Source organism: Pseudochaenichthys georgianus, chromosome 14 (genome assembly GCF_902827115.2).
Source record: "Pseudochaenichthys georgianus chromosome 14, fPseGeo1.2, whole genome shotgun sequence".
NCBI lineage: Eukaryota > Metazoa > Chordata > Actinopteri > Perciformes > Channichthyidae > Pseudochaenichthys > Pseudochaenichthys georgianus.
Genome location: NC_047516.1, coordinates 14312421 through 14434316, shown reverse-complemented (window position 1 = coordinate 14434316; position 121896 = coordinate 14312421). Strand labels below are relative to the sequence as shown.

At 40.5% G+C, this 121896-nt stretch overlaps 2 protein-coding genes across 3 annotated transcripts; both read left to right on the top strand.

Moving 5' to 3' along the window:
- Positions 1–844: 844 nt before the first annotated feature.
- LOC117458346 (cytoplasmic polyadenylation element-binding protein 4-like) lies at positions 845–30839 on the top strand. 2 transcript variants are annotated; one of them, XM_034098754.2, is made up of 11 exons: positions 845–1307; positions 2108–3345; positions 13162–13252; positions 18826–18876; positions 23770–23793; positions 24999–25169; positions 25546–25635; positions 26089–26207; positions 26500–26614; positions 27637–27818; positions 29535–30839. In XM_034098754.2, the coding sequence occupies exons 2-11, from the start codon at positions 2155–2157 to the stop codon at positions 29760–29762; spliced, it is 2262 nt and encodes a 753-aa protein (XP_033954645.1). In that variant the 5' UTR covers positions 845–1307; positions 2108–2154; the 3' UTR covers positions 29763–30839. The 2 variants fall into 2 exon arrangements, with proteins under 2 accessions (XP_033954645.1, XP_033954646.1); XM_034098755.2 differs by lacking the exon at positions 23770–23793 and having other exon boundaries at positions 846–1307.
- A 5318-nt stretch (positions 30840–36157) lies between these two features.
- Positions 36158–71578, top strand: nsg2 (neuronal vesicle trafficking associated 2). Its single transcript, XM_034099464.2, has 5 exons — positions 36158–36387; positions 36716–36891; positions 45159–45269; positions 67986–68096; positions 69926–71578. Exons 2-5 carry the CDS (start codon positions 36763–36765, stop codon positions 70121–70123), a joined length of 549 nt encoding a protein of 182 aa, XP_033955355.1. The 5' UTR covers positions 36158–36387; positions 36716–36762; the 3' UTR covers positions 70124–71578.
- Positions 71579–121896: the final 50318 nt, after the last annotated feature.

The following is a 121896-nucleotide window of genomic DNA, read 5'->3' as shown; positions in this document are numbered from 1 at the left end:
CCTATATACCATAGCCTATGTGCAATACCACCTACACTAAGCGACTAACTGGCTGTACAATTGAATGCAATCCAATAAAACAGTCCTGCCATAACCTGCATCTTTACCAAGCTCATATGTCAAGTGTCTGTTGACATTGCTGGAATCATGTAAACATGTGTATTATTGTGTTCATAGTAAAAGGTGGTGTTGCTGAATACATTATATTGAGAGGAGTGTCTAACCTTTTGACCTTCACATTTACTGAAATGATGCAGAAACACATCGTAATATAAGGCAGCCCTGTACAACACAGCGAGCACTAAATGTGACCTCAGTACTAAAAACTATAAATAAATCAAAACCTCTATGACAGTGTCAACAAAAACCGTATAGAGGGATCCTAAAATAATGAATGGCACTTAGAATATACATAAATAAATAGGAATATAACCAAATGCATAGGAGCAAATAGGATTATAACAGAGACAGCTAGCAATGGTTTCATAGCTTTCTGTTTCATTTCCACATTTACCATGAGATCAAAAAGCTGAAGCAACGGATGCTCCTTCTCTGAGGCATTGCCATCCTTTCGAGGGGGGGTTGGGTATCTCAGTTTTCTCACGACCTGATACCGGCTGAAACGTGAAAGGACAGCACCGTGCTTGCTGGGTGGATCTTCCTTTTTCTTTTTTTATCATATCTGACCTCAGTAGGCAGTACTTACGGATGGCATGGTTGTATTATTGGTGCATGGCCTTTAAATGTTGTAGGAATAAGGCGAGGCTGCCGGCTCCTCCAGCCAATCAGATACCGAGGTGTGGCTCTGCGAGGGAGTGATCACGGTGCAGAGGGGCGGGGCTAGAAGCGGAAGTGAGTCTCGGCTGATCTCTCGCTGTCATTCGGCCACGGTCGGTTTCAGGAGAGAGGGGCAGCCCAAAGAAGCATACAGGAATCAGGCTTGCTCCGTAAGAAAGACAGTTAGCGAAAAAAATATACAGCAAATTAAGCGAACAATGAAACCGATCGTTTAAGGCTTGTGAAACATCTGCGGCAGGGTATATCTCACTCAGTGACACGTTAACAAAGCTCTTTGATCACACAGTCCAGATTAGAGGAGAGAGAGAGAGCTGTGTCATTGAGCAGGCAGGACACGTCAGGAGAAGGGAGAAAAAAAGCTGACCGACTGCACTGTACGAGTCAGCTATCAAATCGTCTCTGAAAAGATCTGCCTGACGCACTCATTTTTCAAGGACACCACCTTTCGCTTTCGAACCGAAGGAAGGATCTCGAAAGACATCGCCGAGGTCGAAGCTGGTGATCAGAAGGTGAAAAGACATTTTTATTCTCCTGTATTCTGCTGAAGCCTGTCCAGCTAACTAGCATATATGCTAACGGTTGATAGCTTGCTAGCTAACATTAGCAACGGATGGAAATGTTAGCCGGCAAGCTAATTTGTCTAGTATATTTCAACCACTTGATTGTCGGCTTTTACCTGACGTGTACAAATGTAATATGAACAACTGACACTATTCATGGAATTGCTTATATCTGATACATTTTGGGGTTGGTCTCTGGTGACAGCTGTCAAACAAGGTCGAGTAATTTTGCTCTTAACGTTATAACGGTTGCTTGTTAATTCTATAAACGTTCATTGATATGTTTTACAGCGGCGATCTGTTAAAGGTTGCATTGTGGGTAATTCATAATCTGTCAGTTGGTCTTTCCAAATGGAGATTGTGTCGACTCGACACAGCAGTGTTTCAAGCTATATTAGTGGCTGCCAGCAGCTCAGCTGAAGATTTACAAGCTGGCAACGTCACGGGGTTATAATTAGCTAAAGATGTAATGTTAACTGGTTGACATTTTTAAACTGACCATAGTAATAAGGGCAGATTGTTCAGTGCTAGAATGAGCTCATTCATGACAGTGTTGTATGATTATCATATGTCTAGGCATTCACAAAGGGAGATTTAAAGTCCCAACAGAAACATATATATATTTTATGTCACTAGAAAATGTCTATGGCCATCACCTAGTTGTTTCTAAATCCCTTGATCTATAGTGCAATGAGAAAGGCTGACTGCTAACTCATTGCCTGCCATCCTGTGTGCTCTTCTCTCAATAGGACCAAACGATCACGGGATAGCATTTGTGTGTGGGGGGAGAAAACAAATGGGGGATTACGGGTTTGGTGTCCTAGTTCAAAACAACACTGGCAACAAGTCTGCATTCCCGGTCCGAATCCACCCGCATCTGCAGCCCCCACACCACCACCAAAATGTGTCGCAGAGCCCTGCTGCCTTCATAAACAGCACCACAGCCGCAGGGAATGGCACCACAGGAGGCTCTCCCTGGCTCTTCCCTGCCTCTGCCACCCACAACAGCGTGCAAGACGAAATCCTGGGGGGCCAAGAGAAGCCCAAAGCACAGCAGCAACAGGAAATGCAAGAAACGCAAGAAAAGCAGCAGCAGTTGTCCCCTGGGAGTCACCAGGAGGTTGGAAATGGTGGTGGGATCATTTCAGAACTGGAAAAAGCCCGGTCAGAGGATGCCAAGACTGACAACGGCACGTCTGAAGGAAGTAACGGAAAGGAGAAGCAGCTGCGTCTTGAGTCACCTGTCTTGACAGGCTTTGATTACCAGGAGACGTCTGGTCTTGGGGGAAATGGCCAGGTCCAGTCCAGTACAACCTCCTCATCACTGACCAGCTTCAATAATTGGTCAGCTGCCATTCCACCGGCGCCATCAACCATCATCAATGAAGATGTCAGCTTCTTCAACCCGGCCTCTGCCAACAACGGGCCCCTGCTGTTCCAGAACTTCTCACACCATGTCAGTCCAGGGTTTGGTGGGAACTTCTCCCCTCAAATTGGTCCAGCGGCGGCCTTGTCCCAGCACCACCCAGCTCCCCCACCACACCCCCACTTCCAACACCCTCATAACCAACACCAGCAGCATCGACGCTCCCCGGCCTCTCCACACCCTCCTCCGCCCTTTCCGCACAGGAATCCGGCTTTCAGCCAGTTGCCGCATTTGTCCAACAGCCTGAACAAGCCCCCGTCCCCTTGGGGTCCAGCCAGCTACCAGAGCCCCTCTCCCTCCCCTGGCTCCTCCACCTCCTGGAGTCCCGGAGGAGGCTATGGGAGTGGTGGCGGTGGCTGGGGAGGGTCTCAGGGCAGAGATTATCGCAGAGGGCTGAATGGCGGGATGACCCCCATCAACTCTATCTCTCCACTGAAGAAGACCTTCCCAAACAACCATGTGGCATCCCAGAAGTACCCTCGCAACAGTCCCGCAGGCTTCAACCCCAAGTCCTGGATGGATGAAGGAGTCGGCCGCAGTGACAACATCTTCCCCTTTCAGGTCAGTTTACATGTGATAGTATGCAATGGTGGTCATACAAAGAGACTATTAAATGTTTTCCTGTGATGATTATGTACCTAAGCATGTTTGTTTTCTGTGTGAATATTTTTTAGCAGTGCCACTTGCTACCAGAATGATTAAAGATCACTGTCATTTGCTAGCTGTTGATTTTATTAAAGTATCTGGTATAGCTGCTATTTTTAGACATGGGGGGAGGGTATGTATTTACATGATGCATTTGTTACCGTGTTAGCTTAGAAATCAGTCCTTGGACTCTGTACTTCCACAGCTGTATGTCCCTGATGATGACTAATGTGACACTGCAGTGGTGTGTGCCACGCACACGAGCTGGGGGGTTGTAGTGAGGAGTAGGGGAGGCATCATGGATGAAGGGAAAAGGCGTGGAAAGGGATGCGGAAATGGTAGAGGGAGTTAGAAATATGGGAAGCAGGAGAGTGTGGATGGACGACCAAGGATGACAGAGACTGTGATGTAAGGAAAAATGTAGACATAATCATAGGACTTCTATTATTCTCGCCAGAAGCAAGGTCATTTTGTAGATTTATTGCCCGAGCCTAATGCCCAATGATTGTTCAGGATTATCGCTTAATGTATCACCTGCTCATTGCTGCCATAGGCTTGCATCTCCTTTTCAAAATGCCAGCCTATTCATGGTTTAATTTTGATAGCCGGGTCCATTCTCAATGAAGATGGTGTGAATAATTGTATTATCACATTTAGAAAACAGCAAATACAATTGATGAAAGGAGGTAAAGGGAGATAAATTCATTTTATTGATCTAGCTGATGATTGATTTTGTCGGTCGTTTCAAGGAGGCGGGGGAGGAGAGAGTAGGTCTCCAACAGGCCCAGTTAGACCTGATTCCCTGATAAAAGGCTTCTTTAAGTGCTTTACATATCCTTTGCCTCCTGACCTCTTGTGCTTTGTCAAATTAACTTCTGGTCAGTCATAGTTACCGGATTGCCATCAGTTTCCCCATTTAGTTTTTTATCTCGGATGTAGATGACAGTATTAAATTGTCTGAATGCTTGCCTGTGTGGTTTCGGCTGTCGGACAATAGCCTAACAGCATTACTAATTGGTTTTAGACCACAAGTAAGGAAGTACTTAATTTCCTGGCCATGCCCACCCATTGGGCAAGCCAAGTAAGCAATTTCCAACAAAATAGCAAATTGCCTCAGTTTATACTTTAGAAAGTGATGCCTGCTGTGACCTTTCGAGGAGTTTTCTTATCTCGACTTGCAATGATTGACTCACAGAGCACCACAGGCCAAACGGTAAGGACGCTGTGCTGACATGTCTCGGCATGTCTTAGGCATATTGTTGAATAAGTGGCAAAGCTTACCTTGCGAGCAGCTATTTACCATTAGCTAATTGCTGAAGGTAGTCATGGGGTCAGGTTTATATTTGGCTTTTTCCAAATCATTAGGGCCTAATCCTTGTTCATGTTTTGGAGTTATATTATGCTAAAATTGATTCTTTCAAGCATCATTCAAATTTACACTGTACCTAGGAACAGTAAATGGTGTAAATGCTGTATATAAAAGGCTACAGATGAGCAAATCGTTTTTCCGTCCTAAGTGTGAATCTATATCCATTTTGAGGAATAGAGAGCCCCTCCTGGTAGTCCCCATGTTGTCAGATTTAAGATAAAGCTTGCATGGCTATAGCGGCAGTATGTCATCACGTTGAATCAGATCAGCTAAAGTAGCATTGTCCTTCTGCCCTCTTGATACGGCAAGGACAGGGGGAGGATGGGCAAAGAATGGCGTGTGTGCTTGTTAATGACTGATTATGCAGGTGTAACCAATTTATAAAGGGATTGCTAGTATAGCTTTGGGAAATTAGAACAAAATATGTACTGTTGAGAATTGAAGATATACGTTGACACTTAACCATTTAGGATTTATAATTGTAATGTCTGAATAATATTTTGAGACTTACAGCAGACATATTAGATGCTGTAACAACAAGCAATTTCTCTCTTTGTGACATGTTGTGAAATAATCTCGTATCATTTTATGAACCATATATCAGGTGTTTTTCTGAAATGTTAACACATGGTATTCTTCCACTCCCTGTAATTGAATAGGATAAAAGTGTCATTTCGGTGTGATATATAGATCAGGTTTCAGCGTTGAAGCTGTCACAGTAGGAAACACTGTTCAATTATTACACAAGCCACCAAGTGTCAGGTTTATCTTGTCACAGGCCTCCTCAGTGCAGTTCAGGCTTTAAGATCTGCTGTCCATTTTATTTTCATTAACCTTTTAACATTTTATTGCCTTTGCTGACAAATTGCAAAAGACAAATATGTTATATCAATAGATTTGCTGAGCTGTACTGTACTCAAAATAGTTCTTGTCATGTCTTGTCGAGATCATGCACAGCTCAGATGACTCATGACACATGTTGCCTCACACAAGGCAACCCCACGTTTGGTAACTGAAACAGCAGCTACCGTACACATGAACTAAACAGAACCCATGAGGAACTGTCACACTGTTTCACTCCAAGTCCTCTCCTAGCGTCTCCATTTTAGCTCTGACAAGAGATGAAGGATTAGTGGCTTTTGCTTTGGAATTTCCATTTGATCTATTTCTTTGTACACTTTTGAACTAGATGTGGTTGTAACATATGGCTCACATAGACAAAGTAGATAGTATCATATTTGTAACATTTATAGTAAGATGCTAGTCAAACACACCATTAAAACAACAATACATCATTGGTGAGGTATGTTAAAACAGGTAACTGCTACAGTTGAGATCCCTTTCTTTGCCCACTTTGGCACCTTCTTAGAATTGCCTAAGGCTAGGACATTAGTTTTTGTGTATATGATCAATATGTAGATGTAACTTGAGAACCAGGCCATACGCCTTTTGGTGGATATTTTATCCAAAATGGTGTACAGCACCATGGCACAAAGAGGGAGAAAATGTTCCAGTACTGTGGCTGTTGCTGCAGAAGGCTGGGCCACTGCTGTATTAGAGCAGCTTTAGTATTTGGGATGGGCTCCAGGCCAGGCACACTGCTGCTAACTGCTAATACACTGGTCAGCTAGTAACTAACCTCAGGCAAGAGATTTGTAATTTTTAAACGCCAGAAAATCTTTTATTTTCTTGCTTTTTTTCCTTTCTATCCATTCATTCGCTATACCTGCTTATACTTGAGGGGGCAGTGAGCCAATCTCAGCCGACACTGGGCGAGAGGCGGTGTACACCCAGGACCTGTATCTAGTCAACCACAGGGCTGGCATGTCAGGCAACCATTTAAGCTCACATTTAAACCTATGGGCTATTTTGGAGTTGCCAATAAAACTAACCTTTTTGATTCTAGGAGTCAACATAAGCTCCCTCGCAAATTGTCTTTCTTTCCTTGCTCACTAATTCCTCACCTGTGAATTTCAAGGTCAGAGGCCTGGATCTAAGCCAGGACAGGATATTGTCTCAGTAAGCTGCCTGGGTAACTGTTGGTTACAGCTCCCTCCTGTCTGTTTGTGTAGCTTAGACATACTGCAGCCTTTTACAGTGCTGTTGTATGAACGTACTTTATTAAACTATCTCCCCGTGTCTGCAGTGGAAACACCTGTTGTCCGATTTGATCGTTCTGTTTCCTTTTGACATTTCTTATTCTTTTAAAGGCTGTCTAATCAATGTGACAGGTCTTTAGGCAAGTATCAGATATTATCCAGTGATTTTCTTTACCCATTTATGACGTGTGAAGTACCTGCTAATGTTGAGGCTTTATTTTAACGCAAGAAGCTTCCTTTTTCTCAGGTAGCCTTCCTTCGGTTATTCGTGAAGTGTGCATGCAAATTGTCTTGCGTGCATGTCCACTAACAAACGCTCCTAGCTTTTACGCTCTAGAGGCCCCAGGTTTCAGCCATTGCCTCTGCCATTGGTGTTAAATTAGAGAAATGTTTTTTTACACTAATGAGTGGCCTAAGCTTTTCTGGCAAGCACATAACTCTGCTGCTCATACAGCCTCATTGTGCTATTCTCACAGCCTCGAAAGACGCTCAGAAACGGGAAATAAGAGTGTGTGTGTGTGTGTGTGTGTGTGTGTGTGTGTGTGTGTGTGTGTGTGTGTGTGTGTGTGTGTGTGTGTGTGTGTGTGTGTGTGTGTGTGTGTGTGTGTGTGTGTGTGTGTGTGTGTGTGTGTGTGTGTGTGTGTGTGTGTGTGTGTGTGTGTGTGTGTGTGTGTGTGTGTGTGTGTGTGTGTGTGTGTGTGTGTGTGTGTGTGTGTGTGTGTGTGTGTGTGTGTGTGTGTGTGTGGTGTGTGTGTGTGTGTGTGTGTGTGTGTGTGTGTGTGTGTGTGTGTGTGTGTGTGTGTGTGTGTGTGTGTGTGTGTGTGTGTGTGTGTGTGTGTGTGTGTGTGTGTGTGAGAATCTGCACATGCCCATGAGTGCATAAGCCCTAATTAGTGCCTGGCCTATGTCTTCTGCCATGTGTCTTAACAAAAGAAGAAGACAAAGCAGAATGTATGCAGGAAGTGTCGTATTGTATTCAGCCCAGCTCAGTAAACACAACAAAGGTGTCGGTTCAGTCTAATTCCCTGCCTCGATCACTCATTTTCCACTACACACACACACACACACACACACACACACAGAGGTTGTTTTTGACAGTTGGGGCTTTTTAATGTCATAGCAGGCCTTTGAAATTCTTTGACCAGGAAGAAGCATAATCGAAAGCATCAAAAGCTCAACCTGCTTCCCTTTCCTGCCTTCCTTTCTTTTTACTTTTGCCGTAACTCGCCACTAGCTTTGCCTCTCTCGGTCAGCCCCTTTCTTTCATCTGCCATTTCCCCCTTCCCTTCTTTGCTTTGGGTTTCCTCTCTCTCCCTTTTGTCTCGGGGATATGATAAGATGGATACAAAATAAGGTAAAAACATCAGCCTTCTCTCGAATGAATCTAAGGTGAATTTTAAATAGTTGGGCGTCTCTCAAAACCTAAAAATCATACTGCACCCAAATATATTTTCTCATGCCCTTTACCCTGTGACTTTCTCCACTCTTCCACCCTCCCTCTACTTCCATTTTTCATTAACAGGCAGGTGACATGGAAGATTAATGTTGGAGTTAATCACCCCCAGCATGCTGTATTTAATCATTTTTATTTTCCTATATGTCATCAAAATATGTTCGAGGTTGCCCTCCCTGTTATGTGGTGGTTAACATTAAAACATGCACGAAGAGCTCTGTTGCTTTGCAGGTAATTTTTCTCACTCTGTTATTTAACAATTTTAAACAAATAAAGATTTAAGATGTTTCATTTTATTAGCTTTCAGGATGTTTTTTTCAATCAAGATTCTCTATCATTGCTGTGTGAGATCTGTTGGGGTTGAGGCTTGGTCTATTTGTGGCTTGGTCTAGGTACAGATTGTATGACATGACACAATTATTTTCTTGATGAATCCCTTAATTATAAGTAGCACATCAAAACAGATTTTCATGTGCCCAAGACCAAAGATATTTGTTTTTAAAGTAATCTAAGGAGGAATATATTCAGCAAATAGTCGAATTTTGGAAAGCTGGAACCATGAAATGTTTGTCATTTTAGCTTGAAATAACTTAACAGATTCATCAACAATGGTTCAAGGCAGCTCTAGTATCCTGCAGAGCCCAGGCTAAGTTGCATTGTCCAAAATGTTCACAGTACTATTGTGTTAAGTCTCTCAGGTGAGCTGTTTATAAGATCATTCCTAGTATAGGATTAGGAATGCACTTTTTCATGCAGTCTAAATGTAATGACTTTATATTGACACTAATAAATGAACCCACAGGTCATGTTTCATTCCTCCCACAATGCCCACACAGGTTTATAGTTTTTGTGCACATTCTCTGATCCACTGAGCCCACGCTGCTGCTTTTCAAATTGATTAAATGAAATGAGATGATTCACTCTCTACTTGTTTAAACCCAGTGCTTTTAGATAAGGTCAGTACACATTTGTTGATCCAGGGTCAAACGTTCAAAAATGGTGACAGGATGGTAGAGGCACTTTGCGGTGCTGGTTAATGCAAATCGATCCATCATTATTCAGAGCCACTGTAAAAAAGAGGATGTTTTTCGCCTTTCTATTCCATTAACTTTAACTAGATTGGGTCATGGTTATTAAATCCGTTCTGCCTCCCCATGTATACCGGGCTACATTTGACTGAAGCCACCAAATAATACACCATGTACTGCCATGTCCACTATCTTTATACCTATGGCCTTGGGTTAGAATGGGCACGCTTTTATAGATAGATCTGATGTGGACTGCACTGTAAATCCTGTATGTCTTGCCCACAGCTGTGTGTGTGTGTGTGTGTGTGTGTGTGTGTGTGTCTCTGGATGTAACGAGTGACTGTGTGTATTTGTGCAAGCCCTGCAATATGTCAGGGATGAGTACTTTGCTGGTCAGCTGGCCAGTTGTTGAGAGAGAGAAGGATGTACGAATCTGATGATTAATCATCCTCTGCACCTCTCCAGGCTAATGCTTAGCAACTGCAGAGCACAAGCCAGATCTCATGTCCGCCATACTGAGCCCATCTCAGCCACAAAATGAATTCCTTTTCTCCTGAAGCAATATCATCGGATTACCTTGCAGTGCTACATCAGCCAAGATACATCTGGAATTGTACCAAGGAGATGGTACAATAGAGTATAATGACAAATAAGAATAGATGATTGAAGCTGTAAAAAAACAAACCAGGAAAGGCTCCTGTGTCCGGCTCAGTTTTAATAGTATACTTCAGAAATACCATAACTAAGAGCCATATTGCACTTTAATGCCCTGTATTTGTCCTGGGTAATGTGCTCAAGAGCTTGCTTTAGATGTACTCACCAGTGGGTTGTATGCTTCCCCCCACTAAGCAGTTCTTCACTTGTTTCTTCTTCTCCTGTCTTTGAGTTTTTGGTTTATTTGACCTAAAGCAATTGCCTAAGTCCACATAAGATACTGAGGCGGATATGAGAAAATAGTCAACCTAGCCTGGCCTATATCCCTGTATTAATATTTGTTTAGAGGGAGAGTGTGTACTTCTACCCATGTCATCTCTCTGTTAGCATGGTTCCTCAGTCAGTGTGAGAAAACTACACCGGCCAAAACGCTGGTGAAATGTTGGCTACGGCTGTGGATTGTTGGCTGTTTCATCGGCGAGTAGTGTGTGCCAGACTTTCAACAATTGGTCTTTGGTTGATCAGATAGTAAAGCTATTGGATTTCGGGTTCAGGCACCAGACGGTAGATGAAAAAATAAGCTGCCTGCCTGCCCCGACCCTTGGTCATATGACGTAGTTCTGTTGTTCTGAACCCTTTAGCATTTGACCCCTGTGGAGCTCATTGAGCAACAAGGTTTGTTGTGAGCCTTTCTTCCCAAGGTGGTTCTGCTCTCAGACTTTTCTCAACAGACGTTGGCCTAATGTTTGTATGAACTGGTTTCTGGATAACGGAGTGTGTGATCGAGAGGTTATGCATTGATGTATTTGTTGGAAAAACAAAGTGGTGAATGTAGAGGGATTGAACATTCAGATTACTTTTAAGTTGACAGAGATGTTGGGTAACTCTTGTTGTGCAAGGCCTGTCCATTATCAGTCAGGTCGAAGGCAGAGCTGATCACAGTGTTTGTCAGTATATTTTCAGACTGACTTTGACAGAAAGCTGCACATTTAATTATGTACTATTATTTTGTCAGGATTGTAGATTTTCTTGAAGATTTTAATTTACAGGCGTTCAAGTAATGTCACACTTTATTCGTATTGTGTAATTGTTAACATCAGCCCACAGTTGTCGCCTTTTGTTTTCTTCATACATACATACATACATACATACATACATACATACATACATGAGATCTCAAGTAGGGTGCACAATAGACCTCAATCACACCTTGATGTGAACTGCTTCTACACCTGCTTATTATTTTCAAACTGGAGCACATAATTGCTGTTTTGGGAATGTTACATTTCTCTTAAACTATACACCAAATTAAGTTTCTTTGTTAAAAAAGACTGGCCATGTTGCTGCAGCGTGAAGCTTTATGATCTATAACACCTCACTGTTCACAAGTTTCAAGACATGGCATCATCAAAAAACTCACATTTCATTATTTGGTCTGTCAGCATCTTGCCAGACTCAATCAAATCTAAGCGGATGTTTTCCAGACTTAAATCTAATAGCAAAAAATGTTCTCATGTATTGGCACGGCTATTTTAAAAGCATGGCTCTTTAAAGTCCAGCAGCCTCTCCTTCTCCCTGTGTTAAATATTTGTGCATTTACATCACTATATGTTTACATAAAAGGCTAAGGTTATTATTTTGCAAGACAAATAGTTTAAAAGTATTTTATCACTACATGTTTGATACAATGGGTATGATGCAGAAAGGAAAAAAAATGTATTTCAGTCGTGACCAGACAGTTAGGAAATAAATAACCATGAACATTTTAGTCACCATGTAGGGTTTATTGAAAAACAACATTAGCCAGAAGAGTCTGTGCGGTGTGAGCGCTCTGACGCATACATGAGGAACACACCACTTTCAAGGTATTTCTGCTTTTAGGGTGGCATCGGAGAATAACGGGAACATTGGGGATAGACAGAGGAAAGAATGGGCAATCACTCATGTGATGTTGTGGGGACATTTAGCGCTGACTGTAAACATAAACAAGGAGAATATACATACAATACTATAGTCTTCACTGTGGTTGTTTTGGATACAAGGAAGCCACAATAGTTCATCAGGTTGTTATCATGTTGTTGTCAAAAGCGGCTCTCTTTCCGTTTGGCTGAGGTGAAGTCAAAACAGAAGCCTTATCAGCATGGCACTTGGAGAATGTGTTTGTTTATGGGCCCGTGTTTTTGGTGCCTGCATATATTTTGTGTACACATTCATGGTTGTGATTTCTCTTACACATATGTGTGCGTACACATAAACATTTGCAGTATGGAGGGTATGCCAAGGTTCCCCTGTTTGTAGGTGACAAAGCTGTTGCCCAAGAATTGGCTCGGCTCCTGTTTCGTTCTACTGCTGGTTTTACTGTTGACTTCCATTACGATGCATTTATAGCTCAGTTAGGTTGTCGGTTAAGAACACATAATAACCACATGACGACGAAAATAGTGTTTAGTTGTTTTTTTAAATACAATATAATATTGTAAACAATAAGACATAGATACATTTAATTATGCCAACATAAATACATGTCCCATCGTCGTCTATTTTTGTCTTTTTAGCTTCGGTTTGGGGGCTAGAAAACCAAAACAGGACGGCGGCATCTTTAGAGCAGAATAAAAATCAGTTAAGCAGGCAAAAAAGAAAACTTTTATCTCAGTTTTTACATAAGTCTGCAGAATATATTAGTGAATCACTTGAGATTCCACTCATGTGAAACTAGGGCTCACTCCTAATTTGTGTTGTTTGTCACTCCTGCTATATAGGCCAATGCCAAAAGCTGTGAGAAGCATAAAAACAGCGTCCATCATGAAGTGGAATCTTTGCAGTATCTTGGTATTGCATGTATTCGTAGGACAGTAGAAAGAAATGTGAAGTGCTATTATGTCTTTTTCATTTTTCGAAAAGTATTTGTATGCTCTTGTTTTTTTTCTCTCTGATCAGCTTGAATTAACTGAGGCAACGTTACATACAAAGATTCAGATAAATATAATTGCTCAAGTTGCTTCCATGGACCAGCTGAATCTTCAACTTGAAAGCGTGTTGGCTGCCACACAATGTATTGATTTTTCGATGTCTTTGAAGCAGGGAAAGAAAAAGTAATGAATGTTTCTGGTCTTTCTCTTCTTTCTGTAGGAGCGCACCAGGTCATTTGACAGCTTCAACATGAACACGCTGGAGAGCTCCCTGATCGACATCATGAGGGCCGAGCAGGACACCCTGAAAGGTGAGGATTGAATTCACGAACATTAAACACTTAACATCCAGTAACGATTGTGCGCTCTGTTGACGGCACATACGTAGTGCCTAGAAGACGAAATAATGACTCGATTCATCAATGTTTGGATTTCAGTCACTGACGATCCATACACAAACTAAACTAAAAACATGAGTTTGTACCTGGTGTATTCTCCCACTTTAGCTGTTCTTCTATAGGTGTGGACAAGTGTGGTTTGATTTTTATGTGTTACACTTCAAGGTAGAGCTGATCATACCTAATACACACTTACTCACGATTTACCTAATTCTTAGCAGCAACGTTTCACTTCCTCCACAGATCTGGGGGGTATACTACGAAGCAGGATTTTCGCTTCGCCGGCTAAATTCAGGGAAAACTCCGGCTTTCCGGTCCTATGAAGCTGGTTCTCTTTTTAGCAGGCTAGATCTCCATGGTAACTTATGCTTAGGTCGGGACCAGGTTAGGTTGCAGGCTAAGAGCTCAACTCAGTGAAAGCACTGCCTGCTGACCAATCAGAGCTCAGTGTGCGGAGTTTAAAGCAATCAAGTCATATTACAGGAGAAAGGAAATACAGAAAAGCTGCCGATGCAGGAAAGACGGCCGGCAAAAATCACCGACTGTGTGAACGTGAACATGAATAGAATATCACCTCCCATCTTCAGAGCAATCTGACTATTATAACATTAGCGTTAAGAAAGCTTACTTAAATATCTGTCACAACATAAGTACCCGGATCAGAGTACATTAAGTACAGTCCGCGGCATATCACTTCATAATGTATCATATATCTCCTTATCTGAGTCAGCTGAGCCGTATCTGGCCGTGCAACACTCAGTGTCACATACTGTATGCAGAAGTATTATTTTAAGCAACACATAAGTTGACGAAACACTCGAGACAAATGTAATTGAAGTCAGATCGTGTTTTAGACGGGGCAGTGATATCATAAACCTGTTAATGTACGCATTCAAACACTTGTTCTTTTACCAGCTGTATTCACCTTGCAGGTGCAGCTATGTGGCTTTTATCCTGGATAAAGTGTTTAAGTCATGGATGTTTAAAGTTGAACTTCTTCATATGTCTAATATTATAGTTGACTTTTCATTCAGGAAGTATGACGCTGCGCTGTCAGTACGCTTCTCCATGTTTGTGATTGGTCGAATGCTCCAAATACCACCCCTTTCATGTGAACGCGCACCTAACTAGATAGGACACGGCTGACTTGAGCGATCCACTTGATAACCAGCGTCGTAGTACCGTTTAGCGACAGCGCGTTTGTTTTGGATTAGGCCAACCGGCTAACTCAAACATATCCAGGTTAGGTTGAACCAGCTTCGTAGTACAGGCCCCAGATGTCTTCTTCTTGTTGTGATCAACAATAACACGAGAGGTCAAGCCACACCTTTGTGTTCCTCTTCATTTTCACTCTGAATTCAAAACAGCTAAACGTTTTCTCACTTGGGAAATTCAATGCAATGAGTCTGACCTCCTTTTCTCTTTCATTTTGAGAAGGAGGCACAGCGAGAATACAAGGCGGGTGGAAGCTTAGGCTTTGTATTTAAGAGGGGATTTGTGAAATAGATGGAAGGACTCCCACTGATCTGAACTAAAGTTGTTGGCCATCATCAGTTTCTAACGATCACAGCTGCACAGCCTCCTGTTACGAAGGATAACAACAATCTTATAAAAACAATGGTGCACAGTTGTTTCTGTCCAAAAAGTCTGGCACATGTTTGAAAGACACACATCTGTTACCTGAAGTGTGAGGATGTTAATCTTTCAGTGTTCAATCAGAACAAACATATTATCCAGATAATGCCAGTAGAAAGCGAGAACATTAAACCTTTCTCTAGTTAGAAAACAGTGCTTAGAAACTGGGGTAGGCTGATGCTGCACCTTTTAAAGAGATTAGTCCATTGCATTGCTGGGTCAGTGTAAATCCCTGTATTCCTGCTCTTTTATGGATTTGATGAATACGGTTGTGCACGTGCATACACTCAGTTGCCAGTTTATTTGGTACTTCTTGCTTAAACCAATGTAGTGTAAAACGTATACAATTAAATTCCAATCGTCATTCATTTGTGTTTTTGTTGGTTTGCTGTTGAACTTTACTAGGATATACTGATTCCTGTTGCTGATGTTTACAGTAGCCCCTCATTAGACACAATGATAGAAATACACCTAACTGAAACTCTAAACTGGTATTCTAAATAGAATTCATTCCAAAGTACGGGCTGAGACTTGTAATGAGAAAAAATAATCCTGCATTGGAAATTGGACTCTAACTGACCTGGATTATTGATTGATAGAGACTAAGCAACATCTGTTATTGGCTGAATGTTGTTAGGTCAATGGTAACCCAGAAAATAGGTTATTGAATGCAGCAGGTAGCCAGTGTTGTTTATTGTTTAAGAGGGCGTAACTGACAGTTACTATAGATGGAGAGTGCTTAGCTAACAAGAAATACTGTGGCCAATGTTAGCTGTTGGTGGGAAGGGGGGAGCTAAAGGAGTAGTTCTGGTAATGATCGTCGTTTGAAAGGAAACACCTTTGGATTTTAAAGACTCGAGTTTAACACATATTTGAGTACCGTACTTTTCGGACTATAAGCCGCGACTTTTTTCCCCATTTTTTTTGTACAGCTAACGGCCACTAGGGAACCTCCTAAATCTATGGATTTTACAGGTAAAATTAACCACCTTTAACACTATGGGCTCTATGACCGGTCCGCGCCCGCCACCTTTAAGCGGCGGGCTCCAGCAGGAAAAGCTGGAGGCCGGAAAAGAGTGAGACAGGTAGCGCGCCAAAGTAAAAGTGGAACCGAGAGACAGAACGAGAGCAAGACAGACGGACAATTTAGCTGCTGCGGCTTATATGCAGGTGCGCTTTATAGTCCGAAAAGTACGGTAGTTACTTCAAAACAAGATAACCATCTTTTGTTTTGGGCCCCAGAAACTGGTAGACAAAATATCTCAAAAAGCCAGTATCAAGAAGTTTTCCTTTTCCAGAATTTATGTTAGAATGTCTATTTTTTAACATTGAAATACCGTTACTGTGCATGACCTACAAAGAAAGGTTCAAACAGTTCCACCACCAGAATAACAAGATGAGTGAAAACTCTGAGCTCCAGACTCTTCACTTTCACCTCGTATTTATTTCAGCCTCACACCCACTGTGCTCAGCCACTTCCAGCTGTGATGTAATGTTCTGCTGTCAAACTTTAGTAAATCTCCCCTCTATATTAAGAGAGGAAGACTAGAAGGTTAGCTCATCAGCTAGTGCTGGTGTCTTGGCTCCAGCCATGCTGGCACAGATTCCTGCGACTGTTAGATCCAAGAGCATCTGAATACAAAACAAGTTTCCTTGGAAATTGAAAACCCACACACTTCTGCTTTAGAAAGAATCAAACTATGTAGGGTTTGGACATTATGAAGTATTTTTAACTTGAACCTCCTATAGAAGTTGAATGTGAATTATTTGTCCATTTTGTTCAATTCATTCTAGGTTATTTATTCTTCTTATGTCCTTTGACCTGATCTTTCTTCAGTCATCCCCTTCAGATTGGTTCTTATACAGTGCCTCATTCTTTACTGCTTTCACATGATGCATCACGCATTATCTCATCCCACACTCCTTTTTTTTTCCTTTGCCCTTGGTCTGCTTCAAAATTCTACTTTTTTTTAGGGTTTATTCCCTGTTTCCATTATTATAGTCCAGGCGTATACACTGCTGTACCAAGGGTGGCAGTAACTTATGTGACTCCTCTTTTCCCTCACAGCAAAGTAAAAAGAGAAACATAATTACAGCACAATTTCTTTGAGTGCTGACTCTTCTCCAGGCCAACTGTCCCTTGCTCTCTCCTGCTCTCTGTCACATACGTACAGGCATGCCCACACAAATATGCCCACACGACTCTGATAAACCCAGACAGAGTGCATACACACGCACGTTTAGATGCACACACATTTCTCATTCCAGCAGAACATATTGAACTTAGAGAGCGCTATAAAGCAAGCGAAGAGGCGAGATACAATGTCTCTAGAAGTGGCTTTGAATCGCTTCCAGCATTGTCCTGACTGACAGAAAGGATCCCTCTGTTCAACCACTAAACAGACACACACTCACACACCGCCCTGTTGTGTATGTGCTTGTGCATGCATGTGCTAAAACTGTTACTGCACTGAACATGTACTCAGCCAGCAGCTTGCAAATGAGGTTCACAGAGCGGGCACGCAGCACCCTGCAGACACACAGGGATATGGTGTGCTTACGTGCCTGCACATTTGCTCCTCAGAGGCTATTAAAGGCTCTTTCAATCCAATATGAAGGCTTGAGCTGGGATGGACTTTGATTTTGGGAGGCGCACATATCAGCTCAAACACTAAATCACTGAGCTAAATTACAGAGGGAGATAAACTGTTGAATCTTGCCGTGCAGTGTAGAGAAATCTAGCACGTCTACAAACTGGTTTTGGTTGGCACCTTTACATTTATTTTGATTGAAATGTAATTATTTAATGATACGTAAACTAACCTGTTAATGCCCAGATTGTCTTGGAATATTTAGTATACTATCGTACAGTATAGTGGCTTCCACAACCATGGGGTGACACGTCCTAGTTTCTGTGTTTGAGTTGTTTTATGCACCACATCTACCAAGTACTGTGTGGATGAATAGGCGAGGTGTGGGGGAGAGGCCATCAGATTTCCATGTGACCGAGGCGTCGGAATGCACCAATCACAGGGCGGTCCGTAGCCATACCACAATGGTTGTACTATTTCAGCTCTTTCATCTCATTATCCCTCTGCAGCAAGCAGGCCTTGCATAACTTTGAAGCTTGTTTGGCATCATAACATGTATTTGTGCGGGCGTGTGTGTGCAGGCGTGTGTGTGCGGGCAGGCGTGTGTGTGCGGGCCTGGCAAGTGGCTCAATGTAAAATGTATGATATGAGGCTCAGAGAGAGAGAGAGAGGGAGAGGCACACGCACACACGGGGAAATGGAGGTCGATGAGACGCAGAGAGATGGTTGGTGTCCCACAGATGTAGTCTCTAACGAGATTGATGTGAAAGCAACACTCAGTGTTCTCATATCTGTTATCGCCACTGCATATTCTGTCTGGGCAATGAACTGTCAAAAACACCCAGTGTTCAATATGTTCTGCTGTGCAATTCAGCTTTTTCAAACCAAATCCGTGCCCGTGTATTTGGGATTTGTCCTACGTTTTGTGCAGAATTATTTAAATATATTCCTCTCTGAGCATGCAGCATTAATCAAGAGCTTTATCACGGTCTCAGCCTTTTGCCAAATTATTAATTGCTTAACTGATAATGGATTCCTCAGATTGTGGGTTTATAATTTTATGGCTGCCATTTTGTTTTTACTCTTTTTTTTTTATAGACATGTTCTGTTCAATCTCAAAATGGGACTGCATATAATAACGGGATATTAACTGTAAAGTATACACTCAATCATGATTCAAAACATACCTTTGTGTTTCAAATGAAGTAATATGTAGGTACCAACATGTTACATATTTCTGTTCTGTGTCTCCTTGCTTAGGTCGTCTTGGTTTCCCCCATCCAGGAGGAGACAACCCCCTGCCCCTCAATGGTACGTATGGCAAGCTAACCAGCTTTTCAAGGGCACACTAACATTACAAGTCGGGGATAAAAAAAAAATCATAAATCCTATAAAGCATTTGCTGTCATTAAGGGTGTTGTCCTTGATTCCATATTCAATTGCTCATTAATCTAAACATATGAACCTACCTGGCAGTCTATATGAAAGGTTAAAAAACATACAAGATCATTATGTTTCCTGGACTAAAATATGCTCTCAGGTAAATCATGTCAGCTTTTACCCATTTAAGCGCTATTTATAAAGTTTGCCTCAGCCAACTTCACTGCCTTTTGTGTCTTTCACTTTGTCTTGAAACTGTGTGTCCAGCCGCTGTGAAATAAAGCTTTTAAGATTTTAAAAGCCTTGTGTGCCCTTGCTTACCAACGATTCAAGGCAGTCAACAAGTCCTGCCCCTCTGCATTTTTAGAATAAAATAAAATGCACCAACTTGCTTCCTGTTGGTTAAAGGTGGGGTAGGTACATTTGAGAAACCGGTTTGAGTGCGCTAGAATTTGAAAATACACAACCGCAACAAATCTGCCACTTCCTTACAGAGCCCCTCCTCCAACACACACAAACGCGCACATGACCAATGAGGGCACGAGATAAGTTTGTGCACTAGGGATGTGCATCTCCATCACTGAGGCCGATGCGATGCGCATCTCGATACGTTGCCACGATACGATACATTAACGATACATTTGAAACACCAGGCGATGCGATACGATACGATTCACCCCAGTTGCGATACAGTTCGATACGATTTGATTCAACATTATGCGATTCGGTGCGATACGATGCGATTCAACACTATGCAAAAATAATGATACTTCAATATGGTACGACAGAGGATTTTAGTTTTATTCCTTATATGCAGCAAATCATACATTAACAAAAAAGTGCTTTACATATTTGGTACTGCACATCCCATCATGCCGTTTATTTTTTCCCTTTAAAAGCTCTCCAGAGTACAGTACAATTGTATAACACCTCACAGTTAAACAATGTAAGGATGCATTGCTCATGATTAACAATGTGCAAATAACAGCTACCATAGTGCCATGCCCATACAGCTGCTGACTGATGTGCTTAACACTCATTCATAGGCTAACTCACCAGTGAGCAAAAATCAGTGGGTTCTATAACAATAAAGAATACAAATAACCTCTTTCATAAACAGGTATTTCATAACTGCTTACAGTAAGGAAGACATTTAAATTATTATTGGCCGTCACAGGCTGCTGTACTCTAAACACCACTCTCTCTGACAGAACACCTCACTGAGTGATTTAACTCATATGTCTAACTTTCAGGTTTCTCTTTTCAGCCGCAGACCCCATGTCGCCTCTTTATGTGCGTCGCTAAGTTCCTCGTACTACTTGTGTACTTTAAAGCGGCTCGGCATCGTTAACAATTTGCGAGCGATTTTTCAAGTTAACCGTCTGTAGTATATAGTGCCGCGCACATGCGGGCCGGCTGCGGAGTGATAGTGTGTATATGCAAGCCCGCATCTAGGACGGATCTATGTATCATGGCTGTAGACCTGTTGAGTAATAAAGATACCTCATACAAAGGTCTACGGATACCTTATTACTCTCCATGACCTGCGGTCAACTATATAGCGTAAAGGACTATTACACCGTCTTTCTTGAACAATCCGAAGTGTTGCCAAACGTTTGATTTGTAGGTATTTTTCGGTGCGCTGTGTTTCTCTTTCTCCTCAACTTCCGTGTGTGTTGATAACTGAGACTCTCGGCCTCCGTAGTGGCGAAGCAAATATCAAAGATCGTCTCTGCTGAGCGTTGACAAGATGAGGGGATTTTATATGAATGAATCGGTTTTTTACCGATGCAAAGACGCTACGCAATCGATGCATCGCGAGTTCAACCCGGTTCAACCCAAACTGTAGCCGATGTGCACTCTTTCAACCGGTGCACTCGCATCGTGAACGTTTATGCCGGTGCACCGATGCGAATCGGTGAATCTTAACATCTCTATTGTGCACAGATGGAAGGCCAGTTATTTTAAATGATTGGTCGTGCTTTTTACAGTACTACGGCTATCGGGATGTTGAGAGCATTCCATGGAATATAACAAAAAGTGTATCTCAAGCCGGTTTCTCAAACTTACCTACCCCACCTTTAAGGTAAACAACAATCATTTGTGTTGACGACCTTTCACCTACTTATGACCTTTGGTTGGAACATGTTCCTTTCCCCTTACTAAATCCCTAAATATGTAGTACGATAAAGGGGGAATGAAAGGACATTAATAGGTGGGTCATTTAGAGATAGAATAGCAACAGTAAGGGACCGCCTATATGCGTGTTATCTTAACGTGAGGACCAATACATTCTTGTCCTTTAAATAGCATCCCTCTTTCTGACTGCAGGGTTTCATGTTTGCGGATTTGATTTTCGGTGTTTCACATACTGCAAAATCCCCTTGCTTGACTCTATGGTGTACCTGTAGGCGGTTTGTAGTTTATCTATACATATTTTACTCCAAAATATATCCCATCATTATATTTCTGAAAACCTCCCTTGCAGATTAATAGTTATGTTCTAGCTGCCCCAGTTTCACCATACGGTCCTCCCCTAGAGAAGAACAACATTGCTTTTCTAACAGTATATGAATAACCCGTCCGGCCAATCCTCTTGACATGGCACAGTTTCCACAACAGCAGTATTTAGCCACCTCTCATTCCCTTTATCATTGTGTAGTTGTGTTGTTGAAGCCTTTGCCTTCTGGTCTTGGGCCATGATGTAAAACACGGGAGGTCGGTGGTTTGTTCACAAGGTCGCCGGGTCACATGGTGAGATCACATGGTCAGGAGCTGTCATGAAGCTCTGAGACAGATGGTGCCAGCGGATAGGCAGGATTCAGAGGTTGCACATCTCTCTCTCTCGCTCTCGCTCTCGCTCTCGCTCCCTCCCTCTTTCTTTTTTGTCTCATAAGTGTATACAGATTGCATTCCTCATTCTCTTGATCTCTCGCTCTCATTTTCTCTCACCCCCACATAGTGTTTTATCAGCTTGTTCCTCCATCTCTTCCAATCTATTTCTCTCTCTCACGCACGCACGCACGCACGCACGCACGCACGCACGCACGCACGCACGCACGCACGCACACACACACACACACACACACACACACACACACACACACACACACACACACACACACACACACACACACACACACACACACACACACACACACACACACACACACACACACACACACACACACACACACACACACACACACACACACACACACACACACACACACACACACACACACACACACACACACACACACACACACACACACACACACACACATCTTTTTATAGCGCACTCCGCTCTGTTTCAATCTGCTTTCCTGTTAGCTCTGTCCTCTCTCTTTCTATCTCTCATTGACCTCACCCCCCCCCAGAGCTAATGTCCATCTGGGTTGGAAAGTCCACCGAGGGAGCGGGGGATTATTGCTTGCGCATTCTGGCCACTTCTTCATCCTCTCCGTGTCCTTAGAGTTTTCGAGGGGTCGCTGCTTCAATCTCTCCAGTGTCCACAATTTTAATTTGTTTCACTTCAGCTCTGTGCAAAGAAACATTATGTCCCAAGGCGCGTATTAAATTGAACGGGAAAATAGAGCATGTTCTTTAGTACACATATGACACCGAGCCGCATTGTGGACTGATGGACTTGTTAGATGGGATTTAGACAAGGCAGAACAAGATTTCTGCAGCATAGATTAAACAGAAATGGTTGCCTGTGAGACTGTACTGTATTCATCTCAACAGAATGATCTAAGTGTTAAACCTCACGACAGAGGCATATTAAAGTACATGTATGTTAAAATGGCCGCCGCCCTCTCTGATTGGTCCCCTATTACCTTCCTTGGCCGCAGGGCTCCTATTGCTTTTATTTAGTAAACAATGGAGTTTGAAATGGTTATCGTGCGATGTCGAGGAGGCTTTTTGTTTACATTCTTAAGTGTAACTCTAAGAAAGTAAATTACACTTGACGGAAACTGTTCTGTTATTACTTCTGGCAGTTTCATTCGTTTTTGTGGAAGTGAGTCACAATAGTGGTCCCTCAGCAACGGACTCTAACAAAGCCGCTGCCACTGGGAACACTCAGGTTATCGTGCCCGTCGGAGTCTCAAAATGAATGGTGTAACTGTGCTTTTAAAAAAAATAATAGGAGCATATCAATTGGAATTCAAATGTGAATTCTTTTATTGGTTTTCTATTTGTTTCATATATTTGAGAGACTTGGTCATGATTTAGTAAATGTTGGGTTATTGACACATTTGTAGGACATTTCGTTTTTTGTGTGTTTCTAAGTGAAGTTTATTTAGAACAAAGTTGTGAACCCTTTTATTAGTTGGATTTTTACATGGTGTTGGTATTGCTACAGTATACGATTTCTATATTTGTTCCGACTAGTTTACCGATCTGTCTTTACCTTCTTTAAACTGTGTCTTTTATCTCGTATGGTAATAAATCCCTTTCCATCTTTATTTGTTTAAGTACTGTACAAACAGCCAGGACAAGTCTCCACCCTGAAACAGGAAAAACATCCATTCATTTGTTGGGAACAAAAGAATTGTACGAGAAAATGATTGTTGAATCAACTTACAAGTCATTGTACATCTCTGAACTACGGACTTATACTTTCCACGCTGCAGTGTTGATCCAGTGGTATGGTGGCTAATTATAATTCACAGCTGACTGATAGAAGACAGGGCAGAGGGATGGACAGACAATGGAAAGTGACTCCATTGTCATGAAGCACCTGGCACATTTATTGGTATAGTGTTTAATGCACCTTTTACAAATACCCTCTTCTTGGATTTGTCCTTATTCCACATGCAGCCAGGAATTATAGCAGGAGACGAGGTAAAATAAAATCATGGCTCAAATCCAGCTCTCTTGGTCTCAATATACTGTCTGACTTTGTGATGTGAAGCCGTTCTGTTATGATTTCTTTTTTACGTTACAGTGCGTTGGTTGTTTAATGAATGCTCGTAAATGGTTTTGGAGTGACTCAGCGCTTTGTACAGTGAAGTGACATGTTTGCCTGCATGATTGTCTTAAGTGTCGCATCTTGCCAACAGCTTGAGAAGTGAAAGCATCTTTCATTGTGCGTTTATCTCATTATGCTTGACTCTGCTTGCTTTTTTCTCATTTACACACACATTTTGCAAGATTGTTAGCTCAGACAATAGATGTCATTGTCACATTTGGGCTGAAAGGAGAGGAGACACACAAAGTGTAGCATTTGATTTACACACTTGGAGAACAGAAGAATAGACACATGGCCAGGCACATGGCCGGACACACACACACGCGCACACACACTCCCCACTGACACCAGCACACACTGTAAGCTGAGGCTAACTCTGTTGCATAAATCTCTATAAAGCAGCTCAGGGCAGGTTGTATAGGAGCAGGAATAGGCCGGAGAGAGCTTAGTCGCTCCAACACAAACATGCACAGTCCACTGTGAAAGTATTAACCAGAGAAATGCTGCGTTTGTTAGAGAAAAGCTGCGTGCATGTTCAGTACTTCATGGAAAATACATTTGCTGGCCATGCAAGTCTCATTCTGCATTGATTTTATTTGCATTGTGTACTTTCAAACTGTTCTTTCTTTATTTTACATGACTGGAATGAACTCAAACCACTTTTATTTTTAGCTATGTTTTTATTTTGTTACATTCCACCCCACTAACCATTGTGTTATATGTTACCCTTTACTCTTCTTCTTTATAGTATTCTGAGGTTTTTGTATTTCGTTGCTGTTGTTTAAGGGGTTTAGAAACTAACTGCGACATTTAATGAAAGGTTACACAATGTAATATAAATATGTTTTAATGAGTCCCTAGTGAATTGCCTTGCATGCTACTCACTTGCCTTTATTATGTTGTAAGTGATGTCGGATCAGATTGCTCCTTCCGCCCAGAATATGAATGCAGTCAACATAGAATGAAAAGTTGTATGTACGGTTATCATTACTGCCTTAGGGGTAGTGTTGTTATGACAACAACTCCCAGGATCACTCCTCAGGAAATAAACCCTTCCTCCTCTTCCTCTCTCTCTCAGGCCACTCCTCTCTCTTCCCCATGGAGGATGGTTTCCCTGACGATGACCGTGGTGATCAGGGTCTTGCAGGCCTGGGCTCCCCTCACTGTTTCCCTCACCAGAACGGAGAGCGCGTTGAACGCTACTCACGCAAGGTCTTTGTGGGAGGACTGCCCCCTGACATAGATGAAGGTAAAGATTTATCATTTTACAGTTAAAAAAGATTGACACTTACAAGATGGAGACTTGAGGGCAATTTAAAACATAATCCAACATCATAAAATTACACCTTTAAGATGACTTTAGGATACCTCAAAGTCAAATCTTAGGCATTTAATTTGATTGACTTGACAAACATTATCACTCTGACTGTAAATTAGATCATGAGATATTACACTACACATTTCTTTAGATAAAAACTATGGAAGTTGTTCAAATGTTCCTGCAATTTATATGTATTTTTTTTAGAGAGTCATGCAGGACTTTCTCTGTAAATTATCAGTGTAATTGTTTTTTTGTTTTATCTCCAAATTCTCAACAATAATTCATTCATTCTGCCTGATTTCAGACGAGATAACTGCTAGTTTCCGGCGTTTTGGACACCTGTTTGTGGACTGGCCTCACAAAGCAGAGAGCAAATCCTATTTTCCACCCAAAGGTTTGTTGAATTATTTATGTGCTGATTTGTCTCACAATTGTTTAGAGTTTTCTAGCTGGGTACATTTTTCAGTAGTATTTTCTGATTCTAATTTATCTTCAAAAAGATCGATTCCTTTGACTGCTTCAGTGTCTTTGTGTTTCCTTGTGAGTCAGACATGTATTTGAATGGAATCTATTTCTGTATTCGGGAGAGAAATGTCATCCTTGTGTACTACCACTATTCATATGTGTGGGGTCTGTTTTTTCTGTACAGTATTGTCTGAAGCACTTAGTAGCCATGTGTGGACTGTTTGTCCGTTTCTCTGTCTATTTGTTAAAGCTTATTCCTTCCCGCTGTGCATGCAGAAAGCTGTGTTCAGCCACAGTTATCATTGCGCTTCAATCCAACATGAGTCTTTGTCAATACGTGGCGTCCCCAGCAGCATGAATAACTCTGCTGTGTTACGTGCAGGCTACGCCTTCCTGCTGTTCCAGGATGAGAGCTCCGTGCAGGCTTTGATCGATGCCTGCATTGAAGAGGACGGCAAGCTTTACCTCTGTGTGTCCAGCCCCACCATCAAAGACAAGCCGGTCAGTGGGAACACACACACACACACACACACACACACACACACACACACACACACACACACACACACACACACACACACACACACACACACACACACACACACACACACACACACACACACACACACACACACACACACACACACACACACACACACACACACACACACACACACACACACACACACACACACACACACACACCCATCTGCTCACATCATTAGTTTCCACTGAACTCAAGGAAACGTATGACTTCTACTTGACTTTGAAACCTCATGTCGTGTGTGTTCAGGTCCAAATCCGCCCGTGGAACCTGAATGACAGCGACTTTGTGATGGACGGATCTCAGCCTCTGGACCCGAGGAAAACCATCTTTGTGGGAGGGGTCCCTCGTCCGCTCCGTGCAGGTACTCTTTGTTCTTATTTGACTCTTTTTCCAACCATGTGAGACCACAACATATGAGTCTTTATGATGACAACACTTACCTTTTGAAGTGTGTTGTATACACACAGGTTGAATCCCATGTGTTTGGTATTGTCTCATTCCCCTGTTTCTTTATCAAAATGCTTTAATACATTCATCAATCTGTACCTTTTGCTGTGTACATTTACACTGTTTTACACAAATAAGAAGCCACCCTTGACTTCCCCTTCTTTATTTCCTCCTAATGTTTGAAATGTCAGCTCGAAACACAATTCTCCTCTCTGTGAAACCCTGCAATGTGATCAGCTTGTGTTCATAATAAACATACGACCTGCTAGAGGGTAGAGCTAAAAGAGGCACTGTGCCGCTGAGACTGGCTTTGACCTACACTGGAGCGTCAGGAAGTTCCCTCAGTGGCACGCTGTGCTGTGCAGAATATTAAATTCCCTTTTATCCGGATAACAATGTTGTGTGCGCTGAGTGCTCATGTTTTCTGCACTGCTGGTAACACTGTTTTCGACTCTAGTTGAGGTCACATAGCCCTGTGGCGCATCACATATCTAATAACCTTGTGTAACATGGGTCCACATTCACACGTATTAACTTGACATATTAAAAGAAAAGCAATTTGCCTTTTTTGCTGTTTTAACAAGTTAATCTGCCTTGTTAATTCACAAGGTTATCTCTGCCAGTTTGCAGCTTTTTAGAAAAGCCCAATAAAGACTGCAAATTAAAGTGTTGGGATTTATAGTAGCCATTTTAGCAGCTACGCTCATATTTGCTCCATCAAACGCTTGTGATCTTTAATCCATCTGTGTGGATGGCTTTAAGCCCTCAGATCAACAACCCTCTTCAACGTGTTTGTGTTGGAACATGGGCTCATGTATTGTGTGTGTGTGTGTGGAATAGTCGCTGGATTTTAGCCAGAATGTTAACATTGTGTTCATGTTTTTAGTTCTGTAAATATTTTGTTCAGCTTCTTCAATGTGTCTTCGCCCCCTGCAGTGGAGCTGGCCATGATCATGGACCGCCTGTATGGAGGGGTGTGCTACGCTGGCATCGACACAGACCCTGAGCTGAAGTACCCCAAGGGAGCAGGGCGGGTCGCCTTCTCTAATCAGCAGAGCTACATTGCTGCTATCAGTGCTCGCTTTGTGCAGCTGCAGCATGGAGAAATCGATAAACGGGTGAGTGGAGAGAAAAGAGAGCTCAGTGTTTTTTAAGTCCTCCCTCGCCGCTCCCCTTCTTTCTTCATTCGTCTCCCCACAACTCACTTCCTGTTCTCTTTCTGTCAATCTGTCTGTTGAGAAGTAAAACATGCAGTATGATGCCGAATGAGTTTGCTATATTGGATTACAGTGCAGAAAGTGTAGAGAAGCACATCTGGCAGAACTGTTCATTTTAGAAGATCAGGGCAAGTAGCAATATGTTCTGAAGCCGAGCTCTGGGGAGGGGAGTTTCTTTTGACAAACAGCTGCCACGGAGTGAGCGCACAGAACGCCATCAAAAGGCAGTTATTAGATTCAGATGAAATCCATGATAATAAAGGTAACTTCTTATTTAACCTATATTTCTATACTGCAGATGATTAGCATACATACTAATTCATAGCAATGCGTTGTTACATTGTACAAAGAGTACAAGTGAAATAACAGGAACAGTATAACAATGTACAGAATAATTAAAACAGTAACAGGTAGAGTTAAAGAGAGCATTACGTGTCATGGCAAATTATTCTATGATAAAACTGCATTCATACATGAATTTAAACAGTTGTGATGCATTTACACTTTGGCAGTAAGGCCATCAGTGATTTACACACTGTTGTCAGCAGCCAATGAATTACAGATTACAGAGCTCTGTCGTTGCTTCATATTATTCACATTTACACAAGAGGGGAGTGAAAGAGAACATGAGCTGAAATCCAACAGAAATATTTAGTGAAGAGGTTACATGGTGATATGAACTACATAGTACGCTGCTTTCTCATTTGCATAATTACTGTTCACATTTTGTAGACCTTCTTATTGACATTCACTTGCTAATAGCACAATCCCTCATCTCTGACTGGTGGGGAAAGCAAATGAATAGTGAACAGTATGCAAAGGGAAAGGGAGAATTCACAAATAGCAACATGTCGCATGCAATGTTTGATCTCAGAGCTCACTGTGGCTGTTCCCTCTTGTTCTCTTACTCCCTGTGATAAATAAAACAAGCCTTAATCCTGCTGACTCCGCCCCTCGTGATGAAGGCTGATATTTAAAGAAGGTCAATACATGGGCTGGAGCGGCTGTTCCTTAAGAACATACACTGTAAAAGGTTTGATCGGAATCAGGTTGATTACCAAGTAGGTTAACACATACGAGGAATTTGACTTGGTGTTATGGTGCGTGCATAAAAATACATACAAGTAAAACGAGAATTAAAAACACGGATCGAATACAATTTTAAGAACACTAATAATATATAAAAAAATACAGTAAAATATACCAATATTAGCATTGAATATGATTGAAATCGTAGAAATGAAATTGGACTAAAAATATGTGCAGTAATACAAATATATATTTTTAAATCTAATTCTTTATTTTCTGCAGTACAGGCAACACATGCAGACGAAGGACACGACAGTATGACAAGATGACAATGCCAGCCAAACAAAAACATAATATTAAATAAATATTACCCGACAAAACTGAGTTACTAGGATCTCTTTAGTATATTTTTTACATAGTATAAAAAAATATATGCTTTCAGATAAACGTTCTACCTTCCAGGTTCCATCTGTTTCATTTCCTGCAAGTTTGAGCAACATATGGTAGAACCAGGATTGATAAAGCAGCATGCAGACACACGTTTGTAAAGGAAACAACACGGCTAATGTCCACTGATTCCCCCCCCAGGTGGAAGTGAAGCCATACGTGCTGGACGACCAGCTGTGCGATGAGTGCCAGGGAACTCGCTGCGGCGGAAAGTTTGCGCCGTTCTTCTGCGCCAACGTCACCTGTCTGCAGTACTACTGCGAGTACTGCTGGGCGGCCATCCACTCCCGCGCCGGACGGGAGTTTCACAAACCCCTGGTGAAGGAGGGGGGGGACCGCCCCCGCCACATCTCCTTCCGCTGGAACTGAGCGGGGGACAGAGAGGGAGAGGCAACAGGGAGCAGAGGGCAGGTAGTGCAGGAGTCGCAAATCATTGTACAAATAAATGCACTTTTCTGTTGCTGGTTCCTTTTCGCTCTAATTTCACTGAACCTTTTTTCATTTTTTTAAGTTAATATATATCTATATTTTGAAGATAGAAAAAAACCTGGAATTATATCCAAATATGTCCAGCAAGGAAAAAAGATGTGTAACATAAATTTATTTATGCGTTTGATTTTTGAAATATTTGTATTAGTTCTAAAAAAAAAAAAACAACATATATATAGGAACGTTTGAAGTGTGATATGGTACTCTTCTCTTCAATTGGCCTTTTTATTTTTTTCTAAACAATGTATTTTATTTAATTTTTTAAGAACTGTCCCCAAAACAAGACACTTAATTTGACTTTTGATTGACTTGTTTTGTAGCAGTGCAAGTGCTGTTGTAACAGCATATGATTGGCTATTTATTTCTGAGGTGTGATTTAAGTTCTCTGTCGATTACAAGAGGCTCCAGAGCAAATGTGAATTGAAAAGGTGTTGCTAAAGAAGAGTGCACTTATTTCCAATTTGAAAGAGCGCAGACACAGTATACGAGACCTTAGTAGTCAACCAAAGCTCAATATTGAATTAACTTTGAAGAACAGAGAGGGCCCACTGCAGAATGAAATGGATTCTTTTCCCTCCCATATCAAAATGTTTGAACCTCTCTCTTTTTATGATTTCCAACTTCACACAAATATTTTGATGTTACTTGAAAATCGCAACGAAAATTTTAGCAACGCATATTTGGGTTTTGATCTCCATTTTGACATGCAAAAACTAATACCTCAAACTCAGCTGCTAATGTGCCGATACAGTTAAGAAGAAAGGAAAAAAAAAGCAAGAAAGAAAACATTATCACCCGCTCGTGTTCTCCTTTCCTTAGAACTATAATCAAAGGGAAGTGATGCAACAGGCAGAGTGTGATGTGACAGGCACAGTTTTGTACTCACTTGCTTCATCGCCTCCTTATTTTTTTATTCAAAGCCAGGGTTGTGCTAGGGACAGAGAAGAGCATCGTACAGTACACAGTGTATTTGGGGAATGTAAGGCGGAGGGAGGCTACAGGAGAGACAGAACGGCTTAAAGAGATAAGCCCCCCCCCCCTCTGTCTGCCTGCTAAGCTAGCAGCTAACAGAGTGTAGGGCTCGTTCGTGGATCAAAACCTGTTTTCTGTGTCCGAACACCGCGGGGGTTTGATCCAGATCTTTCAGGACTGAGGTTAAGGTGTCTCCTTCGAGAGTAGGGTGGTCCACCTTTTTATTGCAGTTTCTACGGGGCTACCACCAAATGGAAAATGCCTGTCCTTTGTTAGTCTTTTTTCGATGCATTTGTGCAATTCTCCCAAGTCTTTAATGAAAAAGTTCTACTTCGCATCCGAGAGTCAGCTACATTTAATGCGAGAAGCAATTAAAGTTTATCGGATTTCCCAATCGTCAGCACACATTTGATTCATGGAGGGATCTGCCCTTTTGGCGAACCCTCTGTCCTTTCTCCTGCCAAGCTAATCCAACTCAGCATCCAGTGTTTTTGAAGCATAAATGAAGATAGTCTCTGCAGTGTGCTCTACTACTACACACTTATGACCCACATGCAGTTTGCTCTTGATAACAGTCTGTTGTACCCAGTGGCTTTTTGGGAACCAAAGATGGCTGTGCAGTAGTGGGTCATACTGTAGCTCATTTCTTATTTAGGTTTTTTTTATTCTTATGTTCCTTCTCATTACTTCAAGGAAGTTTTTTTTCATATATCTTTTTTTTTTATTATTCTGTCACTTCTACCCAGTTTTGCTTAACTGTCAAGCCCAGCAAACCAAAGATTGGCCTTGAACATGATATATTTATATATATATATTTGACAGTGCAGTCAAAACCCATTAGAACACCAGTGGAAAAACAACAGGGCTTGCACACACACACACACACACACACACACACACACACACACACACACACACACACACACACACACACACACACACACACACACACACACACACACACACACACACACACACACACACACACACACACACACACACACACACACACACACACACACACACACACACACACACACACACACACACACACACACACACACACACACACACTCTCTCCATAGCTCAAAATGGAGGTGCATGCTGGTAGTTCTTTTTATCTCAAATAGGTCCGCGGAACGTTTAACATTAAGTGCACATTCACACAGTTAAAGTCAAACTAATCCTCACCTTTGTTTGACGTTTTAAGTCACGCAGTAACCTGCTAGCCGAGCATTTAAATATGTCAGGGAGTTAGTACAGAAACTTGATTATACACACTAGTGAGAAACCTTTCCTCATATGGGCGTGGTGTCGTCGCACCAGTTTTGCACCCTAGTCATTTGTTTTGTGGGTGTGGTGGGTGAGCATTTTAGAAGTTAAAACACTTTGTGAAGAATTTGCTGTTAAATGAGATGAAAAAAAAAGATTATTTTATACATGGCCTGCTGATTTTTGGTACAGTGTTTTCTAGCTAAATTATTTTGTCATGCACATATAAACATTTATTATGCACTACTTTTCTAAATATTTTTTCTTTTTCCAACAGTCATTTTAGGCACATTTTTCACAAATGGGGAAACTCCTTTTTGCAATACCTCAATTTTTCACATTGTGAAAGGTAGCTTTTGTACTTTTGTTACTGAGAGATCTGCATATATGGAAATGTTCATTTTAAGAAAAAAAGTTGAGTGATTTCAATATATATTATTTTCAATTATGCTTTTTATACATTTCAGTGCTGAGGAAACTTTACAACTAAGTGCGCACTTGTGTTGGTGCGACTTCACATCTGCAGAGGAGAGACCAAAGTCTATTGCTCTCTTGGTCTTAGCTTTTCGTACATTAGATGTTTCCAGTCAATCTGGTCAATAACAGCATGGCGAGAATAACAAAAAAAAAACAAAAAAAACAAGTTGTAATTTGAAATTGATGTTAATGTCTCTAAACATGGCTATACTAGTTGGACAATGGTAACTTCTGTCTTGGTTTCCTCTCCATAGATGGACTATAACTTAATATAAGGAGAATGCAAAATTTGGTTCAGGCGTAACGCTGAGTCTCGTATCACAAGAATGGATGTTTGGTGTTTAGATATTTTAATATTTCAAAAAAAGTATATATATATTCTTGAACTTGCCAACTAGCACCTATTATAATCCTTAGCATGCATGACAAAAAAAGAGAAAATGACAAGTACATGAATTAGCTATTAAAAATTAACTGTTGTGGTGTGCACCAAATGTTTCTCAACTATTAAGTTGTTAAGGACACCCCAAACCCACTCACCTCACCCCCCCTCCCCCTCTCCCCTCCACGCCACGTGTTGATCTCCTCGCTTCCCCATTCGCAGACCTCTGCAGGATGCACACGACAGAGAGAAAAGACGAGAAACAAGACAGAAACTTAACTATAAATCGATTTGGCAGTGCAGGACTTTAGCATCCTTTTACAACACTGTTTTAAAAAGACTTGAGAACTCATCCCCGCTGTCTGTCGAGGTGATTATATTGACCTATCTGGAGGAAGGGGAGCTTAAAGACTTGAATGTGGTAAATGTTGCAAGTTAACTTCAAGTTGTTATGTGCAATACTTCTTTTGAACCTTTTTCCAGATAAAGACTCTTTGCAATGTAATTCTTTAATGCCATTTTTAATTGCAGACATTTAATTAAAGAAGATGTTAATATGTTTTTCACAGTCATTTTCTACTGTTATTGTAATCCTTTTCATGCTGGTGTTTGTAAAAAAGAAAAGAAATCAAACTATTTGTACTAATATAAATAATTGAAGTTATTTTTAAAACATTAAAGGTTTTGTGCTCATTTGCTTATTTTGTTTATTTTAAGCTACTGTGATTGATTGCATTGTAATTATTAGGTCAACAATGTATTTAGCTGTTTATTGGTATATTTTTAATTGGAATGTATAATTGATTTTTATAATTTTGATCAGATTTTTGTTATATTTTTGAGGTGAAGCTTTTAATATGTTAAAGTGTCTAGTTTTTACTAATTGCTATATTGTGCTCCACAATATATGGTTCACATTTTCTGAAGGAAAATAAATATTTAAATATTTGTCTGTTAATGATGTTACTTAATGGCAAGATTTCAATAGTTTTTAACTGTGTATGGGAAGGTTGTTGTATTTATTAATAGCATTTTTTACTTAAGATATCACCTTAATTTTTATTGTCATTTCACTTTATAAGTTCCTATTTTTGTATTTTCCTTTCTAATTAAGTTATGTAATACGGATATGTCCATATTTCTAGGAGTTGGTCTGTAGAAGTGCTAGTGAAACGAAAAAGAAAAATCTAATGTTATTTAATTGTTTGCAGCCAACTATTTATAACAGTATGCATAATTTTTAAATATTTGTAATGTGAAATGTTGAATGAAATAAATCTTAACTGTGATGAAAAGATTTGCTTGGTGTTCTTTTTTATGTTAAGTCTGGACATTTAAATCTGTTATTGGAAAGTCTCACTAACTGTTATCTATATTTGGTGCGATCTCTCTTTAGGGACGGTTTGTACCGTCATATTATTATTGTTTGCATGAGCAGTTAGTGACTCTTAAACCGACTGAAAGGTGGAGCTCCACTGCCTCGTTCCGCCGACCACACCCAGCAGTCAGGTTTCTGTGTACTGACCCCACCCTGGAGTGCTCTTCGTCATAACTGCAGCAATATGAAGACAGTAGTTGTCCTTAAATTAGTAGTGTGACTACTGTCTCCATAACTTCAAACAAAAATGAGATCTTCAGCTTGTGATATTACTTTGCGTCTACAAGGGTTTTAATTGATACATCAATGTAAGGACAATTAATGCCTTTAAAAAGAACAAACGCTTTTTTTCTGAGGTATTCTATACTATACTATGAGTTTCTTAATTATATTTTAAGGACATACAAAACTATGACTTTTTGAATGTTATGTTTCATGGCATTCTATTCTCTCTGATTTAATATAGGTAAAACATTTCTTAAATGAAATGTTTGTTTTAAAGGTTATTAATCCAAAGCACTCGGAGCCGAACAAAATTCCTTCCCAATTCAGGATGAAATCAAAAGATCCTCAATGTTAGAATAGCGTCCCAAATGCCATAAAAATATATCAAAATGTATAATTTATCACTCAAAAATAATAAAAAATGTATTAATGGTCCACTGAGTGAAAAACTTTACAAAAGGCTTCGTAGACTGCCAACTAAAAAGGTTTTTTCAAAAATGGCAAACAAGCTATAACCCTTGTTATGATGTTATGACATACTGGACTATGACGTTTCTTTATGCCATTTGTATCACTATACTACATTATTAAACATGTTTTGGTTTAATATATTTTTGACTCATATTTCTTTAAACTTTCTTATGCTACACATATTAGGACATTGTTTTTGTACTATAGTATGACTTTGTATGACTTTTTCTACACTATTAAGAACATTATGACATAGAAACCTAGAGTATGACTATATGTCTTTATTACATATGTATCACATACATACTGTGACTATTAAAATATATTTTTATGAAACAAATGAAATTATTCTTGCTTGGTTAATTATTATATAAAAGAAAACACAATTTCTACATTTAATTGCCTTGTTGAATTTATACCATTATTTGAGATTTAAGAAGATCTGTTGACCATACAATTACAAACACATCCCAGCATCTACCTTTTAAAGCATTTCACTCATTGTTATTCAGATTATTAATGTCGTTTCTTTAACAGCTCCTCACGTCTGTGTGTCACCCATGTAACCAGCAGATGGCGCCATAGGACCAAAATGGTTCAGTGGAAAAAAAAAACGTCTGCTGCCTTTAGGTACTGTGGAAAATAACTTTTATTTTTGTTATTTCTCCCTTAAAATTGAAAGGTGAGGATGTTGGTTTTTCATATAATTCATGAGACATAATTCAGTGATGTTAAGAGAGGCACATTTAGAATGACTAACCTTATTGTGTGAAAACAAAACGTAATTTATGAATGGTTTTTTGAGGGAGTTAGCTCTGCTCTTTTAGATCAAATTACGAGCTGGGCTACGTGCAAAATCAAACCGGTCTAATCAATGTATAAACAATATACAACAAAATAACATTTCCAACGGATCTTATCGTCAAGAAAAATCCCCTTTATCGAAATATTTAAGTGTTATGCACATATAAATCCACTTTCTCAGCTCTGGCGATAAACCCTGAGATGCAGCATTCATTTGACTTCCACTTTATCAAACAAACGAGACCCCTGACAGGGTGAAAGATCCCCCTAGTGGCAGCTCCGGCTCTGGGTGCAGCAGCTCGGTGAAGAGGAGGCTGAGTTTGGATTAGGGGGTTGGGCTGCCTGCTGCTCGGAAACTTGCCGCCAGACATCCAGTCTCTCATCCGGCGGCGCAGCGTTGTTTTCCCGCAGCAGCAGAGACACCGCAGCGCAGCCTCCAGATTCACCTGCTCCTCTTCCTCCCTCCGCCTCTGTCCAGACACTGCCGCAGCACCGAGGAGACGCACGGACAAGGACGATCAGCTGTGAGTAATGCTTTTTTGGGGTGTACAGTTTTGTTGTGTTTTCGTGTTGGGATAAGGAAAATGTGCTATAGGCGGTGGTTTCTTTCCCTTATGGGTCATGGTAAAAATAGTCCGTTTTCATTGGAAATAAAACATGCCCTTTATTGTGGTGTTTTGCTGCTCTCATCATTGATCGTATTTCGATTCCTCTCAACTCACTTGACAACATTAACTTATTTGTACTGTGTAATTTAAGGTATTAGAGTCTTCTCCATCATATACCCTGTTTCTGCCATTGACATGAGAGGATGTGAGGTAAAACCATCCTTTCTCACCACCTCTTATTCAGGAGCTGTCTTCAGGGAAATAAAGGGAATATACTAAGGGCAGTGAAAGATGGTGAAACTGGGGAGTAATCTTCAAGATAAAGGGGCCAAACCTGTGAGCGTGGAGGACGGCTTCCAAAATGTGCCCCTCATCACTCCTCTGGACGTGGGCAGCCTCCAGAGCCAAGCACCTGACAAGGTGAGAGACACCAGCCCAACTGTGTGTGTGCGTGTGTGTGTGTGTGTGTGTGTGTGTGTGTGTGTGTGTGTGTGTGTGTGTGTGTGTGGGAAATAGAGAGTTTTTCTGCTTGTTTTTGCATCTGAATTTCTAAATGTTTCTTTTAACTCAATGCTGGTGACCTACACTGTCCTTACATCATCTTAGCTTAATACCTGCACACACACACACACACACACACACACACACACACACACACACACACACACACACACACACACACACACACACACACACACACACACACACACACACACACACACACACACACACACACACACACACACACACACACACACACACACACACACACACACACACACACACACACACACACACACACACACACACACACACACACACACACACACACACACACACACTTTCATTCATTCCTAAATGCATTCATCTCAGCCGTCCCAGCAGTGTCCTTTGTTTTCCAGCTGAGATTAGGAGACAGATTCAGTGCCAGACAGACTGTCATTTATCATCTCGACATCCCAGAGTAACTGCACCGCAGCTTCGTAATCCAGTTACCATGGTGGCAGTGCAACGTGGAGAGCCTGCATGGTGTTTCTACGGGTCAGGACAGAGAGCTGCACTGATTATGCACATTATGAAAATGAATGGTATTAGACATCAGCAGGGGTCTTATGAGAGGTTTATTATGCATCCATTGTGTGACAGTGTCTGGATCCGTTACGGGGTGATGATTTTATTTCACAGCTGTATGAATCCATCTCTCTAAACCGCCAATCAATTACTTATTGTAGAGCTTCAAGGTGAAATTACACAATTTATCATATTATCATTGCAACGGTCGACGCACCTTATTAGGTATCAGAAGGATTATTGACATACATTATTCAAATCAATACAGAGCTTCGGACTCGGGTATGATTGGCCAATCAATTCCGTTTCAAACAGTAATTAGCTATGATTTACTGCCACTTGGTTAGCCCTTTGATTTCTCGATATGAGCCACTTTTTGTACTTTGTGGTACATGCATTGTCTTTCCATGATGGCTCCTCCTCTCCCCTGCCTCTTTATTGGGTTTCCATTCTATCATTACGTGGCCATCTTCCTGATGTAACCCTGGATCTGTGATGTTTCATCCTGGGTAGTGTCCCTGATGTTCATTAGTCCCTTACCACCCTCCTTAGTGTATAAGCTCAGGGTGCTGGACTTGGGGTGAAACCCAACCCTCCATTTGAGGAGCTTTCTTGTATTTTTTACATGTATATACAGAAATGATCCTAATCCCCAAAACGGTACAGCCTGAACCTTAATTGTGTATTCTTCTGAGGCAGGGACAATCTCTTTCCATTTCATAGACATGTTAATTGACTTGTCATTCACTGCATTTCCTTAAACACATACACACATTCACACACACACATATGCACACACACACATACACATACACGCTTGCCTTCTTCTTTGTGTACACGACATTCATGTGACATGTGACTGTGTGAGTGACAAGTTGTTTCTGTCAGCAGCCAGCAGTCTGCGACATGACATCCACAGAGCTGTCAGACACTTTGCACTGATTCAATCAGCCTCACTAGACTTGCAAACATGCGCACACACACATTTTCATGTTACTGTACGTGTGACTGAATGTATTTGAGTGATTTCCTGAACAGGTAGAGACATAGAGTTAATAAGCTGGGTGGAGGCTCCTGGGATATACCAGCGAGTTATTGCCAGTGACATATGAAAGGGAAAGAGGTCAGGGAAGAAAGCTGGTTGTTTTGCTGACTATCAGTGAACTGTTACATCCCTCAGAGACGCAGACACAAAGACTACTGTTGCTTGTTGCTCCTCGCTCGATACACGTCGCTGACAGAAAATGAACTAAGAAATTGTCAGTTCAGCTGCTCCTAGTTTAAGTTGCCAACTATTACAGATATCAAGCAAAATAAATGTTCGTTCCTTTTTATAAAACATTATGAAAGGGCAGATGGGTCCATCCATGTTTACACGACATGCTGTTGCAGAAGTAAGGGTCAATTTGCTGTTAAATCTCAGAATCTCTCTCCAGCTGTAAGTGTAATAATGTGTCTTCTTGACAAGGGGCCAAAGGAATATATACTGGAAACTGTAATTAGACCTCAGAGCGTGGGAGGTGTTGATGATGGCTATCACAGTTCATTTAATTAGTATTCGGCTCTCTGTACTTTGTCACTGTGTATGTGTATGAGCACACTCTTCTTAAAATACAACATAGCAGTGTTTCTGATGCCTGTTTTCAGTATTACTTTGCAGGGTTCAATCCTTAAACTTGTATAACTGCTTTTGAATGTATCCAACAGCGCATTCTTGGATGTTTTTGAAAATGCCTAAACTGTGCTCCTTTTCATGGTCTCCCTTTTCAAACACTGCTGGTTATCTGTCCAAAGCGTAGGGGGACAAGACACATCAGCCAGAGCAAAAATAAAACTGCAGATTAGTTAGTTCCCAGGAAAGAAACACTTGCCTTTTTCAAGTGAAATAGATGCTATGCTGTGAAAGTGCACCAAAATAGTCTAGGTCTGGCTAGCTCCATAAAGCTGAGGGAAGACTTTTGTTTGTTTGATAATTATCTGTATGTTCAACATTACGAGCAACTCCTTTAACACAGTGTTTATTTTAATACAATATTGATTATAGCCGCTTTAAGGACAATGGCCGCGCTGTAGGCCATTTCTATCTCTAAACCTAAACATATGGTGCACCAGTAATGTCTTTGAAATCTCTTTAATCTCACTGAATTTAAGGTTGTTGTTTTTGCCAACCACCCAGCCCAGAAGGAGTTCATTGTTAATCAGCTTTTATCAGACTTTCAGAATCTGATCTGTGGCCAGTTTTATTCCCGCTGTCCTTAAAAGCTAAAGCGAGATGTATTGGGTCATGTGACCTAACAAGAACCCCAGATCAGCAGCTTTATAAATACGACCCCAGCTGTTTTCACCCTGATCCTGCCTGATGACTGCGTGACCTTTCAGACTAGGGTACTAGCGGATATTTGCAGGGGCGGGGGAGGGGGCGGGGCGCAGTCACAGCAAAGTTCACACACGTATGGACACACACATCCAGACATAACAATCTGGACAGGGACCTCTCACAGCCATCGCTGGGTCACCAATATCTTGATTGGATTGCTTGTTTGAAAAGGAAAAAACATCCAGAGGCGGGGGGAGAGACTCTCCTTTCAGTATGTTGTTCCTCTGAGAACAAACCTCAGGTATCTGCTTCAAAGCATATGACAGACTTTATAACCATTCTCTTTTCTTGTCCAAAATGTCCGCTTTATATAACATCCTCCTCTCCTTACTTACTTTGGAGGAGCTTTTAAGTCTCATTTATTCTGTGCGACTGTATTTATCTAAGCTTCATGAATTAGAGAGGAATACCTTAGAGCAGGAATACCCAGCAATAGGTCAGTAATAAATAGCTTTTTATGTGCTGAAGCCTTGTTACTAGCATCCAAGTTTATTTGAACAATTATCACAAATTATACAAAGCCTATTTTGAAATGTATCTTGCTGGCTGTGCACAGGCTGCAGCTGTGAAGGTAATAACACGTATAATTACTCAACAACAAGAGCCAGTTACTGTAGCTTCAGCTTTTAGATGCATACAAGTTTGGATTGTAACCATTACCTACATTACACTATATAATATACCCTATAGCTCTGATTAAACCCACATAAAATCATCAGCTGCCAATTAATTGGTCTAGGAAATGTCTGGAAAAAGTTGAAAAACGATACAATAAAATATCCTAGACCGAAGATGAAAGCTTCAATTCCCTGCATATATGTGGAAAGCAATGCTTGTAGTTACAAACCCACAGAAAATGATATCTGCAATTATCTCAGCAGTTCTCCTTAGCTCTACTGAGCCTTTTAGCATCTGCCAGCTAATTGCTCCGTTCTGTATCCTATAATGCGTTTGCTATCATTTTTAAGGATGTCAAATTTGTCTTAAACGCTTGTTTGTGATGTCCCTGAGTGGTAAGAAACACTTATTTCAGCCTTAAAAAAGAATATAGCATGTTGACAGAGTGTATCAGGTATGATTAACTCGATGTTATTGGGAAAAGAGGAAATTACATCCTCTGAAATTGTTTTTGTAAATAAAGGTGTTTGGAAAAACTTAACAATGTAAGAACAGGATTCCAAAGTGTGCATATCTTATTTCAGAATCACTTTTGTGACTGTAGGGGTGTCTTATTTCAATCCAAACTCTAAAAGAGGAGTTGATTAAACATGTCTCACCTGTGATTATATTATCACTTACATCCTGTCAGAGCTAATGGTTTACCCCAAGAAGGGTAGCTCCCTCCTGCTTTCTGTATGAATGTCATTCACTGTTTTATTCACAAAGATAAACCAAACACCTTAAAGACAATGTCTGCAGCCTTTAACATCAACACTTTGCCATCTCTTCCGCAGCTTGGTCCTTGGGGAATATAAAATAAAGCGGCAATCATAGCGATAACAAATCTGAAGAATAACATACTTGGGAAGACAGGGAGAAAAGATAGGTTTCGACAGCTCTACCAGAGGGAATATAAATCTAAAAAACTTATGATTGGAGAGAGAAAGAGAGATCTGGCTAAGTTTAAAAAGTTAAAACGGCCTTTTCTGAAATCTTCTTCTCCCTGTGTATTCATGTCTTATTTACTCTCCCGATTATTCACTCAGATATGAAAAAAGGAAAACCTGAAAAGCCCTGATGTGCTTTTTTAAATAAACATTAAGTTCTGTTGGCTTGAGAAACATCCTGTGTGGCACAAGTTATTTCAACAAACAGACATTAATTGGAAATCTTACAGCCTTCAGATCTAAAAGTGACTTCACGTCTGTCACGGAGATATAACAATGTCACAGTGAATCAAGACAGTTAATATACATGACTAATTGAATATCTGTAAATAGATTTTCAGAGAATCTCAAAGCAGAGGCTGTGCTTCTCTACTGTGCTGGATTCATTTACCTTCCTGTCAGGGCTATCAACATAATTAAAATGAACAGTGAGTCTAGAGGTTTGATACATAATGGGGAGGCTTTTAGGCTTCCTCTAAAGAAAAAAAGAAAGTGTAAGAAGGATAAAAGTTTAGATGAAAGTCAGGTGATCGCTAAAGTTCATACCATTGATGGTAATACAGACTGCAGGTTAATTTTGTTGTATCAATCAGGTAGCAGAAAATGACTAACTGGTTTATATCAGCAATTAAATGTAGGTATATCGGAACAAATAGTGAACAAGGGGTTGAAACTTAGGCATTTTAAGGAGAGATACTCTTAGTACAGGGGAACCAAACTGTTAGGGTAAAATGTTGTAAACAACCCTGACATTCATTACTTACATTATGTTGTATTTCAAAGCCCCTTTGGGAAAATCACTTTGCCAACAGGGACACGCACAGACACTTTGGTAGAGCAATTTATTGTGGGCTAACAAGGTTGAAGGAAATGGGTACACTTCTTAGAATAATGAGGTACTTGTTTATGGAGAGCAGCAAGTTGTTATCACCTCTGCATCGGCAATTAGACTTCCAGCAGGTACAGTTCTTTATAGTGAGGGATCAAACACAATAAAAGAAAATGCCTTTGCTCTTTGCTCATGGCAGATATTAAATAAGCTCGCCCTAACACACAAGTGCTATGAATACATAATTATTATAGCAAGGGGATCACTAAATATGGTTACCCGAGAATCTCGTGGGAATGTCTGTACAACATTTCCTGATAATCCACCGAAAACGTAATAAGGTAGTTCATCCGACTGACCAACATTTCCGTCCATAAAACCACTTGCTAACAAATTAACAACACATGACTACAGGAATGCAAATGGTCAAATTCTCAAGTGAAATATGAGCTGCTACCTCCGTGGAATAATAAGTGAGCAAGTTGTAATTCGATTTTCCTTCATCCTATCATTACTGTTCGTGACTGCATCATTCATATTATGTTTTTTTTTACATCAAGCTTTGTTTAACAATATTTAATAGCCCATAAATGAATGTTTTTCCACCTGTCTAATCAGAGAAGGTGACACTTTGTTCAGTATATTTTCCAGCTGCAGCTGATTGCTAAAGGTCTGTGTAAGTGAGGAAACCGTGATTTATAGGCACTTCATACGGTAATGTGAAATAAAGGAGCGAGAGGTACAGGAGGAGCGAGATTAATGAAGCAACATGAAGCCCCGCTGTGTTTGAACCTTGGGGCTCTGAACATGTTATTGTGAGATGAGTAGGAAAGAAAGACAACGTTGAGGAAAAATGGAGACATTAGTTAGGACAGTGACGTCTGGTGTTGATGCACTGAAGGCCACACGGCTGCGGAGCCTCAGGGGTCCAATCAAATGCGATGTTTTCAGTGCCCCTCCTGCGGCCCTCAACTCTTCGATAAGGGCTTCCTACGGCCAACTGACAGCTTTGTTATTCAGATAGTGGAGCCAGTATGTGAGCACAGCAGTGTCTGGCGCTGCCTCAAAGTGAAGGAGCCGCTCAGAAGCTGTGCAGTTAGCCAGAAGGACACCGACACATTGTCCTCCACCCCTTCCTCCACCTCTCCCCCGCCTCTTCATTTGTTCACCTTCTCTCTATCTGCCAAGTCCATGTGTGCACATTAATAAACATTGAATGCACAACACAGTAGGGGCACATTCCCTTCTTAAAAAGTACAGTGATTATTTTGTTCAATGAAGTCGGCGCCGCAAAAGAGGACACAATGCTAAAGCTGAGAAGACAAAGCCTTTATGAAATAGAAATTTGGATTTCTATAAGTCAAAGTTGAAGGGAATATTATTCATTAACTTTTTTGTTGAAGTGAGTGAATGATTGTGGTGTGTGATGCGTACTGTAGGTACTTTCTAGGTTCATGTAGGACTTAAAACCACAAAACTACAAATTATGCATAGTTTTAGGTTTATACACATTTTACTGATTTGTTCAGAATTTTAAAAAAACATTTGAGGAAAAAGTGCTCAAGCAAATACTTAAATAGATTATTCAGGTGAAATTATATGAATGCGTGCATATAGTGTCCACCAAAATAAGACCCAGGTTTATCATAACTAAATAGATTTGAACATTATTGATCACAATTACAAATCAAGTTACTTGCTATTTGCTGATAAAGACAATACAACAATGAATCATAACCTAAACTCCCTGTTGAAATGGTTTTAGGCAAAAAACAAGAATGCTGGAAAGTCCCATCCATTTTCACCGCACCCACTGATTGTGTACAAATGCCTTTCACAAAAATAAAAGTTGATACATCTGAACGTTTCTGAGCTCTCTCCGTCTCTTTTCCCCGTGCCCCTCTCTTCCCTCTGAACAGGTTTGCTTGAGGAGTTTTAGACTGACATTATTGGGGCAGGGTTGTGCTGCCCTAACTCTTTTTTTGTTTACATGTAGATGCCTGCAAAAAGCACAATGTTTTCCCTTTGGATTATCAGGGTCTTAAATTCTGGGCACCAGCATTTATTAACATCCAGCAGTGCTCCAACAGATGCCTGGCATGCCTGTGTGTTCGCTTTGTGCTTTCTAGCTGTGTTGGGTTTGATCCGCCAAAATAAAAACATTCACTGCTATTCAAATATCCTACACCGATATTGTATATTACAGTAGATGTGTTGTTTTTGTGTATTCTTTAATGTGTTTCCAGATCTATCAGCCTACACTTTCATCCACCCCTTCAATCCCAGCTTACACCTCTGTGTATTGAGCTGTGAACCCATCTCAACCTCGGTTTTTCAAATTACTTTTTTAGAGTCATTTCAGCTTCATCAGAGTATACACTGTGGAGGGATGTCTGCCCTCCTGATGTGCTTTTCACTATCATATCTATCATGTTGTTCCCTTATGCACATCCAGTTTATAGAGGAAGCAGTAATCCCATTTTTATTTCATATACTGTATAAACAGTACACAATGGGATACTGGTAATATAAAAACGAATGCATCTAATAAGTCTATATCTCCAAGATGTATAGCCCAATCCCTCAGAAGACATGCAGACTTTGCCTCTAGAAAACACACATCTGATTTTGTTCTGCCTCCTTGCACCTTGCCATTTTGTCTACAGTTCAGTGCGTTACAGTTAGACCTTTGCCTTGACTTTTACAAATATGACTCTACCATTTCCTGCTACAATACCATGCATCTCCCATATATTACCTTAAGCATCTCTGAGTATTAAACTGCTTTCTCTCCATCCTGCAGGTGGTGGTGAAAACTCGGACGGAGTACCAGACAGAGAAGAAGAGGCTGAAGGTTCCCAAGGTGGAGGAGTTCACCATCAGCTTCACTGACGGGGTGTCTGAGAGACTCAAGGTAAGAAGGAAAGAGTTTATAAACTTGTTTTAGGTTAAATTATCTGAAATGTGGGATATGGATATGCCTTGATCTTGAACATTTAAGCGGGATGGAGTCAGGCTTTAATGGCAGTTTCTTGGTCAATGTCAATATTAAAATCAGTTGCATTAATTCAGCACTGGTATTATTGGATGTAATCCTGAGTTCAGTTTCCGAAGAGAAAGAGTTTGGTGGTGATGATGACATGCTGTAATTAGCATGTTTCTCAAAAGTATAATGGGCTTCAGTCGAACATTTCCTGTGTGCGGTTTTCATTATGACTTTTGGCTCTAATTAGACATTTGTTTTGGCTCTAATTAGAAATATTTTCAACTGACATTTCCCCCACTCAATTTCCCAGAATAAAATCAGTGCAAAAAGGTTGAACTACCGATTTGGTTTGGAAAAACATCTACAATCAAATTAGTTCTCTATTAAAATATGCAGGGGGTAGAGATGCAAGCAAAACTGTAGACACACATGGAAGAATTGGTAATGGTATGATAACCTCATGTAGAGGAAGTACTACTTTTATATCAGAATGAGGTTTATTGGTATTACATTTTCACTTACAGGAAATCTGCCTTTTATGGTTTTAGTGCAAAACATTTCCATATTAGGAGAAAGTATAAGATCTGTCAAAGCAGTGGAAATGTCAAGAACATAAATATAAAGCAGACAATAACAAAATACAAATCTGAAAAAGATAAAAGTACTATAATTAATGTGTACAATATGTAGTTTTAGTGCAGGTTTTGCAAAACGGTATAGATAGAGGATGTGAAAATGTTCCTAGTAATGATCATGTGGGATATACTGTTTAACAGAATGATTCAAAAAGTGTGTGTCCTGAGTGTTAGGGATCTAAAATCGTTCCTACCAGCCTCAAGGTCTTCGAGGGACAACAGATTGTTGCACTCTCTCAGCAGTACGCAATGGTACTGAAGTAGGACTTTAAACAAAGGACTTTTACTGGCAGTATTTTTACATAATAATGTTGCTACTTTTACTTAGTAGAAAAATAAGTTGAGTTCTTCTTCTACCACTCCTCTTCTCTGGCACAGAGTAGTTCAGGTGACTTCTGCGCTGTGTGTGAATCTCTGAGCCTCCGTTCCAAAGACATCACATCACATCACATCACCCAGCGCTGTGTGTTCAATTCCACTGTCGTTAGGGGAGACCAAAGAGAACTCACGTTGTCATGGCAGCAAAGATAACCTCCCTCCATGGCAACCCTGACAGAGTGAGTGAGTGAGTGAGTGAGTGAGTGAGTGAGTGAGTGAGTGAGTGAATGAGTGAGTGAGAGAGAGAGAGAGAGAGAGAGGAGAGAAGTGTGCTCAAGCAGAGGAGTGCAAATACAAGTGTGTGTGTGTGTGTGTGTGTGTGTGTGTGTGTGTGTGTGTGTGTGTGTGTGTGTGTGTGTGTGTGTGTGTGTGTGTGTGTGTGTGTGTGTGAGCAGAATGGCACCACAAGAGGCTCTGAAATCTGTCCGGATTAGTCACTATGTTAAAGTGCACACACACAAGCTATATACACACATTGCTACACTTTCAGAGCACACAGGCAAGGTTAAGTGACAAACTGCATCACTTGAGCCTCTATAGTCCTGCAAACGGGAAATGGAAGTACTGGTGGACAAAGTCAGGAGTCCTGACAAGGCTTGTTCTTCCATGAGGTCTTGCATTCATTTATTGATATCATACAAACATATAAGGATCATAAAAGGTCTCCAGCCTTCTATTAGCTTGTTTGACATCATATAGGTCGAGTGGGTGATATGGATGAACTCTTTTGCCAAAGAATGTAACATCATTTTATATTGATATATACAGTATCATAATAAGACATACAATATAAATATGTTTTTATGCATGCAATACTTAGATAGGAATATCTTTATTTGACCAATATAATTCATTATAATACTTAAAAACCCAAGATACTTTTTAAAGATGATTTTAATGTTGCACACAAAGGCTTTATTCAATCAGAAATATTAAAGAGATGTCTGGTATTTGATTATTATCTATCATCTCATGCTGTATGTTTTCATAACTGCCCAACTTTCTATAGCTATTACCACTTACAAGAAGTATGCATTCAACACAAATATGGTGTTTCATTTTGATCAAATGTTTATTATGCTAAAAAGTAAAGCAGTGTGAGAAAAAGTTTTTAGAGTACTTGTCCATGGACAAGTGAGTTTGGCAATTTACTTGTGAGAATACATTTTTCACTTGTCCAGAATGGACAAAAATTGGGGCCACTGTAATCTTCTTCTTCGTCATCGTATTTTACATTTTCCCACGTTTTTTACGACACCGCTAACGTAAGTGAGCGATAAGATTTTACTGCATCACACATTGGATATCGTTTGGATTTGAACGATTCCGGTTCTGCTTTTCGATTCCGGTTATTTTCGGTTCTCGATTCCGGTTCTTTGAGAGGGTAAAAATAAGTCAAACTGGGAGAAAAATATATTTATGAAAACATTAAGTCAAATCTGTATTCCTATTTACAAATCACTTCATACTGTTTAATTTCTTACAGTTATTGAATACAATTATATAAACATAATCTCTGCATTGTTTAGTTAGTTCTAAGTGGTGCAGTTTGAGAATGTACAATTGGCCCAGTCTCCTCTGATGTTACACTGCAACCTGCCTGTGAGACAGAGTCCAACCACACATGTCCAAACACATAGGACATAACCTAATAATAATAATACATTATAAATTGTATAGCCTATAGGCCTAGCGCTTTTCTACAACTCAAAGACGCTTGCACGCTTACACATGTCCTGCAATACACATGCTGCAGCTGCCCAGCTGCTCACTGCTTGTAAAAGTAAATAAATAGTATTTTCATTTCAATAATGTAGCTACTTTCTATACCCTGCTTCATAAACAATACTGACATCCCTGTGCTCCTCCGAGTCTGGGGGTCCGGGGATGTGAGGACAGCGCGAGGACACAGACAGGGAGGCTGCTTCACTTCATAAAGGAAATGGCGGTCAATATTAACAACACAGGAGCTAAAACGCTTAATAACCTTCATTACGTGTTAGAGAAAGAACATAACAAAGTTTGACAAAGATGAGGCTGTTAAACGGGCAGCGGATCCGCTGTGTGTAGAAAGAGAGAGAGAGACGCTGAGCTGCACCGTGCAGCGATCAGCTGATACGGAGCATATGAGAGAGCTGCAGTCCGCGGGGCTCGGCCTCGCCTCCTGTCCTCACAACTCTTATTAATCCCGGTACCGGACAATTGTTATTTGTTCCTACTCGGAACCGAGTTTTGCTTCCCAACCAGGGTTCGAGTTACGTGGGAGCCAATGGGAGCTGAGCTCCCATAAGGAGGGGCCTGAGCTCCCACGGACCCAGTGAAATCAAACATCTGTGGGGGTCGCTAATATACATTAACAACCTTTATTTTGATCACAAATAATGCATTTTTCAATGTAATGAGTATTATTTACGTCAACGAGGTAAATAGGCAAACAAAACAATGTTTTCCAAAAGAACTACGCATCGTATTCTCTCTTGAATGACAATATCCCTGCACTTCACCTCTAAGGTGCGCAATAAAATATTGCGCAATCTATGCCTGTGAGGCTGTGAACGTGCTGCGCGCGCCCGAAGAATGAACCGTTATATCAACAGACATCCAAATATATTGACAAATCTACTTGTCCGATATTGTAAATAACACGTCCCGGACGGTGGGATGTGTACTTTTTCGCACACTGTAAAAAGGCTACATTAGGGGTTAGAAGCAAAACGTACACACACCTCTGACCAAGCTACAAAGTGATGCAGTTGCATTGTGGTCCTTGTAGGCACCAGGTTTGACAAGGAAGACAAATATTGGAATAATAACATATTTGCTGCATAGATTTCGATCTGATATGGAATTGTCTGACAATGTAACACAGCAGGAATCGTACTCTACTAGATAGGTGTTTTGGAGACCTGTGTTGTTGCTCCTTAGGGGGGAGCAAACCTGGACAGTTTTAAAAATGCACACATTGCAATGGAGCAATGCTGAGCCAACTTGTTAGAAGTTGTTGCTCATCAGAGTTGCTCCAAAATGTTGCGGCAGACTTAACTGTCATCTCCGTCTAGCCACACCATATCAGCTTTTGTTAGGCAGAAAGGCATTGCAGTCTGTGTGATTTTGAGCAATGTCTCTTCGTTTTGGGCGCTCATCTGAAAGGTTTGCTTGACTGACTGAGCTGATTCTGCAGACACACAGGCATGTCAACATGTGTAAATAGTGTTTAAATACTTTGAAATTAGTACTCATCATTTTCCAAATGGATGGATACGGTATTTCCAGCATTGCATTTTAATCTGCTATAATTAAAGTGTACTTTGTTTTAATGAACCAGCATACACATGTTTAAATGTTAATGTGTGTGTCCCTGAGTGAGTGTGTTTTCTGCTTTTTTTTTGCCTAGTTTTTCCACCATCCATTTAGGGGGATGTCTGTGAAGTCCACAGCCTTGCTGTTACTTGGGCAATCCTGCTGAGTTTTGTACATTTAATATTCAAAATACTGAACACAGTTCAATTATTTAGAAAGATGTCTGGGTCATGTCCTGCCTCTCTCTCAGGAAACAGCTTCAGAGCACAATAATCTGGATGCCTGCAGTATTTGTCATTGCAATAAACAGGAAAAGTGCCTCAACATAGTGCTAGGTTTTTATTATTTATATACTTTTTTGAAAGCAAACTTCACAGGTCATAGGTCTGCAAATAAATGTGTCATGCCTACTATCTTTCTCTTAACTACCCTAATCTGCAGGAACACACAGCGACACACTCAATAACTGAAAGCAGACATTAGAATATGCTTCTTAGCAGATAAACATATGCACACACAGATGTGTAGACCTTCATGCTTGATCTCTTACACACACACACACGCACGCACGCACGCACGCACGCACGCACGCACGCACGCACGCACGCACGCACGCACGCACGCACGCACGCACGCACACACACACACACACACACACACACACACACACACACACACACACACACACACACACACACACACACACACACACACACACACACACCTGTATGAAAAGCTTGCACATCTCTTCTCTCTTCAAAGCTTTGCAGATTGTGTTGATGGATGAAGAGCTCAGTGTAAAAATGCTCTCTAATCTGCCCTCGCTCACCGCCTCGCTCCTGCTTACCCCTCTCCCTCACCTCCTCTCCTCTCCCTTTCCCTGTTTTCTTTCTTCCATGTTTGTACTTACTGCAATTATTTGTCCTTTTTGATCGAAGCTGCTTTATTTTGAAATACAGTGCCGCTTGTTTTTAAAAACACACAGGTGTGTAGTTGCAGCTTTTAATCCACCGTGACAACCATGGCCATAGTGTGAGCACAAAGTGATCGTCCTGCAAGGAAAGCAGTCAGAAATATGAGTGGCAGACGACATAATATCCAAAATGCATTAATGCAGAAAGAAAAAAGCATCAAAATACAGCACAGTGATGATCTGGTGGAAGTAGGGCAGATATAAAATGATGACTTCTCACAACTCGACCCTCCTTTCTGCTGGCCTCTCATTTATCTCTTCCTCCCTTCTTCCCTTTCTGTTTCCATAAGATTCCTCCCTTTAGACCAAGTTCATGTGTCATCGCTTACCGTCTTCCCTCCCTCCCTCCCTCTCTCTCTCCCCCTCCCTCCCTCATTACTCCCAGCAGACCTCAGATAGAGCGTGTCCTCTGTAGTTATTTTGGTCCTTGAGCAAACCGGGTAGGGCACGTCTTCCCTTCTCATTAACTACGTGAAATAAAACTGAACGACAAGCTCCTGAATTTCCCAGCATGTTGAGAAAACTGAACCTGGAGAGTGAGACGATGTTCAGTGTGTGGACATATACTCAGTGTTGGGAAAGTTCACTTTCTACATGAACTAGTTCAGTTCACAGTTCACATATTTTAAAATGAACTAGTTCAGTTCATAGTTCATAATTCAAAATATTGAACTAAAGTTCATGGTTTCAAAAATGAACTAATTTATAGTTCATAGTTCTTTTTTCAATACGTTGCTGCGAGCTATTATTTGTCTCCTGTATGATGTTAATGGGCCATTTCAATGTTTACAATATCCTCAGAGGGCCGTACAAGTTATTGACCTCTGCTTAAAAAAACTAAAATCACAGCCCATTCATTTCATTCTGTGCAAAGAAAAAGCAACCTCTGAATCCAGATATCTCACCATGACTCGCGTATGCATGCACGTGCAGGGTGTGGCGTGACCACCAACACAGAAAGATATGGACACAAGATGTGTGCAAATGTATTTCGTTTCCTATCCATGTGAACATGGTTTAAGTGGGGGGGGGACCTAACCTCCTCTAGAGGGGTCCGGGGGGCATGCTCCCCTGGGAAGATTTGTTGTACTTTGAGAGCAACATTAGGAGATCTATGGACACATCTCTCAACACCCAAACACAACTGTAAACAGATTTTCTTTTAATTTATGGATATTTGACAAATCACTCCCCTTTCAAACTGTATTCTTCTTTATTAATAACTGTCATATAGTATTTTATACCTGTTTACTTTATTCTCTTATTTTTTTTATAACTATAATGATCATATAAAGATGTGCCTTTACCTCACTGGTTGTAGACAAAGCTTCTTATATTCGTTAGCATAGCTAGCTAACCAGATGATAATGATAACAACACAGTTATTGACTGTCTGATCAGTATGACCGATGAGCAGATCGCCACTGGGCTTTCAACTAAAGACACAGACACGCAGAAACTGCGGCATGTGTATGGACTTATCGGTACTGCAATTTCTGAAGTGCTGGAGTGGCGTTCTGGTGCTCTCCGTCAGAACTGCACCCCTGTCAGTCGAGACATATACCACGTGATGACACGTTAGGCTCGTGTTGTGTTCAAGGACCATGACCTTGGCCAGGAAAAACAGGCACTCGCTTGTTTAATTTTTTTGCGGTCTAGATTTCTTTCATTTTTTACGTTTGTTTATAAATTACCTCGAGGGCCGTACCAAATTGTCTTGCGGGCCGTATACGGCCGGAGGCCGGAGGTTCCCCACCCCTGCCGTAGAGTCTCACTCTGAGTGCTGCTGCAGCTGCTCTCGGCTTCGTCCCTACTAATTCATTCATTCATTCAATGCTCGCCGGTTCCGCGGTTCCACATTGTTTCTTGTGAGGAGTCTGATATATTTAGTATATTTATATTTTAGTGCGACAGCCAGGGGTGACAGGCGCGTACGCGTCACAGGCAGCTTGCTGTTGCCAGATTGGGTGGTTTTCCGCATTATTTTGAAGCCTGTTTACGGTGTGTTTTAACTGGGTTTTCGGCTGAAAGGCATATGAAATCTGGCACACTTTTGAACGCCGTTATAATACAGTGCTGAGAATGAACGCACTTTTGAACGCCGTTATACAGCGCTGAGAATGAACGCGTTCTCAATTACGTTCATCTAGCGGAAATAGAGTACGTTCAGTTCACGTTCGCCCAAAATATGAACGCGTTCATGAACGATCGTTCATTGAACGCGTTCATGAACGATCGTTCATTGAACGCGTTCAGGTACATCACTGCATATACTGTATACTGTTTGCAACACCTGTCCTTAAGCCTGTGTCACCTAGAGAATTCAAAATGATACCTGTAAATGAATGATGAATACATATCTAAGCTAAATACTAGAGTTATCCTGAATACTGAAGTTATTTGACGTTAAGAAAACATAACCTTCTTGGCAGTGGTTAAAACCAGGTTTAACCCTGAGGAATTGAAATGCTGTCAAAGGTTGGTAAACAAATCAAAATAAAGGTTTTATAATGCTGTGATCATACAAGAAGATATTGTAATGCAAGATCAGATATTGTGATAAAAAATTTCCTCAGAAGTTCACTATCTACATACTCTATCATACTATGACTTGCCAGGTCATAATAATACATGTTTTAATCCTGTGTGGTTGCTCAATGACATTTTATACAAGCAGTTTCTAGGAGACAGAATATAACTGTGTTCGTACTAGCAAATATATCTGAATAGTAAGTGTGATTTACTGCAAAGCACATTTTTCAATAGGTTTTCTTGTCAAAATGGCCAGATTTTCAATTTAAATAAAAATGCGCGTTCAAATATTGATATTGCATTGAGCACGGAAATGTAATATTCTTTGGGATACATTCATTAAGGAAAGAGGAAAGGTGCTGCATGGTGGTGTTTGCAGTGTTTCACGATTTATATTCAGCTCATGACCTTTTCTGCAAAATGTCTATCCACTTTCTCTTTCTTGCACCACAATCAACTGCTGCCTTTCTGAATGCCGTGAAGAGCATTCTTGAAAATGATAACCTGAAAGAGAGTAAACAATGATTCTGGCAGGGATTGAGAGATGCAGGTGTGGAGATTGATGAAAGGGGGACTTCATTTGTGTCCTGCTTGCTTTCTGGCTCTCTCGCTATCCAGACAACACGGTATAATTTGCCAACCTTCGCCAAACAAACACACTCGTAGGTCTGACACTCCAACACAAACCTCCTAAAACACACAGACAGAGGACCACATGGCAGCTCCATACTGCCAAGTTGAACCTGTCGGTGCCAGCTGAAGTTAGCAGGTAGCAACGGGAGAGGTAGCCAGGTCCAAAACAATTATCCCATTATTACCTCCACCTCGTCATCTGATAAGAGCCTCGCTGCATTCTGCCGCCTCCACAGAAAGCCTCCACTGTTTGTCAAGTTTCAGGTAATTACTGCTGTTGTTCAAAACCTCGCACAGCCTCCTATTCCACATATTATTCTTCCTTGTATTGACAACTAAAAGCACGCTCATTATAGCGAGTGTTCAAGGCTATCTGCTCTCAGTTATACACCCACATTATCATACACACATGCGCAAAAACACATGCATTTGAGTAAGTAATTGATTTACCTTCAGCATTCGTGTTGTACTCTGGAGCCTGCGTGCTGTTGAAGGGAGAAGAGGGCGGATGCTTTGTGTTTTTGTGGTGTGGGATCAACAGCGTGAAAACTCCTCTGCTGCACTCGACAGCAAGTTCTCTGAAAAGGGAGATCATAATGTGTTTTCATGTGAGCATTATCCGCCCACTATGGTCATATCTTTAGCTATACATTTAAAACCACTCTATATTTCTTTCTAATTGTTTGAGTTGTTTCAAAAAAGTTTTGCTTGCATGGTGTATAAGTATGGATGCTGCATGAAGACAATGATGATGACAGTTTACTAAATCAAGGTACTCTTGTGACAAGGCAAGGTATGAATATGGTTCTAGTCATATACAATGAAGAGATGGAGATGTCATTTGGAAAAAACTGATTTGCATTTGTTCATTTATTACACAGTATAATATCGACTTTCATATTCTCACAGTCTTCCTTGTTCACAAATAGAAATGCAAACATGATATCTTATAGTATGTATAAGATTTTCATGTTTACATAAAAAAACAAAAAACAATAGAGGACTACTGGACAATTGGGAACATTCACATAAACTTCACTTATATGAGGTTAAGGGATCACCACAGTTCATATACCTGAAAGGATATCTGTACCATCAGTCGTGGCAGCCGTTTTAAATAAATAAAAAATATATAATTTCTACCTCTCTGTTAGGGGTTATATTCATTCAGATATTTAAATCCGATATCGGATATTTAAATCCGATATGTGATGCATTTCAAAAAGGGGGATCAGAGGGTGTGTGCCAATTACAGAGGCATCACACTACTCAGCCTCCCCGGGAAAGTTTACTCCAAGGTACTCGAAAGGAGGGTCAGGCCGATTGTCGAACCTCAGATTGAGGAGGAACAATGCGGATTCCGTCCTGGTCGTGGAACGACGGATCAGCTTTTTACTCTCGCAAGGATCCTGGAGGGGGCCTGGGAGTACGCTTATCCGGTCTACATGTGTTTTGTAGACTTGGAGAAGGCGTATGACCGGGTTCCCAGGGAGTTACTGTGGGAGGTGCTGCGGGAGTATGGGGTGAGGGGGTCTCTACTCAGGGCCATCCAATCTCTGTACTCCCAAAGCGAGAGCTGTGTCCGGGTCCTCGGCAGTAAGTCGGACCCATTTTCGGTGAGGGTTGGCCTCCGCCAGGGCTGCGCTTTGTCACCAATCCTGTTTGTAATATACATGGATCGGATTTCGAGGCGTAGTCGTGGGGGGGGGGGGTCTGCAGTTCGGTGGACTCAGGATTGCACCACTGCTTTTTGCAGATGATGTGGTTCTGATGGCTTCATTGGTCCGCGACCTTCAGCACTCACTGGATCGGTTCGCAACCGAGTGTGAAGCGGCTGGGATGAGGATCAGCACCTCCAAATCTGAGGCCATGGTTCTCAGCAGGAAACCGATGGACTGTCCACTCCAAGTAGGGAATGAGTCCTTACCCCAAGTGAAGGAGTTCAAGTATCTCGGGGTCTTGTTCTCGAGTGAGGGATCAATGGAGCGTGAGATGGGCCGGAGAATCGGAGCAGCGGGAGCGGTATTGCAGTCGCTTTACCGCACCGTTGTGACGAAAAGGGAGCTGAGCCGGAAGGCAAAGCTCTCTGTCTACCGGGCCATTTTCGTTCCTACCCTCACCTATGGTCATGAAGGATGGGTCATGACCGAAAGAACGAGATCGTGGATACAAGCGGCCGAGATGGGTTTCCTCCGCCGGGTGGCTGGTGTCTCCCTTAGAGATAAGGTGAGAAGTTCGGTCATCAGGGAGGGACTCGGAGTTGAGCCGCTCCTCCTTCGCGTCGAAAGAAGCCAGTTAAGGTGGTTCGGGCACCTAGTTAGGATGCCACCTGGGCGCCTCCCTAGGGAGGTGTTCCAGGCACGTCCAGCTGGGAAGAGACCAAGGGGTAGACCTAGGACCAGGTGGAGGGATTATATCTCTTCGCTGGCCTGGGAGCGCCTTGGGATCCCCCAGTCAGAGCTGGTTGATGTCGCCAGGGAAAAGAAAGTTTGGGGCTCTCTGCTGGAACTGCTACCCCCGCGACCCGACCACGGATAAGCGGGAGAAGATGGATGGATGGATGGATGGATGTGATGCAGAAATATTGTGTACATTTTCATCAGAAGCAAAACAACTACTCTATGCCCGAAAGAACTTTATGTAACCTTAGTATGCTGTAGCTAGTGCTGTACTGTATATCTTTGCAGATCCTTCAGTAACACCAAAGAAAATGAATAGGTTACTACATTAAGACAACCTTAGACTTTAGAGCTATCTAGTTATAGCACAATGGAACTAATGTTTAACAAGTGCTGAGCTGAATTGAATTTCGTTATCATCTTACATTAATGTTATTTGAAGCGGCTGTTGTTTGCTTGAATTCAGAGCTTATAATGTAAACAAATGGTACCAGAAGTGAGGGTTTGTTTGTTAACCTGCTAACCTTAAAGGCTATCGTTGTTCGACTAATCTTCTTCTCTTCTCTTTAACTCTTCTCCGTCCAGCTGTATCATCCCCTCTCTCTCCATCACTCTTCTCCTCCTTCACTTCCCCTCTCTCTCACCATCTGTCCAGTTGATCTCTGTTCTGTGTCCTTCCACCATCTTCCTCTTCCTTTTCATCCTGTCATAAACTCATGCTTTCTCATCAAATTCAGTACTGGGAAGCATTTCTAACACACACAGTTTTCTTTTATAACCTTGCCAGCTCCTATTGGCAGATATTCACAGTCTTCTTATTGTTAAATATTGGCTCCTGAAAAATTGAACGAGCCAGATGTGATTGCAAGGACTGTTTAAATGCATGTTAAATGCCCAGCATTTGGCGCCGTAGTATACTTGAAATAGTGGCTCTGCAGCAGGTATACTCGACATTGAGAAACGGCCAGAAACAGACAACAACAGAGGAAGTCATCGCTGCTGTGTGAGTGATATTTGGGAAGATGTATTAGTCCAAATGGTTCTACATCTTGTTTCAGATCCCATATCAAGCAGCACCTGAAATGATAGCAGACTCTAATCACCGTCTGCCTATCAAAATCAGCAGATGTGAATACATATACAAATATATCATCTCTTTTATCCGTTCAATAAACAATGCACTGACATTTTGCAAATTCTATTTTATCTCAAAGGTCGAAGAGAGAATCAGATTTATGATTACAGAAAAAAAGGAACTGAAATCCATTTAAGATTGACCATCCAGTCTTGTTTTTATACAAGGACAGGACAGCGGCTGCATCCACCCTCCATTGTACAACTTATAATAATAACTCAGGGGTTGCCAACGCTAAAAAGGATTTCTGAGCCTGATCGATGGCCAACAAGCACACGCAGTCGGACAACATTAAATCTCTTGGCACACATATTCATATGCAGTTGGATTTGTTTAAGTGCTCTGTTTCAGTCAGCTCAGGATAGGAATGGTAACAGCACAATCTATTTAATGCAGCGTCCCCAGATTCATAGTGAAGCGATCAAATGAAGTCACAGTTTCTTAAAGTGGCTGGTTTTAAACGGCATGCGGACATAATTATTACTCATGTATTTTATTTGAATAGCTAGCAGGGATATCTCTCAAACTTGTGAGCGTATTTCAAAACATTTTGGTGGAAAATTAGGCCATTGCCGGAAGAAAAAAGTAATTAGTGCCTGATGCTGATCTAGCAATATTCAAAGGATGTCTTAAAATTGCGAAATAGGACAATTTAAAAAATCTTTTTTCTTTCCTGAACCATTGCAGTGACTTAAATGAAACAAAACGTGTCCTATGAGCAGATTGTTGTCGCCAAGGCAGTGTTTTTTCCTCTCTTAGTGCTTTCAAAACTAAACTAAAAGTAATTGTATAGTAATAGTCAAGGGTTAGTCAAGTGGACAAAATATAGGTCTGATTACTTCTAGTCTGTCCCCTATTTTTTTATTTTGCGAATTATGTTGTCTGTTGCTTTAATTTTGGAGATACCTTTAGTTTCTTCCATGTGTAGGAATAAAATGTTATCTTTTCATTGAAGCCCTGTGCAGATATGATGCATTTTTGCCTGATAAGACTCAAAGAACACATTCCTGCTGCACGACGGTATGGCAAAATCTGTTCATTCAATAAAAATAGAGACGTGAGCCAAAGAAAAACTCAAAAAACTTTGATATTTTCCATCTAGATAAAGCGGAGAAAGAAGGCGAGTGGTCATTGTGCGCTCGTCCTCAGCCAGAGTCCTTCACCTCGCTGCCGCTGTTTTGACAAGCTGAGCCATGGGAGCAATTAGGAGACAGACAGAGCGCGGATGAGTGCTCCGACCGTCCACTCCTCACTCCTCCGTTGTTTCCTCTCACGTCTGTTCTCTCTATCGATCCGCCGCTCTACCATATATTATGTAAATCATTCTGTACTCTCAGTCCAGACATCGCATATTCACTGTCTTCATTTATTATTAGTATCATTAGTCCTCGTTCTGTTCTATTACCATAATTATTATTCATGTGCCTTTGGTTCCCCATCTATAATTTAATGCTGATAAGCCACATATTCTGAACATCATTTTTAACTGTAAAGTGTGTTAGCTGAAATGCTCTCATTAGTTTCTACTGACTGTGGAATGGTAGAAATGATTTATTAGGGTGGAAAGCAGCTTGCAGCCTCTCCCCATCATCAGTTTTCCCCCTAAAGCTTTGCTCTTCAATTCTTGTATTCCCAACTGCATTCATATTCCTCCCCTAAATCTCACCACTCTACAACAATCCTTCCTATATATTTTAAGTTCTTCTCTCAACACCATTCTTTTATGATAAGATATGACAAATAAAAAGTAATGATTGGTTGATAGTTAAAAGAAAAGAAAATGCCTCTTGTATATCAAATGTAAGAAGATTTCAATTTCAACATGATTTGAACTTGCACAAATGAAAGTTGCCCAAGTAGCAGCCCTGCATATTAACTAACAAACATGCAGCTGTCTGAATGTTGAACATATGCAGGGACATAAACAATACCCATGAGACAGAGAGCTCTGGAAACATTAGAGTAATGAACTGTGTCTGGTGATGTAAACAACATTTCAGGTGCGCTAAGTGTCCTCTGTGTGTTTGTGTTCTTTGCGTGTGTGTGTGTATGCAAAGTAAGTCCTATCATTAATAATATGTCTTCTCTTGCTACGTCTTCATCCAGCAGAGTAGGAGCTGATTAGCAAATCTAATCCAGATGTTTGGTGACTCCTCAGAGACATATTAATGATTCATAATTAGTGTGTGTTTGATTGTGTGTCCGTGTGTGCAACTGTTATGTTCACATTATTGAGGATGCATTTGGATATATTGTCGTTATCGATTAGTACTGTCTATTTCCTCAGTGCACATGTTGTCTCGGTGTTGGAGCACAGAAGGTTTCAGATCATATTTTAGGAGCAACTGAGCATCATTATGTCTCTGTAAAAGGGAGACATGTTTATTCATTATGCTCTTGTTAATGCTGTTGTTCTCTTTGTCTCTTTTACCCCTTCATGTGTTACGTTTTCCGTCATTTTAAGCCCACCTGCTATTTGAATTAAAGTCTATACCCTAAGAGCACATTCTCCTCTAACCAATACAACAGCATGCTCAGACAAAACCTTTGAAGTTTTGTCTCCAAAGAGACCTTTCTTGATGCATTAGCATAACTAGCATCTATCTCCTGCTTAGCATGCGCTGTACTCCTTCATACTGCATACATGCGGGAGAAAGACTTTTGATGTTCTTTAACGACAAACAAAACGGCTGATACAAAAACTAGAAAACCCCTAATATTGCAGTCAAATGCTCTTTTTGTAAATGTAGCCTCATTTACCCCCAAATGTTTCTTATGCATTCAAGATGTTGCTTACATTTCTGCCAAATCCTACACCTGTCTCTTTAAGATTTTTAACTGAGATGACCATAATCCATATAAATCAGTTAAATATCTAATGATTATACTTTTCAAGGTTGCTAAGCATTTCAAATGTTTCTGGTATTTTCCTAATCATTTGAACACAATAGTTGTTTCTGGTTAAAGAAAATACAACACCACTGACTGCATTTTTATGAAGGAGGCTGCAAGTAAAAAGTGTTTATAGGTCACCTCTGGGTGTGTAATCCCAGAGAGGGAGATTATATTTGTTTATACCAGACAGAAAAGCAGCTTTTACATTGTGCATTTTTCCTGCATTTACTTCTTTGATTCTGTGGTCCAAGATGCCGTTCATCAACCTTTACACTTTGCTGTAGCTCTACTGGATTAACTGTTTTCTTTATTTATCCCACTGCCCTCTAAGAAACGGTGAACCCCCTGACTCAAAAAGAAATATAGCATGAGCACTGCATGGACCTTCTTCCAAACCCATTTTCCTTGTCTCTGGAAAATGATAAACTGTGACGCTTGTTGAACTCAATAGATGAGACCTGAGGCAAACCGACCATGGCTGACCTGAGTTCAGAGGAAAATTGTGTTTTCTCAGGTTGGCATTTTAACAGTTTTTGTTTCCATCAGAGATGCGATCCATCTCAACAGTGGAGTGTTTGTTCTTTGTTGCCACACACTACTGTAACTGTGCTCGCCTCAACCGGATATCCAGTCCTCCAGAGCCCCGGTCCCCGTACACGGCCTCCTCGACGTCCCTCCGCCCCCTCTCAGATCCCCGCTCGGACGTTTGCTCCTCAGAGGCTCCTGCTTTGAGAGCTTTCCTTGTTTCGCTGACTATGAGAATTTGGCTGAAGGCGCAAAGAGATTAGAAGTCACCTCTGCGAAGATGTCCTGGAAGAAAATCAATGAAAAAAGTAAACCGTTCTCACATTCAGCTCTAGAGATATTGATTGAGATAAAACAAGTGTTTTTTCTTTTGAAGTGTGGCATCAATCTGGTATCAGAACATAAGTTAAGAACTACAGCGATACATACGAGTACTGTGCTGAAGTAGTATTTGTATGTGCTTTTTTTTACTTTATACAGCTTTTCAGAGTGAAATAGTGCATGTTCGACTATGATTAATAGTTACTTTTTCAACTAAGATGTAAAACATTTGTAGCTTAAACAAACTATATAATCTTAAGGATTAAACCATAACAATTTTTGTTTGAACCCCCTTTAAGAAAGAAGCACTTTTTATGCACAAGTAATTGTAAGTATTAGGGTATAAAGCAAGATACACTATGTTATACTGTTGTCAGGGGTACTTTTATATAATGAAAGGGAATACCTCTTCCATTACTGAAGAACCAGGTTTACCAGGGGCATCAGTTACCTAATGCTCTTATCCACCACCTGCACATTGATATCATATGTGCAATGACAGAGTAGCTGGGGGCTCTGTGTAATGCTCAAGGACACACAGGGATCAAACCTGTGACCTTTCAGTTATCGGTTAAAGATACCAACCAGTTGCCCTAGCAGGCATGCTGTTACACACCTCATTACATTCATCATTACAAAACTGCCCTAAGAGGATAAGAAAGTCTTTCATTTACATTTTATGTAGCTAGCTGATCCCTGACCTAAACGCTTCTACATATGATGAGCAGGTGAGGGCTTAGTGTCCTCATTACAGACTTCAGCAGGACTCATTTCAATCTGCGCTTTGATGGATCTTAAAGCTATATTTTTGGTCTGGTTCCTGAGGATAAAGAATATCTCCCTTAAGGAACAACTACAGCCTGTTAACAAAGCCGAATCCTGTGGAAATATATTGCCCACTGACTTCTGCTTCCTTTTGACCGGTGACCTTTAAGCTTTTCTTATTTAATTTATCTTTAAAGAGGAGGCCTTCTCCCGGCACTAGCTCACCCTCTTGTCGAGTTAATTAATTTCATAATCATTACATTTCCCTTAGGGCATCAGAAGTTATTACATGGATTTAATATTATAACTTTTTCTCATTCGATATTTATAGATCTTTTTAATGCATGTTTCTCGGCATGTCTTGCACAAGGCTTCACTGAAAAGTCGCAGTAAAATAAACCATTACAAACACGGGAGATTGAGGTGCGTTTGTGCTGCAGTAAAGCAGGTTTCAGGGGGTAATAGGAAGATGACTGAATTGTTGTTTATCAGTGATGTATTGATTGGTGCATGAACTGATATCCCATTGTGTTTGCTGCCCGCCTAACTCTCTGTCTGACTCTGCCACCTGCTACCACGAGTGGGAAGGAGCTTCTCCATCTGCTTCTGGATCTCCATCTCTGTCTGCCTTTCACACGCCGCTTTATTGTCTCCGTCGTATCCTCCTTTATATCTCACTTTGCTCCTTCTGCCACTCTGTTATCTGTTTTTATCAGCGTCATTTTTCTCTCCCACCCCCCTCCTGTCACACTCCCTCTTTCTCTCGCTCAGACACACACTTACATATTCACCTCTTCTCCTCGGGCGAATGTGAAGAGGTGTCTGTTCCCCCCATATGGCCTATCAAGTTCCTGCAGTGTGGGTGGTGTGTTGCATTCTAACATGGCGTGGTGTTAAAAAAAGGAAATAAATCATATGTCGAATGGAGATGAAATAGACTGTGAAGAAGCATTACCTTCAAAGAAACTGCCTTTGAACCACTGTGCAGCCATAAATGTAAGTTTATTTCGTGGAAGATATCATTTATAAATCAATTATTCTCTACAATCCAGAGGGGTGCATTGTTAGAAATCTAAACAGGTGGCGTGTGTTATGAAAGATGTGGGTAAACATAAACAATGCTTAATCTTCTAATGAGGGAAACAATCCTACTGGATCTTTTCTAATCTGGTTTGATTGTTTGTCTTTTTCCATAATACGCAATCGTCTACAGCTGAACACTCTGATGCATAACAAAGGAATGGGAGACAATGTGCATAAAAATGTGTGATGATAAAGTATAATGACAGAAAGATATAAAAATGTTGACATTTGAATGTTTGTTTTGAAGCAATGATACCAATTGTTTGCCAGTTAATTGACAAGATTAGCTACTTTTTATTTAATCAAGGATATTTAGTATAATATTACTGCCAATTTGACTTCTGAGTTTCAATGTAGAGGACGTTTGCATACTTTAATTAAACATTTTTAGTGTTTTGACTATATGTAAGAAAGAAATTGGGCCTTAAGGATTTCTTTTGGTGCTTTTTTGGCTTAACCCAAATAGTGATCACTCATTTTAAAAGGGACCTTTTTTATTTTGACTGTACTTGTTGTTATGCTTTTCATATGAACATGGTGTCACTGTTCAAGTTTGACTTTCCTAGATAGAAAATCCAAATAAGAAGCAAAACACAACAGGAATAGTTTGATTACACTTTCTTTATTTGGGTGTCTAGTGTTCATTTTGGTCTGAAGTGTTGATGTATCATATCCAGTATCATGGGGCAAACAGTGTGAATTCAAAGGAGGAAGCTGGTCAAATTAATATTTGAATATAAACATGATCATCTTTCCAACAGACTGGGTGGATGAGGTTAAACAACTAAAGTGGGCCCAGTCACATGCCATGCAGTCAAGTCACATGCCATGCAGTCACTCCTATCTTTACTGATGCAGCCAATTTTAGTTAAAGACACATTGCTTTCAGTCCAAACTATAACAGCATGCTTTGTTTCCACTTGCATCCAAGAGAAACAAATGTCTCTCTGTTATCTGTGTGGCACAGCAAACAGGATGATGCGTGTGTTGGTGGTGATAGTGTTTCTACGATGTCATATACTGGAGCGCTAATGACATAACAGCCCTGTTCAACAGAAAACAGGATGATGTTGATGTGGTTGGGAGAAGCTGCTGGGATATATCATAATGGTGTATTGACCAAAAGAAGGATTTTCTTTGGTATTTGATTCTACTGCATGTTGTTCTCTCCTATTCAATAGTAATGTGGCCGCACCCTTGGCCCAGATTCAGCCGTTATCAGAAGCATTATCTTATCATGGAGGAATATTGCATCTGTCCAGTAGATACTGGCCGATAAATGTATGAATCCACTTCATTCACGGGGGCAGTCTTCATCCCTGAGCTGTAGCGTTACCCTGACGACCTCCTGAGGTTTACTGCAGAGTTCAGCCAGATTATGAATAATGGAGAAAGGTCAGGATAGATTTTTAATGGATTCATACACCACATGGCTGCAGCTGCATCAACAGAGACACTGTAGCGATCGTTTCTATTACTAAGGGCGGGGTTATTGACTGAACTATTGCTCCGACTTCTGTGTTGAATCTACAATAAAAGTGTCAGCAAACTTTAACACAAGCTAGCCTCTCTATGCAAGAGTTGATACCACTAATCTGTTTCATGTATCTGGTTTGATTTCAAGCATAATTTAAGATCATATATTCTGCAGGAAGCGGTTTGATTCAATAAATAATCAGCTGTATGTTTCAGATGGGTGGGCAGCACAGACTAATAATTCAAAATCATGCATTTGTAATTTCCTTCGTTTCAGTGGTGCAAAAGAGAAAGCATGTTCTGTCGACACAAAGTTGGGTCTCCACATGCATAAAGCGCTGATTGCTTGCTGTGTGATATGAAGAGCTTTAAAGTAATCCCTTTCCTTAATAAGCTGTTTTCAAGTGCATCAAAAAAGGGGTCAGGGTGGGTCTTAATCAGTCATTCCACGTCTGTTTCTGCTCTCAAAGGCAGGTCACCATGACTTTAAATGCGTCCTTTAAATGTTCCTCAGTGTGTGATGTGAGATGTAATTTAAAAGGAGTATCAGTAGCATGAAGCCTCAGAGTCTTGTCCCCCCGTTGACACCAAGTAAACAGCCACTTAGTTAGCGTGTCCCTGTCCACCCCCATAACACTGATGGAGACTAATGTTCACACCCATGTGTAATTACTCTGACATATCACAGTGACAGATCACATAGAGAGCAGAACATCGAGAATGGCATAACGCCAGTTTCAAAATGGACACAGGAAATTAGGGGCATCCGACCATAATGGAAGCTTGTATTATATTTTCGACTCAGTCACTGGGATAAGTCTGACTTTTTAAAGGCATTTATCTTGGACATGCAGGGAATGCAGACAAATGCCAACACAAGCATGCATGGACCACACATTTGAAATTTGTGACATTGCGGAAAATATAATATTTAAACATAGCTATCCAATGCTCTTGATTTGCATAATTCTAATGAAGTGCTCGCTCAGAAGCACCCAATCAGGATGTCAAGTAGAAAGTAGGAGGAAATAAATCCTTTTATATATTAATCTGCTTTACTTCGACATTGTCTAGCCTGCCAGGGAAATGAATGTTTCACACCTAACATTACAGAGAGGCATTTTGTATTTGCATCAGTAGGCAGAAAGACAAATGTGTAATTTCATTTTATTCACTTTCAATTAACTCTTTAAGTTGCTATTAAGCATTGTTCACACTATTTTGACTCTGTCTAAGCGAGTGCTAATAATATTTGTGTTCATTGCTGTCAAGATGTACCAGAACATTTAATTTTGTTCCAGATTTTACACCTCATAGCTTCCTGTGGTTTAACAAATACAGTTTCTTCAACGTATTTACAGGACAATAACGTTTTATGCTTCTCACCGTGTTCAGCTGGAAGATTGAAAGATTTATCTCGGCAAAGGTTTTATGGGAGGAAGGATGCTGATAGTTTCATCAGGCTAATTAAAAAAAGATACACAACAACTGAAAATCAATACATTTTTCTCCCTCACAATCATTAACACCAAAGGCAATGTGCGTCGTCATCGAGGGCTGAGCTGAACATCTATATACTATATTGAATAACCTTGAAAAAAAGATATGCCAATCAAAATAAGTATAATCATGTTGATGTTCGATGCAATGGCGTTGTGCCTTTCATGAGAGCAAACCCTCACGTTAAAGTGTTTGTATACATTTGGTGGTTTTTATTAGCAATTTGCTTCGAAAAAGACTCAATAATAATGATGAAGTCCTCGAACAAAATGGCAAATTGATCTTTATATCCTGTTTGTATATGCAAAACATTTAAAAAGGCACAATAAATAGGATTTCCCTACAAATTGTGTATGGACTAATACAAAAATAACCATCTCTTCTGACCCACTAAATCTATCAGTATGTTTTTGTAGAGACATCATCCCCTTTCTGTATGTTCGGATATTTTCTGGACGTTTTTGGGCTTCAACTTGAGATAAAAATGCAGTTACCAGATATAGATCGTATTAACACATCCAAGAAAGAGCTACGGGAAAGGAAACAGCTCCAAGAAAGAGCTACGGGAAAGGAAACAGCTCCAAGAAAGAGCTACGGAAAAGGAAACGGCGCCAACAAAATGCAAATATAGCAAGACGAAAGGCAGGGCAAATGTCAGTTTTTTAATGTTTGGTTGCTTTACATCAGACACATCCTAATCATAGTACCTTAAGGTTGCAAGTGATATTAGTCAAACTTGAAGCACAAATGAATTATGTCCTAGTCCTAATTTAATAGGACTCTATATGAGACATCTTGTCATAATGAAGTCCTTCATGTTAAGCTCACATCATGTGAAAAAAACTTCACCATCTGCATAACAGGAGGTGATATCTTTTAGGATTACAGGAAGATTTAGTGTAAGCTGAGACAACTCTCCTATACATGTAGCTTTAGTGCGCTTTGATCTTTCACTTTTGCAGAACATTTATAATTTAATGAGGAGGGAACTTATGAGAACTTTTCTTGCATATTAATTAAACCATTATTTATTCAAGAAACCTAATTAGAAGTTCATATTTGCAATAGGCCTGTTTCACTGAATACATTTGAACATGTCACAGTAGGAATAGAGCAAGACTAAATAATGGACTTGAAGATGGCTGAATCCTGTGGATCTGCTCTAGTTTCAGGCTGGTGTTGTGAATGCTGATTCAGTCATGGTGTGCTGCAGAACAGACATTGGTCATTTTGTAAGTCACACCATTGCTTTTCGAATAATGAAAACATTAGAAAGTGGATCACATCACTTTAGTTCTGATGTTACTTCCCTGGCTTCATGTAATAATACTGCATAATACTACTAGTGGTTGATAAAGCACTGCATGGTTTGGTAGTCAAAGTACATGTATGATTTTCTTCTATATTATATTATAAATTCAGAACAGGTCTGCTTTCTGTCCCCAGAGTAAATATCCATATATATATATCTGGAACAAACCCCCAGAAAAAAATTCTGCTGCAAGTCTCATTATAGCCAATGACCTTGCCATTTGCCTCTGCCTTTCATTCAATCAAACAAGTATGCCTTTCTTAAACAGCAATGTAACTTGTATTCTTGTATTTACACCGGTCTTAATGTATACAAGCTTGTTTTCATTTCTCTTGGCTCTTTAGTGACTGTTTTAATTGTATTTGAATTGTAATTCAAAATGGGTTTATTTTGCAAATTTTTCCTGATGCTTTTAATGCTTCGTATAAAACATTCTGAATTGCCATGTTGTTAAACTGTTATATATAAATAAACCTGCTTTGCCTTGCCTGTGACAACTTGGCAATGCTAAAAAGGCACAGGTCCTGGTACAGTGTCACAACCTGAGCCAGCCATCACGAAGCTCAACAGGAACACCTTGCCTTGAGGAGCCATTCACTTCACTCAGCAGTGTCCTACTGTGCCATTTATTATGGCTACACACACACAATCACACACACTGGTGCAGATACTCCATCTTTCTCACTGTCTAGTACTAACCCTGCCCCACTTATATAAACCACACACTCACAACCCTGCTTTATGGCTCTGGCACACACACTGACTGTTTGTCCTGCCCTCAGGTGACGATTCTGATCATCCTGGCCCTGGCCTTCCTCGCCTGCATCGTGTTCCTGGTGGTTTATAAAGCCTTCACCTATGACCACGCCTGCCCAGATGGATTCATTTACAAGGTAAGAACCATAAGTGGCACACGTTTCATTACAGCTTTACAACACATCTATTCACAGCCCAGAGACAGACAGGTTGTTAGCAGGGCAGCTGGGTAGTAAAGTAGCTTCCACAGGATGAGAAGTAAAGCTGCAAATAATCCCTATTTTAATATATTTTTTAAATCAGATGATGGATATGATTACTCCGTACAAAAATCCTCAATAGCTAGAAATGTCCTTCAAAATGTCCAACACTCCAAGGGAACATCATCAGATAACTGTTTTTTCCAAAAATCCAAATAAGGACAACTAGATATAAAGTGTTTACTAGTGAACTTTAGAAGTGCTTAAGCAGATGTTGTTACCTTTGGAGAAAGCCAGGATCAATGTCTGCTTTGTTGATGTTTTTCAGCCTGGCGGTAGTAGCAACACATCCTTTGAGGGTTGTATCAAGGTCCTCAAAATGAATAAGCGTATTTCTTAAAATGGCCTCGAAGAAATTGAAATATTTTTATTTTTAGCACTAGAGACAATATTGTCCCTACATTGTCTCCTTATCTACTTTCAAAACAAGTTAAAAAATAAAGCTGAAAAAAACGCACAGCCCTATTTTTGAGGTCATGTAACATGAAAATGCTAACCGGCTCACCATATAGGCACTCAATCAATCAATGGTATCAGTGTTTTTTTTACGACAAGTAAAATCTCATGTTATTTTAGGCTTTACTGCTTTCATTCAGAAGCCAAATGTAATTAGCCATGTCCATTTTAGGGGAACTGCATATTTGACAATAATTACCACATTATGGTCACCAACCCCCAATTGATATGGCTGGGGCCGTAAAAGATAACGGCTTATACAGCCATCCTTATCCAACAATCTGCTGTCTAGATATGCATAGTATTAGTCTAGAAAGGTTTAACTCTCCTCTTGTTTCCTCTCCTCTTTCTCCTGCACTGCACCTAAAACACAAGTGTCTCTGTACTTTGTGAGAGGTCACCTTGGAAGTACTGTATGTGTCTCTGGACAAATCTTAAGGTAGAATAAATCTAGTTACAGTCCCTGCAGGGGCTCTGCCTGCAGTCTGCTGAGGTATTATTAGCAGTGTCACATGTGTGTACAACGGGTGCAGAAGTGTTAATAGAAAACCTGCTCATACAATATGGCACACACTACACAACAGCACATAAGGTTGTGAATATATGCACTCCAAGCAACTTACACTTCTCTACAGACTCAAAATACAATCATTTACACACTACATTACAGTTGAATGGCCTGTGTATCCCCTCAACATATACAGGGTGCTAATGAATTCAGTTATGTTAATGTAATGGTTTCTTCTCTCTATTCCCTCAAAAATATATATATTATCTTTCCTCATAAAAAAATTCTTGAGAGACATTTGTTTAGTTTTGGCCTACTGGGAACCACACAGTATATTTTGTAAGTTGTTTAGACATTGATGTTAGCTTTTTGAGGCATGTTTTTTTTTATAAAGATCATATCATTATATTGTAACATTACTGAGTAATGCCAAGTATACCACTCATTTTATATTTCTGTAAATGTAAGTGTACATTTTCCCATAAAAAAGTGGGGCACTTCACTGAGAGTTAGAATTCTCTCTGACTGAGTAGAGGATCCCTCAATAACAAGTAAGAACTGTTATATTTGATCTGATTCCATTCATGTAAAATACACGTTCATGTAAATATCCTTGGTAAAAACATTTTTTTTTACTACAGATTTTGGTTACAGTATATTGTCCCACCTTGATAACTACATGTAGCACTTGAACAAAAAGTAATTGATAAATGTTCTGAACCTCACTGTTTCTCCCTCACAGCACAAGCGGTGTATCCCAGCCTCTCTGGAGGCGTACTACGCCGCCCAGGATGCCAACTCGAGGGGCCGTTTCTACACAGTGATCAGCCACTACAGCATGGCCAAGCAGACCACCTCACACTCGGTCTCCCCCTGGCTGCCTGGAGGGCCCGCAGGGCAGCAGCCCGACCCGAAGCCCCCAGGCAGCGAGGGCCACTAAGTTAGCCGTCATTTGAGGGTGTTCATGCAGACATGAAGAAACACCGGAAGATGTAGACACAGAAACACACACACATACATGTAGGTGACAAGTAAAAAATATAGACGTACACATCCATAACAGTTACATATATAGTGAATATATAGGGTGACAACATGCATGCAGACATTAAAAAAACCATGAGCACATGCTAGGTCATATTCTGAATTACGATAGTCTCTTTGTTTCCCAACACACACACACACACACGCACGCACGCACGCACGCACGCACGCACGCACGCACGCACGCACGCACGCACGCACGCACGCACGCACGCACGCACGCACGCACGCACGCACGCACGCACGCACGCACACACGCACACACACACACACACACACACACACACACACACACACACACACACACACACACACACACACACACACACACACACACACACACACACACACACACACACACACACACACACACACACACACATACACACACACACACCTATCTTGTTACCATGTTTTTAGTCCCTCTCTCTAACTTATTATTTATTGAATGTCTTGATATATTTATTTTCTACTGTAATGTATGGATGATTTGTATGTGATTATCTTTGTACATAGGAACCAGTCAATATGGAATTTCACGCTCGCTGAGTCCTTTTTTTCTTTCGTTAAGTGTGTATACTGTAGTTATTGTATATTCATTCACAGCCCTTGTTCTTTCCTGCCTTTCTTATCCAAACTGCGTAACCTCAGGCACATTTGACAAACACATCACACACACAGATAACTCCATATTCTAAATAAAAAAATGTCAGTATGGTCTTGTATTTCTGTAACATAGTTTTTAAACATTTCCGCTGTATTGTCTAAGGTTTAACGGCAATTTCAACAACCGCAACACATTGTGTGTTGATTGAATAACATTATTGTCCCATCATGGCTGTTCGGTGGCTCTTATTCAGTAACATTTCAATGTGCTGTGCTATATCCTGAAATCTTTGTAAATAAAACTGAGCGCTCAGGCTAGTTTTTGTGTGTGTGTGCCTTGTAGTAGCTTTTATTAGGAGGTTTTTCCTTTTTTTTTTTTTTTACAGACCTCCAGTTGGTTTCTGCAAGTTACTTACATAGCCTATTGCTTCAGTCTTGTAGGTCCATTTAACAAAATGCTGCAGACGGGAAAATAAATACAGTGCATATCCCGGTCTCCTGCCACACTGTTATTACCGCTGTGTTTTTGTTCTTTTTATGGATGGGCTTTAACTGCGGCCAAGTTTTCTTCCTGTACTGTTATTTTTCATTTTGTAAATGTTGGATCTGTTGTCAAGAGCGCTTTTACGAGATATTGTGATGCTGTTAGTTGATATGTAGCGATACCTGGTGTAATTTATCAGTGTGCATCCCTGTCCCCTCTTCTCTTGGTTTGAATTCAAAATAAAACAAGCTGTGACCTGTGCTGAGTGTGTCTGTCTGTCCCACTTACTGCTGTGTCTGCCTAGCACACACACAAAGGGCAATCCAGCCCGGAGATAGTGCAATGTGAATGACAGTGATGGTTTTTCCTACGGGTTGTATTATTCAGATTGTCATAATCCTTCACAAATCCACACTACATTAGATATGTATTCTGCCCCCCGTGTACAGAAATGTTCAGGGCTGCAGACAGATTTTTCAGCTGTAATGATGAGCAGGTGTGATTGACAGCAAATAAGGTACCAGCAGAATACATGTATCTGCAATAGCTACTGGATATATTATCTGTCTACAGAGTCCTCTGTGAATGGCAGATAAGGCCTCAGTTTTTCGTGCGAGCAGCACTAACAACAGAGTCTTCAGTGAGTGACAAGAAGAGCTAGCTTTTCTAATTAGAGGCTTGTATTATAATGAATCCGTCAGCTGTCTGTTTTTTTATCACTGAGGACTAAATCGCCTGCTGACTAAACAAAACAGAAAACTCAACATGAAAGAAATATAGGGTTTGTCACTCTAAAATATAAACACATGTACATTTAATTTCACATTTAAATGTCCAGGAAGTGGCAATGTGTACAGTAAGCGCACACCCTCCTGCATGTTAAGCAGAATCCAACAGATAAAAGTAATATTCAAGTTTTGAGGGTTTCAAAAGATATGTAATTGGTATCTCAAAGACAAAGAGGCAGCAATAGCATAAAGCTTTGTTTATTTTCTTCTATTATCTTACTATTATTGCAGTTCTATTTAATAAACGGATCCTACTTTGACGAGTTTGGAGGCCAACTAATAGTTTTCACAATAAGATTACTTTTTGTTTCTGTTTTTTTTATTCTTTGAAATTGGGCCACTCCATTTGATGGTCTTTGCTCATGAACATGTTTATCCATAATGAGCCCATAATAGCTCCATAAAATAAGAAAGCCTCACTGTTAAGTCATTCAGTTGCAAATATGCATACTTAAATGTTGACAACTGCTCATAAAAGACAAGTGTCCTTATGCTTGCTGCTTTCTTTTCTCCCACATGGATACACAACAGAACTAACTCAAGAGTCCACCCTTATTGGACAGATGGTTGCATATGCTTACAAAATGCTAGCACAACGCTGACATGTTGTGAAAGGAAGGGTCAGGTGAACAGAAGCAGCTGGCGACTTCATATGGGCCAGAAAGGGTAGCTGTCAATCTTTGACAGGCCAACAAAGGGCAACAACAACAAGACGACTGACCGAACTGGGAATAAATCAGTAAAGATAAAAGGGAAAAAATGCAGTTGCTCATTTTAAAAAGACACCCTTAAAAGACAATAATAACGTGTATGTTTTTTTAAAAGCTCACTGATTTTAGCAGAACTGCGTAATTTAAGATTCATTTCTGCGGAAGCATACAACCCTCAGCAGGCTTATTAGACCATTCATTTAAAAGACCTTATGGCCCTGATTACTTACGAGGGACAATTGGCAATCAGATGTGGGATGAACTGTGGATTAATCCTCTCTGGCTCTCTAATTATAATTGCAAATAGCTTGCAGTGGTATAATTCATGCTAAATTCCTGCCAGTGCAGAATATTAGATATTGATGTGAAGAAGGACTGAGTGTTGCAGACCTGTCATTGGTGGGATGCTTTCAAAGTGGAGAGGGATGTTGGAGGAAGAACAGGGGAAAAGTAAAAGTAGAGGGGTAGAGAGAGAGAGAGAGAGAGAGAGAGAGAGAGAGAGAGAGAGAGAAAAGGCTTTGTGTTGATTAACACGGAGGGAAATGATCCCTGACATGTGGAGATGAATAGCCATGTCCATGTCAATGTAGATGGGGGAAAACCAAGTGAACTTTTAAAAGAGGTAAAACATTTTTGAGTGAATGAATGATGTATGGAGAAAACACAGAAAAGGATCTGAAGGGCCTGAAACTCTGATGATGATCTTAAAGTTGTGTTCCCTACACGATGGTAACAGCTGCTTCTCGGTTTGGACCATATTTCTTTTTGACTTCTATATTCAGACTTGCTCTTTCCCTCGCATAATGCAACTACATATTTGCTCACATTTTGTCCTCATTACACATCAACCTGTCTGTCTGTCTGTCTGTCTGTCTGTCTGTCTGTCTGTCTGTCTGTCTGTCTGTGTCTTTCTTTCAACACACTCTCTATTTCAACCCACTTCAGCTGTCACTCCTCACCTCACTTGGCTCTCAGCTGGTGAAGATGGGCAGCAGTGTTGTAGTGTTTTGACTCAGTGGAGACAAGATTTGCTATCAAGGCAAATATGTTAGTTATTGTCTTGGTATATATTTAAATAAACAGCAAAAATTTGCTCACATCTGAAACAACTGAAACTACTGAAGTGAAAGATTTGTTGGGAGCTACAATGAAAAGAAAAAAACTGGATGTGATTGGGATGAAATAAAACAATGTGTGAGTTTGTTCCAGTTATTTTCCAACGTATAGGTTTTTCCCGTGCAACGGTATTAATGCTTGCCTGTTTGCCAATTTGTCCAGCAATTCCAAGAGGCCTGGTGTTGTGCTCACTAGCTGTGAACAAAATATAGTAGCATCATACACTTAGTAGTGTGGTCTAATCCTTCAATCATTTATTCATCTATATAAAAAACAATCTGATCTGCAAAACATTTTGTTGTTTGTAAATGTGCTCTACGGATGTTGACAAAAATAATCAAATTAGACCAAAATGTAATTACTAAAGGAAAAGTGTGGCCGTGTGTTTCCCCATCTTCTATCGAGTCTCTCTATTTGTATATATCCACAAAATACACACATACGGCCATCTGTGTGATATGTGCACTGCACCTCCATCTCCCCCCTGCTGTCAGAGAAAGGCTGCTCCTCAGCAGTCGGCCCTGGGAGGTGTGGAGGAGAAAAAAACAGAAAGAAGAGAAGGAATGAGAAATGACATTGGAGAGGAACAGAGCCACAGGGAATAAGAAATCATACAGGAAGAGAAGAGTCATGAAGCCATCAGGAGTTTCATCAAAGCTGCACTAGACAGACATGCATACTGGCAGATGCAGACACTTTTGTATTTAGTTTGATTTGTCCCTCATGGGTTTAGTTGTTCCTGTCAATGTATGATAACATTTGATATGAGCTGTAAGGACAAATGCATTTTGTTTCACTGATAGGGGTCTTAAAGATACCCTTTTCATTCTGGAAATGATGGGTGTGTTAACATTAAAAGTGGATACGTAGATGTTAAGCTATAAATGGGGAGAAAAAACAAAACATGAAATTTTGTCTTTCAGTTTTTCCCTCAACTAAGATGTGTCTTTATTATATAACTATAAAACATAAAAACAAAAAAAATTTTGAAGTACTTTCCATCAAGAGAAAATCTATCATCTTCCATCAAGAAGACACAGATTTACTGTAGGCTCTATGGATTTCATACACTGGTGAGTCACTTTAAAACACAACATGTTGTTTTCAGAGAACCTTTGCAGCATCATCATCATCCTGTAACAACACCTAATACTTTAATGAAAAATATAGATTGTTTGTCACGACTCTCGAAAATAACCTACATCCCAACATTTTCTGATCTGCCACTTTCATGGGATAATAAGGATTCAAAACATGGCCTGTGGATTAATCCATAACATGTGATTATGGTCAAGTGAACTGTTAGGAGACAGGATGTGAACTACAGGCTTAATCAAAGTCAGGCACTTTATTTGCTCCAGCACTCCACCCAGACTGCTTCCTAGGACGCTTTGTAAATAACTTCATGTTACCACCACTATAGTCACTGAGAGCACAGAAACTAAATGCCATGATCACAAGAAAAGGAAGGATAATTATAGGTTGTGTTTAACATATAAACAGCTAGTTGTTAGCGTGTAACTGCTGACTTTATCCATGTGGAGGAGATTTTCTTTTTTGATCTCATATTTGTTGTGGATGTAGTCGCTATGACCTCCTCCAAAATGTGGACACTCAAATTTGAGAACTGTACGGTAGGCTGTCTTAATCTATTAGGATGTTTTACTGCATTTACAATAGGGAAAAGTACAGAGGGAGGACATTTGGTCTTTCATAGTGCTGTACCCAATATAAAACCTTAAATTCAATCACCACACTGGTGAACACAAACGCAGACACACTGTCTGCGTTTTTTTCAATCCGGTTTTATTCTAATGTCCTGAATGTAAAGGTATTGGATCCACGAAAAAGACAACCACCGTCTACTAAGAAACATTACCATACAACAGAAGGAAGTAAATAATAATTTATTAACTGTTAAAAAGACATGAAACATCACCATCAGGCATGCTGAGTGTTTCACCACGACTCTTTACCCCACAGTCTACTAGTGTGCTGAGGTTAGTGAACCAGCCACAATATAGAGTACTTAAAAAGAGCATAACATCTTAAAGACTATCCACATTTGCATTAAATATGTAGGGTTCATCCACATTACCATAACAGGTGCTGTGCTAGTGTGTGTGTGTGTGTGTGTGTGTGTGTGTGTGTGTGTGTGTGTGTGTGTGTGTGTGTGTGTGTGTGTGTGTGTGTGTGTGTGTGTGTGTGTAAATAATGAGTGTTTAAATACTTTGAAATTAGTACTCATCATTTTCCAAATGGATGGATACGGTATTTCCAGCATTGCATTTTAATCTGCTATAATTAAAGTGTACTTTGTTTTAATGAACCAGCATACATATGTTTAAATGTTAATGTGTGTGTCCCTGAGTGAGTGTGTTTTCTGCTTTTTTTTTGCCTAGTTTTTCCACCATCCATTTAGGGGGATGTCTGTGAAGTCCACAGCCTTGCTGTTACTTGGGCAATCCTGCTGAGTTTTGTACATTTAATATTCAAAATACTGAACACAGTTCAATTGTTTAGAAAGATGTCTGGGTCATGTCCTGCCTCTCTCCCAGGAAACAGCTTCAGAGCACAATAATCTGGATGCCTGCAGTATTTGTCATTGCAATAAACAGGAAAAGTGCCTCAACATAGTGCTAGGTTTTTATTATTTATATACTTTTTTGAAAGCAAACTTCACAGGTCATAGGTCTGCAAATAAATGTGTCATGCCTACTATCTTTCTCTTAACTACCCTAATCTGCAGGAACACACAGCGACACACTCAATAACTGAAAGCAGACATTGGAATATGCTTCTTAGCAGATAAACACACACACACACACACACACACACACACACACACACACACACACACACACACACACACACACACACACACACACACACACACACACACACACACACACACACACACACACACACACACACACACACACACACACACACACACACACACACACACACACACACACACACACACACACACACACACACACACACACACACACACACACACACACACACACACACACACACACACACACACACACACACCTTTGTGTAGTCTGTGGATATTATTGCGACACAGCACTCTCTGTGAAATTGGGGCAATGGGATAATCCGTGGTCATATGTCAGTCATATTTAGGAATGGATGCCAAGACTCTGTGTGCTGCAGGCAGCAAACTGTGCTCTGTGAGAGCGGGGATTACTAAGAGAAGGCGTTAAATACCAGCCTGGCTGCATTTCATGTGCACTTGCTGGCTAGTGTGTTCATTGTATGACTCATGATTTCTTCTGAAGAGGCTGGACATGCCAACATGAGCAGGAAACTGTTTAATTGTAGTCTTGACACGATGATACCCAAGCACTTTGTTCCAGTGATTGGAACACAACACTCTGATCCTGCAACTGAGGAATTTAGGAAATATGAGCTTTTGTAGCTTTGTCCCTACTTTGAATCAAATAACAATAATGCATAAAGTAAATACAACAGCAGAAAAAAATGCTGAAACCAAGGTTTTCTGACAATTCAACTTTATAGTATGGGGCAAAAATACTATTACAAACCTGTTAAGCCCCAAGGACCCCCTCGGCGGGTCCTCCTTTTTTTTGTTCATGACACTGTCTCACCCGGGGATCTTAATATTTAAGAACCTATTAATGTGTTATACCAGATTAACGGGAATAATCTCAGCTAACTGACGATACAAACAATTTTTACCAAAACAAAACACAAGTCTCATAAGAAGCATCTAAATGACTCCTAAGCGAAAAATGCTAACCTATTACTGCACCGATAATCACTCCTAGCTCCCTTATTACTTATCCTAGGTGCACATCCAACACATCGTTTATGATCGCAAGGAGACACAGAATCTAACGGTGCCCACCTCTACACTGAAAGATTCTATTGGCTCTAACGGTCAGAAAGAGATGTCACATGTCAAATTCGAACAAAGGGGGCCAGAGATATGGAAAATCCACCCAAATGGCCCGAGAAGAGATTTTTTTTGCTAAATCTGTCTAAAAAAGGTCAAATATCACTTGTTTTGCATCAATCTTGATACAGGGTACTTATTATTGTTGTACTTTGGATTCCTAAAGCTTTTAGTCTACTAACCCATCATCCAAGGTTAGTTTTCACTATAAGTACAACATATTTTTTGGACGGACACTATAATTTACAGTTTTTTACCATGTTCAATCTGAATTTTCTTTAAAATAAATAAACATCTATATTGATTCTGACTTTTCTACATCCAACTCACAGGTTTATTACTTTGAGAAAAAAAGATTATTAATGTAACCCTTTTAGAAGGGAAGATATGGTCATTTGTTCTGGGAATGTCATTTTCGAGCCTGAGACCTGAAAAACAGGCTCGGGGTTTAACAGGTTAAAACCTCTGGCCTAGCAATCATTTATATTCAAATCAACAATAGTCTTAATAATTGTGTTAAATGGATTACATAGTTTAAACAAAACTAGAAGCAGTAAATATTCTAAGCTTTAGATATGGACTGTATTATACAGGAGACATTGTTAATGCAAGATTTGTTTTCAGCACACAGAACAGACAGGAGATATTGGCTGTATTTGACACAAAAAAACTATTTTGGTTTATAATCACTGACTGCACCTTAGATTACTCAGTTTAAGGATCACTCAACAACCATATCAAATCTAAATCATATAAAGAGCTCTCAAGAAAGCTGTTTTCTTGAGATTTTAATAACGCTGCATATTCAGGTGAAATAATTATGTCTCGTGCTCGGGTCTTTGTTCTCATTAAAGGAAAGAGCGGTGTTCATTTTGAGTTAATATTCACAGATTTCTTCACCTATCCCCTGTCATCTATGCTCCTCTTTTCCCTCCACTTCCCTCTAATTAGACAGTAATTGGTCCTTTATTCATCCGCATATATCGGTCTCATCACACATCGTCACCTTGAAATGAAACCTGATAGAAGTGAAAGCGACATACAAAAATAGAGTGTGATCTCTCTTCCCTACTGATTTGCTGCTAAACTTTAATGAAAACATAAGCCATCAACTACTTTTAAAGAAAAATACATCTTCACACTTGGATTCTGCATTTGAAACAGGGACAACATTTCCCACTCAACCTTTCTCCTACCATTACAGAAACCAGAAGGTATTCAGTGGAAAGCAAATGCCAGGAGGAATTTGGAGAATAAAACATGTGGAGCAAAAGAGGGCAAAAGCAGGGTGGGGTGAGTCATACAAATACAAGAAGTACCCACAGAGGAAGCAAGATAATTACAGAGTAAGAAGCAATCTACTTAAAGCCAAAGAAAAGCAGAAGGGAAAGGTCGATGAGATCACTTGTTGATGAGGAAAGGTTTTCTCCTTCAATGTTAATCTGTTTCCTGATATATATGTGTGTTTGTGTGTGTGTGTGTGTGTGTGTGTGTGTGTGTGTGTGTGTGTGTGTGTGTGTGTGTGTGTGTGTGTGTGTGTGTGTGTGTGTGTGTGTGTGTGTGTGTGTGTGTGTGTGTGTGTGTGCATATACACTATGTATGAAGGTATTTGAGTGTGCCTAAAAGAGTAATAATAAAAAGCTACTTCTATAACATTGCCGGACTCACATTGAAAAAAATATTATATTGTAATAATAACGCATTATCCTTTTACTATCCTTACTTATAGGCAGATATACAATACTTAAATAATTCACTACCATATACTGTGTTTATAAAAGTATGTCCTAAATAAACAGCAATTTACTTCATGATTGTTGATAAAGCATTATGAATATTTATGAGCGCTTATAATTATGATTTAAAAGTGTACTTAACAGATTATAATGCGTAGTAAATATGTTTATGATGAATTAAAGACATGGGTGGCATAGAAAATGTTAATGTATTTTCATCCCAAAATAAAATCTAAAGTCATAAATTATTTTCCAGTGTTTTTGCAAGGAGGGGAAAAGGGCAAATAAATGACATGTTAAAGTAATTTTTGGAGCGACACTGCGACTGCCTGAGGGGAAACCACAGAATCCGCCTGAAGTCGGCAGCAGCTATTTTCAAATATCCCACTGAGATTTGACAAAGGTGACTCCCACTGGTGCAGAATGGAATAAAATATGGAAAAACAAAAGATAAAAGAAAGTATATCAGAGCTCCCACTGCTGCCACCTTCTCTGTCTGGATACTACAGATGCACAGGAACACATTTGCATAAATACATTGTACATTTTTGAGAATATAGGCAAAGTAAAGCTGGTATAGTACTGCCTTCAAGTAGACAAGTAATTTGTGTATTTTATATCAACATCATTGCACAAATACTTCTGCTATACATTCACAGTGTTTGTAAAACAGTGTTTGAAGACCAATCTGTATTGTTGCTAATGGTTAACACATTTCTGATCATAAAAATACACTTGATCACCTCTTTCAGAATAAACAACGATTATTATTAACACACGCTGTGCAGACCAAAAAATGATGTCTTTAAATCACCAAAGATGCTTTCATTGTGTAGAAAAATAATGCAGCTATTTCATCAAAGACAAATGAACTTTGACAAAAATATGAAAAAACCTGTGGCGCTGGCTATCAGTATGTTCAAAATAAAGACAGAAAACATTTGCATTCACCGAGCAACTATATGGAGTGTAGGCCTACTAGTGACTCCTTTCACTTGTAGCATTATTATTTTCACTACATTAGGCCTCTACAGATGTAATAAACTGAACAAAAGCCACTTCGAATGCCAGACTTTAACAATGTCTCTCATTGTGAAAACATTTCCTTCCAGATTGAAACTCCCATAAATAACACAGCAGTTGATTACAGCATTTCTAAGTTCACTGCATTTTAAAAAGAGCCGACATTTCTGAGAATGCTGTTGTTCGAGTGCCACTAAGTATATCAAATAATTGGTGGCATTTAATCTTTTCTGCCTCGAGGGGTTCTGCACTTTCTTTTTTTTGGTCCACTTGCTTAATCTGTTCAGAAAGCCTTATTTAACTCAGCGCACGCACGCACACACGCACGCACACACATACACACACTTACTGCGGTTGTGTGTCATGTCCCATATGGTGAAGGTGTTACTCATATGGTTTGGCGGTAAATTCCCACAATATGTTCACATAGCACATATTGAGCAACAGCTGACACAGAAACATAAACCATAAGTGATGATTCAGTAAGATCTACTGTAATGCATCAACCAGCAGGTCACATGAGAAATGGCACATGATATATACATCCAGGCTCTAATTTTTCTCTCTTCTTGACCCATCTATCTGATTTCATACCGCTGTTGCATGACAGGTTCACTCCAACAAATCAAGATCCTACCCTGACAGCCACAGACATCAGAATCAGAATACCTTTATCAGTCCCACGCCGGGTCGGCGTCATGGGGGGGACATTCGCGGGCCATGCCCCCCAAATGAGTCACTGTGCCCCCCATATCTCTCACAGGCTCCGCCCTCTACTGGACTCTATGGGTACTACCCTCTATGCAAGCATTCTCCCACTGAGACTTCTATAGACGTAGCCGGCCTTGGGCGGGCCTACCTGAATGCACGTGCATCACACCGTATAAAACGAGGCCTCCTGACTATCATCCTTTTCTCTTCAGCAGCAGAAGTGATTCCACGAGAGACTGAGACATGGGCGCGGGAAGGGGGGTGCTGAGGGCGCTGCAGCACCCCCTAGCGTCAGGCAGGGGGTGCGGATCTCCCCTGTCTGAATTATTATTTGACGGTTATTTCTGCTCCCGCTGTGCATAATCTGTGTAATATGTAGCCAATACATTCCACATTGTTGGTAAAATAATATGTTGGCCTGCCCCGAATGTTGTTTCTGTAGCCCCGGACAATTCTACCTCCATAATATAATACATTAACCGTGCTTTACGTGAACCTCATCAAGACACTAGAGAGGACGATAGAACTGTAATTTCCCGTGTTCAGTGAATGCAACAGAGGCAAGACACCAGACCAATCAGAGAGTTGCATGGAAATAAAAGTGTGCTTGTGTCATTCAAGCTCGTGTGTGTGTGTGTGTGTGTGTGTGTGTGTGTGTGTGTGTGTGTGTGTGTGTGTGTGTGTGTGTGTGTGTGTGTGTGTGTGTGTGTGTAAATAGCGCATTTACTGTGTGTGAGAGAGGGAGAGCGAGAGAGGGACCGGTGCCAGCAGCAGGGACCGTGTTAGTGTTGTTAGTGTTGTTAGTGTTGTTGGTTCCACAACAAGCTGGAGGAGAGCTCTCCTCTCAGACTGAGAGACTCAGGTGAGCTAAAGGACTCTGAGTGTTTAGATAGTTAACTTTAGTCTAAGTTATCTCAGTGGGTCTCAAACGGTTTGGTCACAAATTATTCAAAAGATATTTCCGCGGCACATCTTCATATGATCATTATAAAAAAAATAAGAGAATAAATGAAAAACAGGTATGAAATACTATATGGCAGTAAAACAAGAATACAGTTTGAAAGGGGAGTGATTTGTAAAATATCCATAAAGAAAAAAAACATCTGCTTACAGTTGTGTTTCATCTGGGTGTTGAGAGATGTATCCATAGATCTCTTAATGTTGCTCTCAAAGTGCACCAGATTGATGCTTTTAACTTCAATATTTAAAAAAAAATCTTCCCGGGGGAGCATCCCCCCGGACCCCCCAAGAGGAGGTTAGGTCCGCTCCCCACTCGTAAAAAAATAGCACTTTACCCCTGCCTATATGCCGTGAGCTGATTATCGAGCCTTCATTGTAACAGTCGCGGGTGTACTGTGTGCGTGTGGTTTATGAAGAGGGGACGTCCAGCACCTCAGCACCAGTGGCGAGCCGTGACTTTTATACCTAGGCCCTCTGACCCCCCTTCCCTCGAAAAAAAAGAAGAGATATTACGTCACAGCGTATACTTCAGTGGAATATGAAAACAGCGGCGCGGGGTGCAAAACGCATCAATGACAGCGACCCTCTACCACACAAAACAACACCATTTATATAAACACCTATCATGACAGGGCACCCACAGCCAAGTAACAATTACAAATGAATTAAGTCGGCACGGCGGCCCACATTGAAAATACTCAGGCCTACCTTTGATGATCAAATCACTTAAACACAAAGTCCATCCTCCTGTCCTTTTGGATGAAGCACTTGCGGGTCATGCAGCTGATCCTTTGCCACTCCAGTTTATCATTGTAACTCAATCTTGAAAATGACTCGGTTAATAATTTCGCAACGATGTCATCATCACTATCACTGAAGTGAGCCATCATGAACGAACTTATGCTAATCATAAATATATCGATCATAAATATATCGATTAGATTTATGATGTGAAAATAATAAAAGTAGGGTAGACATGTTTATATTATCCGGCTGAACAAAACGTGCATTTATCTAACAGGTTCGTTTTCCACAGACCTTATTTCAAGCTATTTCGCTGTATTCGCTTTTGTATCGAGGGAATCCGAGCGAAGCTTACTTCCGGGTTTTAGGACGCGTCACTGCACCACTTGCATAGACCTCACAGCAGGCGGAACTTGTCATAAAGTCCGCGAAAATAAAGCCCGCCCATTTAGAGGGAAGATATGATTAGTCAATTGTACTGTCATTTGACATTACTCTCTCATTGAGTTACTATAGCTGGCCCTCTGTGAATGTAGAGAGGGACCAACAAGCTCTCCCGTCTTCACATAACTCGCAGAGACGACATTTAACCCTTCACATTCTAACAGAAACTGAACAGGCAGATTCGAAGGATTTATTTCTTTGGAAATATTATTTTAAATACAATTAAATCAAGTTATTTTTGGTAAAACTAATGAAAAATGTAACAACAACAAAATATATAAAAAACATTTTTTAAAATAAAATGTTTTTTTTTTTAATGTTTTCAAACGTAATTTTTTAGAATATCTTAGGCCCTTTTAAAAATAATCTTCCCGGGGGAGCATGCCCCCAGACCCTCCTAGAGGAGGTTAGGTCCACCCCCACCTAAAACATGTTCACATGGATAGGATACTAAATACATTTACACACTTTTATATGGTGGCCTATGTCCATATGTTTCTGTTTTGGTGGTCGTGCCACAACCGTGCATGTATGCACAAGTCATAGGTGCGCTATACAATAGCATTACACCCCTGTAATGTGTGTGAAATACACTTTACAGCATGTTTTTTAAAATTGAAGTTGCGTTGGTGTTTGTGTGTGTGTGTGTTGGTTGTTGACAGCAGTGTGTGCCCCCCCTTGGTAAATTATTGCCCCCCCATTCGATTTGTTCTGGAGCCGACCCTGGTCCCATGTAGGGGACATTTGGAAAAAAGAGCCACATACAGCTTATTGTTACATATGTTAAATATGTGACATGCATTAAAAAACATGCAGAGGATACAGATTTGTTCTGATTTGCAAAGAAGAGACACACACGGTAATGTTGTGTGTCCCGAGGCTGACGTGACTGGCTGGATGGCTGCATCCTTCCTCTCTTCATTCTTCATATGAATCATTATTTTCTAACCATTTTTCAATCAATCAAACAGTAAGTTAGGAATTATTTAGCACTTACTGACAAATAAACTGCATTGTCCTGTTTGGTATTCCCTCTACAAATAAACAAAGCAGGAGAAAAATAGAAGATAACATATTCCATCTGTACTTCCTACTCTTTTACTTACGAACCCTGGCTCTCATGCAAAAGTTCACCATATCAGCCCCTTCACAAATGTTTGGTCTTGTTGTGTGGCTTGAAATGTCACAAAATCAAGGACACACAATCTCAAAGGGGTCAAGATATATATATTTTAAACCACTTCATATAACTTCTCCTTGCATAGAGTAAATCTCTTCTAATTTCTCTGAAAATGTCAAACGAATAGAGGAACTGCTTAGCCACGCTCCAACCCCGAGGCCACTTGTAGTACAGCATATCTCTATATAAGTGTAAACAGTGTTTAAAAAGAGCTTTTGCGAAGGTGTCCCTTTTTTGGGCATATTAGTGTCTTAACATAACCTTTATATTCCCAACATTTGCTCACCATGTTGCATTCACTGACTGCCAACACGCATCTTAAAAGTCATACACTGAGGGATTTGTCCTGATTCAAAACACACACACACGGACACACACAGTAGACTTTGGTGTCTGCATGACATCCTGAGGCTGACAGAGCTGGCATCTGGATGGGTGCATCCAAGGAGAAACTGCTCAGCAAACAGACCTCCGCTGACATGTCTGATGCCCAGAGAAGGATACTAGAGAAACCACCTTCCAGTCATTCATCCTTTGCATTATTTATTCTGTAGATATACTCTACTCTTGGAGTCAATTCACAGTGTTCATCCAACCATGCATGCATTAATGTGTCAAACAATCAGCCTTATATCACTCAAATAAAACCGTCTGGTAGCTCTCTTAGACACAGTAAATGAGTCTGCATAATTAAAGCTCCTTGTTATGATTGAGCCCATCTGCTGCAGACAAAAGCGATAATTACTCAGGACGAAATGACTCATCTGTTCGTCGTTCATTGCACCAGCCCCTTACTTCTTTCTTTTTTTTAAATGTAATTTGATAGCACAACAAATATCTGCTGTTAATGGAATAATTAGCCTCACATGTTACTTTATGACTTTCCCTTGACACATGAAACATGCTCAGTAAATGACCCAGCTCCAGGGTTGTCAGCTTGTTGTTTGTACCGAGATAAATCCTCCTTCATGTTTATCCGTGTAAATGTAAACGGCTGTCACTGTTTGACTGTTTGAATTATTTTCGAAATCCAGTTGTGCTTTCATGCAGGTATTAGTTCAATACTTTTTTCTCCTAGGTATTTGAAGCACATTCTAAACTTCAGGTGTTGATGGTGAAGCTGCACAAATATGTTAAACCTCAAAGTTTGACTGAAGTGAAAAAACACAAAGGTGAGGTAAGATACAAAGAGGAAGCTTCGCACATCTCCCTTACAAGTTCACACCAGCTTGACCCTGCTGTACCGCAGGTACGGAGAGGGAATACACTTCTAAATGTGATCTATTGCATAGTACTTTCAGTTCAAAGAAGTAAAGTACATTTGCCTTGAAACACAGAAGTCTCAGCGCTGTTGAGCTGAAGTGGTTAAATCAATTATTCAGTGCTGCATTGATCATTGTTCCCTGAACCCTTTAAGTGTTTTGCATAATCTGCCTCACACCACACCTGAAGTGGGTTTAAGACTCTTCAAATGTTGATTTATACTTTTGTGATATTCCCTCAAAGGAATCGGGAGTCTAAAGAGTGTCTTGTTTGTTGATGTTACTTGCAGATTAATTTATTCCTGTGAACTCCGGTGTGAGATTGAGATTGCAGATGTTTTCGGGAGTGACAGTTAGCACCTCCAAGTTTAAGTGGAAGTTTTAACTGCAAAAATATGACGTCAAATTTAATAATTAAAAAACAACAGACTTCAATTAAAAAGTGAGGCTGCAGGACTGTACTGTAGGATTGAGGTCTGGGGTGTTTTGGACAGACAGAGCTAAAAAGTAAATATCTCAATTTCCAAGCCAATCTGCAATCATAAACTCATCGGCAATCCCAATATTTGGATGATGACATTACAAGTATGTGACTGATCCAAGTGACTGAGATAAAGTTCCCTGTCTATGTGATGGAGTGAGACTGTTGGTATAACACGTTCAAGGTTCAAGGTTCTTTATTGTCAAACAGTAATTATGTCGTTGAAAATCTTAGGTCACAGGCTTCTCTAACAATGCAAACACAATAATACAGATAAGCGGACAATATTAACCAATATTAAAATATACTATATTAAAAGTAATACAAAAAGAAAAATGTTTTTAAAAAAAAGTAAGAAAAAAAAGTGGAATAGTGCAATACGAGTCTGTATACAAGTTATTGGAATGATATATTAGATAATAGATACATAATTACTAAGTAGCAGATGAATGTTATGAAACGTTGCTCTTTCTCTGTGATAACACTTAGTTGAGTCAGGAATCTAGTGTGGTGTTTATGGCTTCACTCTCTTCGGAGAGGATTCACATACACTATTTGGCGTAAGAACAGTTGATGACCCCTCGAAGCAGCTGCTTTAGAAATGTTGTTGCCACAGCAACCTGCTGGACGGATGGAAGAATGAGGTACCTTACTGTGTCATATTATGTGTGGTAAAGAAATGCATTTCTTTTCAAATAAATAGAAAAGTGTAAGCAAAAATAATAGATACGATTAATGAAGATTTCAGTTTGTGAAAATGAAAATGAACACGACATAATAAAGGGTTTTTAGTTTGCCTTTTCATTATTGCAGATGTGTTGACTGTAAAATAACTAATAGTTTTGTGAAAATATCATTGTTTTTGTTATATAAAGTCATATTTTGTATGCATCATCCTACGTGTTTTTCCGCTAATTGATGTTCATAACAACTACACAGTTTAAACATATGTTCATAACATGCAATTCTTATTTGAATAAAAAGTTTAAACAAGTTGTAAACTATATCTTTCATTTGAAAGAAGCCGTGTGTATGCCTTCATGCAAAAGCCCATGGTGGTGTCAACGATGAATAGAATATGCACACTCCCTTGGAATATAAACTCAGTGATTCATCAAGTCAAAAGGACAAATATTCCTCCTATGTATCATACTGTATAGGTGTACTTTCTCCCATTTATTTGTCTTCTACCTAATACTCATATACTCATAATACGCTGTGGCTGCAGCTCTGCAGTCACTGTGCGCCTTTCAGGGTTTTAGTTAATCACTACAGAAATGAATAACAAATTCAGGCACATTTCCAGACTATACATTAGAGTATGATTATTATGTCAGTCTGCGTTTGGGCACAGAAGAGCGAAGGAGAGCTTTTTATAATCCCCCTAATCTGTTTACCCCTCTGTTAGAGGAAAATTCAGAGAAGGAAATGTGGTATCAGAAGAATTCCCTCAAATCATCCTTGTGTTTAAAGACGACCACAGGCTCTTTTTAGAAATGCTAATTGCTCTGCTGATAAACCTAATCTCCCTTGAACAACCAAATGAAATATCTGAAGAATTGTGTTTGAGGCCATGGATTGTGGTGGATGAACATAAAGTCTTTGTTCATTTGTCTATGAGACACATTTCACTGTAGTCTGGAAATGAAGATAATGTTTTCAGTGTTTTTAAGCAAATATCAAATGAGGTTAAGGTTAATAAGTTGAGGGTTATATTTATAAATGAGATACAAATGTATTACAATTTTAATTTTAATTACTTAAAAACCCATATCTGTGTCTAGCATATGTGGAGTCCTTAAAAACGCCCTAAGGGAACAGCAAAGGAAGGTAATTAAAAAATGTTCCAATTTAGTTGTAAGAGTAAATGAAAAAAGGGGAGTTTTGCATCAGTGTCAGTAGCTGTTCATCGGCACAGCATGAAGCTCAATGCAGACGTAATCATTAGCTATGAAATTCAAATTGTATAGAACAGCCTGTTCAGGAGTCATCTGACCCTCAAGATACAATGAAATGCTTTTGACCGTCTCCATATACTGTGTGCCTATTATTTATATTATTTATATCTTCAATCAATGTTCCTGTGTGGGCTTCTCCTGTTTATACTTCATTCACGCTGTCATATCTGCTCTTCATGCGTCTTTCCATGCATCAAAACAACCTGAACAATAGCACTGAATAATGCCTTTTGAATTATCATATGAAAGCAAGTTTCTGAGAAATAAGTGGTTTCCGCAAACTGTACTGAAATCCGTATACAGAGACTAATACAAACAAATACTGAAGGACACATATACATTTACACAAAGAGAGAAAATAGACTCATGAGGAAAATATGAAGGGCAGAAAGAGATACAGAAAGGTTTCGAATAAGGGAAGGACTAGAAGTGTAAGCAACAAGAGAGTTGGAGATGGGAGAAAGATAAACGAAGTGTGAAGAGCCGTTCAATAACACCACTCGGCTGCAGAGTCTTTGTTTGACTCCTCTACAACAGTGCTAGAACACCTCTGGGACTAGCCCACAACAACGGATAAAGGAAGCAAGAACTGGCCTCAGAGAGAGAGGAAGAAAAAGATTATTGTCGTACAGAAAGCTGTGCATGTGGGATTCATGATTCCAGTCTGGGATTTAACGTTTCCAGTTATGTTATTAATCATTTTGCTTACTCGCAGACAGCATGTAGCACGAGTTGGAGCATGACTGACATCCTGTTCTGCTGTTGTTTCGACCTCCCTGAAATCTGCTGTTGATCATTATTCTGATCAATATGACTAAGCTCACAGCTGATTACCCACACAGCAACACATGCCACCACAGAAATAGGAATAAAGAAAACACTGTTTGGGTAAACACATGTCCACATACAATGTTTGTACGAGGCTCAGTGATGTGACAAATGTGTGAGGCTTTACCAGCTTTTCACACACATTTTATCACATTTGAGTCCCCTATAAACTGGTTCTTTTTGCAACAAACATTACTCAGAAAGACAAGTTTCACAATACAAAGCGTAGAGAATAATACAAGTAAATCAGAATGAAGTTGAAGCAAAGTCAAGTGTAAACGGTGTTTCACAAAAAATAACTAGTCAAAGTGGAATATTCTAGAGACTCACACCATTTCATAGAAACATTTTCAACATCCTCATTGATTCAAAATACCTTATAGTATAATACATATCTATCCCAAGATGGTTTCATTACACCAACGGTAAAGCATGGATCAAATTCCAGTTATCAGTTATCAGATCAAGAAGATCACTGAAAGGCCTAACGTTGCTGGAGTTATTTTCAAGTCATTCTACCAGCAATAGATGCTGTTTAACATTTCGCACCACACTCACATCCAGGTGGAAATACGGATTCAAAGATGTGGAGAAATATGTTCCTCAATTTCTATTACTGATGTCATGTCTTGTGTTAAGCGGCGGGGGTGCTTAAGCACACTGAATCACCAAATAGCTTCTTATTTGAGGTTCAGTGGAAAGTGATATTCTCATATTCTGCTGAAATAATAACTTTAACCTATAATGAGATGCTTTAGTTTAATGATTCGTTTACTGTAGCATCAAATGTTTTAAGGAAAATGTACCAACAAAAAACAACTATTTTGGCTCAAAACATTAGTACATCTTTCAAAAAGCATGCAGAATTGTGATGGTTAAAGCTGCCAATGGTATGATTAAAGTCTTCATTTACTGTATGTAAATTGCACCTAATGTCAAGTGTTATGTTTCCTTTGCTTTTAGAGCCCACCTGCTCCCCATATTGCAAGTGTTAAAAACACTCAATATAAACATATGAAGTCCTGTTAGGGTGCACAATCCCATCTGATACTGTGTGATGATTGAGAAAAGAGTCACTATTTTAATGTATATTCTACTATGCATCAACTGCTTAACAAAAAGTTAATCCTGGATGTGATTGGCTTAAAAAATATTTTCAGCAAATAAGGTGGTCCTCTTTACAGGAAGGACTTCAGATGGCGGCGCGTCCAGACGCAGCGGCTCGGTTCTCTCTCTGCAGCCTAAAATACCATGTTATTTATTTGTATATTTATTAAGTATCAACTGATATTTTTTAGTAACTATTTATATTTAAACATTGTAGCTTTATATATTTTAACATTCTGGTAAAGTGCATATGATGACCCTGATTATTATTGCTACTATCTCTGCTTTATCACTGTTTTTATGGATGTGTTCTTATTTATGTTATGTATTGCATTGAGAGATGCCAACTGAATTTCGTTGCACTGATGTGTGATGACAATAAAGATATATTCTATATTCTATTCTAAGAAAAAAAACCTTGAAGTTAAAATAATCATCAATCAGCAAAGCAAAAGCAAGAGTTGCAGCAAATGAAAACGAATTGAAATCCTTGCATAGCTGAGCCCCACTAGGAAGAACATATACAAAACATATCCCAAAAATATATTTGAGACCACGGTAGAAAATGGTAAATACTAATTGAAAGATGGAGAACTGGCAGGCTGCTTCGATGTTTTTGAATTGAGTTAACTCCAATTCCATGTGTATTACAAGCAGAACACGCAGTCTAACAGACTGAGGCAGATGGCTATAAAATCTGGATAACAAATGTCTAGTCTATGAAGAGCAGCAGAGTCTGCTTCATGGTTCCAGTGTAGACTATAACAGGCATTTAGAGAACTTTCCATAATTAAGTCCGACAGCATTTCATCAGCGAGCAATTGATCAAAGTAGTGTTTGAAGCCTGGATACCAGAGGTGGGGACTTGAGTCACATGACTTGACTCGAGTCGCATATTTTTGGACTCGAGACTTGCTTGACTAACATTGATAAAATACTTGACTTGACTTTGACTTGGTATTCATGACTTGAGACTTGACTTAAGCTTGAGACAGATGACTTGACTTTATTTGAATTAAATATTTGCGTTTGTTTTTGTATTGAGATATTACGTTTAGTTTTTTCGAAATGTGATTGGGTGATTATAGCGCCATGCACGCAAACCTGGCAACCCACTAGAAGGCAGGAGTCTCAGTTACCATGGCAGCGGCTAGCGTTACTCCACAAATAGTCAAGTTTGGATTCAAGGATTATTTTGTCGATGACGCTGTAACAGGACTGGGCAGAAAAAGAGGAAAGTGGTAGTGCAGCAATCACGACAGAGGAAGTGTTCAAATCCAAAAAAGGCTTTATTGCTATCAAACTCCAAAAATACCTTCCATTAAACAAAGGCTAACGTAGCTGGGCCGCTAACCAATTTACCAGCTTACAAAAAACGTTTCCTTACACTGGGAGCCTCCTGCTCCCTCCATGTGCCACACACAACTGAGCAACTCTGTGTGCTTTGTCTCCCTTGATTAGCACCAGGTGTGAGGTTTCTACACCTGCTCCCAATACTGCTAATTGGAAGAGGGTGGAGCCACCTGTTGGGAATGTAGGTGCCTCCCACTACCCTGCCTCTCAGCCGCTTACACACCCCCCCCCCCCCCCTTCAGTTCTGGCCTAGGAGAGGCGACCGAAATTTAAATTAAATATGTGTAATGGCAATGCCATATATGATTTTCTTACCTGGAATTCTGCCTTTTTGAACAGACTTTTTGATTGAGTCCTAGCTATATTGTCTGCAGTTCTAGGGTTAATATGAATCTAATATGATTGTCATCGAAATTAGATTTCAAATGATTAACTGTGTATGTAATGAAAATCATAGTGTGGGTTAAATCCATTTTCATAACCACTGTCTGATTTAAATGCGGAAACTGGGCTTATTCATCAGAATTTCGTATGACTTGACTTGCTTGACTCTCACCACAGTGACTTGGGACTTGCTTGATACTTGTAGGTCAAGACTTGAGACTTGCTCATGACTTGCACATGTAGGATTTACTCCCACCTCTGCTGGATACTGAACGTCAGGCAGCTGGCAGTTCAGTTGTCAATAACCAAGAAACACTCAACATTTGCCCATTTTTTACCAGCAGCAAAAGTATATTGGTTGATACACTTTTGGTCCAGCCTGTCAGATTAGATGGATTTCTATTAACATGTGTGCAAACAATCATGGTGATGTACAGTATCTTAATAATAATAATAATTCCTTACATTTATTATAGCGCTTTTCCAGTGCTCAAAGCGCTTTACAGATACACATTACACATATTTTTATACATGCAATGGTCACTGTGGACAATACCCACAGGAGCAAGTTCAGGTGAAGTGTCTTGCCCACGGACACAACGGCTTTACAGGCTTTACAGCAGCGGCGGGTTTCACCCCTTGATCTGATGATCATTGCACAGCGCACTGCGCCACACCGGCCATCTTCACGCCTCGAAGTCATCGAGGCGCTTTTACAAGTACACATTGATATTATACATGTACTGTGGACAATACCCACAGGAGCAAATCCGGGTGAAGTGTCTTGCCCAAGGACACAATGGCCTGACGGAGTTCCCCAGCACCACCCTTGATCTGATGATCAGATGCACAGACCACTGCGCCACCCGTCCCACCTTAACACTGAAATGATAAGTATTTTCCTTTAGTGCCACCACAAGCTATAGTCTCAACAACTTTTGTCATCCATACCAGAACATTTGGTACAGATATTCAATTTGATGGTTTATCTAGCCATCAGATAACCCATATACCTTCAAAACGATTGTATTTCCCACCACAACACTGAAAAATGTGTTATGTCTTTAACTGTGATCTGATAACCAATTACGAAGCTTTTTGTAATATATTTTTCAACTTTTAACTGGTTAGCTGAAAGATTTGACAATTTCAACTACACAATAAATAACCAATAAAGATATATGTTAAGCTTACACAATTTACAAAGGCTGATCCGATAAAACTCGTAAAATAATAAAAGTTCAAAGTTTATTTTCAACCCTTGGAGTATCGTCCGTGGTTCACTGAGTTACCTCTTATCTCCTGAATACGTCCAAGGTCATTAGACGAAGAAATCTCTGGTTTTGTTTCAATAGATCATCAATAGATGAAATCAGCATTATTATCTAAAGCCTCAGTGGTAAATGGTAATTAGGATGAAGTGTTGAAGACCTTCTGGCCTGTAGTTTGAGTCTGATTATTTGATCCCTCTATTTTTATTATCACACACCACTTCAGGGGACATTACATTGACTTACATGCATTTCCTGGAGACGTATCCTAACCTTAACCAACACATGCCTAACCCTTACACTAATCCTAACCAAGTCTTCACCCTAAAATTAATGACACACACACACACACACACACACACACACACACACACACACACACACACACACACACACACACACACACACACACACACACACACACACACACACACACACACACACACACACACACACACACACACACACACACACACACACACACACACACACACACACACACACACACACACACACACACACACACACACACACACACACACACACACACACACACACACACACACACACACACACACACACACACACACAGGGCCCCTCCCCGTCGCTATATTACGTACAGGGTACCCCTTTCCCGTCATTTTCTACGGGCAGGGCGTCCCATAGACCTTCATTGCGGACACAGCGGACCCCTTGCCCGTCAGGCTTCTACCGGCAGGGCGTCCCATAGACCTTCATAATGCCTATTTTAAGGTTCATTTGGCCATTAAAATGCGTTTTGATGTCATTTTATGCGAGTAATGAGTTTTTATTTCTGATTATTTGTGCAGTACATGTACATGATGTTTAGTTTGCTAGTTATGACGAAGATTACTTCATGAATGTGTACACATTCATGGTTGCTAAGGTGGTTGCTATGGACGCTGCAACAGCTCCCAGACCACGTGATCAACAACAATGGCTGTCCTTCGTGTTATTCTCGGTGAAAATGCCTATTTTAAGGTTCATTTGGCCATTAAAATGCGTTTTGATGTCATTGTATGCGAGTAATGAGTTTTTATTTCTGATTATTTGTGCAGTACATGTACATGATGTTTAGTTTGCTAGTTATGACGAAGATTACCTTACGTCTGTGAGGAAAATACACGGGGCTCAGAGCCTCGTATTTTTAAAATCTTTTTTTCCTTCTAATTTATTATTCTTTTCAAAATAACACACTGTTATTTACTCACCAATAACACACAATTATCCTTGCTTTTATTTATTGGTTTAATTCCATAATCTCGGTCTTTTTTGGCGTTCGTCAGGAACTGAATTTAACAATAAAAATAACCGGAAACTGACGTGGGCATTTCGAGCGATTACCCAAGATTCTCAGCTACGCTGATTGGATGTTTTAGCCGCAATGCATGCTGGGGTTTGGTGTTTATATTAGATGAAATCCGGAAAACATTTGAAAAGACTAAAATAATACTTAATTCCGAGTGTTCTTGCTTTTCTCTTTGAAAGTCATCACATAACGGCATTGTAATACACGGTTCGGCTGCATTACATATTACAGATATGCCGTAGTTCTTTATTTAGAGCGCCCTGATGAGAAGACCTTTGGAAAAACTGAAGAAATGCCGCCGAAACTGAATACTTGACGTGGATCATAAATATATCAACAATTAAAAAACTTCTCAATTTCTCTTCACACAATACGTCTCCTTGCAGTATCAACAATAATTCGGCTGACTTTTACATTTGATATAATTCATAGATAGGTTATATTTACACCATAACGGTGCACAGCTGATATAATAGGACTTGTAGTTTTTAAAGATATTACTGATTTGGATTGAATTTTGAATGTAAGAATGTAAATACTCAGTCTGAAATAGTATAGCAATATGCTGTAAAATTATGTGAAAGCATGAATAAAACTACACATCTTCAGATGTTGTACATACAAGTGTCTGTGTGTACCTTGTGTGCCTAGTGGTTAAAGCACGTTATTGAATTATTGTTTTTACGTGTTATATTTGATTAAAAAAATATTAAGAGTACATATACTTTCATAGAGGGAAAGTAGAAGGTCTGTGATAGAAATATAGAATATAAAAAATCAAGAAGATACTATAAGTGATCTCTTCAATAAAACAGTTTAGTGCAGGATGTACAAAGATATTAATAGGAGGAGGTGCAAAACAGAAAAACGAATTAACCTTTATTTAAACATTAAATAACAGATTACGGTCTTCTTTTAAATAAGAAAAAAACGTTGGGGGTATCTATCTACAGATAAATACAAAGTACTTAACGTCTAATATATTGCTTTCCTGCAATGTTAAAGCACTTATTTTAACTGATATTATACATATGGATTATACTCTTATGTATGTAGATAGAATAAGAAATGTGCAGAATATGACAGTTTAATGGTGGAGGTACACACATATTGATAGATAACTAGCAAACTAAACATCATGTACATGTACTGCACAAATAATCAGAAATAAAAACTCATTACTCGCATAAAATGAGATCAAAATGCATTTTAATGGCCAAATGAACCTTAAAATAGGCATTATGAAGGTCTATGGGACGCCCTGCCCGTAGAAGCCTGACGGGCAAGGGGTCCGCTGTGTCCGCAATGAAGGTCTATGGGACGCCCTGCCCGTAGAAAATGACGGGGGAGGGGAGGGGCCCCACACACACACACACACACACACACACACACACACACACACACACACACACACACACACACACACACACACACACACACACACACACACACACACACACACACACACACACACACACACACACACACACACACACACACACACACACACACACACACACACACACACACACACACACACACACACACACACACACACACACACACACACACACACACACACACACACACACACACACACACACACACACACACACACACACACACACACACACACACACACACACACACACACACACACACACACACACACACACACACACACACACACACACACAGTGTGAATACCTGAAAATGAAAGCTGTGCATTTCAAGGTAAACATTACATGCTTCAAACATTCAGCTCTTTATAGATAATTAAATGTATTGAATCAAAGTTAATTAAGCTATGAAGTTGCAACTACCACAGAGGTCAAAGTGCCGAAAGCAAGAGCTTGAACAACTAAAGATCACTGATTGAGATTGTCGTCCACTCTACACAATATATTTAACTGAGAAAGACTTGCTCTCAGGATGTTAATAAACATCTTGAACAACACACTCCAGATTAATCCCTGCAGTATGATTCATCATTGTCACAGCTGGGAGCAATATTCACAACTATAGTACAACAGGTGTATGCAGCCTTAGTTTGTTTTGCACTTTGCTCCTTTGTTAGCTAGATTGTGTTTTCCAAAGCTGCCTACACCAAAAGTAATTTGTGCATTAGGCTATTTGTAGCTAATTATAATCCCTGAACCATGCTCTGCCCCTGACTCAGCTGCTACTTGCCCACATGATGTACCAGCTTTCACTCTCACTGTGCCTCTGAAGCAGAGAGCCACACAGCACTTTCTCCCCCTCTCCTATCAGCACCATAGCTGCATGATTGTACTGCTGGCATTAGTTTATAACATGTAATACATACGATCAGTTGCCAATTAATAAGGAATGCATTTGACCATAACAGGTCTGCAATATATTGAAAATAAAAAACTGGGTATACATTTTAAAATTGAGATCTCCCTACAGGAGTTTTCAACCTCAATATGACTGATTAACTAAATGACAGACAAATAAATGCAATTAAACGATTCTACCTGTTTGAGCATTTTTATTGCTGTGTTTTATTTTGAATTGTGCTGCGGTTAAGTTACATTTGATTGTATTATGTTCTTCAACCTATAGTTTTAAAAATATATACTGTAGACCTCCAAGTATGCTAGTTGACCTTTTGATACAGATTATTGAAGGAACAATAACAACTGCATTCCCTAAAAGGCTGAAGTAAAGACAAAAAGAAAAAAGCAGCATCAATTCAATTAAATAAAACATAAATAGGTAGATAAATATATAATATATATACATCAATATGAAATTAGCTATGGTGCAGAATCAGTTATTTTACTTTTACTTTTGCAAAAATACATGCTTTACATATACTTTTTAACACTTGTGAATATTGTTTTTACTTTCTTAGTGTATTTTTTTATCTCATTAAAAATGCAAATATAATAGACTGATTTTTTTGCAGTATGCACGTTCTAACATGCGCCACGAACGGCAAGTTGTATGATTCTTAACTAAACACACAGTTCATCCCTCACCGGCCGCTTCTCCAGCTTTTTATGGCTGCACCAGTGCTGCTTCTTTGACGTTTTTTCTGCTGGTTCATTGCTGCTGGACGCACGCTTTTTAGTTTGTCCCTTTCCAGCTTTGATTACTGCACTTCTTTCAGGTGCGTTGCTTTTAAAGGTGCAGCGAGGCTGATTAGCAATTAGGGAATGATTTCAGACATCTGTCACTCTGTCAATCAGCCGACTTTTTAACCCCTTGATCTCCTGTGAGGATTTTCCAAGTTGACTTCACAGTGACACCATGTTGGTCACTGGAGCAGAAACTACATTTTTGGACAACAGTGCATGCGCGGCTGATGGGATGTGCTCCATACAAATATCAAATTGAAGCGTCATATAACATTTTGACGGACAATTATTTATAGCTGATAAAGCGTCTATGTGGTTTCAGTAAACATATTGTGGTACATATGCAGTGATTCATCCAGAAGTCCCCCTCAGTGACACTGTTACCTCATTCACACCAACGCAACTCCGGTTCAAGCTCCGTGCTAGAGCTTTTCAGATTCAGAACCAGTTATTCGGTTTATCTCTGGCTCTTTTCACACCGCCCTGAGTCCGACTGGTAATGCGTCATTGCGTCATCATTTGCGTCATGACGTAACCGTTTGCGTGCCTGCTTCATAAAGCCAAACGCGCGGATGAAATCAGTTGCATTCATTTCTTATGACTCTATCTGCAGCTTTTCCGGAGTCATTTCTGTGGTTTAGTTATATTCTTAGAAAAAAGTGTACTCGTGTCAATAAAGGTTTTTTTAAAACACAACTGCTTCCGAGGTCGGTCTTATTTCTTAAGGTGGACTGAACCGTGAGTGTGGAGTAACGTTGTATCTTTCATTTAAATGAACTGTAACCTTTACCCAGGTATGTAACAGCTGTTCTCAAATGAACACGTGAAGTAAAGTTTAGTATTTATAGTTTTATAGATTTATAATGAGTTATAATGAGAGGTGATCAACGTGAATGCTCAGGTTCCACCTTAACACGCAGACACGTTGCTTCACCATGAGCAGAAACCTTTATATATACAGTCTATGGCAGAAACACTGAAACTCTGAAACTCTTGTTAAGTTTCTCCATCGTTGTGTACAAGCTGGATAAAACGCGGGCTTTTTGTTGTTGTTCAGGAGTTGATCTGTCTCTGCCCCCGCCTCGACGTAAGCGTGACGTATGTGTGCTTTTGCTCTGGCCGGACAATTTGTTGGTGCTTGAAACGAACCGGATTTCGGAGCTAAGAGGCTGCTCCGCTGCGGTGTGAAGAGGAAAACCCGGTGCTTTTCAAGCTCCAGCTCCGAACCGGCCCTGAAACACCGTTGGTGTGAATGAGGTATGTGTGCCTTTATTTCTTAAGTGTGGGCGAGCTAATTATAAGCTGTCGAACAAAGGCTGCTATTGAACATGGAAAACAGCTTTAAATTGCCTGTTACATTCCTGCTGTTTCACACTGAAGACACATAATAAAAACCTTCCACAACGACCACCTTTCACTCTATGCTTACCTCACCCTCCTCTCCCTCCTCTCCCTCCATGGGTCTTCCAAATCTTTCTGTCTCTACTTGCTCTGTAATTACCTCTCTGCTGGAGCCAGCTTATCTTCACCTTGGTGCTGTAGGGATCAGCCAAACGACAAACAAACATGAATGAATTCAGAAAATGTACAAGTGAAGGACATTCTCTCACATCTTTGTAAAGAGTAAAATACCCAGATCTAATGTTGGCGTCTTAGGCCCCATCCACACGGAGACAGAACGGGTGTTATCCGCTATAGTTCTTTATATTGAGCAGGTCTCCCTTGAAAAAGAGATCAATGATCTCAATGGGATTTATCTGTATAAATAAAGGTTTGAAATGAAATGAAATTAATCGTATGGATGGTTCGTCCACATGAGGCCGTAACAGAACCGCGGAAACAGAGCCCTCAAACAATAACGCATCCCAAAGTGGGAAGGTCTGGTAACGTAACGCTTGCGGCACCATGTGTACAGATGTAGCACCTAATTTCGTACAGTTTGAAACGCGAGGGCCGTGATTGGTACTGATCTGCCCTCGCTCAAGGGAAAACCTCCAGCTTGACTTGAGACCGCCCCCGTGATAAATAAATGTAATTTATAATAAAGCCAGCTGCAATGGATCATTGATCCACCAGGGGGTGCAGTGGGGTTTCACACTGGAGCTCATGTGAAATAAAGTCAGATACAGTACGCTGGATGTACAGCAGAACTTTGTTCAGATCCATATGTCACGGATATCATACTCTGTGCTAAATAAGAGACATGTAATCATTTACAAAACATCACCATGTTGTTATTTAACAAAATAATGTTGCTTAGTCGAAAAAAACGAACGGGAGGAGGAAATGCAGCCCGGCTCTCGATTTTTAATCCTAATTTAATCATCATCTTCACCACGATCATTTATGTTTATGTTCGCCGAATTGACATGAAATCACTGACACATATGAATATACTGTATTCAACTTCATTAAAATGTTATTAACGTGCCTAAACTCAGTAATTCACAAATAATATTTATATTTTAACCTCTTAAGCCCCAAGCCTGTTTTTCAGGTTTCAGGCTCGAAAATGACATGCCCAAAACAAAGGACTATAACTTAACTTCTAAAAGGGTTATATGAATAATTTCTTTAATCAAAGCAAGGTCACATCTGTGAGTTGGATGTAGAAGTGTCAGAATAAATAAAGATGTTTCAGTGTCAGAGTAAATCCAGATGGAACATAGTCAGAAAGTGTAAATTCTTGTCTCCGCCCAAATAAAACCCATTACTTATAGTGAAAACCACCCTTGAATGATGGGTTAGTAGTAGGGGTGTAACGGTACACGTACCCGTACCGAAATTATTCGGTACGGGCCCTTCGGTTCGGTACACGTGTGTACCGAACGAATATAACGTTAAACGTAAAAAATTGAGAACGTGAACAACTTCTTGGAAGTAATCTCAGGTGCTGCGTCGCAGCATTCAGAGTAATTTGCTCCCATTGTGTTCAACGCGTCATAGAGCAAACAAGTCATTTCATTGGACGAGCTGGTCAGAGGGATGCGTTCAAATGTAGTCAGTGATTTGAGGAACTGTCGAAATGGCGAACGCAGATAAAGTTGAGCTCGAAAATCCTCCAGCATCATTGAAGTCTCCGGTTTTGGAACATTTTGGTTTCGCAGTTACGTACAAGGATGACGGACAAAGACAGGTGGACCGAACCAAAGCTGTGTGTCGGCATTGTTCAACTACAATTGGTTACGCGGCTGGCAATACATCAAGCTTGCACACTCATTTGAAAAGGCATCACCCGAACGTGAATATCACCGGCACCAAAAGACTGAAGTGCAAACCCAACTCCCGCTAGCATGTAAGCCTCCACCACTCGCAAAAACATCAGACCGAGCCAAAGCTATTACAAACGGCAAATATCCTTATGTTGCCATGTTAGCAAAGCGCTACCTGGCTGTATCTGCTACCTCTGTCCCTAGGGAGAGGGTGTTCTCCACAGCAGGAGACATTGCTAGTGCCAGCTGATCTGCCCTTTCGGCAAGCAATGTGGACAAGTTCATCTTTCTTTAAAAAAACATGAAAATACAATGACAAGCAAGTCCTGATGTCAAACTGGCTGCTTAGGTACTAGTACAGTACAGTTCAGATACAGATGATTTCAGTTAATCGAAAAGCTGCACATTAATGTTTATTTTATTATATTTTATATTTATTTGAGTGAATATTCACAGTTTAATAATAATTAAAAACCCAAAACTAATAGTTTATGTTTTGTGAGTAGGCCTACTAGTACAGTAAAGTTCAAATACAGATTATTTCAGTTAATCGAAATGCTGCACCTTAATGTTTGTTTTATTATATTTTGTATTTATTTGAGTGAATACATTATTCACAGTTTAATAATAATTAAAAAAAAATATGTTATGTTTTGTGATCATTTTCTGCTGTACCGAAAACGTACCGAACCGAACCGTGACCTAAAAACCGAGGTACGTACCGAACCGAAATGTTTGTGAACCGTTACACCCCTAGTTAGTAGCCTAAAAGTTTTAGGAATCCAAAGTATAACATATAATAAGTACCCTGTATCAAGATTGAGGCAAAACAAGTGAGAATTTACCTTTTTAGAGAGGTTTAGCAAAAAAAGGTCCAAGCGGACTAAGCTTTGGGCACATTTGGGTACATTTGGTTCCATCAGTGCCATTTAACCTTTTTCAGGTACCAGACTGTAAAAATCATTGTATAACATTTAATTATCACTATAGGTATTCATTCCATAAAAAAATAAATAATAATAATTATTGTAAAAATAAAATAAAAATTAAGTGTGTGTCTGTGCGGTGTGTGTGTGGGAAGTTCCCTCTTTGCATGAGATGCATGTTACTTGCACAATACAAATTAGGAAACTTAGGAAATATTTGACTCCAACTGGAGCAGATTTATTTAAAAAAAATTAGCAACACACTATACAAGAAGCATTTTTTGGGTAAAAAAAAAACTTTATACAAATCCTGAATGTTACAGTATTACTCCAGTAAGTCATGCCATGCCCTGTAACAGTTCTTTTTGGTAGTGAAGCACAGAGGGACATGACACTTCCTGCAGTACACAGGTGTCTTCACCCTTCTGTTGCCAGCATCAGAGCACCTCCTGCAGTACCTCCTGACCTTGGTGGCATCTTCCCCATAATACTCGGGCATCCAGAAGCCATATCCTCATCGCCTTCCTCACTGTGAAAACAAATGTGGAAAAAACAAATAGATTAATTCTCTGGCTTGTACTTTCAAAAATGTAACTCAAATCAGAAATCATTTCTCTACAACAACAGCAGAACATCAATTTTGAGTGTGTGAAATAACATTATATCACTCAAAATGTATACCGTGTAAATTATGTGAGACGGAGTTCATATAATCTTTTCAATATTTAATAATATTATGCATGGACTGTCCACTCCAAGTAGGGAATGAGTCCTTACCCAGTGATGTACCTGAACGCGTTCAATGAACGATCGTTCATGAACGCGTTCATATTTTGGGCGAACGTGAACTGAACGTACTGTATTTCCGCTAGATGAACGTAATTGAGAACGCGTTCATTCTCAGCACTGTATAACGGCGTTCAAAAGTGCGTTCATTCTCAGCACTGTATTATAACGGCGTTCAAAAGTGTGCCAGATTTCATATGCCTTTCAGCCGAAAACCCAGTTAAAACACACCGTAAACAGGCTTCAAAATAATGCGGAAAACCACCCAATCTGGCAACAGCAAGCTGCCTGTGACGCGTACGCGCCTGTCACCCCTGGCTGTCGCACTAAAATATAAATATACTAAATATATCAGACTCCTCACAACAAACAATGTGGAACCGCGGAACCGGCGAGCATTGAATGAATGAATTAATTAATTAGTATGGACGAAGCCGAGAGCAGCTGCAGCAGCACTCGCTCAGAGTGAGACTCTACGGCAGGGGTGGGCCGGAGGTTCCCCACGCCACGCCACGCCACGCCACGCCACGCCACGCCACGCCACTCCAGCACTTCAGAAATTGCAGTACCGATAAGTCCATACACATGCCGCAGTTTCTGCGTGTCTGTGTCTTTAGTTGAAAGCCCAGTGGCGATCTGCTCATCTGTCATACTGATCAGACAGTCAATAACTGTGTTGTTATAATTAGCATCTGGTTAGCTAGCTATGCTAACGAATATAAGAAGCTTTGTCTACAGTCAGTGAGGTAAAGGCACATCTTTATATGATCATTATAGTTCTAAAAAAAATAAGAGAATAAAGTAAACAGGTATAAAATACTATATGACAGTTATTAATAAAGAAGAATACAGTTTGAAAGGGTAGTGATTTGTCAAATATCCATAAATTAAAAGAAAATCTGCTTACAGTTCTGTTTGGGTGTTGAGAGATGTGTCCATAGATCTCCTAATGTTGCTCTCATAGTGCAACAAATCTTCCCAGGGGAGCATGCCCCCCGGACCCCTCTAGAGGAGGTTAGGTCCCCCCCACTTAAACCATGTTCACATGGATAGGAAACTAAATACATTTGCACACATCTTGTGTCCATAAATTATCTTTCTGTTTTGGTGGTCACGCCACACCGTGCACGTGCATGCATACGCGAGTCATGGTGAGATATCTGGATTAAGAGGTTGCTTTTTCTTTGCACAGAATGAAATGAATGGGCTGTGATTTTAGTTTTTTTAAGCAGAGGTCAATAACTTGTACGGCCCTCTGAGGATATTGTAAAAATTGAAATGGCCCATTAACATCGTACAGGAGACAAATAATAGCTCGCAGCAACGTATTGAAAAAAGAACTATGAACTATAAATTAGTTCATTTTTGAAACCATGAACTTTAGTTCAACATTTTGAATTATGAACTATGAACTGAACTAGTTCATTTTAAAATGTGTGAACTGTGAACTGAACTAGTTCATGTAGAAAGTGAACTTTCCCAACACTGTCCTTACCCCAAGTGAAGGAGTTCAAGTATCTCGGGGTCTTGTTCTCGAGTGAGGGATCAATGGAGCGTGAGATGGGCCGGAGAATCGGAGCAGCGGGAGCGGTATTGCAGTCGCTTTACCGCACCGTTGTGACGAAAAGGGAGCTGAGCCGGAAGGCAAAGCTCTCTGTCTACCGGGCCATTTTCGTTCCTACCCTCACCTATGGTCATGAAGGATGGGTCATGACCGAAAGAACGAGATCGCGGATACAAGCGGCCGAGATGGGTTTCCTCCGCCGGGTGGCTGGTGTCTCCCTTAGAGATAAGGTGAGAAGTTCGGTCATCAGGGAGGGACTCGGAGTTGAGCCGCTCCTCCTTCGCGTCGAAAGAAGCCAGTTGAGGTGGTTCGGGCACCTAGTTAGGATGCCACCTGGGCGCCTCCCTAGGGAGGTGTTCCAGGCACGTCCAGCTGGGAAGAGACCAAGGGGTAGACCTAGGACCAGGTGGAGGGATTATATCTCTTCGCTGTCCTGGGAGCGCCTTGGGATCCCCCAGTCAGAGCTGGTTGATGTCGCCAGGGAAAAGAAAGTTTGGGGCTCTCTGCTGGAACTGCTACCCCCGCGACCCGACCACGGATAAGCGGGAGAAGATGGATGGATGGATGGATATTGTGTATATACATATTATGTATGCATTTGTGTATATATATATATATATATATATATAATACGTAATAATTGTAAGTCGCTTTGGATAAAAGCGTCAGCTAAATGAAATGTAATACCGTGTTAAATTCAACATGTATATGTCTTGTTTATTTCAACAACAAGAACAAGAAACGGCATCCATCTTCTGTGTTTGTTGTTGAGTGTGTGAAAGAACATTATATCACAAGATGGATGCCGTTGTGTTATGTGAAAATACTATAGATGAATACACTCTTACACCAAATAAATAACAAAAAGATAAAAACAGATGAATACTCTTACACCAAATAAATAAGTAATAGATACAAACAGAGATTACATACCTTTCCGGTGACAGAGGTTCATAATCAGTCATTACTGTCCCCTGTATGCGTGACGAGATCACTATCTTCCGACGGAGAGTCCTGAAATACGATGTCCAATGCCTCCTCGACGGACAAAAAAGTCTTCTTTCTGGCTGCCAGTGTTACAGTGAAGACAAAGAAAACAAATCCTGCTGTTTCGCTGATCGATCTGCCGTTCTCTGCTCTCCTGTCGCTGCGGGACATGCTATGCTATAATATGCTGCATAAAAAGAGTGCATGGGGTGTGTCTAAACCAGCTATACTGCCTTTACTTATACTTACGCAAGATCCTATCTCTGGAACCCATTGGTCGATTTGGGTGATTGACACCTTTTTTGAATCGTTAGAGCCAATCGAATCGAGTGGCAGTCAAAATACGTAAATACGTTACGCCTGCGGAGGGGGAGCTATGCGTAAACTGCACCTCCCGCAGCTGAAGCCACGGACTGTTAATCGTTGGACCTACTCTTCTGCCGTGAATGAAAGGATTGATTATCAGTAATCATTTTAAAGTGACAAGAGACATTGGATTAACCTTGAGCAGCGTTTTTATTCCTTTGAACACAACTTTTGATCACAAAACAGCCAAGGTAAGACCTAATTATTGTCATGGATTTGAAAACTGATATTGTTTACTTGCTATGTTCTGGCTGCTAGCTCAGTTAATGTTGTGCCTGTAGTGATGGGGTGTATACCCATGGAATCTGTGGAATCTCAGCTTTCAGAAAATGTGTTGTTTGTGCAGAAAGTATGAATTATAAATGATGGTTTTTGTGAGTTATGAGCAGAAATAGCAATTGCCCGTTTTTGCCATGGGCTCATTTAGAGGCTTCTTGTGAGACTTCTTTTTCGAAAACCTTTTTTTTCTTCGTATCATCAGTTAGCCAAGTTTCCTCGGGTCAGATGGGTATGGAATATGAATAGTTTCATGAATGACACTTCAGATATAGCACTGTTGCTACATATATAGCATTTTCGGACCCAAGCTCTGCTCCGTGGGGCTTAAGAGGTTAATGGAGCCTCGTCGGCAGATCATGATCTTGATCTTGATCAGCATGAATGGTGTTATTTTCCCCATAAGGATCAAGTTGCTGCTTATCCCGCTTATTACATGGCCACATTCATTTCATTTAATTTCAAACCTTTATTTAACCAGATTGGTCCCATTGAGATCATAGATCTCTTTTTCAAGGGAGACCTGCATTCTCAACAAAGTAAAGACATGACTCCCAATATTAATTTAAATGCTTTTATGGATTTAGAAAATGTTTTTATTGATTTAAAAAATAGTTGTATTGATTTAAATTGACATGCATCCGCTAAGAAAAATAGTCCGTTGTTACCGTGTTTTAAACAGTCTGAATGAAACGGCAGCTCTCAGCTGATCTTTCTTCTCCAGCAGCTAAATTAACTGTAGGTTTAAACGCATTAAACCAACAACATCTTATCTTATCTTAATAATATCTTCATATTAAATCATAGCAAACGATTGTAAAGGTAAAAGTATTAGCATAACAAATAAAGAAGTGTAATGTAAACATTTACATTATTATTATGATTATTTAATATATACAGACTATATATTACTGAATTACAATATTAGATATACTTTATTTGATCTAAAATATGTGTTCAAATGCTCTTCAAAACACAACTGAAAGTGCTGAAAGTTGTCTTTCTGTATTTGTGAATGAAGCGCCATCTCCTGGTTAAAACCTGAAAATCTGGCAACGCCCTCTTGGAAAATAGTGGGAGGGCTTAACATTCCTCGATACTGGTCTTAGGCAGGTCGTAGGCAGGAAGCTGTAAGTTGGAGCCTGAAATGAGGTGCTACATCTGTACTCCCTAAACGACCATAGCCCCGCCTCTCCCCACCTCTCCTGCTCACCCCCGTGTCATTGCTGATGCGTTTCACCAACAACTACAACAGCGGATCACCGGGTTGCGTTCGTGCTCCAGACGCTACTGACCATGCTACAGATGTTAGTGCAAAATCTACAGCTCCTCTACCACAACCATCAGCAACAAATGGACATGGAGAACTACATGAATTACATGTTGCTAAAATGTAGTTCTCCGCGGTGGATTTAGTGAAGGGCAACCATGCTCGGGGGGTCTTATTCGCTGCTTTTGGTGTTTTTTGTGGCAGAAGTACAGCGCCACTTACAGGCCCGGCATATGTACTACAGCGTCTCCAGCGGTCTCGTGTGGACGGACACGTTTCTTGTGCAGATTCCTTGTGGACGGAAGACTTTTTTGATATCGACCTCGGTTCGTTTTCGTCTCCGTGTGGACGGGGCCTTAGTCTTGCCCTTTGATCAGCTAATGCCCACTAAGGTTAACTCCTGCTTGCATTTAATCCAAATCATTAAAGGACTAGATAAGGGGATGACACTTTAATGAGTCCGGGGGATAATGGGTCATTGCAGCTGCACAGAATATTGATGACAGGGCAAGAATTTAGGGGGAAAACTACAGATAATGCTAGTCATTGATTCAAGGATAACCTTTATTTTTGTGTATAGGCTGGCTCACTTACAGTCAAAATGGTGGCAAAGATAACTATATTGGGGATTTATTCATCATAATATTGTGAGTTTTTTTAGCCATAAGAAAGGCTAAAATGTTGCATACAACAGAGTAGGTAAGGCTTAGGTTTTTAGTATAGCTGAGTCTGAAGCAGCTGCTAATCACTCCCAACCCTTAAAGCCAGTAATGTGGAGTCAGCAGTGGATACTGATTACAAATAAGTAAAGAAAATAGTGTTGTGGAAAATTGAGATTAGACAGAGAGACACTAACGCATGCACACCCCCAGCTTTACGCCTGGCAGAGATAATCACAGTATTCAGCTAACATACAGATTTCATGTCAACTGTATCTGATATAGTTGGCTTGCGACTACAGTAAAAACAGAGAGAGACTGTCAAAATAGAGACAGAGTAGATACTAGGGACTGTGACAGAAAGCTTTGTGAAGCTGGATGGCAGTTGGTACAAACGAACACTGGAAGCACTTCTTTGTACTGTACCTGCATCAGCTCATAGAAGAGAAGGTGGGAGGCTTTATCCAAGATAAATGAATCATCCGCCCCAGTGCCAGCGCCTCCAGGGTTTCCTCACTCAGCGCTGAGACTCTGCCAGCCTGGAGGGGACAGGGCAGGTGATCAGGATTATTCATAGTGTGTGCTGTGGGTGGGGTGTTGGGATAAGGGAGGCATTTTAGATTCAGGTGATACACAATGTCACATTTCTGAAGGGGGCTGATGTACTATACTCCTCTATAGTCTCCTAAATGATGCATCGTTTGTGGATCTATAATTGCCATAGCTAAAACAAACACAAACATTGAGGTGTGGTAAATGCAATATAGCTGTACAGAATTAAACCAAACCAATGTACAGGGCATATACATATGTAAGCGTCTTTGAACATTAGGAAAAGCACTATACAAATCGTATTTATTATTATTTTTATATATTTCTGCACGTGTTTACTCAAAAATGCTGCAACCACACATAATACATACATAATGAATATACCAATTTATTCCAATTGAGTTACAGTCTGTATTTCAGTAGTTGATGTTCAATTCTAAATAATTGCAATTTCTACACTGTTTATTTTCTGATATAATAGTAAAAGGCATTCACTAATTCTCTGTAGACAGACTGACTCACAGGGAATCCAAATGAGCAAACCTGCTTTGTTCCTGAGCCAGACGCACACACTCACCCGAAGTGCGAAATATTTAAATATTTCACTTTCAGGAGCGCTAGCATTGAAGGAGAAGGCTTCCCTTCAGTGTTTTAGATGAAGAAGTGACCTCTATTTAGCATATGTCATCCACTCTATCATCAACCCAGCTGGCACGCACGCACGCACGCACGCACGCACGCACGCACGCACGCACGCACGCACGCACGCACGCACGCACGCACGCACGCACGCACGCACGCACGCACGCACGCACGCACGCACGCACGCACGCACGCACGCACGCACGCACACACACACACACACACACACACACACACACACACACACACACACACACACACACACACACACACACACACACACACACACACACACACACACACACACACACACACACACACACACACACACACACACACACACACACACACACACACACACACACACACACACACACACACAGCAGGTTTCTATCTCAAACTGTTTTTCTATGTATCATATCCTTCCTCACAGATTCAGTCTGACCCAGAGACTCAGAGATAATGACTGTGCTTTCAGATTCCTCAGCACATAAAAAATATAATAATTCCACTAGTGTTATGTTTTCGAAATATAATCATACATAGAGGAGAGTGGGTGTTTTAGTGCTGGATGAATACAATAAAACAAACCACTTACTGTATAGCTGATCCGGATTCTTATTATTTTCTCAGGTGCAGATGTTCCTGAGAAAATAGAGATGTACGATAATGATCACGTTTCAGCTTGGTAGTCACATGAGCTCCATTTAAAGAGGTGAGAAATGTAACCAGACTTTAGCTATCAATCATGAGTCGAGTTGTCAACACACCTTTTAGACACATCCTGCCTGTAATATTTCACACAGGCTCCACTGGACTCTATGGGTACTACTCTCTATCATGCTGTGCGTGCTTTCACCTACTGAGTTTACGTAAACGTAGCCGGCCAATCGGGGCGAGCCTACCTGAATGCGCGCGCAGGCTCACAGTATATAAAGGCGGCTACACCCGCCGCCCACTATCCTTTTTCTCTTCAGACGAGCTGACAACCGAAGAGTTAAACGCACAAAGATTAGAAGATTAGAAGAAACGAAAAATTGACTCACCATTACTGGAAGCTCGGCCATGCACCTGCCCTGGTTTGATCGTGGGCGCCGGTCTCCACCACCTCTGCTTCGAGTGTTTGGGGGACCAGGATATGGCCGAGGCGGTGACATTCACATTCGGCATTCCAGCGGGGCGGATGGCTCCGTTTTCTGATCCGGATTCAGAAAGGAGCAATTTCCATAGACCCCCATGTTAAAATGCCCAACTTTACAGCAGAAAAAAACATGTTTCTACCCATGGATGCAATACATATTATTATCGATATTGTTAGATTCCACCTTCATGATTATGAATCTGTGAGTAAATCGTTTTCTAACACGACCCTTTTATTTATATTAGGTCTTAACGTTTTTGCATAAATTAGGGCGTGGTCACTTTGATGGACATGTATATGCCTCATTGTCAGCTAACAGCAACTTGTCCACTCTGCTAGGCTACAACCATAGAGGATACAACGTTAGTTAGTCATAGTACTGTACTTGACCCTTTAGCTTTAGCCGTGTTCGTGGTGATTGTGCCTTTTCGGGAATATTGTTACAAATACCAGACAATTAAAATGTCGTGCTGTGCGCTTGAATGTACTAACAGAACTTCCAAGAAGTCTAAAATGGCAATATTATACATGTTAACCCCGTTCGCAGGTGTTTGTGTGCTTGGTAGCTTAGCTTGTTACTTATTATTAGCCAGCTAAGGACGTAACCCTTTATGTATACATATACATTTTAGTTTATGATTCAGCCTTGGGTAAGACTTTTATAGTCTATGGCTATGATGCCCATAATGCTAAACGGGAGCAAATGTTAATAGGGGACCCAATTATCCCAGTGGTGGCCGCCGGAGCTAACGGAGCCGCAGGGGGCTAGCTCCAGCCGGCGTCCCGGAGCTAGCCCACTGCGGCTCCGTTAGGTCCGGGCGGTGGAGTCCGTCTTTTCTCAACATGTGAATGACAAGGATTAAGAATAACAACATATAGCTAATTCTCTTGCAGATTGTCTCATTTGATTATGAATGTAACGTTTATATAGGGGAACTACACTGTTGGCAGTAACTTGGTATACATGTATGTCATGTTAGCTTAGCTTCTTAGCCTGAGCTAGCTCTGTTTACTTCCAGTTCGGAGGCAGCAGGTCCCGCCTCGGCTCCGCCTCTTTGCCCTTATTTGGAGCAGGCGGGATTAGACTCTGACTTTGCTGTCGAGCCGTTAGTGGCCGACTCCGCCTACTAAGGGCTTCACGGCAACTCTGCAGAATTCTATGGGTGAAGTCACGGACACTACGTCCATTTATATATACAGTCTATGGTGAGGAGCAGAGCCATATAATAGAAGAGTTACGACAACGGAAGTCCAAAAACGGTTATCGTCACGTGGTTCATGTAGACGAGGATCGTTCCCCGGAAGTTCATGGCGGGCAATGTGAATGCATTGATAACAGGAGATAGAACTACGATTTTTGGTAATTATTAGTGAATAAAGGTTTTGATTTGCAATATTTATACAACAAATCGATGTGTATGTATTTACATCAATATGTTTTAAAAAATAAAATAGAATTTGCTAATAGTAAGTGATAATATTAGGATTAGTGTGAACAACTAGTTTACATGTTAGGCTAACAGTGCCTTGGTTAAAGAGCCTGTTGCTGTTTATTTATAGCTTTGAATTCTTTAAAACCAATATTATCTTCTTAAACCTGTATGGTAGTCAGGAGCATCACTTTCTAATGTTTGATATATTTAGAGGGAGGGGATCTAAAGTAATGCTTTAAAATTCAGATTAGATTAATTTCTACCATTTTCTTAAATTCATAGCATTGAATAGCATATCATGCAGTTTGTCGTTGCATTTTCCTCCGTGTTGTCCTGGTTTGCTGTGCTGCCTCCTAGTCGCCACCGTGGTTTGCTGTGCTGCCTGGGGATGCTCAAATCGCTCCGAGAAAGGAGTACGAATGTACGGCTTCCCCACTGACACAGAGCGGAGGAAAAAATGGCTGGCTCAAGTCAGCAGGAGCAATTTCACGACCAACAGCAAAAAAACAAGTGATGTAATTATATACAAACACTGCATTTGCACTTTTTCACAAAACGAAAACCACACCATTGGGAAAGCTTAATGTTTTGTTTAATACAAAAAAACAGGGAAAGGCTTGAAAAACACAGAGTTGAGTCTCAGGGTGCAGGGTGAGGGTCTCAGTGCAGGTATTCAGGCTCCATTGAATCCCCCTCTGGTTCTTGTGCTGAAAGAGGGAGTAACAGACAGGAGAAAGGGTATCTTGGGGAGATAGGCCGCAAGGTGAACCTCGAAAAGTCATCTAGAAAAGAAATCCCGCTCCACAGAAGTGGAACTACACAATCTTCAGTTCATAAAAAAGAACGAGTCATGCTTATCCACCAAAAAAAAGTTCGTCGCTAAAATTCCTGCCAATTCTTCTAGGCACGTAATTATTGGCTGAACTAGTCCCTTCAAAGCGTAATAATATCTTGGTCCAAAGTAGTGCCACGGTTCGTCACGTGATCGTGCTACACCAATTGGGTGGCTGCATATTGTCAACAGAAGTGAAAGATGGCCGCCTACATGGTTGCGCTAAACCAGACCAAATGGATTCTAAACAGTGCTGTATGCTTGTTTTATGTCATGTTTTGTCATATGTCTTAATACATCACTAAGTCCGAGGTATTTGCGTTATATACGCGGTATTTGTGAGAGGTTTTACTATCTGGGAACAGAGTTGACCATCAAATCAACATTGACTAGCAGCGTTTATCAGCCAACTCCAGCTACAAACAATTTCCCCACGGGAATTAATAAAGTATATCAAACTCAAATGTATCAAACTATCATTCCTGGACTACCATGTTCGCATCGCTTGGTTCATTGGCTGAGCTCGTGGATTATTCCATTAGACTGAGGACTTTTTGTCTGTCTGTTGTTACCCTGTACACGTTAAATGCACTCTTAAAATGACTTGATTTCATACATAGCTGCGTCCAAGAAGAAGGTTAACTTGTTACGTTAAGTAATTTAGATCAATAAAAAGCAGTACTTCCAGGCTGAAGACTTTTCTTTTTGTCGCTGCTTTTAATTGAACTATTCATATCTTAGACTGCACTGTAACTTTTATCCATGTATTTTTTCTTTTAATGTTTATTTTATTAGCTTTTCTTTTTAATGACTGATTTTAAATGCTATTTTCTTAATGTCTTTCATTTTTTGTAAAGCACTTTGAATTGCCTTGTGTTGAAAAGTGCTATATAAATAAACTTGCCTTGCCTTACTTATACCAATGTCCATTGATTCATTTATTTACTCATTCATCCCTCCACAAATGAAAACACTGATGAACCATAAAAACGAGATTTATTGCAAATATAAAAAGGTATGATGTAGAAAACAGTAGAAAACAGAATAAGGACATGTAATGGAGTATAATTGATTGGTGTCAGGTGATCGTGATCCGCAGCCACGGCTGGGCGGAGCGGCTGATTGGTGCTGTGATGGCCTCAGCTGGTTAAAAGAGTCCTGCTGATGATACTCTGTGTGCTAGTTTGGTTGTGAAGCCACACGGTTTTTTGACCGCTGCATTGCACTGCAGAGAAGAGACTATTTGTTTATTTAAAGGACGAACACTGTTTCAACCTCGTCTGGTAAGATACGATAACTTGGAAATAAATGTACCAAAAACAAACGTATCTCTGAGTGATGTGTGAGCGCGTCGGCCAGGCGCTAAAACCAAAAGAACAGAAAAGAGCTTAAGAAAGGTGGAAAGAAGGCTCTTTTATTCCTATTCCTCGCTGTCAGTGTCAGGGCAGTCATCATTCTCTTCCTCTGTTTCTTTTTTATTTGCACAATTTGAGCAACGACAAAAGTCTGTGCAACAGAGTCTTGCAGAGAAGCATGAACATCTGCCTTTCTCACAGGCAGACTCTTTGTAGCTGCAGTGTATCACATGCAACACGCTGTCAGGGGCAGGATTTATTGTCATCCAGGTGACGTGTAAGTTCCCATCCTCTATTTCCCAACCATATCCAGCAGGTGATGGAGCATTAATTTATCTTTTGAGACAGGACCTCATTATTGCTGCCTGGTCATTTGCCCTTTTGCAGTGCTGATGGAGGGCATCAGGAGTAGGGGGAATGCTTAATTCTGGCAAGGCCGATGATGCCATACAGAAAGCCTTGTACCTAGCATCATTTACATCTTCGGCTGCTGGCTGATCATATAGGTGACATACATACCGGCAAAGAAGTGCAAATGTTGATTGTTCCAAGTCAAAGTTAGTACCTACACTTCTAAAAGCCTTAAAGGGGACCTATCATGCAAAATGCACCTTTGTACGTCTTTTATACATGAATATGTGTCCTCGGTGTGTCAGAGAACACAACCCTCTCTATTTTCCTCCTTCGCCAAATCTCTAAAAAAGGGGCTGCAACGGATCTGAAAAAAACGGATCCAGATTCCAATACTTTTCTACATCACAAAGAAGTGCTCCGCTTATTGGTCAACTCTCCACCTATCAGGGGAATGAGCCACGGCCACGTGCATTGCCAAACCTCTCATTCGCAAATAGGCTATCGGCAGGCTAAATAATCAACACCCCAGTCACATCTGTGTTTTTGCCTGCTCTTGCCAGGATGTCTAAGATAGTTAAACGTTGTGCTGTTGTTGGCTGCAAGACTCGGGACAGGGGACTGCATGCAATGCCATCAGTGGAAAAAGAAATGAATCTGTGGCTAGACTTCATTTACAAGGGACATGTGCCAGAAGACCACGGCAGATTTCTGTTTGTGTGTTCCAAACATTTTACCACGGACATGTTTATTAACTTGTCTCAAGTCCAACACGGATATGCCTCCAAACTAATGCTAAACCCGGGATCAATACCAACCATCCGGGACCAGGCCAGTGAGGACACATCCAATTTTGAAGCTGTACGTTTTTATTTAGCGGTGTTTTTCCTGATAAAGCTATCTCTAGCTTGTAGCATGTAGCTTCGCCGTATCAATGTCGCCTCAAACCCAAATAGTAATCGGTTAGGTGTTTATATATTTTTGTAGCATTTTATTTTGTACGCTCCGCAGTCTTTGCTTTGTCATTTGAATTATCAGGCATTTGCTAACATGTTCAGACAGACTGCCGTAATGGCGATCTGTGTGAAGGCTGTAAAGCCACGCCCTAGGCGATAACACAAGTATTTATTCTCCTATTTATTAGTATTTTGTATCCTCTACAATCATATTGAGTAAGTTATAATAACAAACGTAATCTTCTGTAGGCAAGTGCCGTTTTTTCCAGCGTTATATGTAAAAGCTTTTGTGATTGTAGTCTGTAAGAACGATCAGATATCATCGATCTGTAAGCTAAGCTACGCTACGCTAATGAGACATGCCGTGTTTTGCAGCGTTATATGTAAAAGCTTTTGTGTGTTTACTTGTTTGCGCACATGAATATAAATGGGGCTGTGTTAGGATACAACACTGTGTATGTATGCGAGGGGGGACACACACCACGAGTAAAACTGAGCTAAAGCCCCGTCGGTCTGTTGTTGTTGACAAGGCCTTACCTCTAGCAACAGGCTAATTAGTGGCTAGCACTCATTACAGTCAGTCTACTGAGCTCAGCCCCTCTCCAACACATCACCTGCATTGAGTCGGGCAATGTTTCACACAGCCCAATTGATCCTACACCTAACCAAGTTGGGTTGAAAAAGAGTTGCGACCAATTGGAAGAAGAGCTCCCCCATACCTCACCAGCAGGTAGAATATCTGGGGGTGATGCTCGATGCAGGCAGACTACGTGCCACCCTAACAGAAAGCAGACAGGTATCCCTGCTGCGGGCAGTCTGCAGGCTGTGTCAGGGGGCGACGGTGACAGCTTTGATCATCATGCAGACTTTGGGTCTCATGACGGCTGCTCACTCCGTAGTGCCACTCGGACTCCTGCATGCACGTCGCATACAGAGGTGGCTTACCGGCCTTTGTTTAGATCTCAAGACACAAACGACGTCTGGTGATCATCCCCCCCTCAGTAGAGAGCAACCTCCGATTCTGGGGGTCCCCAGAGAATCTGCGGAGGGGAGCTCCACTTGGGCAAGTGACCTCCTAAATTACAGTCTTTACAGACGCTTCAGTGACAGGATGGGAGGGGACGTGCCTAGAGAGAGCTGTAGGTGGTTGCTGGCCTCTGACAGAGGCTCGGCACAGCAACCTCCTGGAGCTGCAAGCAGTGATGCTGGTCCTACAGCACTTCAAACCCTTAATACAGGGCAAACATGTGCTAGTGAGGAGCGACAACCACACCACAGTGGCGTACATCAACAGGCAAGGCGGAGTCCGCTCAATAGCCTTGTTGACCGCGGCAGAGAACCTGTGGTTGTGGGTTTCACAGATTGTGTTGTCTCTAAGGGCCCTGCACATCCCGGGACGGGAGAACGGGGGGGCCGACCTCATGTCAAGAGGCGGACCCCTGCCAGACAAGTGGAGGCTTCACCCGGAGGTGGTGAAGCAGTTCTGGACGCAGTTCGGGAGAGCAGAGGTGGACCTGTTCGCCAATCGGCGCAACAGCCACTGTGCCCTGTGGTTCTCCCTGGCCCGGTGGGACAATCCGCCCTTGGGGCTGGACGCATTTGCACACGAGCCATGGCCAAGGAAGCTGCTTTACGCCTTTACAACGCTGCACCTTATCCCCCCCCTTCTGGATAGGGTGAGGCGGGAGCAGCTGTCAGTCATCCTAGTGGCCCCAGATCCCTCCCCACTGGGGTCCGCGTATTCTACACGGGCTGTGTCAAACAGCCTTATTCAGCAGCGTGAGTGTAGAAGATTATGCACGTCGGCGTCTTGGTCTACGCCAGGCTCCTTCATAAAATGTTATCTCCTGGACATGTCTGGCTCCTTCTCGTCGTCTGTGCTTGCCGAGGCAACGCATGACTGGTGAGAGGGGGGGTGGCTGTGGGTCAGCAGGTGTCTGACCCCCCCACCTGGACATAAAGCACTTGTGTTTTCCCATGCTCCTGAGGGACTCGGGAGACATGGTGCGCAATCAGCCCCATACAGGGCTGGAGGCAGGCTGGGAGAGCCTTCCTCACTATTGTCCATGCCCACTCTACACGGAGCGTGTGTGAGTGTGGGGGACGTGGTGCACTTATGTTTTCCCATGCTCCTGAGGGACCTGGGGAACATGGTGCGCGATAGGCTCCAGACGGAGTCTCCGCACAGATCTTTTCCATGCACACTCTACACGAGGTAAGCGTGTGTGAGTGTGCCTTATCCAAATTGCGGCCCCAACTTCTCTACGGTTACAACCGGATGGGAGGAAGTGGGGATGCAATGGATGTTAGCCAAAAGCCGGTCAGGGACGGTGTGGTGGGTCGATGTTGTTGGATGACAGGGCGTGTATACATCGGGGCTCCGCCCACTGTACCCATAGAGTCCCGTAGAGGGCGGAGCCTGTGTGAAATATAACAGGGGGTTACGTATAGCAACCCTAGTTATATAAGCACAGGCGGAGCCCTCTACCTGGGGGCCCTGTCTTTCCTAGTCCGCTCGCTGAAGAGTGTATAGGATAGTGGGCGGCGGGTGTAGCCGCCTTTATATACTGTGGGCCTGCACGCGCATTCAGGTAGGCTCGCCCCGATTGGCCCGCTACGTTTACGTAAACTCAGTAGGTGAAAGCACGCACAGCATGATAGAGAGTAGTACCCATAGAGTCCAGTAGAGGGCTCCGCCTGTGCTTATATATCTAGGGTTACAATACGTAACACCCTGTTTCATCTGAGCAAACGCAAACATACAGTGAACCAATTTAGCATGCTTAGCATGCCATTTTATGTCCATTATTTGCACGTGTTAAAAATGCACACTATACTTTATGGAGTGGGAATCATTTGTAAGGTGATTGAAGGGCTAATTCACAATAAATGTGTAATATATAAACAAGTTTAAAAGGCTCCAGGGCTAACAGAAGTACATTTTAAGTCATAAAGTTAAATTGTGGTTTTGACTTCAACCTGTCTTAAAATATATTCATATGCAGAGTGAGATAGATGGATTGTAAACTGAGGATAACTTAATTTAAATCGAGTCTATTAGCGAGAAAGTGACTGACATTGACATCAAGTGACAGAAAGCAAATAATTCCAAAACTGCACACTCACTGGAGAATAGGAAACAATATTGATCCCTGTAATTAAATAAAAATGTGAGGGGAATCGGAAATGAGGTGAGCTGCACCATCTTCTCTCTCCCAGGCTGATGTCAGTGTCCTTACATTACTAAGTGAAACTGAAAGCAAGTGCTTTCCTTCAGAGTCACGTCTTAATTAGTGATTAATGTTGTTTTTGTTTTCCTCTCATCTTCCATTCAATTTGTTGTGTTTTGCAATGTATTAATTGTTTTTACCTTTATTCCTTAAAGTGGCTACATTAATACCTATGAATCAAATGACACTGAAAGCATGGCAGACAAAATAAGCTTCTTCTTAACACAGTGGAGCATTTTGAAGCTAAATATTCAGATATTCTCTCAGGAGGGTGTCGAAACTTATCAGGTGGATAGATCCATAACTCCAAATTATTTAATGACAATGTAGCTTTTCTCTCTAATTGCTGAACTTTGTAAAAAGGCACTATTTGCATTGTTTGCCTTATCAACCTAAAAAGTTGTTTATAATGTCAATGTTGTTTCCACAGCTTGTTTTTGAAGCCCTAAGAAGTGGCAAAAAACAAGTTCAAAAGGGAAAAGGGATTACTCTACATTGTCAACAAATGTGCGCCATGTATACTTTTCTATCATTTTGTGATAAATGATCATGTTTAATGGGCAGCTTCAGTCCTGGTATCATGCATGCTAGCTCACTGTCAAGGTTAACCCGGACCATAGACTGAACTAATTTGATATTAGCCATGGCATGAAGAAAATTACAAACAATGAGAACATAGCAAAAAGCAAAAGTGGAGCTGAATGCCTATGACAGCTGTTATAACTTGCTCAGAATAGAAAGATTTACTTCAGTTTTTTTAGCGCCTTTGGAAAAAAAACTTGTGAATGATCTATAAAATGTTTATTTCCGCCTGCAGCATTGTCCAAAAGATTTTTCATGGTACATTGAATTCCTGTATAAAACTATCCTCAGTTTAAGCCTTTGGAGCTTCTTTCACATGTGAATGCACAACGACTCAGCAGTCATCAACAGTTTCCTGTGCCTGAAGATGAATGTGCAAGAAAATATATAACACAGTTGTCTTCCCACTTTTACAAGTGACATGAGGAGAATTAAGATGTATTCCTGCACACAGACACACTTCCCCAGGTGGTGGTTAATGATTATTACAAGGGAAGTATGTGAGTATTTCATCAAATCTCTAGGGTGAGACTGTACGTTTTTTAAATGTATTTCAATACATTATGTTTGTATTGATTTACACACACTTTATCAGCACATATTTTACTAACTGAATACCTAGAGGTGTAAATCTAGACTATAATCATGATACAATATATTCATTCTTTGGACAACGATATGATATTTTATTACAGGTATCTTTAAGTTTCTATGGAATTATAAACGTATCAAATCTATTGTTTTTAATGAAAATAATTAAAAAGGTTCAGCCAATGCTACTCTCTTTATACCGCACAATGCAATGTTATTCACTGCTTGCTTCGGGCGCTAGCATGTTTTTTACTTTGAATCGATAATATTGGATAGTTAATCAAATAATTGATACATTGATCCAAACCTATCGATCGTTACATCCCTTTGAATACCTACAACACTGACTCTGCCTGCCTCCCATAGGAGTGTGTGATCAAAGCATTTATTGAAATGCAGTAGCACTTACAGTACAATGGTTTGGCCTATTAAAAGCTACTTACAGGATTCTTGCTTTTTTGAGTTGTGTTTTCATGGTTAAATGCACTTGTTGCCTGAATTAAGTGCTGTAAAATGTAGTGCAAAGAAAGGGAGATGCAATATTTCTGAAGGTCAAGCTGCCTCTTCCCGCACAGTGTGATGAATACAAAATGCAGGAGAAGGGCAGCATGGCGATGTTTGAAGAAGAGGAAGGGGTGGTAATAGTTGTAAGTAGACTGTCGGGGCAAATGGCTACTCGAGGAGGTAATTATCAAAACCCTTGCCTTTAGGAACTTTGTCAGACCTGCTGAATGTATGCATGAGGTAAAGTCTTTCTTTACAAAACTGTAACAAATGGATAAAAAAGCCCAAAAATGTCATACACTCATACACAGACACAGACACTTTGTATTGTAACCCTTTAAAGATATTTATAACATTTCCTTACAAATGTGCGTAATTAAAGAACATTCCTAATATGCTGCACAGTTGAACTAATATGCCAATTACGGAGTCATAGCAGCAATTCAAGTTAAAACATATTACACCATGTCGTACTCTGTGAAATGCATTTGCCTGGCTTCAAACACGACTTGACTTTCAGAATATTGCGCTCCGTGTGTAAGCTAAAACCTCTCAATCCGCCAATAATGAGAAGTCTCTCCTCTCTGGGTGTGGAGTTGCTGACACAAAGCTTCAGAGTGATACATGGCTTATGAGTGTGTGACTAATAGAAATAGAGGGATAATCCCTCTCACTGCTTGGGTCTGCAACTGGCTGGCTTTGGAGAAGAGAGGCTGATACCCAGCTTTTCATCCCAAAAGATATATACGGAGAGAGGAAATGGTAAGAAAGGAGGAAAGGGCAAGGGAATGATGAGTTAAAAAAAAATCCCAGGTTGCCAGTTCTTATTGTAATCACCATGGTAACTACAAGAAAGAAAATGGCAATTATTTGCTGGCCAAGAACTGCCTCATCTACAAATTACTAATCAGAGAGAACCGGATGATGCTGTGAGTAACCTGCCAAGGAAAGCAAACAGTGATGACTGTGGAGGCTACATTGTGTGGCAGGGAAATGCCACAATAAAAACCAAACAAATGGCTGACTCATAAGAGATGCCTCGACTGGTAGTACTCATGTTATGAATGTCGGATGGCTGGTATAATAAATTCCCTCCCAGTTGAAATTTGACTGACCCAAAGCAGACAAAAACTAATCAACGCAGTTTTGTTTTATGTTGCCTCTACAAGACGATGTGACCTTTTTCCCAGTCAATAGAGGGCTGTTGTTGTTGTTCGTTGCATCCAGGATTGCCTTTGCTTTCCATTTCAGTAACTATGTCTGAATGCAGGGAGAGGAAATATATAATTGTCTCACTTTTTGTTCAGTGGAACTTAAACAAAAGGGAACAGACTTATTCCCACCCACAAAAGGGCTAAATAAATAGATATTTGAATTTAATTGATAAATGAACTCAAAAAACAAATATATGCAGCAAGGATGGATTATACGTAGCAAATTCAACAAGATTACATATTTCATTTAATGGTGATAACTCTGATATGATCAATAACACTAATTGTTCAACCGTGATTCATAAAAAGCCTTGCTAAGCAAGGTGTAAACCCCCCCCCCCCCCCCCGCAAAACTGGGAGTATCCTCTGTCTTTTCAGAGGTAGGGAGAATCAGTTTTATTACCAAGTAAGTTTACACATACGAGGAATGTGCTTTGGTATAAGTGGTGATGTTTACAATTATAAAAGCTAAGACTATTGCAACAAATGAAAAATAAAGACAATATTTACACAAAATATGTAAGAAACTGAGTGCAGTAAAATGTAATAAAATATGACAATACTAAATATTATATTCAAAGTGGAGAGTTATGCTGATTTAAAAAAGAAAGCACCATTTTTATTGTTGTTATTTTTTGTATGTCTTTTAATTGCATTGTTGAGTAACCTGTGACCCAAGTTTTCCATTCATGGCATACACCGTAGTTGTTAATA

Excerpts from the sequence above, each read along its gene's own strand:
- LOC117458346 (XM_034098754.2), top strand. The coding sequence starts at position 2,155 with ATGGGGGATTACGGGTTTGGTGTCCTAGTTCAAAACAACACTGGCAAC. Across the intron at positions 23,794-24,998 it reads GAATTATAGCAGGAGACGAG|GCCACTCCTCTCTCTTCCCC; the intron begins GTAAAATAAAAT and ends TCTCTCTCTCAG. Across the intron at positions 27,819-29,534 it reads ATGGAGAAATCGATAAACGG|GTGGAAGTGAAGCCATACGT; the intron begins GTGAGTGGAGAG and ends TTCCCCCCCCAG.
- nsg2 (XM_034099464.2), top strand. The coding sequence starts at position 36,763 with ATGGTGAAACTGGGGAGTAATCTTCAAGATAAAGGGGCCAAACCTGTG. Across the intron at positions 45,270-67,985 it reads GGGTGTCTGAGAGACTCAAG|GTGACGATTCTGATCATCCT; the intron begins GTAAGAAGGAAA and ends TCCTGCCCTCAG. Across the intron at positions 68,097-69,925 it reads CAGATGGATTCATTTACAAG|CACAAGCGGTGTATCCCAGC; the intron begins GTAAGAACCATA and ends TCTCCCTCACAG.